This window comes from Eulemur rufifrons, chromosome 19 (assembly GCF_041146395.1).
Source record: "Eulemur rufifrons isolate Redbay chromosome 19, OSU_ERuf_1, whole genome shotgun sequence".
Lineage (NCBI taxonomy): Eukaryota > Metazoa > Chordata > Mammalia > Primates > Lemuridae > Eulemur > Eulemur rufifrons.
Genome location: NC_091001.1, coordinates 30633676 through 30777854, shown reverse-complemented (window position 1 = coordinate 30777854; position 144179 = coordinate 30633676). Strand labels below are relative to the sequence as shown.

The 144179-nt window shown below is 38.2% G+C and overlaps 1 pseudogene; it reads right to left on the bottom strand.

Moving 5' to 3' along the window:
* Positions 1-37993: 37993 nt before the first annotated feature.
* Positions 37994-38872, bottom strand: LOC138399432 (small ribosomal subunit protein uS2B-like; annotated as a pseudogene).
* Between the last annotated feature and the right edge of the window lie 105307 nt (positions 38873-144179).

Sequence of the window (144179 nt, the reverse complement as noted above, 5' to 3'; positions counted from 1 at the left end):
TGGTAACATTCTCCTCTAGTCAAGACCTTGACCAAAAGAGAAGAACTGTTAAGCACAATTATGAGAGGCCATTGTTTTGGACTGAGCTCCTTCATTAAGTCCCAATAAATCAGACCAAACCAAAATGGAGTCAGTCATGCTAAATGCCACATATTCAAACTGAAACTTTAAGGAAACAGAGAGATCTCAAAGCAAATAAGTTTTGTTTTGCTTTGTTTCTTTCAGTCTACCTAAGTTACCATAAGAAAGTCTCCTCTACTTTAACCCTTGCAGGGAAGTGGCCTGAGGTGGCCTGATGTTGACCAATCAGGTTTTTTCTTTTTTTTTCCCCCTCGTATTGTTCTGTCTCCCTGCTCTCACTTTACAAATCCCATTGTTCTGCTATTGCCCAGTGGGAGCTGAGACCAAATATGTCCATTCACAATGATGACAGACACTGACATTATTCAAAATTTTGGTCAACTTCTCAAAACTGTTAAATCAAACTAAATTTGGGCTTCTAGCCTCCCTACAAATCCTATGTAACAATCTGCCACCGAACTGAGTATGTAAACAAACTGAAAACCTAACAGGAATTTGCTATTGTAACAAACACCTGAGTCTCAGCCAGTCACAGCGGCCAAGCAGCCAGCTACCTGTCTTTGTACCTCATTTCCATTTTCTATATGTCATTTTCCTTTTCTATCCATAAATGTTATTCAACCATGTGGCAGCCCTGGCATCACTCTGAGCCGATTCTCCTTCTCGGGGCTGCCTCAGTTAAACTCTTCTAAATTTAATTTGTGTGAAGTTTTTCATTTAATGATGTCTTCATCCATAAAATGGAGATAGATGATGGCTACTATGAAAAAATTTTTGTGAGGATTCGATAAATTAAGATATACGAATATATAAAGTGTTAAAGATTGTATTACATGATATGTGTTAGTGATTAACAATTTTTATTCAAAAACAAGGAAAACATCATGAATAAATTATAAAATCCCATTAATTCTACGGCAGAAAGAGCACCAGAATCAGAATCATGAACCCTGGGTTCTAGTGTAACCTTGCCAATGTGACAGCTGCATCATGTGGGGCAAAGTGCTGGACAAAATGTGGATTTATTGATAGGAAATACTTTGGCTAAAAATAAATGAATCTCCACTTTCCCATGAGAGTTTACTGTGTGGAGTCACACCACATTTTCTTCTCAACTGAGGAGTTTGATATAGGTTTGCTCTATTATTAGAAACACTTGCTCTTTTTTTATGCTAATTCCAAAATGCTGCACAGTAGTTGCCTGTCTTTCACTACTGTGTTATGTGAATCCTTCAAATAAATAATGTCAGGTCTAATGTTTTAACTGGAAATTTGAGAACACAGGACAATCTAAGCTTACACGAAATTTACCAAAAAATGAAAGAAGGGAAAATTAATTCACAAAAATTCAATAAAAATATTTTTGTCTTAACAGATGACTACATTCTGATATACAAGTGCATTCCTAACATTCAGGCAGCAGTGCCTTTCTAATATTCTTACAAAAATGTTGGAGGAATATTTCTTGAAAGTCCCTATACAGGGTACATGCTCCACAGATACAAAACTGAACTGGGCCTCAGGAAGTGTTCTTAGTGTGTTCTTCAGATTCAGTTTTAATAAAGTACTCAGAATGCTCACAACATTTTTAAACGATATATATATATATATATATATATATCATAGACACAAAAATTGGTTAGATTTTTTAAGTAGACAAAATGTTGCTGTTTACTTAAAAATTCTAACCAATCATTGTGGCTATGAAGCCATACTTGAAGAAAGCTGATCATTTTCCACAATAAATCCAACACAAAGTTTATTTGGTGCTACCTTACGTTATGCTTTTCCAGACTCATGGCTCATATCTTTCTAACAAGTCCTTTGTTGAAGTCATTGATGTTGTTGCTAAAGTTGTCTGTACCTCTCAGGAATGTCTTTAGCTGCAGGTAACAATATCTGACTAGAAATGGTGTAGAATCAGGGTTTAGTTGTTCTTTAATAACAAAAGGTATGGAAATAGATAATTGCTGTTGGTATTGGTTAAGTGTCAAAATGATACTAGGGCTTTGGGTTAGCATCTCTAAGAGTCACTTGATCTCGTGACTACCCATGGTTGCCACTGCTCCAAATATCACATACTTATGCAAGTACATTTAGATGCAGGATTGGGGGTGGAGAGCAAGGATCCAGTAGACCAGCGGTCCCCAGCCTTTTTGGCACCAGGGACCGGTTTCACGGAAGACAATTTTTCCATGGACTAGGGTGGGGGAGGGGATAGTTTGGGGATGATTCAAGCTCATCGCATTTATTGTGCAGTCACATCTCTCTGCTAATGATAATGTATATTTGTAGCCACTCCCCAGCACTAGCAGCACCACCTCAGCTCCACTTCAGATCATCAGGCATTCTCATAAGAAGCGCACAACCTAGATCTCTCACATGCACAGTCTACAGTAGAGTTTCTGCTTCTGTGAGAATCTAATGCTGCCCACCGATCTGACAGGAGGCGGAGCTTATGCAGTGATGCACACAACGGGGAGCAGCTGTAAATACAGATGAAGCTTTGCTAGCTGGCCCGCCGCTCAACTCCTGCTGTGCAGCCTGGTTCCTAACAGGCCACAGACCAGTACCAGTCCGCTGCCCAGAGGTCAGGAACCACAGAAGCAGACCATAAAACAGGGAATTTCTGCTTACAGGGCTCATTGTTTTTATAGAGGAGAATCTTTCCTCAAAGGCTTCCCAGCCTCACTGCTCTTTCATCTCATTGGCCAGAACTGGATTACAAATCTACTACTCCTACATTCAATAGTGTCATCTTTCCTGCTATCTGAACAAAACCAAAATGGAACTTAGTTTCAGGTTAGACAAACATCAAAATTGGCCATCTTGGGTTTTTTGTTTTGTTTTGTTTTCTAAATTTACTTTATCGAATAAATAATGCAAACTGACAGAAAAGTTGCAATTATAACCCAAAAAATTCCTCAAATTCCTCAACAGTTAATGTTTTATGATGTCTATTTTATTAGTCTCTCTCTCTCTCTTTCTTCCATGTTACATGTATACATACTATTTTTTTTTTCATGAAACAGTTGATGTTAATTTAAAATCTCCTACATAACTGCATTATAGCCCTCAAAGTCAGAAAATTAACATTGACTCAGTACTTCCTCAGGGTTATATTTAGGTCATGCATTTGGAACGGCAATATCACAGAAAGGATGCTATGTTCTCAGTATCCTGATAAATGGTATAGAATATTGATTTGTTCCAGTATTGGCAAGGTGAGCTATGACTACATGGTTAAAGTTGTGTCTGCTACGTTTCTCCACTGCAAGGTAATTGTCTTCCTTTGTAATTAGTATTTTGTTGGGAGATACTTTGAAACTATGACAGTATCCTATTTCTCGTTAAACTTCCACCCATTATTTTTAGCATCCATTGACAATTCTTACTTTAATCACTTATTACTACTAAGGTTATTAAATGAAGATTTTATAGTTCTATCACTCCATATACATTTGTAACTTGGCATTCTACTATTAGGAAAAGCTTTCTCTTCTTTCCATTAATTCACTTATATCTGCATAGACTCATGGATTCCTATTTTATTCAGTGAATTAAAATCCAGTGGTGTCATTTTCATGTTCAATTTGTTCCAGATTTGGCCAGCAGAAGCCCCTTCAAGCTGACTTCTGTATACTCCTGGACATTTCATCATTATGCTTTGAACACATCTTTCTGTCGAAAAAGTTGTTCCACTTTCAGTGCTATGGACTAAATATTTGTGTTCCCCCAATATTCTAACCCCCAATGTGATAGTATTGGGAAGTGGGGCCTTGGGAAGTGATTAAGTCCTGAGGATGGAGCCCTCAAGAATGCAATTAATGCCTTTGTAAGAAGATAAAAAGATGAGGGCTCTCTTCTTTCTGTGCTACATGAGGATACAACAAGAATCTGGCCATCTGCAAAGCAGGAAGCCAGCCCTTGCCAGACACTGATCTGCCAGCACTTGATCCTGGACTTCCCAGCCTGCAGACCAGTGAGAAATAAACGTTTATTGCTTAAGCCATGCAGTCTATGGTGATTTCTTAAGGTATTGAGTGTTTATTTTTGGTTTCCCAAACTCTGAATCATCCATTTCTATAAAGAATCCTCATTCCTTTTAGTAGAGAATGATACTCATGAGCCAAGAGCTGCACTATAGATGTATACTCATTGCTACTTGGATCTTAAACAGAGCTAGGAAATATGTATGTATCTACATGTATATTATATAGGTTCATTTGCTTTTATGTTTATTTCCATATCTAGACATCAAAAACGATGAGTTTACTCCAATACCTCCAATTGTAGCCTAAGTTTTAGGGATGGTTTAGCTTTCTGCCCTTCCATATTTCTAACTCCCTTCTCCAACACTGAGAAGCTGGTCGCCCACCATTCTTGATATATTGGGAGGTTTTTTTGGCTAAAGTCTCTTTTATGCAAACAATATCTCAGCAAGTTTGTTCTTGATACTAACCACTACCCAACTAACTGTAAGCACCACCTCTGGCTTGGCTCTGACTGCCCTTTGACCTCCTTGTTTACCTCCCCTGCCCCACTGCCTAGGTTACCTTATTTCTTGGCCTCTTCCTTGCTTCAATCCTGGTCACACCAGCTGCAATTTTACCCAGACCTTGATTAACTTTTTTCTTGTCACTTGACATATAAGTATTTTGGTACAGTGTACTATAATCAGTTTTTTGAGAATTACTTTGGCACAAATCCTGAGAAATAAATGGATGGACCCATTCAGTGGGAACAAGGTCCCAAGCCCATGCGAACAGTGAAGAGTACATAGATTAATGGAGTAGGAGAATAAAAAGCACTCACAAATTGCCAAAATATTTGTCAAATCTCACTATTTCTTTCACCAGTGAAACATTGTTAAACATTATACCATAAATATTTTGCCAGAACTTCCATACTTAAAGCCTGCATCAATTTCTCTGCTGCTATGACATGTTTTGCCTCCTTTGGTCCAGGAAATTTTTACCTTCTATTTAAATATCTGTTTTTCAGTCTCTCCAACTTGCTTTGGAGTTCTTTGAAAACAAGGATTGTCATTCATTTCTGTTATTTGAGAAATCCTTGCCAAATCACTGAATTCTTTAATAACTAAATAATGTCACCATTGGTCAAAATGAACAAATACAATCATTAAGAGAATAGCCCAACATATATTAATATTTGACTATTTTAATTGTTTTTGTCTTTCTTGTGGATCTTCAACACCCTTGAATACACCACTATTAAACATCTTTTCTGTACCTGACCCTATGTTTGTAACTACTACCCGAAACTGTCTTTATATTAGTGATGACTCTTCAAATTCCCAGAAGCAAGACAGTCAACTCTCAGAAACAGATTCCATCTGTTTCTAATGTCCTGGTTTGAGTTGAACTCAGAAAGGTCAATTTTTAAAAATACTTTAGAAGTCACAATATTAACATATTTTCCAGTGTTCTACAAATTCTATTCACCCTCATCTCCCAATAATCCACATTTCTTTAACTATGGACATAAAAAGTAGTAGCTTATGTTGTTTATCTTGTTTTTTCTTCTTATATACCAAGGTCTTAAACACTACTCTTAACTGTGTAAGTCAAGTTTAGCATTAAAATCTCATAGATGAAAACATTTTGCAATTTAATTTTCAGAGGCTTTTGAGTGCCTGAGAGGGAAAATATTAAAATTATACAAAAACTATTGAAAATGATAAAACAATTCTAAGGGAATGATAGGAGATAGAACACCACCATCTGGAAAAGAAAGGTATTCCCAGCAATTGAAGATCCTTGAGGTGGTCTCTGCCCTTCTCTTGGCCCCCATAGTATCTGGAGCAGGGATTCCAGGTCCCTATACTGTGTTGTCCAATAAGGTAGCCACTAGCCACTGTGGCTATTGAGTACTTGAAATGTGGCTGGTCTGAATTGAGATGTCTATGAATGTAAAATGTTTGCTAGATTTTAAGATTTGTTTCAATAAAAAAGAATGCCAATTCCTCATTATTAATTTTCTAAATTGATTATATGCTAAAATAATGATATTACAGATATGTTTCAATAAAATATATTACCCAATGTTGCTTCATTTCTCTGCTCTCACAACAAAAATGTCTTAAAAGGACTATTTATTGCTGTTGTTTCTACTTACTCCCTGTACCCCTCTCCTCTGTAGCCTCCAACCAGCATCAACACCTCAATGATCAAGGTTTCAAATGATCTCTACATCACAAACTTCTATAGTCATGACTTCATTTTTATTGGATTTGATCTCATAGCGTTATTTGACACAGTTGATGACTCCATTCTTTCTGAAATCCTCTCCTCCCTTGGCTCCAGTGGTACCACATGCTTCTGATTTTTCCTCCTTTCCTCCCTGGAGCACTTCTTTCCTGATTTCTTTCTCTCCTTGTGACCTGTGACCCAGTCCCGGGATTTTGCCTTTTCTCAACATTCACACTCTCATTTACCCAATGTTTTAGCCTTACACATTACTGACATATAGAGAATCCAAAATGTTTCCTCAAGTCCTAAATTATTTTCAAAATTGACATATATCTACTATTTTATATCTTTACCTGATTTCTCAATATGCACCTCAGACTTGATTCTCTCTTGATTCCTTCATTTGAGTACAGCCAACACTTTTCTCAGTCTTACTAGATGGTGCCACAATCTGTCCCATTTCTTAGGTCCAACATTTAGGATATATCCTCTCTTCCTTTCCTCCCAATCCATCAGTGTATCTGATTGACTCTTCCTCTAAAGCACATCTCAAAGCTGACTACTACTCTCCACTGTCCCTGATCCAAACCACCATCTTCTCTCACCCAACCTGTTGCAATAATTTACCAACTGGTTTTCCCGCCTTCACTCATACTCCACTATAATCCAGTCTCCATATTGGGGGCAGAGTTGTTCTTTAAATTGTACATCTGATCATGCCACACTCCTGCTTCAAAGTTTTTACCTTAAAAGTTTCCCATCTCACTAGGATAAATCCAAACTTGTTATTCTTGCCAGTCCCTGCTTACTTCTTCAACATCTAGAATAATTTTCCAACTTTTAAACTATGTTTCAGGGGAGTTGTCCTTTCTACAATCCCTTGAAACCACCAAGAACGTTCTTCCTAGCTGTCCCCACGATTTATATTGATCTTCCTTTATCTTTTGATAGCTGATTCCTTCATGTCATTAAGATCTCAGGTAATATTTAAGCCCAACTACCCTATCTAAAGTCATAGACAGGTACTTTTAAAAACAGCACCATATTTTAATTTCCTACTTATCCTTAATCATTCCTACATAATATCTTCCTGTTCATTTTTCCATTGTTTTCCCTTCTCTGGAGTGAGGCAGAACTTTGTCTACCTTATTCATCATTACCTTCCCAGTGCCTAAAGCAGTGCACATGCTAGACAATCAAATATGTGTCAGTTGAATGAATTCTTAATCACATCATCTTATTGAATAGCATAGGGGGAAAAAAACCCTTCAAAATCAGTGCTACTGGGAAAAGTTATCAAATTTCATAATAAACATAATATTATGTTATCAAGACTGTTTTCTTTAGTAGCCACCTCCTTGGTCGAGCCTGCCTGTTTTCACTATAGACCAATGCCACCCCAGAGAACTTTCTGTGATGTCCAGTACAGTAGCTATTGGCCACATGTAGCTAGTGAACACTTGAAATGTGTCCAGTGCAACTGTGGAACTAAATATTTAATTTTATCCAACTTTAATTATGATTGACCCTTAAGCAACACAGGTTAGAACTGCACGGGTTTACTTTTACACAGGTTTTCTTCTGCCTCTGCCACCTCTGAGACAGCAAGACCAACTTCTCCTCTTCCTCCTCTTCTGCCTACTCAGTGTGAAGACAATGAGGATGAAGACATTTACAATGATCCACTTCCACTTAATGAATAGTAAATACATTTTCTCTTCCTTATGATTTTCTTAATAATATTTTCTTTTCTCAAGCTTACTTTATTGTAGGAATATGGTACATAATACATACAACATACAAAACATGTGTTAATTGACCGTTCATGTTATTGGTAAGGCTTCTAGTCAACAGTAAGCTATTAATAGGTAAGTTTTGGGGGAGTCAAAAGTTATGTGTGGATTTATTGGGGGTCAGCACCCCCTAGACCCCACCTTGTTCAAGGGTCAACTGTAATTTAAGTTTAAATAGCCACATGTGGCTAGTGGCTACCATACTGGATAGAACAACTCTAGCATGAAAGCTCTTTCAAAGGCAATTTCTATGTCTTAGTACATCTCAACATTTTTGGTACTCAGAAAATGTCTGATGTTGCACAGGTGCTCTTTAAGACTGGTTGTAATTCCTGAGTCAAGGGTGGCACTGAATGACAGGACAATGAGAATTCTTGGCCCTGCTGTAGAAGGGGCAGATAATCCAATTGACTTCTCTGTGTCTTAGCCTGTTCAGTTTGCTATAATAAAATACTCAAGACTGGGTAATTATAAACAACAGAGATTTATTTCTCACAGTTCTGGAGGGTCTAAAGTCCAAGATCAAGGAGCCGGCAGATTCAGTGTCTGTGAGGGCTGCTCTCTGCCTCAAAGATGGCACCTCTTTACTGCGTCCTCAGATGCAGAAGGGACAGACACACTCCTTCAGGCCTCTTTTGTAATCTCATTCATGAGGGCAGAGTTCTCCTGACCTAATCATTTCCCAAAGGTCCCACCTTTTAATACCATCACCTTGGGGGTTAGGTTTCAACATATGACTTTTGCGGGGGTGTAAACATTCTAACTACAGAACTCTGTGGCAGGGAAGGCCACTGTGTTGTGCTTTCCCTTCAATTTAGTAATAGTACCATCCTTATGTTAGGAGATAGGGATGCAAGATATCCAGCTGTTATATACTAGTTATGTGATCTCAGGCAAACCACATAGCCACCTCTGAGTTTCTGTTTCCTCACCTGGAAAATGGTGACTGAAGAAGGCAGTCTCTAACTCATTGGATTTTTATAGGAATCAATTGAGACCACGAATAGGAAAACCAAGCTGTAAATGATAAAGTGGTCTGTAAGTATATGGTTTGCTTATTAGTCCCACAGATTGATCTTGTTGGCAGATAAAATATCAGGAGTCAGTTATCAAACATCATATCATCTAAACAACCCTGGCCCTAGAAATGTTGGCATCTGCTCATTTTACTCTGTGATGGAAAAAAAAGAATAAATAAATCATAAATGATTAATTTAGACTTCCCTCGGTGCCTCCCGTTAACAGCTCAAAGCCCCCACCACACAGCAGGCTCAGTGATGAACTGGTGTGGTAGAACCTTCAAGACGGCGGCTAACCCTTCTCCAAGTACAACCAGCTGTGAAAACAAATTTAACTCCACCAACACGGCAAAACAGCAAAGCTTTTTCATAGGTTAGAGATATAATGTTCACCTCATTCAGAGGAATCCAAGACAAATACCAATGGCTTCTGGGGGTAAGGATATTAAGTATAATAGACAGATTATCTGCTAGTTTACTAAAGGTGAAGGAAGAGACATTTGTCATAGTTTTGCTAGAAAATGAGACTTTATCAAAGGGAGGGAGGGTGAAAGGTCACCAGTTCCATTGGTGCGATTATTATCTTTACATAGCTGGAGTGGCAAAAGAAATGATCCCAAACAGAGCAAAACAAAACAGACCTCACCGAAGCACTTCAAGATGAGCCCTAAGAAGCCATCATACCAGACCCATTGGCTTCACCTTAATTTATCATCTCGAGCCTGTTGACAAGAGTTGATTGGGTTCTCCATCTATCTAAGCTGCTGCAGGTTTTACCACAGCAAAGCACGTGGTGACATTGGGGGTAGTTATTGTTTAGGAATTGATTATTACAATAACAATAATACTATCATTTTTGAGCACCTACTACATCCCTGAAACTGTGCATTCTATTTATCTCAGTTAATAATCCACAAAGTAAGCATTACTGCTGGCACTTTGCAAATGAAGCAATTTGGGTTAAAGCAAATTAGACCATTACAGCAGGCTTTTAGGATGATTTTGTTTTTAGTGTTAATATCACTATCATAAGCAGCTACTTATATATTAATAAGTACCTTTCTTGGTTCCTCAAAAAAAATTCATACATAAGGGACTGGATAGGAGATGCCTATTTGATGTTTCTGTCAACATCTTTGCCCATATCTCTAGATAGTCTCTTACCTTGGAAAGCTAGGAAATCTCATAAAACTCTTCTTTTGTTCAAGCTATGTTTTTTTAATATTGCCTTCACCATCCTTGCAGAGGTCTCAGATGCCTCAGACAAAGAAGCTAGAATTACTTGCCTCAGATAAAGCAATTTCTCCAATCTCACTTTTCTTCTCTCTTCCTCTAAAATGCCACCCTCACCTGGTTACCTCACACAGATCTCCTAGCATCCAGATGCACTCTGCCTATCTAGCCATTTAGCAAGAGCTTTGGGTGGTCTGTCTAGTTCTTGTTTTACTGTCCTTCAGAAACACAGCCTCTTGGATTTTCCTGTTCTTTAGATTAAAAACATCAGGCTCTTTTACATATCCTTTCTCAGAGCCAGAAGCAAACCCAGGACTTTTAGTTCCCATGATACTTTCCACTGCAGGGAGACACTTCATATTTTAATGAAGATACCTATGATTGAATAAACACTAATGCTTCAACATTAATTGAATCTTAAAAAATATTTGCAGCCCACATATTTTAAGAGTGTTCTATAAACAGGTGGTATACTAAGCTGTCATACATATTATCACATTTAATCCTTTAAAATCATGATATATGGATTGCAACCTTAATCCATTTGGTCTGCTATAACAAAATGGCTTATACTGGGTGGCTCAGAAACAAGAGAAATTTATCTTTCACAGTTCTGGAGGCTGGGAAGTCCAAGATCAAGGCACTGGCAAGTTCAGTGTCTGGTGAGGGTTCACTTTCTGGTTCGCAGATGGCACCTTCTCGCTGTGTCCCTCACAGAGTGAAAAGGGTGAATGAGCTTTTTGGAGCCTCTTTTAAATGGGCACTATTCTCATTCATGAGGGTTTCACCCTCATGACCCAATCACCTATCCAAAAGCCTCACCTTCTAATACCATCACCTTGGGAGTTAAGATTTCAACATATGAATTTTTAGAAAACACAAACATTCAGACCATAGCATGGCTATTTTCATGAAACAGATGAAGAAACTGAGGCACAAAGAGATAAAGGGATTTGTCCGGGACCACACAGGGGCAAGTAATAAACCAGAATCTAACTCCAAGCTTACACTCTTATGTAACCTAGAGTGATAGAATGTTAAAATGTTAAAAAAAAAAAAAAAAGCATATGGACATTGAAGCCAGAGCCTTGAATCCAATCCATCTCTACCATTCCCTGTGTCCCAAACTCTCTACCCTAAGCGAGTCATTCAACATCTTTGAACAGTGATTATGTGCATGAACTCTGGAGTCTACCTACCTGAACTGGGATCTCTGTTCCACCACTTCCACTTAGCAGCTATGAATCCTGGGACAATTCAATAACCATTCTGTGCCTCAGTTTCCTTTCCTATGAAGCAAGGATATAACGGTATCTATTCCCATAAATGTGCTGATGCAAGTAAAGTGTTTATAACTATGCCTGTCCCACAGTAAACAGTAAACAAATAATAGCTACGGCTGTCACTATAGTTGACAGTAAGTTTCCTCATCTATTAAACAGGGAAAATGAATCTACTTCACCTGAGTGTGGTGGGAACAAGTCAACCAATATAATCATCATCAAATAACACACTCTGTTATTGTTTGGCTTTGGTAGATGTTTTGGAGAAGAAGCATATATGTAAAAATGTACTGAACCAGAAGGAACTTTCATAGGGAGGTTAAATGGGGACATTTTAGGGCCTGGGAGGTAAATCTGTTTTTTCTCTCTCTAGGTCACTTAATGACTTAGCTAATCCCCAGCCTCTCCACACAGGACAAAAGACAAAGACAACCTCTGAGACTTGGGAAGACATGAGGGGTGGTAGAATTAGCAGAGATGTGAGTCAGACAGCCCTGACTCAAACCCTGTCTCCTATGCTTATCAGTGGGCTGAACTTGGGCAGGTCACTCACACCCCATATCTGTAAAATGACGATGAGGATGCTAATTTCATGGGCTACTGTGTCATCATAAATGTAGCGTATGTAAAGCACGCAGGAGGGTTTTCCATCCCCCTTCCCTTGACCAACCTTTCAAGGCCTTGGTCAAATCTATATCTCCCATTAGAAGTTAAAGAGCCACAGGGATGGATTTTTCCATTTGGAAAAGAAGAAAAAAAAATAATCATCCTGTGATTAGTTTATTTAAATTGTGGTATTGATTCAGTTTGAGTTCAGTACTTGGGTTAAGCACTGAATTCATTTAGGTAGAGTATAAATGTAAGTATCCTGTATAAATAAAGTTTAAGTATAGTAGTACTGATTTAGTTTAAGTAAATAGATCCAGTTTAAGTAGAGTATTGTGCAAGCCAAATGGCACCAGTGAGCTCTGCTATTAGAGAAGAGTAATTGAAGGATGAGGGTGGGTCAGAGGAAGTTGAGGGTTCATCTAACTCTTGAATTATCCCCTGATCACTTTACCATTCTCTCCCGTCTCCACCTTCACAGATACCCTTAGGCATCACAGGATTCCAAGCTTTTTAAACATTTTAAAGAAAAATATGTAATAAATAATTTATGAGTATCATTCATTCTAACCACATTTAATGAGCACCTACTCTATTCTAGGCTGTCCTGTGTTAGCTGCTCATGACATAGACCCAGTCCCCCAAGACTTTCACAGAGATTTGGATAAACAGGCAATTTTCCCTGGATTTAAAAAGTAAGAAAAGATTCAGAAGACATGGATCCTTTCCTCAGGGGATTTTCTTGAGTCTAATAGGGGAAGAGAAAGCTTAGGCACAAATAATGCCACTGATAAAGGTCCCTGGAGTTTGGAGGAGAGTGGTAGATTTGAGATGGGGGTGGCATGACAGCGGAAACCAACACATTCTAGGTAGAAAGAACGACCAGAACAAAGGTATAGAAGAGCAGAAAGCCCTGGGCATACAAACGGCACAGGGAGTAGAGCTTCCTGGGGCAGCTTCCTAGGGGAACCCAGGACACTTGACTTCTACTCCATTTTTACATTTGACCTTTGCACATTAAGAGTCTGTTATGAGTACTCACCTCCAAAGGGTAAATAAAAAACAGTGAAGTTGTACCAGCCAAATGACCAGAAGCAAATTCCTCAAGAGTTTCTAATTTGGCTCTTTGCTCAGCAAGAAACCTCTTATACTGTGTAAATAAGAGGTCAAAGTTATGCCAGCACTCAGAATCCTCAGAGGGCTTACAACTTATTTAATATCTATGAATACCTGTGCATTTAATTCATAGCTTAAAACTATGATGCACAGTACCTTGTACCTAAATAAAATCATGAATATTAGATAAGAGTCCCCAACCCTAAAAGTAGGGACTTCATTTTGTACCTCTTTTGGCCAAGAATAAGATCTGGCATATAGAAGACATCCAATAAGTGTTGATTATGATTAAAAATTAATATAATGAGAATAGAACCAGTGAGATGGAAACTACTAAGAATCTTGTGCAATAAATTCTGATGGCAACTGTGTCAAATTTTAATGAAGCAATATGACATGACAAACAAACCTGAGTTTCAGTCTTGGCATGGTCACTTATTGAATGATCCAGGACAAGTCACTTAACTTCTCTATAACAGTTTCTTCATCTGGAAAATGAAAGCAAATGACTTCCTTATCTACAGTAGTCACTATTATTCCCATAGTTCCTACTTTGCAAGATTGCTGTGAAGACTACATGCAATAGATGTGCAACGTACTTGCCACATGGAAACTGAAGAAGTGGTCGTTATTATTGCATATTTAATGATAACAAGCTTTTCTTTACAGAATAGGTTTTCAGTAACATATTTCCTTCACCTCTGTGGTCTTTATTTTAGCTTCTTGTTCCAAGTCAATCAGTGTATCCTATCTCTCTGCCATAGTGATTAGTTCAAAGCTGGATATATGGCACAATCTGGACCAGTGAGACCCAAGGAAATGTTTTGGGGAGACTTAGGATTCAAATGAAGCTTCCCTGCTTTTCTGAGAGAACTGCAGGAATCAGCTCTCTTCCTTCTACACATGAACAAAGAAGCATGAACCCCTGGAAGCTTCTGGTGCTCATTCTTCAATCACAAGGGGAGCGTGTCTTAGGATAAAGCATTCAGTGGAGAGAGAGGAGGAGAAATGGAGTTTTTGGTCACATTGTAGAAGTGCTAAATGAAGCTTCATCAAAAGTCCACCCTATTTCTGGACTTTTCAATTATATGAGAAAATAAACTCCCTTTAAAATGTTAAAAAAAAAAAAAAAGTCTGTTTCGTACACCACTTTGAAGAGGGCATAAGAAGTTGTAACAGGCACCAAAGCCCTGCAATGCCATGGAGAGATATCTTGCCTGGCTTCACCAGCCCACATATCCCACCCCACATAACTGGACCATGTCAACTGAACAGGCTGTACTTTTATTTCCTCATCCACGAAAGGAGTGTGTAGGACAATACACACTCTGCCCTGCCAGCCCTGCCAGCCCTGCCAGCCCTGATATTGTTTGATTTTGCAAATGCTCCAATAGTAACTGGCCAGAGAGAAAGATATCATATGCCCTCATCTCTGGACAGCTGACGGTGCATATTGATATTTTGCCCTGAAACACAAAGTAATGAGTTTCTGTTTCCAAATGCTATTTCATACGTAGGAATTCTGGTGTAGAGAAAAATGTGTGTGTCAGTGGAAAATGATGCATTGTCTGTATACAGCTCACCCTTCTTGGCTACCTGATTCTAGCCTTTCCTAGTCTTCAAGCTCTTCTACAACTATAATTTGAAGGTAACTGATAGCGATGTGAACTAATTCTTATCTACAGACATGCAAATGCAACCTAGTCTTTAGAGGTTGTTTTTGTCTATTGGGGTGCTATAGCAAAATAGCATAAACTGGTTAGATCAAAAACAATAGAACTTTATTCCTTACAGTTTTGGAGGCTGCGAAGTCCAAGATCAAGGCACCATCAGGTTTAGTGCTTGGGAAGGGTTCATTTCCTGTTTCATGGATAGCTGTGTCTTCACGTGGTGGGAGGGGTGAATGAGCTCCCTTGTGCCTATTTTATAAGGACACTAATTCCACTCATGAGGACTTCATCCTTGTGACCTAATCACCTCCCAAAGGCCCCATCTCCTAATATCATCACCTGGGGTTAGGATCTCACATAGGCATCCAGAGGGGACACATACATTCAGACCATAGCAGAGAACTTCCAGCACCCACTTGAGACAAGACAGTTTTACCTCCATTTGCACATTCGTTCCCATATTCCTAATCTATGAAAGTGCCTGTTCTTCATATTCTCCTCTGAATTTAGGACACACTCTCAGGTAAATCTCTCACCCTGTGGACCTCAGCCTTCTAATCACACATGGGGAAGCTCAGGTAAAAGTAGGTCTTGAGGGTTGGTAAAGCTACCCCAGCTCTTGCAGCTCATGCTTTTGTCATCACTGTGGGTTCAGAAAGGGCTTTCTACTAACATGAAATGAATATCAATATTTCTTTCATTTTTTGGTAAAGGTGAGTGTATTAGTTTGCTAGGGCTATCATTACAAAGTACCACTGACAAGGTGGCTTAAACAACAGGAATTTATTTTCTCACAGTTCTGGAGTCTAGCAGTCTAAGATCAAGGTGACAGAGGGTTGGTTCCTTCTGAGGTCCATGAGGGAAGGGTCAGTTCCCTGCCTCTCCCCTTAGTTTGTAGATGGTCATCTTTTCCCTATGTCTTCACATGGTCTTTCCTCCATGTGTGTCTCTGTGATCAAATTTTCACTTCTTATGAGGACACCAGTACTGTTGGATTAGGGCCCACCTTTATGACCTGATTTTAATTTAATCATTTCTTTTGAAAACTTATCTTCAAATACAGTCTTATTGTCAGGTACTGGCGGGTAAGACTCCAACACATGAATTTTTGAAGAGACACGATTTGACACGTAACAGTAGGACTGAACAAAAATGAGTTTGCTACCTTTTGTGGATTATACATGTTCTTTGGTACTATAGAAACCACAGAGTTGGAACATATACGTCCATAAAATTGTGTGATAGGAGAGGTTAAAGGGTTTTCTTGATGTGATGACTCACAATCCAACATCCTCATTCAATAACAAGGCCCTCCTGATTACATCTTCCAGTTCCTACCCCCAATGTGCCAATTTTACTATGCCACAAACAGTCCCCTGAATGTAACAATTTTCTATTCAAGGAGCATCAGATTTAGCAAATCAAACTATAGGACACCAAGTTACATGTGAATTTTGGATAAACAATGGTATTTTTTAGTGTGTGTCCAATGCAATATGTGAGACATACTTGCATTAAAAAATTATTTGTTGTTAATCTAAAATTAAAATGTAACTGGGCACCCTGTGTTTTATCTGTCAATCCTACTCCAATCCCTTATTGATATACACATGCTATATTTAGAATTTTCACTTGTCACCTCCATGCACTTTATATAGATAAATCCTCATCACTCCTTATCATATACTGAATGTTTGTGTCACTTCAAATTCATATATTGACTCCCTTAACTACCTGTGTGGCTGTATTTGGACATAGGGGTTACTAAGTTTGTAAGGTTAAATGATGGGGCCCCAATACAGTAAGATTAGTGTCTTTATAAGAAGAGATACCAGAAGGCATATTCATTCCCTCTATCTCCCTCAACCCCTACCCTGAAAACACATGCACAAAGTAAAACTCATGTGAGCAGACAGTGAGGTGGCAGCTGCCTACAAGCCAAGAGAAGAGGCTTCAGAATGAACCTTGCCTAATTGGCACCTTAATCTTGGATTTCCAGCTTCCAGAACCGTAAGAAATAAATTTCTGTTGTTTAAACCACCGAATCTATGGTATTCTCTTATAGCAACTTGACCAGACTAATACACTCCTTAAAACAGCTCACCAGGAACTCATACACAGAGTACCACACAATATAGGTGTTTGTTATTTATTGAATGAATAACAAATCTAGTCATTTTGGATCCTGTTGAATGAAACAGGTACCAAACTTCTCTTCTATGATTGACTCTGTCTTAACTTGTCTCTGCTGGAATCTGTCTTAACACATCACCCCATATTGCCAAGGCCTGCTCATTCGTCTGTCTACCACCAGGGATCTTGGAGGGTAAAGACTGTACGTCATCCATTCATTGTCATGCTGCTAACATCAAGCAAAGTCTCTCCCACACAAAATACTTGCAATTTCCAATGGCACATACTTAAGGAAAAAAAAAAAAAGGACATGTAATGAAATGTGATATTAATCAGATCACTTGGGACCTGGGACTTTGATAGTTCTTAGGAAACAGGAATCAATTTCCAAACACCTCCTTCAAGTCCCCCAATTCAAATCTTCTCTCACCACCCAGTTTGGAGACAATCCACATGTCCGGGCACCACTGGGATGAGATCAAATGTTTCCTGTCGGAGCTTGGTCTCAGCAGCCCTTGGAGGGCCCCCAATGACCCCTAGAGCCGGTGTGAAAGTGGACGAGCAGCCAGATGGCTTCACATTTCCACATTCCTTTAGCTTGTTTTCTTACTGGGGCAGATACCCAAGAGCATCCCAAATCCTCAAGAGAGATGGGATTTCAGGAAAATCCTGGTTACTTTTGCAAAGCAGGAGATGCAAACTCTTGAACCTGATGAAGAAAAAGAAGATTTAAAGCATCTACCAAAGATTTTCAAGCTATCAGCAACAATAAAAGAAAAATATCAAAATAGTGGGGTTTTTTTTTCCAACATTCAGTTCCACCTGGGGACAAAAGTGCCACACATACCCACTGCTGAGGATTAAAACAGGTCAGGGATCACAGAGTTGTGGCCCCATAAACAGATTATCCTGTTTCCTGAGACATCCTTTATGCTGCAGCTGCCTCCTTAGAGGAAGATCGTGAATCATGTTGTTCTTCTCTCATCCATTTGATCCGACACCATGTAAACAAGCAATGTTGAATAGAAAAGAAAACATTTTGTGCAAATGATTTCAATACAATTGGAATTGCTTACCTTGTATGAGCAATCTGCTTACTCAGTAACAAGGTCTTATACTAGAAAGAAGCAGTCTTGGGTGTGAATATGTTCAGGTAAATTATTAAGAAATAGTTATTTAACATCAATTATGTGACAGGCATTGTGATTTATTCTTTCCCACATGTAATCTCATTTCATCTAAAGAGTCACCCTGCGGGGAAGTGATAACGGTTCTACTTTTCACAAATTACAGATGAGAAAATATACTCAAAACCATTAATCAGAGAGAAAGTCAGCATTCCAACTCATATCTCTCTCAGTAATGTATTTAGTAATTCAATGAACACTTATTTGTAATTAGAAATTCAAAGATCATTATTGAGTAAAATAATGAATGAGTTATCTAATTTTCTATTTTTAAACTAAGGAAACCAAGATACAAAGATGTTAAAGAATTTACCAATGCCTACAAGTCTTATACATTGTGGAATTTTGATCTTTTCTCTCTTGTGAGCCAACTGAAGGATTAGCCAAGGGTATTTTTAAAAATTTAAGATAACATTTAATATTCTAAAGTTGGGAAGTCAGTAAGAAATTACCATGGGCCATCATTTGGGATAAATTAGCCTTAAACCAAAGAAAAAATTTTTGAGGTATTTATAAATGACTCTAGTAAGAAATCACAGACCACTGTGATGTCATCAGTCAGTTCATTGACAAATAGGTAGAAAATAGAGATCAAGGGGTTAAGAAACACACTGCTAAACAAATAGCCACTAAAATCAAAGAAACATTTGGCTCAGGTTACATATGGGTGATAACGTTGGCAAAATTTCAATAAAATGGTACATCCTAAATATGTGTGAAATCTTTCTTCAATGTGCTTCATGTAAAATTTCTCAAGGTAGACATATAGGTCAGAGGTGAAGACTCTGAGCTCCAGGTCAGACTGACTGAGTGAGTTTATATCTCAGCTCTACCGAATACTGGGCATGGACCTTAAGAAACTCACTCATCTCACTGGGCTCCAGAGAATGGGAATAACAATTATACCTACTTAATTCACTGTTCTGAGGATTTAATAAGATAATTACTCAAAACACATAGGAAGCGTCTCATGTATATTTGAATACACAGAATAAAATTACTAAATGAAAACAAACTTTAAAAATTATATATTTTATGCTATGATACAAAATGGTCTTATTTCATTTTACTAGTACCATCACAATAGACAACTTCTGATGTTGAAATTAGGATTATATCATCATGCCTTTTTAAAATTTATTTTGCCTATTAATAATCTAAGATTTTCTCTGCCTAGAACATCATTATTAACTAAGGTAATCAACAAATAAAAAAATACCCAACCACGTACACATCACTTATGGTGTTTCAAATGAGCACCATGATATTTACAGAGGGAGACAGGCTGATACTACAAGCCATGGAGCAATGGCTCCACTAGGGGAAAAGCATTGAATTAAGAATTGCCACATGGTATGGTTTTCCACCTATTTACATGTTCTGCGATTTCCTTCCTCAGAGTTTCATAGTTCTCCCTATAGAGGTCCTTTACTTCCTTAGTTAGATATATTCCTAGATATTTTATTTTCTTTGTTGCTATTTTGAAGGGTATTGAGTCCTTAATTTGGTTCTCCGTTTGACTGTTATTGGCGTATATGAATGCCTCTGATTTGTGTGTATTGATTTTGTATCCTGAGACTTTGCTGAATTCATTAATCAATTCCAGGAGTCTCTTGGTTGAAATCTTGGGGTTTTCTAGATATAACATCATATCATCAGCAAAGAGTGAGAGTTTGATCTCTTCTGTCCCTATTTGGACTCCCTTGATCCTGCTCTCTTGCCTGATAGCTCTTGCAAGGACTTCCAATACTATGTTGAAAAGTAATGGGGACAGTGGGCAGCCTTGTCTGGTTCCAGTTCGAAGTGGGAATGCTTTCAGTTTTTCCCCATTCAGTATGATGTTGGCTGTGGGTTTGTCATATATGGCTTGTATCATTTTTAGATAGGCCCCGTCTATGCCTATTTTTTTGAGTGTTCTTATCATAAAAGGGTGTTGAATTTTGTCAAATGCTTTTTCTGCATCTATTGAGAGTATCATATGATCTTTATTTTTGCTTCTATTTATGTGATGAATTACATTTATAGATTTGCGTATGTTAAACCATCCCTGCATCTCTGGGATGAAGCCCACTTGGTCGTGATGGATTATTTTTTTGATAAGCACTTGGATTCGATTTGCTAGAATTTTATTGAGGATTTTTGCATCTATATTCATAAGAGAAATTGGTCTATAGTTCTCTGTTTTAGTTGCATCCTTTCCTGGTTTTGGTATTAGGGTTATGTTGGCTTGGTAAAAAGTGTTGGGGAGAATCCCATCCTTCTCTATATTGGAGAATAGTTTATGTAGGATGGGCACCAGTTCTTCTTTGTAGGTATGGTAGAATTCAGGTGTGAACCCATCTGGTCCAGGGCTTTTCTTTTTGGGAAGGTTTTTTATTGCTGTTTCGATTTCAGATCTAGATATCGGTCTATTTAGGAATTCTACTTCTTCCTGGTTGAGCCTGGGAAGGCTGTGTGTTTCTAGGAATTTGTCCATTTCCTCCAGGTTTTCTAATTTGTGTGCATAAAGATTTTTGTAGAATTCATATATGGTATCCTGTATCTCTGTGGCATCAGTCGTGATTACTCCTTTTGTGTTCCTGATGGAGGTTATAAGAGATTTTTCTTTTCTGTTCTTGGTTAGTCTAGCCAGAGGTGTGTCAATTTTGTTTATTTTTTCAAAGAACCAACTTTTGGTTTTATTAATCTCCCTTATGGTTTGATTGTTGTCCTTTTCATTTAGTTCTGATTTAATCTTAATAATTTCTCTCCTTCTGCTGGGTTTGGGATCGGTCTGTTCTTCCTTCTCCAGCACTTTGAGTCTATTCATTAGATTGTCTAATTGTAAGTTTTCTGTCTTTTTGGTATAAGCATTTATGGAAATAAATTTTCCTCTCAGGACTGCTTTAGCTGTGTCCCACAGATTTTGATAGGTTGTATCTCCTTTGTCATTTAATTCAAAAAATCTTTTGATTTCCGACTTGATTTCTTCATTTATAAAATGATTGTTCAGGAGAAGGTTATTTAGCTTCCATGACTTTGAGTAGAAGTGAGGATTTCTGTTAGGGTTCATTGTTACTTTTATTCCACTGTGATCTGAGAAGATGCATGGTATAATTTCTCATGGATCGGTAGAATCAACATTGTTAAAATGTCTATACTGCCCAAAGTTATCTACAGATTCAATGCAATCCCTATTAAATTACCAACATCTTTTTTCACAGACATAGAAAAAATAATTTTACGCTTTGTATGGAATCAGAGAAGACCCCGTTTAGCAAAAGCAATATTAAACAACAAAAACAAAATGGGAGGTATTAATTTGCCAGACTTCAAACTTTACTACAAGGCTGTGATTCTAAAAACAGCCTGGTACTGGCACAAGTGCCGAGACACAGACCAGTGGAACAGAACAGAAAATCCAAATATAAAACCATCCTCATATAGCCATCTAATCTTTGACAAAGCAGAAAAAAACATACTCTGGGGAAAAGATTCCTTATTTAATAAATGGTGCTGGGAAAACTGGATATCCACATGTAGAAGACTAAAACAGGACACACAGCTCTCACCCCTCACAAAAATCAAATCACGGTGGTTAACAGACTTAAACCTTAGGTCAGAAACTATTAGAATTCTAGAAGAAAACGTAGGTAAGACTCTTACAGACATTGGCCTAGGCAAAGAATTTATGAGGAAGACCCCTAAGGCAATCACAACAGCAACAAAAATAAATAAATGGGACCTGATCAAATTAAAAAGCTTCTGCACAGCCAAAGAAACAGTCACAAGAGTAAATAGACAACCTACAGAATGGGAAAAAATTTTCGCATACTACACATCAGATAAAGGACTGATAACAAGAATCTATTTAGAACTCAGGAAAATCAGTAAGAAAAAATCGAACAACCCTATCAAAAAGTGGGCAAAGGACATGAATAGAAATTTTTCAAAAGAAGATATAAAAATGGCTAACAAACATATGAAAAAGTGTTCAACATCTCTAATCATCAGGGAAATGCAAATCAAAACCACAATGAGATATCACTTAACTCCAGTGAGAACGGCCTTTATCAAAAAGTCCCAAAACTGTACATGTTGGCGTGGGTGTGGAGAGACAGGTACTCTCATACACTGCTGGTGGGACTGTAAACTAGTGCAGCCCCTGTGGAAAGCAATGTGGAGATACCTTAAACAGATTCAAGTAGACCTACCATTCGATCCAGCAATCCCATTACTGGGCATCTACCCAGAAGAACAAAAGTCATTCTATAAAAAAGACACCTGCACCCGAATGTTTATAGCAGCACAATTCACAATCGCAAAGATATGGAAACAACCCAAATGCCCATCGATTCATGAATGGATTAGCAAAATGTGGTATATGTATACCATGGAATATTACTCAGCTATTAGAAATGATGGCGATATGGCATCTCTTTGGTTCTCCTGGAGTGAGCTGGAACCCATTCTATTAAGTGAAGTATCCCAAGAATGGAAAAACAAGCACCACATGTACTCACCAGCAAACTGGTTTCCCTGAGAGCACATTTGGGATTCACACCAATTGGGTATTGGACAGAGGTCGGGGCTGGGTGGAAGGGATGGGTGTATACCTACTTGATGAGTGCGATGCGCACTGCCTGGGGAATGGACACGTTTGAAGTTCTCTCTGGGGGGGATGGGGTGGGGGGATGGGAGGAGTGCACACCTACATGATGAGAGTGATGTGCACTGTCTAGGAAATGGACACAACTAAAGCTCAGACTCGGGGGGATGGGGAGGCATGGGCAATGTATATAGCCTGATCTTTTGTACCCCCTTGATGAGCTGAAAAATAAACAAAAAAAAAAAAAAAGGAATAATACATGATGAAAAAAAAAAAAAAAAAAAAAAGAATTGCCACAGCTTTGGTCAATTCTTTACTCCAGTCACATTGGCTCTCTGAGTCTTAGATTCCTTAGCTGATGGAAACAGGGCAAAATTATGTCTATGGTCATTTCCATCTCTCAAATGGAAGTTATTACCGTTAATGTTGCCTTGGTAATACCATACAAGTTATAGTCACAATTATTACTATAAATAATTTGAGATCTTCTCCTTCCTGAATCACTGCTTCAGTCATTAAACCCAATTACCTCATTATCTAAATTCACATGAATTATAACCTTGAAAGGCATGCATAAGAATGGCTTAAAAGAAACCAATGTATCACCTCCTGCATTCATAAAATAATCAAAAGCCCTGAGGCCATATGTTGAAAGGTCCAAGGTTCCCTACCTCCTTTCCCAGTCCCTCCTTTTGACTTCCATTTCTAGCCCACATTTTGGAGTATTTATTTATTTTAAGTTTAGATGAGGCCTTGCAGTCCCTGAAGGGGACGTGGAAAGATTCAGTTCTAAAGAGGGACTTGGGAGAAAACCATATTTCATGCCCATTGGCATTTGGGAGGCTGTCGAGCTATCTGTTGGGAAGTTTCTTGCAGAGTATAAACAGAGAGTTAGAGGGTGGCCAAGCATTTGACTTCCCATCTGACTTGGGTGCGTTGTTGTAGCTCTCAGCACCTCCAGCTCACCATCTGCAGGATAGATCATCAGAATGTAACAGACCATTTATTCTGATGACCTTGTTTTACTGATGTAGAAATTGAGGCCCTGAAAGTAAAGCCATGATCCCAAGGTCACAGAATGAGTTAGAGTTCCCAATCAGAGGCCACATTCTCAGCCATCCTTTTCCCTTTTTTAAGTCAAGCATGAGTTGGTGACAAGAAAGAATTCTGACAATTGTAAGTCACAGTGCACAATTCAATTACTTCGTGGTGCTTTAGCCACACAAGGAATTTAGTTTGCTGGAGTGGCAAGATTACGGGTGTCAGTTTCAAGCAGACCTTAGCTGAATCCTCATTTCTTATTCAATGGCTGTGTGTTTCTTTAGCCTATGGGCTACCCTCTGTTTCCTTCTTTGTAAAACAAGAATAATAATATCTACTTCATGGAATTTCTACTACATTAAAATGTAATGTGATAGCATATCCTAAGGAGTAGAGTACAGTTTACTGGATGGATAACGAAAATTCTATTTTTTTCTTTTCCAGTGACCTCTTTGAGGCTGTGATAATTGCTCTTTAGTTCCAGTTAGTCATTTTTCAAAGAACACCCAGATGTATCATGGAACTGTTGCCATTTAGATTTTTTTAGTCACGTTATAGAAGATTGCTGCTAAAACTGTTTTTCCAAGGAATAATAAGGGAATCATAAAAAAATAATTATTGTGAGTTAAAGGGAGTAGACAGAATATATACTTACACTCACAAACACGAATCACATGTACATATTTACTTCTATCCCCTTGTCTAAGTACCCTTTCCAAAAGAAAACCCCTAAAAATGACAGGGAAATTATTTTGAAAGGCATAAAGACAAAAAGGGGAGAATAAAGCAACAATTTTGGAAGCTGGAAAGCAGATGCTTGCTTTGTAGTAACTAACTTAGCAGACCCACACAAACAGATCCTTAAGCTGGCAGTGAGGAAAGCTGAGAAGCAACTTGATTTATGCCACACAACCTCTCAAAGGCTCAGAAATTGGCCGCATCATGTACTTCTGGGTGTGGGAGAGAAGGTGCAGCAACAAGCAAGAGAAGCATTTCCAACACTGTTCAAAAGCAATCAGACCCCCAGATCGCTTCTCCTTGTTCATACAGCTGCCTCTTACCCAGGCAGAAGAAGGGGGGCTTATATCTTAGGACAGGTAAAACAAGGGGTCTCTGCACAGATGGATGAGAGGCACTGTTAGACCCGAGTATGGAGAGACATAGTAAAAATGTGGAAAGCAAGTGAAAGTTTGCGTACTCACTGTTGAGACATCGAGCCCTCCCCGCCTTTTCTCCATAGGGAGTTTTCAGAGTCTGGCAGCCAGACATGTCCTGGAGATGAAAGTCTTCTCCAGAGAATGGGGTTAGTCCAAGGGAAAATACCTAAAAGTACCAGCTTCAGGAATTCCCCAGCGTAAACCCCCAGTTAAGTCTTTCTACGGCGGAAAGTGAAATGAAAACCCATTTGACACACGTGAAAGTTCTCATCAAATATCGGTGCCCATCCTCACAAACTGGCAATCTCCCAAGGTCATCTGATGTTGAACAAGCGTGTGTGATATGAAAGTCAGAAGCTAAGGAGGAAGGGAGGAGGAGGAGAAAGACACACCAAATAAAGAGGAGAGAACTTCACAAATACTGTCATTGTTATCTTCCAAATGATAAAACAAGACATGTAATCTGCAAAACAAGAACAGGAAGCCTGACTTTGCATTATACAATGCATCCACAGAGCAAAAACACTTATACCTCCTTAATATTTTGAAATTAAATAAATTAAAAACAGAAACAAGAAAATACTCCTGGAATCATGAGAAATACAAAAGAGTATATAGAAATATGACAGAAGAAATGAAAATCCAACAGAAGCTTTTGAAGATAAAATTCGATAAATGTCATACAAAGTAGTACAGAGTGACAGAGGTGAAAAATGAATAAAAAGCAAGGAAGAAAAAAACATGCAACACACCCAAGAGATTCAATATCCAAATCTTAGAAATTCCAGTCACAGAGAATAGAAAATTTGGAGATAAAGAATTCATTAAATAAATAATTCAATGCAGTTTTCTAAATCTGAAGCCCATGAGTTTCTGTTTCAAAGGGCTTAGCATAGTGCATGTAAACAAACGTATACCAAGATAGACCATCAAGAGCTTTCAGAACACTGGAGAAAAAAATGAGATAAATTTTACATACAGGATCGAGAATCAGAATAATATTGCACTTCTCAATGTCAACACATGAAGCTAGAAGGTAGTGGAGAAAAGCATTAAAAATTTGGAGGGAAAATTATTTGCCCCCAACAAACTCCCATGCACAATGTCTCAGTTTCATATAAAAACACAATACAGATATTTTCAGACAGACAAAGTCTTAAATTTTCTAATCATGCATTCTTTCTCAGAAAGCACCTGGCAGGTTTGATTTGCTTTCTCTAAAGAAGGCAATAAACCAGGAAAGAAGAAACAATGTAACTCAGGATCCAAACAGGTGATCCAACAGAAGAAACATAATCGCTCCCCAGAGTGAGAGAAGAAAATGGGATTCCCTGTGCGGTCCCAGAGAGCGACCAGGCCAGGGAGGGGCAGACAAGAAGAGATTTCTCTAAGAAGATAAAATTTTTTGATTGTCTAAGGTATTTGTATGTATTCACAGGAAATTTATATAACTGGAGAATAATTCAGAGTTGAATTAATCATTAAAGACACAGAAAATAAGCCAGTGAAACAAAAAAATAAATCATTGACTTCATGGGTAATATTTTGCAGGAAAGTAAATATAATCACATTATATGGATCAGCTAAGAATAGAATTTACATAGGAATAACGATGTAATACTCAGTATTTACCTAAACAAAATTCTAGATAAGTATATGGGGAAGATGGAATAACAGGAAATATGAAGAGACTAAGATAAAGGGGGAATGGTGGTCACTGGTGAGGTATAAAAGAAAACAAAATCCCATCTTCTATACTGAGAAGTCAATATATAATGTCTAAAGCAGAAAAGTTTAGAAGCACACTCATGTCATTTGAAAAAACAGAGGCAAATGCCAAAGCATTAGCTCAAAAAAATTATAAGCCGTTGTCTCTCGAAAAAAGGTAGAGCAGATCTGTTGATCTTCTTGACAAGTCTTACATGACTGTCAGATCCTTTTCAAATATACATGTTTACTTTTAATAAAAGTAAAAATTAAACACTAGTATTTTGCAAACTTACTCTTTGAGATTTTTTTCCATATCTGTTAACTGTCATGTAAAATACCGTTTTTGAATGGTCTCATTTTTTTCCTACTTTAATCATGAACAAATGACAACATCCATTGCAATCACGAAGTTTCACTTTTTCTGTGTTTTTTCTAATACATATTCCCTTTAAATCATCAATAGTAAAATTAAGAAATGCTTGTCAATGCACCACGTGGAATCATCTTGTCTTAGTTATCTACCTGTACCCCTCACATACATTGAAAGCATTTTCCTGAACGAATCACTTGTGAAAGGCAAGTTATTGCTCTCAATTTACCACTAGAGGGAAATGTTGGTCTTTTTACTAAGTAGTCACAGTCCACTAGGGAACAGTTTCTTCATGCAATGAGTAGGAATTATAAAGCCATGGCCTGAGTCATTTTTCCCTAGAATACCGAAGCTAGAAGGAACCCTGGAACCCCATCTAGGTCAATTCCCTCTGACCTCTCCCTTTCTCCACTTAAAGGAACCAAAAACCCAGAGATGCACAGTGTTTTCTTACGTCCACAGGATAAGGAAGCGGAAAAGCCAAGTGCTAATGGCAAAATTCCTTTATTACCTAAGCTGGACACATCGGGATTGAAACAAGAGAGCAATTCAGAGGAGTTGGTTTTTAGTTCAAAATCCTGGAGCAGGGGTACAATATGAAGAATTATCACTGCCTGAATGTTTGCTATGTTCCAAGCACGTAGTGAATGTTTGCCATGTGCTGGGACTTTAGATGTCTCCATACTTTATTCTGATCAGAGTTCTGTGAGGTTGGAACAATCATTATGCCCTTTCTACAGATGAGGAAAACTAAGGCAGGAAGAGGTTAAGTCACATGCCCAAAATCACAGAGAAAGTGATTAGCAGAGCCAGGGCTAAAACCCAGACAGTGTAGCTCTGCAGTCCATGACTAATCATTACGCTTACTGCCTCTCAGTGGAAGACATGCAATTTATCTGTGAACGTGGAAAAAGCCATCTCTCTTTCCTGGGGAAGGGACCTCACCTCACTCTTTGGTCAGATGAGAAGATTTGTCCCACTGACCACAGAGATCCTTCAAGATTTATCAGCTTGGTGGGGATTTTTTGGGATTGATTTCTCTCTGTTCACAATGCCTGGCTGAGAGGACCTGCTGATTAAAAGTTAGATGAGTGAATAACTATGAATCTAGCTACTTCACAAACAAATCAGTGGTGGAGAAAACATACTTATGTCACATTCTATAATTCACACAATTTAGGAAAATGCCACAAAAGCTATCATTGTCCACTTGGTCTCTCTCAACACCGTGGAGTCGACCCAATCAAACGCCTAATTCCTCCTGATTTCCTCTCCTATTTAGTAATGCAGTTTTTCAGTCCATAAAACACAATTGTGTCACCGTGTACATGGGCAGGCTCCAAAGCCCACTGCATTGTATCATTTCATGAGCTGACGTGTCACTGCCTTACAAAACACCTGGAGTCTGTATCATTTATTACTTTGGACTCGGCCAAGTCTTCCTCCTCTCTGTTCATGGAACTCTGAGCTGGTTTAGCTCACCATTCCTCAGAACACTGGGGCTAAGGGAGCCGGAGGGCTCCAGTTTAAAGATGATAACCATGTGCAAAGTGGACGGTTTACTAATGAAGTTTAAAGCTAGGGAAATTTCCTCCCAAAGATCAGATGTCTCTTTGCAATGAAGGAAATTATGCTCTGTGAAGAATATTTCAACCTCCCTGCAGCAATTTTTTTTTTTTTTTTTTTTTTTTGAGACAGAGTCTCACTCTGTTGCCCAGGCTAGAGTGAGTGCCGTGGCATCGACCTAGCTCACAGCAACCTCAAACTCCTGAACTCAAGCGATCCTCCTGTCTCAGCCTCCCGAGTAGCTGGGACTACAGGCATGCGCCACCATGCCCGGCTAATTTTTTCTATATATATTTTTTTTAGCTGTCCATATAATTTCTTTCTATTTTTAGTAGAGATGGGGTCTCGCTCTTGCTCAGGCTGGTCTCGAACTCCTGAGCTCAAACGATCCGCCCACCTCGGCCTCCCAGAGTGCTAGGATTACAGGCGTGAGCCACCACGCCCGGCCAGCAATTTTTGAAATTATTATTCAATGCAAATCTAGACGTTTAGGGGCTTAAAATACCCATGACTTGCCCCTTCTCAGCAATATTTTACATATTTTTAACATTTACTTAATTTTGATATACAGTTCTGTGAATTCTAACATATGCATAAATTCTTATAATCATAATCAAGATACAGGACAGCTCTATCACACCCCCAAACTGATATTTCTTTGCAGTCACATCCTCTCCTTATCCCTTACCCCTTGGCAAGCACAGGTTAGTTCTCCAACACTACAGTTTTGTCCTTTTGAGACTGTTATATAAATGTAATCATAGAGTGTATAAACTTTGAGACTGTCTCCATTCACTCAGCTTTTGGGGTTCATCCAAGTCCTTTGGTGTGTCTATAGTCCATTCGTTTTATTGCTGAAAAACCTACCATTGTATGGATGTACCACAGTTTGTTTATCCATGCACCTGCTGAAAGACATTTGAGTTGTTTTCAGTTTGGGGTAATTATAAATAGGGCTACAGTAGACATTCATACACAGGGTTTTTTGTGTGAACATAAGTTTTCACAACTTTGATATAAATACCTACAAGTAGAATTCCTGAGTCATCTACGTGTATAGTTAATGCTATAACAAACTGCCAACATATTTTTGAGAGGAGTTGCACCATTTTGCATTCCCATTAGCAATGTATGAGAGTTCCAGTTGTTCTGCATCTGCAGCATAGCTTGTATGGTCAGTATTTTTTAAATTTAGGAATGCTTATACTTACATACTGTTATCTCATTGTAGTTTTAATTTAAATTTCCCTAATGGATTGTGATGTTGAGCATCTTTTAATGTGCCTGTCTTTTATATATGCTTTTTGGTGAGGTGTCCGTGCAAGGATTTTGCCCAATTTTTAAACAGGTTTGCTTTCTCATTGTTGAGGTTTGAACATTTTTAAATATATTCTGTAGGCAAGTCTTTTGTCAGATATGAGATTTGTAAATATTTTCTCCAGAGCTGTAACATATCTTTTCATTCTCTTAACAGTACCTTTCAGAGCAAAAATATTTATTTTTTAAAATTTTTATAAAGTCCAATTTCTTATTTTTAAAAAATAATTATGAATTGTGTTTTGGGTGTAATATCTAAGAACATCTTGCCTAACCCTAGGTCAAAACAGTTTTCAAAAAGTTTAATCATTTAATGTCTTACATTTAAATTTGTGATTGATTTTGAGTTAATATTTATATAAAGTATGAAATTTAGGTTGAGGTTCATTATTTTTCATGTGCATAATCAATTTTTTCCAAAACAACTTATTGAAAAGACTATTCTTTCTCCATTGAATTGCATCTTTGTCAAAATCATTTGGCAACAGATGAGTGGGTCTATTTATAGATTCTCTTATGTTCCATTGATCTGTGTTTCCATCACTTCAATACCGCAATGTCTTGATTAGCGTAGCTTTATGGTAAGTCTTAAAGTCAGGTAGTGTGAATACTATAACTTTATTCTACTGTTTTTGCCATTCTAGTTGATTTGCCTTTCTATAATAATTTTAGAAATGTTAAGCATAATTTTAGCTCCAGGTTTTTTGTAGATGCTTTATATAGGCTCAAGGAAGTTTCCTTCTATTCTCAGTTACCTGAGAATTTTTATGATAAATGATGTTGCATTTTGTCAAATACCTTTTGCACATCATTGATATGGTCATTTTTTTCCTTCTGCAAGTTGTTAATATGGTAGATTACATTAATTGATTGCCAAATATTGAATCAGCCTTGCATTCCCTGGAAAATTCCCACTTGGTCTTCATGTATAATTTTGCATGTTAGATTTGATTCTCTAATATTTTATTGATTTTTGTATCTATGTGCATGAGAAATTTGGTTCATCAGTTTGGTTCTGGGATTTTTTGTTTGTTTCTTATGGTACTATCTTTGGTTTTGGTATTACAGTGGTACTAGTGTCATAAAATGAGTTAAGAAGTGCTCTCTCCTCCTGTCTTTCTAGAAAAGATTGTCTAGAATTGAAATTGTCTCTTCTTTAAATATTTGATAGAATTCTTCAATTTATAGATCTGACCTGGGGATTTCTTTTTTGGAAGGCCTTAAAATATGAATTCAATATCTTTAATAATTGTGGCACTATTTGAGTTATTTATGTTATCTTGGATAAGTTTTCATAGTCGTGGTTTTTAAGAAATTGGCAATTTCATCTAAATTATACAATTTATATGCATAATATTATTTATAGTATCTTTTATTTTCCTTTTAATATTTATGAGCTCTGAAAGAATATCCAAGTTTTCTTGATTAGTAAGTTCTGTTTAATCTCTTTTTATTTTTATTTTCCAGTCTTTATTTGGGATATCCATATTGTTGATCTTAAAAAAACTCCAGCTTATTGTTTGATTTTTTTCCTACTGTTCTTCTATTTAAAATTTCATTGATTTCTGTCCTTGTTTTTATTATTTCCCTCCTTCTATTTGCTTGGGCATATTTTGCTTATTCTAGTTTCTTAAGAAGGGAACTTAGATTATTGATTAGAAGTCTTTCTTCTTTTCTAATACAAATATTTAATGCTACAAATTATTCTCAACAAACTGCTTTAACTGTATCTCATAAATTTTGACATGTTTTATTTTCATTTTTGCTCAGTTCAAAATATTTTCCTAATTTTCTTGAAACTTCCTCTTTACCCAAAGGAAATGAAATCAGCATCTCGCAGAGATATCTGCACACCCATGTTCACTGCAGCATTATTCACAGTAGCCAAGATATGGAAATAACCTAACTGTCCATCACTGTATAAATGAACAAAGAAATTGTGATACAACACACAAAATGGAATATTATTCAGCCTTAAAAAAGAAGGTAATTCTGCCATTTATGACGATGTGGATGAACCTGGAAGACATCATGCTAGGTAAGATAGACACAGAAAGAAAAACACTGCATGATCTCAGTTATATGGAAAATCTAAAAAAAAAAAAAAAAAAAAAGATTGAATATATAGAAACAGAGAACCGGTGACAGGGGTGGTGGGAGGAAATGTGGAAATGGGAAATGTAGGTCAAAAGATATAAAGTTGCAGATATGTAAGATGACTAAGTCTAGAGACCTAAGGTACAACGTAAGGACTATGTAGTCATGTGTCACTTAAAAAGGAAATATGTTTTGAGAAATGTATCATTAGATGATTTTGTCATAGTATGACATCATAGAATGTACTTATACAAACCTAGATGATACAGCCTATATACACCTAGACTATATGGTACAGCCTATTGCTTCTGGGCCACAAACCTGTACAGCATTTTACCGTACTAAACACTGTAGGCAATTGTCACACAATAATAATTATTTGTGTATCTAAACATATATAAACATAGAAAAGGTTCTGTAAAAATCTGTATTATAATTTTATGGGACCACCATCATATATAGTCTGTGGTAGACTGAAATGTTGTTACGTGGCACATGAGTGTAATTATAATATTATATTAATATACTGGAAATTTGCTAAGAGTGTAGACTTTAGGTGCTCTTATCACAAAAATGTGTAACTAGGCAAGATGATAGATATGTTAATTTATTTCACTGTAGTTACTATTTCACTATGTATATCAAAATATAATGTTGTACAACTTAAATACTTACAATATATTTTGTAAATCTCATGAATTACTGAGATCAATGCAGTTTAAAGTGTTTGAGATTCTCCTGTAACCTTTCTTATTGATTTTAGTTTACTATAATATATTAGGGCAAGAGAACAACATTTGCATGATTACAAGTAATTTTATTTTTGTAGTTTGTTTTATGATGTGGGGTAAGCTCTACCTTAGTGAATGATCTCTGTATACTTGAAAAGAATATATATTCTGTTATTAGTTGGTGTGTTCTAAAAATGTAAAAATAATCAGTTTTGATAATGTTGTACAGTTATTCTATATTCTATCCTTGCAGACTTTGTATCTATTAATTCTATCAGTTACTAAGAACAGAGGTTGAATTATTGAGAGAAGAGGTCCTATATCCAAGTATAATTGTGGATTTGCGTAATTCTCCTTTCAGTTCTATCAAATTTTGTTTCATATGTTTTGAAGTTCTATAGTGAGGACTTGTTTTACACATTGAGAACTTTTATGTCTTCTTGGTAAATTGAATTTATCATTATGCAATGTCTCATTTTACCCCGGTAATGTCCTTTGCTCTGAAGTCACTTTGTCTGTTATTAATATAACTAGATATTAACTACAACTTGAAAAAGCTTTCTTTAACAATTATTTTAGAGCAAGTCTGCTGGCAACAAATTGTCTTAGTTCTTCTTCATCCGAAACAGATTATTTCACTGTCATTTTTGCAGAAATTCTTCACTTAATAGAGAATTGTGGCTTGATTGTTATTTTCTTTCAGCCCTTTAAAATGTTGGTTTACTTCCTTCTGTCCTCTTTGGTTTCTGATGAAAAATCTATACTCATTGAAATTATTTTTCCTTTAAGTAATGTATCATTTTTTTCTGTCTGTTTAGAAAATTTTTTCTTTACTTTCAAGCAGTTGGTTTATGATGTGTCGGGGCATGGGTTTATTTGTTTGTTTCTGTTTGAGGTTTGTTCAACTTCTTGAATCTGTAAGTTCATGAATTTTGCCAAATTTGAGAGGTTTTTCTACCATTAGGTCTTCAAATATTTTTCTGTACAGCACTTTTCATCTCTTTCTTGGATTTTTATGACATAAATGTTAGATTTTGGGTATTGTCCTACAAATCCCTGAAACTGTTCATTTTCTTCCAATCTTTTTTCTCTGTGTCTTTCAGATTAAGTAATTTCTATTGATATATTTCAAGTTTACTGACTCTTTCCTCTACTATTTCCATTCTGCTAAGGAGCCTCTTCTATGACACTTTTACTTTGGTTAAAGTGTTTTTGTTTTTAATTTTCATTAGTTTCTTCTTTATATCTCCTAATTTTTTTTTTTTTGCTAAGACTTTCTATCTTGTCACTTGTTTCAAGATTATTTATCTTAACTTGAAGCATTTTCAAAATAGCTGCTTTAAAATCTGTCAGATAATTGCAAATAGCATGTGTTGATTGTTGCTCTGTGAGTTGAGATTTTTCTGCTTCTTCTTATATTGAATAATTTGGGATTTTACTGTAGACATTTTGAAATTATATTATAAGATGCTGGATCTTGTTTAAACCATATGGAGAATGTTAAGATTTTTGTTTTAGTATACCTGTGTCTGTATATCTTGGAGTATACCGAGAAATTCACAAACAATTTTTGGATGAAGTCTTCTTAAAAACTTCCCATTTTCCAGAACTCCCCTTTTCAGGCTGAAAATCTGAAAGATGACTTATTTACTTCCACAGTCTCCTATGCATATGTCTGTGTTAAGCTGTGGAAGAGATAAGAAGGGTGTGGGTAGCAATTAGGATTTCATTGCATAATGATAAGGTCAATTTACAAAGAAGACATGGATGTCCCCAATGTGTGGAATAAGTCCTCATGATAGAACCACAGCTTCTCTGATCACAGAGAAAGGTTCTACTACCTCAGAATTCTAGGTTTTTGTGAGAAGATGCAGGCTGAAATATAAGATATTTTTTAATGGGACATTTATCCTATTTTCTCTGGCTATTAGGAAATTAGTTCCCACTACTTAAGCCATAATGAAAGTGCTTTTTTTGATTTCTATTTGTCCATACCAGTCTCCACTTTCAGATTCTGGGCTGTGTTGCATACAGACCAGGAGGATACCAGAGTAAAAAAGAATAAAAATATCACTGGTAATTCAGTGGATACTTTGAACTCTGGCCTTCTTCCCTACCCTTCCTGTCACTATTTATTTTTCAGAATCCTCAGAATAGCGTTGTCATTCATTCTGTCCCAGTTTTACGGCTGCATTTTGTGGGAGAGTTAGGATGGAGTGTGCTTATTACATTGTACCCATATCTGAAACCCCTGCATTATTTTAATTGTTCTGAAATCCAAAACATTTTTCCTGCCTAGGCTTTGCCTACTTCTCCAGCTCCTTCTCTTTCCAAATCTAATGAAATTAAACTCTTTGCTGTTTCCCACATTACCGTTGCATTGCACAAATCCAGATGCACATAGAATAAAACATTAATAGGACTTCTTGGAATTGTGAGACACAAAGGCTATTTCTTGCACCTACATTCATCCACACTATTCCATCGGCTTTTGATGTCCTTCCTCCATCATCCTTGTTGGCTTAGTTAACTCCCACTGAAACTAAGATTCAAATCAGGTGCTGGCTTGAGGTTGAGTTAGGTGTTCATCTTCTATTTACACTCATAATTTTCTAGACTGTCTATTTACAAATAGTTATCTGGCCAGCTGTAACTGCTTTTAAGCACTCTGTTCTTTTTATCTGTGCATCTCCAAAGTCTAGAAGAAAGCAGATGTTTCATAAACACTTGCCGAATGAATGAATGGGAAACGAATACAAATTTATTGAGTGCTCACTTTATAAATATTGTTCTTGTTTACTCCGCACAATCTTAAAAGTATATAATTGTATTAGACATGTTTTGAAAGTGACTGTCCCTAACATATCCTGTCCTTGCTAAAGGTGAAATACCCAACCCACACCCTCAGCTGTCACAGCCAATTGGATCACAGTGGGCATTTGCTCAAGTTTAGTTTACCCAAAGACTTACAAACATCCTATGGCTAGCAAGAAAAATATGAGCTAGGCCAATTATCATAAGCTTTTAGAATTTTTGGAATTAGGAAACTAAGATAATATAGCCAGCTAAAGCTGGATAGCTACATACAGAGGGCACCAGGGTGACCACATGGTCTTGTCCAACCTGATACAAAAAAATGAAAAAGTAGCTTGCGGGAAGGAGGTGGTGAAAACTCACAGAGAAACAAGATTTCGTGGGACCTTGGGAAGGGTTATGTGATAAGGGGGGGGGGATACCTCTTAGCAGCTTTCCATACACAGCTCCCAATAACCAACTATACATACACAAATTCTTCATCTTAGATTTTCTTTGTAAAAAAAGCTTTCTTGAACTTCCTTAAGTGGATTTCTATTGTTTACAATTTCCTTGTTAAAGTAGATATTGATGGTTGCTAACACAACCACCATTAGCTTTGTTTCCTCTTTTATAACAAAACCTGAATCTAACTAGATTTTCCAGCGTACTCCATGTAGCCATGCATTTCCCAGAGGGTTAATAGCATCTTTGACCCAAGAGAAAAATTCTACTTGGTTTAATCAACATGGTATAGATCTCTCCTTTTGCCACTAATTAGATTATGCAGAGAAGGTGGTACGATGCCGGCAAATCAACTGAGGGACTCCTGCAAAACAGGGTTTCTTTGAAAATACAAGGAGATAGCTGGGGTAAAACACTCATTCTACTTCCACTGGACGTTGCTGTTTCTGCACATGGTGCTTAGAAATGTGACAATTGTCTTAAGACTTTAACAGGAGCTGAAAGAACCCAGTGGGAATGAAAAATTTGAAGAGTAGAAGGAATTTGTATCTTTGATGATTCTCCACCAAGAATGCTTATGGCTACTGAATTGATAATAGTTGTTATGACTTTTCAGTAAACAGGGCAAGAAAATTATATATGTGTAATAATATATATATACACACATGCACACACATATATACATATACATACATGTACACACAGGCATATTTATAAGTGCATGCACACACTTACATACATGCCGTCTATTTACACTTCCAATTCAGATTCAAGATTACAGAGTTTTTACATAACCTCTTCTCTGTTACATCTGCATTCCTTTTTTCCACACTGAGAATCTTGGTTCTCAGGATACAGGAGATCATAGAATTAGAATGTCTCAAATATGATTTTATTTTACCTCATATTACACATGCAACAGTCTCAAAAGAACAAAACCAATGTTACCACATATATGATTACTAAAACCATTTAAAATTATTGTTTATGATCTCCATTCTCCCCCTACATGTAAACAGTTGTGCTACATCTACATTTTCAGAACTGTATTAATAGTTTTTATATTTTCTGTCCCTGTTAATACTCAAACATATTTATACAAGTATTGATACATTTGAAACTCAGTACCAGTTATGACATCATTATTTCTTCAGTCATTTTGGTTCTCTGATGCTCACTCTCAAGGAAATCGCTTGGAAAAGCTCATGGGAGCAATATTCCCTGAGTTCTTACAACTTGTGAATAGATTTTGTCCTTTATACTAACAGTCAAGTTTATTCTAAGGTTATTTTCTTTTCCTGAGTATCTTAAATTAATCTCTTTGTTTCTGGCATAAAGCATTGTAGTCAATAATAATTGATGATAATCCAATTTTCTTCCCTGAAAAGTCATTTGCTCTTTCATTCTAGATGCCTGAGGATCTTTTCAAGTTTGATCATTTTTACCAGATTATGTCTTGGTTTTGAGCATTCTGAGTTGATAATCTCAGGTGCAATGTTCAATTATGTGCTTTAATTTTTTTTTCAGAAAAATTTTGAGATAGTTTTTAGTATTTGACAAGTTCTATGTTTTGATTTTCTCTTTCAAGCATTCTGATTATTTGCATTTTGGATCTTCTTTGTCTGCCTTTGTCATCTTCTCTTGAATCTCTTTTCTCCCTTCCTTCATTTCTTTTTGATTTTTAACATTTTCTCTTTTTCACTTTCTAATTCTCTTCAGGCATTCTCTTGTGTTGACTTTCTCTTCTAGTTTACCTTTATTATTATAATTGTTATTATTATTATTTTTAGAAACTCATGTTTATTTTCCATCATTTCCAGCTTGCTTAGGAGCCTATGGAAGACCACATCATGGTTGTTCCTACCCATTTGGTGGCCTGAAGTGTGGGAGCTGCAGACCAGGATTCCATGGCAGGCTGAGTGCTCCAGTCTTCAGGGGGGACCCGCTGAACAGACAGGGGGCACCTGCAGACCTCCAGACCAGTCTGCAACCTCAGATTAGGTAGCAGGGAACCCTGAAGCTGGAGCAGTCCATTCACCCCGAAATCCTCCTTGGTCAAAAATTTTCAGCAGCAACCTGCCCTTTCTTTTCAGTCTCTTCAGGATCTTTGTAGAAGTAGAGATCAGTTATGATCTCCCACGAGTGTTCATGGGAGATGGTGCCACATATGTGCAGAACTTTCCAGGCCAGCATCCAGCACATCAGACCCACTGGGTGAGCTCCCTTGTTGTTGCAAGGGATGGCGATGTCCATGTAAGGCAGAGGAGAATCTGTATCACACAGAGCACTGGTGAGCAGGTTAACATAAGACGTCTCTGTGAGAGGCTATTGGTCAGCCCTAGGATCAGTAACCACCAGAAGACGTGGTTCCCAGAATGCTGCCTGGATTTGGTTAGTAAAGTTTCCAGGAGTGAAGCAGCTGCCATGGCAGCAGCAAACTCCAGCACAGCCCACTGGCCAGTATTCCTGGAGGATATGACACTGACATCAGCAGGGTTTCCAAAGTCAACAATGGCACAAGCTGCCAGCAGAAGATTCTCCCAGGTCCTCTTCAGATTTATGTTGTAGTTGCCATCACTTTTCCTTTTGTAGGTGTGCTATTCCACTTAGAAGTCAAAGTAGTGTTAGCCAAGTGGGTTCCAGCTACAAGGAATTTGACAACTTCCTCCTCCCTCTTTTGCAGGATAACAAGGGATCCAGACATTGTGACAGTTTCCCTTTAAGTTACAGCGGGACTCCAAAATGACCCCCTGTGGACCCCTCTCTGGGTAGAGTCAATACCTTCACTCTTTCCAAACCTTTCCTGAGATCTGTCATCTCATTTCTGAGTTCGTCTAATTTTGATTTATGTTATTCTGCTGTGCCTTGTGTGTCTTTCATACTGTATTTTTAGCTCACGGTCAAATGGTAGGTTACAGGTTTATCCTGTGTTGTGGGGCTGTCTTCCTGACATGCTTTCACTCTCCAGAGGGATTTTTTCTGCTCCTTATTCATTTTGTTATTATAATAACTTTGTATGGGTTTTGACCTCAGTAGCTTCCTGATTCACATTTTTATAAGAAATTAGCTTTTGTGAGCTTTTAGAATTGAGAAGGGCTACGGTCAGTAAAGCCGTTTGAACTTTACAGTTCCCTCTCGTGTCTGTATGTGCACTAAAGTGTGTTGCCTTGCATCTTGGAATTGCACAGTTCTGTTACCTTCTCTCACCTTCTTTGGTCTAGATTTTCTCTTTCTTTTGTCTGTGTTGTCTCTATTTTGATCAATTTTGATTCTATTTCCAGAAGTTTCTTTTCAGTGTGGAGTCCTGTCCTGGAAGGGAGACTTGGCAGGTCAGTTTCAGAATGTTCTCAGTGGTTAGACTGCCCCGGGCCCTCAGTCCTTCCCACTGCATTCTCCTGTCAGTGTGGTCTCCGTGCTTTCCGGTAAACACCTGCAGCTCCGTGGAGGTTATCCTGTTCTCCTGCCCACTCCCATCCAGTTGCTTCCTCTTCTTCTGCACAGGTGCCAGATCTCCTGTGTCACATTTTGTGACTGGTGGCAGTTTTTTTCCCCCACTCATTTGCATTTGGGGGTTCATAAGAATGCTTCATTATCTAGTTTGAAAGTAAAATTGTTGGGTATATTTCGATTCGCTATGTTTTTTGTTATATTTTTATAAAGGGACTTGAAGAAACTAAAAGAACATGCTGCTGCTGGAGTTATTTTCACAAAATCTTCCATGTATATTTTTAAATTAAAACAAAAACGAAGTTTAAAAAATTTTTGCAGGCTGGGCGTGGTAGCTCACACCTGTAATCCCAGCACTCAGGGAGGCTGAGGAGGGAGGAAAGTTTGACGTTAGGAGTTCGAGACCAGCCTCAGCAAGAGTGAGACCCCCCGTCTCTACTAAAAATAGAAAGAAATTAGGTGGGCAACTAAAAAAAATAGAAAAAATTAGCTGGGCATAGTGGTGCACACCCATAGTCCCAGCTACTCAGGAGACTGAGGAAGGAGGATCCCTTGATCCCAGGAGTTTGAGGTTTCTATGAGCTATGATGATGCCACGTCACTCTAGCCCAGGCAACAGAGCGAGAGACTGTCTCAAAAAAATAAAATAAAATAAAAATAAAAAATTTTTGCAATATGTGTTATAGTAGACTGTTTACTGTCCCCAATGACTCACAGCTCTCTTTGTAAGAGGATGATACCTTGCTTCCCACAGCCATATGACCTGCATTTCCTCCCACTAAGTAGATTATGTTGTGTCACTGTGTTGACATCAGGCCTTAGTCAACCAGACGTGACAGAGGTGGCATACACTACATCTGAGCTTTTAGAGTCATTGCCTGGTTCAGCCTCCCTCTGTCTTCTGACATGAGAGGGCCATGGTTGAGTAAGGGAAGTTCCTTTAGCCTGATCCTAGAATTCAGGGACATGTGTAGTCAGAGTCAACCCACAGATATCAATATGGGACATGAGTGAGAGATAAATTTTTGATTTTGTAAATCACTGATTATCATATCACATCTCAGATTTAAAATTTCTATCATTTCTTTTCAAATAATAGATTTTAATTTGAGGGGTCTAATTCGGGAATATTGTTACACTGAATTAGAAATTTTAAGGAAAAAAAGGGGTAGAGATGAGGTAGACCAGAGATTAGTAATCACTAATTATGGAAACTTTTTTAAGTTCTTAGAAAACAGAAGAAATAAGATAGTAAAATCAAAACCTAGAAGCATCATCTATAGTCAGTGTATCTGTGTGTGTACACATACACACATATATATGTGCATGTGTGTGTGTGATGACTGTGGTTTTGCCACTAGCATGGTTTTCAGACATGAAATTATAATATATGATTTAGATTAAAATGGAGCAAGTCTGAGTAGTATAGCGGAGAGGGGTTCCAAGTGGTGCTCTCTCTGTATCACTGTTCTTCCCCATCTCTGCATCCTGGAGTTGCTACACTTTCCCAGAAGTCCAAGATTCCACAAAACATACTATGCAAACCCCTGATTTTCAAAATTCAGTTAAAATGTAAAAAGTATTAAAATGTTAAAAAAGTCATGATCAAATGCAGTATTTAACATTCACAGCATTAACAAAAGTGTAAAATTCCTTGGAATAAATCTAACAAAATACGTTTAAGAACTTTATGAGGAAATCTTTAAAATTTACCCAAAGGGGAAAAACAAATTAAATCAAGAGAGATACTATGATCATGGGTTAAAAGATTGAATATTATGAAAATGTCAGTTTTCTTGAAATGAAACTACAATTTAAAGGTAGTAACAATGAAAATATCAGCAGAACATTTTGTAAAACCTAAAAAAATGATTCTGAAATTAACGGGGAAATATATATGAACAAGAATAACTAGGACAATTTGGAAAAAGAAGAAAGAGGGGGACTTAGCTATCAGATATCAGTATTTTAAAAATGCAGTAGCTATTAAAGTATGGTGTTCAAGTGCATGACTAAAGGGACCAATATTTCACAACTTGGAGAAGTTGTGCATAATTTGGTATGTGACAGATGATAGCTAATCATTGATATTTACCAGATCATTAAATGCATTTTTACTTATCAACTGATTGACTAACAGACTAAACCAGCAGGAGGATATTACAGTTCTGTTCACTCTGGTTCATCCCAAGTATGAGTACTCTTCTTCAAATTTCCCTCTTTAGCAGGAAGGAGACAATGCTTAAATGAGAGGACAGCACGTGGAAATTATAAAGAGCAAAGAACAACTAAAAGAACTGCATATATTTAGCCGTGAGGGCAATCTGAGCTACTTACAAATCTGAAATGCTTTTGTGGATGGAGCAGAGCCTGAAGCCATGCACAGAATTTAAGGGAGGTTGATTTTGTCTCAGTGAGTATAGGCACCACATTGCCATAACTTAAAGCCATATGGAGTTATGAAAATAGCAAGGGTATGGAGTCAGACAGAGCCAGACTCAAATCACCATTTTATCACTTTTTTACTGTGTGACCAGTGATCAGTTACTAAGGCTCGGTGATTCAGTTTTCTTGTCCTTAAAATCAGGACAGAGGAAGCAGAGCATAGTCATAAGAAGTGTGGATTCTAGATCCTACTGCCTGTGTTCAAATCTATTGCCTAGCTGTGTGAACTTGAGCAAGTTGCTTAACCTCTCTGACCCTCCATTTCATCATCCATAAAATGGGATAAATAAGAATACCTACTTCATAGTGTTATTGGAAAGATAAACTGCCTCCAAGATGAGAAGTAGATGAAATGATGTAAGTAAAGCTTTGGAACTGTGCCTGAAACATCCAAAGTGCCCTCTAAAGGTAACTTTCCTTCTTTCCCTTAAGCTGTCTGCAAAAGGAACAAATGCCCCTCCAGGGGTAGTGAGTTCACCATCAGCAGAAGTGTTCAAGCAGAAGTTGTTTAACCACATCTTCAGAATGTTATAGCAAAGCTTTGAAACTAGGAAGACACAAGGATTAAGCAATCCCCGAGCTCCTCTTCAAATTAAAATTTCCGTGATTAAGTCTGAAACTTTTGGAAAGGTTGTCAAATGGGAATTGTGGGTAACCAAAACTTTCCTGAAATTTCCAGCTCATTTTCCAGGATAAATGCATCCCCCATCACCCTACATAGCACACCAAATATTAGCAACACACACACACACACACACACACATACACACACATGTACACAGAGGCATCATTCATATGTTCTAACATAAATCTTTTCACCACAATGACCGTGGTTGTCAGTAAAAGAAATACTCTTGTTCAGTCCAATGCACTTGGGTAGCCCAAATAAACAATAGTATAATACCCGGCATTTATTCAGCACCCTTTGGGGCAAGGACTCACACTTTATACATATTTCTCGTTTATCATGACCACATTCCTGGGAGACAGGCCGCCCCTCGGAGAGGCGATGGTGTTGGGCTTTTGATTTCAGGCCTGCCTGGTGGAAAGTCATTGCTTTCTTCATATTAGAACATGCAGTACTTGCATGTCTTTCAGCCTTCCTGGGCCTGTCTGGACGGCCTTTCATGACAGCCTTCTGATGTCACATTGAGAGTCACAGTGCCTCTGGCCTCTGCTGTTTCTCATCGCCACCAGGGTTTCTAGCCTTGTGGGTTAAGGATACTCAGGCCCTGAATGACAAGCCTTGCATTGCGTTTTGGCGAGAGCACCCCTTGAATGTGCTGCAGTGTTTGAATCCAGCTCAGAAGCAACCTACAGGGGCCTTGGAGATCATTTGGGAATCCCAGTCTGTGCCACTTAACTAGCTGTGTGACCTTGGGGAAATTACGTACCCTCTCTTAGCTACCTGACCCAGAAGACTGGTCCAGTAAGATGTAATGTGCTAGGCAGTTATGACACGGTGAGATAAAGCATGTAAACTCCCTGGCATGTGGAGAATCTGAATTTAAAACATCTATTAGTTTTATAGGCATCATCTTGACTCCAGGCTACGTAGCTCAGTGTTTCAGAACATGCAGTGTCACGGGCTCAATTGTGTCCACCCCAAATGCAAGTGTTGAAACCCTAACCCTCATCTAATATGACTGTGTTTGAAGATGAGGTCTTTAAAGAGATAATTAAGTTAAAATGAAGTCACATGGGTGGGCTGTGATCCAGTGTGACTGTTGGGTGGGCTGTGATCCAGTGAGACTGTATAGTCTCTCCCTATAAGAAGAGACTAGGAGGACACAGCACAAAGGGAAGACCATGTGAAGACACAGAAGGTGGCCATCTGCAAACCAAGGGAAGACGCTTCAGAAGAGACCAACTCTGCTGCTGCTGTGAGCTCAGACCTTTAGCTTCCAAAATCATGAGAAAATAAGTTTTTGTTATTTAAGCCACTTATTCTGTGGAACTTTGTTATGGCAGCCCTACCTAACTAATGCATCCAGTTTGAGAATACAGCTGTAAGGCCCAAACCTGAGGTCAGTAGAACCCTTTGAAAGATCAAGTAAATAATGCTGTGAGGTTCAGGAGGATGTTTACGCAAACAAAAGCTGTGAATACATACAGTAAGTTAGTTGGATAAGCGCTTGACAAGAAAGCAAAATCAAAGCTATTTCCTTTATCAGTGGGACGAATCAGAAAGAGCATCACATTTGAGTCAGAGGTGAGAACATGAAACTCTACCAGTATTTAGCTGTGGGAACTTTGATAACCATTTATCTTTGTGTATTTCAATTTCACTCAGGTAAATTCACTTGTCTTCCACACCAGATCATTCTTAACAACCTGGACCAAGTTAATAATTCTTAATTATTCAGAGAATAATGCAGTTACTAGTTTATAGTAGACAAATTATAAGCGTTTCTCAGATGTATCGAACCATATAATTCTATTTGGGAATTATTCTCAAGCCTTCATTACAGAGGTAGGTGAAAAGAATAATGTGCTATTCAATAAATATTGTTAATATTATAGTAGAAAAGAGATACCTTGGAGTCGTGGTAAAGGAAAAACTCATTTCAGCATTTTCTATTCAAATGCCTTGCACAGGAGTAGACAGAAAATAATGTTTGAATAAATAGCCAAATAATCTCATCCTAAAGTTTTATATATTTTGTGTAAAACAAATGTTGAACTGAGTGATGCACATAATTCTTTAGCTATATTTTCAGAAAAAAAAATATTACATGACCATGTGTTTGCTGAGAGTTAATAGTCAGCCTCATTAATCCTAGCAGAGAACCATTGTTATCTCAAAGTCGTCTGTCCATAGAAAGAGATCCTCCACCTTCTCAAATCTTGTTCCTGCTCCACTTACTTTAATAATTAGCCTCTTCTCTAACTTAGGAAATATATGGGAGTTCTTGTGTATTTCTTAAAGGTAACTCTCTAGCATTTGATAAGTTCTTGTTGCCTTATTATAGTTAATTTCCTATCAAAACAATTTGTTACCTTGTGAGTTGTGAGAACTAATTAATGTGTTTTAAGTGCTTTGGGATTCTGAGATGAAAGTCCCATAAAAATGTCATGTTGTTATTATGTCCTGACCCAATAAAAATTGTCAGGGAAAAAAAGTGCCTTTAGAGGGCACTTTTGTGCCTGTGGGACTTCATGATAAATGCAAAGCTACTCCTACTCCACATTTTATCCCAGTATTTTGAGGAATTCTCGAGACAAGCCTCCTATAGTGTAGAAAGGTCATACATTTTTGCTAATTTTGGCAACAAAAGTGACTTTGAGGTGTCAGTTTACATCTTGCAGCCTCAGTTTCCATTTTCTTAAGAGGTAAAATGGAAACAGTAATAAAACCAACCTGGTAGGGCCATTATAAAGATAAAATGATGGTTGGCATGTATTGAGGGTGGGGCTTATGGGCAGATTAAAGTGTATAACCCCTTCTTTTAAAAGCAGATCTATTATGAAAAAATCTAAAGATATTATGTGTTAGTCATTATTCTCTCCTCTACACACAAGAGGACTATTTTATTAAACCCACAAATGTATATGTCACAAGGTTGAATATAGTTACTGCCTTGGCATCCATCTTCAGGCCTGCAATAAGTTGTTTGAAATCTAGTTGTATCCCTTCACCTTTGGCCTAGTTAAAACTTCTCCTCCTCCTGTGGTTATTAACAAGCAGCCTGCTTATTCCTATCTCACTAACCTAAAGCCCAGGGCATCCCATAGCTGCTGACCACAGTGAAACCTAGTGGGCAATGCCACAGTCCTATAAATAAGTACTCCCATTCACGTGTGTTTTCTTCAAATTAGCCAGCCCATAATCCTCATAGGAAAGCCTAAGGGACATTAAACATTAGCCATGGACCTTAATAAAGGCCTAGTCCCACAGGTCCTCTCTCTCTCTTTCGCCACACACTCACTGTGTGTGTGTGAGCACCCTGCTGTCTCTGGATTCCCAGTGGCCCTCATGGGTACCCCTCTTCCCGCGTGGATCTGTGAGCAAGAAACTGCTTCCGCTATTTCCTGTGTTTTGTTTTAGTGCCTGTTCTGTGTCTCACCTGACTGACATACCTAAACCTAACTTTTTCCCGGTCAGGGCTCTTCTAGAGAATGGCTATCGTGGCTTCTGGCCACTTCCCAGAGAGAGACTTCAAGATCAAATGGAGGAAAAGCATAGTAGTAAATTAATGATTTACTATCTCTGTACACAGTGGCTGCCCTCACAAGCTCCTAAGCTATCCAAGAAGAAAGCTTATCCAGCAGGCACTGTTGTGTGCAATGTATTCAAAGGTGTACCAATTGCTTTAGGCAATAGTTCCAGGCAACATATAAACACACACACACACACACACACACACACACCCTGCCTTTGCTGAGCTTACCGTTCAATGGAGAAGATAGACAATATTTAGGGTAAATAAGTGAATATATAGCATGTTAAATAGTGATCAGCGCTAAAAGGGAAAATAAAGCCAAGAAAGAGAACAGAAAGTGCTAGGTGTGGGTTATGGGCTGCAATTTTAGCTGGAGCAGCAAGAAGTGCCTCACCCAGGAAGATGGCATTTATGTAATTATGAGAAGGAAGTGAGGTCTTTAATCACATGTCACCTTCTCAGTGACAGGTTATAACAAGTGGCAAGTGCCTTAAGATGCTGCCAACAGTGTCGATCCACAGCAGAGAGCCTGGCATGGATGATGTGTGTCCTTTTCACAGTGCTAGGTCACATTTACTCATTTTCACCTGGAAGCAATCACAGTCCTGTTGTCTGTGCCCGTCCAGTGACCAGTATCACTGAGAGCTAATAGTGCATAAAGATCTTTGAAGAGCATACTCATTTCCTGACCAAAGGATCTATCTCTGAAACATTTAAAAGCACATGATTAGGGCGATAATGTTGAAAACACAGGATTAATCATTTACATCATCATGAGCTTGAGATTTCCAAACACATCTGCATATAAATATCTGCATATGACTTGCTGAGATTGGAAGCCCAGAAGGTTTTTGACCTCTGGTCTAATATCGTCAATCTGTTCTGGTGAAACGAGCTCAGGGCACACTGCCAAAGAGCCACAGAAAATAAGCACTCAGAAGCAAAGCGCTAGTTCTCTCCAGTTTTTCTCTGGAAAAATTTGTGTGGCTCAGACATCCCACCTCATATTAGATTCAACCCTGGAGGATAAAACACAAAACATGATAGATTTCAGTTTTCCCCTTTTCTTCAACAGAGCCCAGGTCCAGAGTCTGGTTAGCTGTCTCACCTGGGCCTGGAGGAATTGTGAGGAAAAACCGGTTATGAGAAATTTCCCCATAGGGTTGGGTGGCCTGTGAAAGCTGGGGATTCTGTACAGCACGATTGTGGTTTCTGCTAGCTCTGAAGATTGCCAGAATGCTTGCAGGGATTAAAAACAGGAAATCCAATGATCCACATAAATGATATTTTCCTAATGGTAATATTCCTCACATTTAAAGGACACAAACCCTAGAATTGTGCAGGGAAATGGGACCCCTCCTGGTCTTCCTTTCATGTCAATAACTCCACTGTGTGAGTCCTATGTCATTTTTTTACACCCACTCAAACTGTGACATGTCAATTTATGCAACTTGTGTACTGAGAATGTTGCCTTTACTGCTTGTCCCAAACTTGTAGGGTCATTCCAAGTATGACCAATCACTCCCATGGATTGCAAATTAGGGTAGTTTCAAAGATTTGGAGATAAATTTCAAATTTGTTACAAGAGCATATATCCCAGTTTCAGAATTCTGTGTTCTACTCTACATACGGAAGGTTGTAGCAGACATTGTGCAGAGTACTACAGGGCATGGTTAAAGTGGAAAAGCTGTCCACCCTGCTTGCTGCTAATTTACAATCTAGCCTGCAATTCAATTCAAAATATCTAATTTTCTGACAGGAATATAAGTCATCAGAAAATTTCTGAAGGTCAATTTGTAAAAATAATCAAGAGACTTTAAAAATATTCTTATTCTTTAAAGTAGCTAATCTACTGTTAAAAATCTGTTCTATAGAAATTATCAGATAGATGGTAAATAAATAAATTGAGGTAGATATTCATTGTACTACTTTTTACATTATAGGAAAATTGGGAAAAATAAAAACATCCAATTACAAGGAATAATGAGTAAATTGTGGTACATCAATAAAACAGATGATGACATAGCCATTACAAATTATGCTTTTTTTTTTTTACTAAGACCTCAAAAACACAAGCAACAAAAACAACAAAACCCAAAACAGACAAATTGGACTTAATCAAACTAAAAAGCTTCTGCACAGTAGAAGAAATAATCATCAGAGTGAACAGACACCTACAGAGTAAGAAATAATATTTGCAAACTGTGTATCTGATAGGGAATTAATATCCAAAACTTACAAGGAACTCAAATAACTCAGCAAGAACAACAAAAATAAATAATCCCATTAAAACGTCGGCAAAGGACATAAATAGACATTTTCAAAAGAAGACATACAAATGACCCAGAAGCATATGAAAAAATGCACATCACTAATCATCAGAGAAATGCAAATTAAAACCACAATGAGATATCATTTTATACCAGTCAGAATGGCTATTAATAAGACAAAAAATAACAGATGTTGGCAAAGATGTGGAAAAAAGGGAACTATTACACACTGTTGGTGGGAATGTAAATTAGTCCAACTTCTATGGAACACAGTATGGAGATTTCTCAAAGGACTAAAACTAGAACTACCCTTCTACCCAGCAATCCCCTTTACTAAGTGTCTACCTGAAGGAAAAGAAATCATTATATTACACCAAAAGACAGCTGCACTCATATTTTTATCACAGCATTATTCAGAATAGCAAAGATATGAAATCAACCTAAGTGTCCATCAAAGGATGATTGGATAAAGAAAATGTGGTATATATACACAATGGAATACTATTCACCCACAAGAAAGAATGACATCATGTCTTTTGCAGCAACATGAATAGAACTGGAGGCCATTATCTCAAGTGAAACAACCCAGATGCAGAAAGACAAATACCACATGTTCTCACTCATAAGGGAGCGCTAAATAATGTGTGCACATAGACGTAGAATGTAGAATGATGGATATTGGAGACTCGAAAAAATGGGGGATAGAAGGGAAGGTCAATGATAAGAAATTACTTAATGAGTACAATGTATATTATTCAGGTGATGTATACCCTAAAAGTCCTGACTTCATTACTATGCAATATATCCATGTAACACAATTGTACTAATACCACTTAAATTTATGTACATTTTTAAAAGCCTTTTTTCAAGAACATACAACATGAAAAATTACTCATGTTATAAATAATGTGATGTGAAAAACATCAGGATATAAAATTATACATATATAGTAAGATTTCAAATGTGTGCCCTTGATGATATAAAAATATATGTATGCATCTATGTGTATACATGGCAGGGGGTGGGTGTGTATGTGTGTGTGTGTGTGTGTACTTGTATTGAGAAGATGACAGCAAATATCTTTGGGTAGTGCTATTAGTGATATTTATTTGATTCTTAAATAAAAATGTTCTTTTTTACTCAGTATAAGCATTATATAAGATCATAGTATACCACGTGATTTCACAGTAATATAAATCAGAGGTCCACAGGCCAAATTTCACCAAATTTCTCTTTTTGTAAATAATGTTTTATTGGAACACAGGCATGCTTATTCATTTACATATTATCTGTAGCTGTTTTTGCACAACAATGACATAGTTTATAGCAGCCACTTAAAGTCTAAAATATTTGCTATATGGCCCTTAACAAAAACCGTTTGCTAAGCTCTGATATAAATGTAAATCAATGATTCTCAACAGGGGTGGTTTTGCCCCCATAGGAGCCATTTGGCAATGTCTGAAAATACTTTGGGTTGTCACAACTGGGGGAGTTGATGGTGCTGCTGGGATCTAATAGATAGAGATCAGGATTGTTGCTAAACATCCCATAATACACAGGACAGCTCCCCACAACAAATAATTGCCCAGTTCAAAATGTCAATAGTGCTGAGTCTAAGAAACTCTGCTGTAGATTAATAGTTAAACCATTTTCATATTCAGGTCGGATTACCGCAGCTGATCAACCCAAGCCTTTTCAGATCCCTTCATGCAGTGAACTTTTTCATTTTTGTTGATGATGATTCAACTTAGTCCTTTGCTCTCTCTGTGCCTTTTTAAAGGATATTTAAATCATATCTGTTGCCATTATTTAAACAGAGTTCTTCTTTCTGACCTGAGAAAATCAGGTTATCTGGGAATAGGCAATCATCAGAAATAAAATGTTACTATTGCAATACATATTCTTTCTTCTACACATGTTGGAAAAATAGAGGAAAAAACTATTTAAAAACTTAAAGATCCCTATATTTTTAGGCCCCATCTTGTTCTGAAGGAAGCTGAAATTATTTATGAAAGAACAAAGCACAACTGAAGCAACCATTGTCACATTATGTCAAGTTACTTTTAAAAAGACGATATTTTGTGTAGTAAACTCAAAGATCTTAATTTATGATTTAAAGATTGGTTAACGGGGTCCTAGGACTCTGTGTGCTAAACCTGTGAGACAGTTATTATAAGTACTTCTGAAGTCCATTTAGTTCTAAGAAAGGACCCTCTCTTATTTAGAATAATAGTCATACAACTATCTCAGCCTCAGTCTCAATGAGTTGCCCAATTTTTCAGGGAACTGAATGAATGCATATGTCAGAAACAACTAAAACTGAAAGAAGCACCAGTTTATTCACTCACACTCTCTACCCTGAGGATTAAGTAGATCCTGAGACATCAAGGTCTGAGGCAGCCCCACAGCCACTAAGCTCCTAGCTCTGTGCCCAAGATAAGCCCAAGCACAATATGTACAATTTTCTATTCTGCAAAATGGGAATTATGAAAACCAAGTTCACAAGGCGATGTGAGGAGAAATGAGTTAACATATGTATAAATTGTTCAGTTCAGTGTGTGGTAAATTGTATGTAATAGTAACTATATTTTATTATTTTCCAATTTACTGCTCAAAACGATTCTATGAGGGTTGCTATTTATTATTTGGAATAAATTTAAAATGTGGATATTGAAACTAATAGTTCACACAGCCAGTAAGGGATGATTTCAACACACCACCATTTTACTCCAAGAGGCAGGAAAGGCAGACACCCTGATGGTTGTGGAATAGTTTCAGTGCCCTTCTAGGTGACAGTCCGTGACAGACTGCTAGAGAAGCTTCCGCTGCTTCCCCAGCCCTGGAGTGTGACAGCTCCGTCCCTTGCCTCGCACCCCGCGTGCAGGGCGCCCCTGTCAAGGACAACAGGGCGCCCTGGGCCCACGGTGATCCCAATCTAGCATGGCAGTTCTTATGTTCTTAAAGTCTTCCCTGAGTTGAAATTATTTCACTCTACATGTCTTTCCCTCATTTCAAAGGCTTCTAAAGCCCCTATTTTCAGGTTACAAAAACAGTCCTAAAAACCAACTTCTGCCAAATCACAAGTAATTGAGCAAATTATGTTTCCTAATCACCCGTCTTTGCTTGCGCCTCAGCCGCCCACCCTCTTCTCCTGACAGGCTCCGGAGGCCCCCGGCCTTCCAGCCTCTTCTCCGATGTCATTCTAATTGGCACTAATCGCTTCACTAAACTTCAGGCATCAAAAAGGTCCCACCAATCAGTTTACCCTTTGACCCCGCGCTCTGGCTTCTCCGTCAAGTTCAGGCATTACTAATCCACCTAGCGGTTTGTCCGGACAGCTTATTTTGTCCGCACCTTTTCTTCTTCCACTAAGAACTAAAACGACGACCAGCTGCGTTCGTGAGCGTGTCCCTTCCCCCGGTCTGACCCATAAAGCCCCCGCTCCGTGTGGGGCGTTGGGTGTGACACCCGGGGCCCTCTGCGGGTGGCGCTTGGAGAGCGACTGCTGGTAGTAGGTGCAGGGGCCGTTCCTTGTGGTGCCCTCCCCCCACCAGACACCAGCCCTTTCTTCCTCACACCTGGAAGCTGAAAAGCCAGACTCTCTTGCTGAACCTTCAACTTCATCACTTTTGTTTCTGTCCCAGGGTGAAAGATCAGGCAGGTGACAAGAGCGAGGTCACAGGCGATGCTGTCAGAAAGTGGAAAACAAAGAGCCTCAGAGGAGATGAGGCTTAAGAGGATTTGGGGTGCTGCTGCCTGCCCAAATTAATCCACCCAAAGCCACACCGTATACAAAACATTCTCTTTCTTGGAGGGGAAAAAATGCACTGGACACCTGAAAGACACTGAAAACTCAACCATTCTCTCCCTGAGAGTTGTCACACATGTGTGTTGGGGGGCGGGGGGGGAGGGATGTCTTTTCCCTTTTGAACTCAGACCGGATCCGATTCTTTGCCAGCAGCACCGGGGGCGTTTCATTTGTATGCTCTATCGCTGTCATCCTTGACATCCTCCTTGAAAAACATTGCATGGTGAGAAAGGTTATTTTGTCCCCGTAATATTAACCCTTTGTGGTAAGTGGTGTTTTGACGTCTGGCAGTCAAATCACTGCTGCAGGGGTTTCTGTCATTCCACCAGCTGGAACGAGGAGGACAGGAATCAGGGTCTGGGTTGGAGCCCAGATGGCAGCACCATGGATTTAGCCTGTGCGACCACAGAAGCAGTCGTTCTGCCGGTCCTTAAAGAAGGGAAAACGTTTGGTCAGAAGAAACACGTAGAAGTGTGGAAAAAGCTGTTCAGAGAGTAGAAGATCATGAGGAACAACATGGAATTGCTAGAGATCCGTCCTGCACATTCCCTACCCCAGAATGAAGCAGTATCAGAAAGGTGGAAGATATCGGGACTTTAGCACAAAAAGGGCTGGATTCTCAACTTCACCCCTCACTTGGTTAAGTTACCAAACTGTTCTGAGATGTCTTATCTTTTCCGTCCAATGGGTATTAACATCCTCCAAACAGGGGCACAGAGGACTGTATGAGACTGTATAAGGTTTTATTTAATTTATTTCTCACAACAGCCTTAAAGGCAAATGCTCTTATAATCATCCCTGTATTATACATGTTACAACTGAATTATAAAAAAAGTAAAAAATTATAGCTGGCACATCATGGGTGCAGACCCTGGCAGATAGACCCCACCTCTCAATTTCTGTCTGCCCCTGGGGAAGTATCAGATACAGGGGCCAAAACAGCCCCATCAGTGCCTGGGAACCAGCATGTGTTTGTAAGGTGAGCTTCTCCTCTGTCACCTTATTTTTGGATGTCCCTTTTAACGCTTACTCCTATCAGGAGTCTTCCCTGCATAATCTTTTATAAAAAGCTTTACTATGAACTGGGGTTCAACTGATCCCTGCTAGGCTTATATTTTTTATGGACTCATTCCTTTAATAAATGGCAGTGGAGAGGCAGAGACATTTATTTAGAGAATTTGGTTAAAATTAATCCAATCAGAATTCTGATTAGATATACCAAACATTTGTATGGTACAAACAGAATTCTAGGCTCGACTCCTAAAGACAAGTAATTTATAGCCCAGCAGTGGGCATGGGGTATATATAGGATGATACACACACACACAGACACACACACACACGCATATACACACAGACACATAGACAGAGACACACACACTGATGTACACACAGAAACACAGACACATATGCACAGTAACAAAAGATGGGGATTGATGGTAAGTGACATAAAGAAAGCAGTAAGAGCTCAACTTGGAGGACAGAGAAATGATAGAGGAGAGTCTGAAGCAGGGAGACATACAGGGAGGTTTTTCACTCTAAACCAGGCAAGAGATGGCATAAAAGAAGTGGCAATGGAGTAAGGTAGAGTGATTTGAGAAATAATTAGAACTTGGATGTCTGAGGAAAGGGAAAGAGAAATGGAGAGTGAGAGAGGACTAATAAGTGCCCCCAGGTTCTGATTTGTTTATGGAGATAAGGACACAGTTGGCGCCACAGTTTGGGGCATGGGGGAATAGATAAGGAGAGAAGATGGTGGGCTCTATTTTTGACATCTGAAGTGTGACATGAGTCTGGGACCTCATGGTGTGAATGCAGCAGCAGTTAGATATCTTCATCTGGAGATCAGAAGGGCAGTTTGGGCTGACGATGGGGATACGGGACCCATCAGTGAGCAGAGGAGGCTATTTAGAGCCTTATAAACCCCACTCTTTGGCAGTCTCTAGGAATCAGCTGTCTGTTTTTGTGTACAGATTGGCTCCAAGGAATGGTTTATATAAGGGATTGTCAAACAAAGTGCTTTGCAGAATGAAAATACTGTAGGAAAGCTGGTGGATCATCCCACCGATGACAGAGATGGGCATATAACCCCCTGTGCTGGAGAGCTGCTGTGCCAAGTCTGCTTTTTTATGCTTAAATGTGAATCTTCTGAGGCCTTCCCAGACAAGCACATCATCTTGCCTCACATTCTACCAAAGGCTTTTAGCAAATTTCAGAGAAATGGCCAAATTAAACTGTAACAGCCTCACTGAATTTAATAAATAGATTATTGCTTTCTTTTTCTGCCAACTGTTCCTTTCCATAAAAGGCTTAGCTTCATAAAATAGTAAAGATATGACATTAATAATAATGACACGTAATGTCTGTGCTTACCATGTTCTAGGGCTCTTGCTACACACTTGACATGAATCCTCTGATTTAATCCTCACAAAAATCTAATGTGACTGAAGTATCAGCTATTAGCACCATAATGCTGTGTAACAAATTACCCCAAAACTCAGTAGCTTAAAACCATAACCATTTATTGTCCTAGATCTGCAGATAGGCTCTAAGCTGATCTTATCTCTAGGCTGTTCTCCTTCTCACTGCAGATCTGAAGTCAGCTTGGGATTTCTTCTGCACATATCTTCATACTGCAGTCCAGGCTATAGGAGAAGTAGCAACAGGCATCCAGGAAGAATGCTTCTCATGGTGATAGCATACAGTAAAGGGAAAAAAAAACTGTGATGCCTCTTAAGGTCTAGCTTAGAGCTGACACCCTCTCACTTCTACCCATGTGCCATTGGCCAGAGTGAGTAACAAGCCCAAATTTCTGCTCACAAGGAAAATATAAAGAATTAGGGCCAATCACTCAATCCATCACAACTGGGAAACTTTATCATTCCCATTTTACAGATACAGAATTCTGTGCAGAGGTTAAGCTTAATGGTTCATCCTTTGATTTATTAATTCATTTATTTTTTCTTTTATTTATTAAAAAACTATAATGTTCCAGGTAATATTTCTGAACCTGCCAAATCAGAAATTCATGACATTGTCCCTGTCTTAAAGGATCCCACAGTGTGTGTTGTGGGAGAGACAAATCTGTAGACACATCACTGAGGCTAGGATAGCAGCATCCACAGCAGAAGTCTCTACAAGATGCCAGAGGAGCACAGAAAGGGATGATTCACTCTGTCTGGAATAGGTGGGAAGACTCCATGAATGGGGGAGATGACGTCAAAACTGAGTTTTGAGGAAGAAGTAGTGTTTTTGTAAATGAAAGTAGATAAATAAGTTCTCAGTAGAGGGCCCAATGTGTCCCATAACAAGGTATCTAAACAAATGAGAATCCATGAAATTATGTTAAACAGAGGAACGACGCTCTTGCTCCAGTGTGGAGTTTGAATTGGAGGGAAAGCGATGGAAAAGAGGGCGAGACATTCAGCAAAACCATAGTGAAGTGAGGTCTGAATGGAGACATGGACTTTAGCACACAGGAATGCACAAGTGTGGGCAGGTACACATACGCACACACACATACACACTGGATAACACTCTCAACTCTCAGCATAGATATTTTTAGAAGAAAAAAAAAAAAAGAGCATGGAAGCAATTTCAGCCACTTTCTCTAATTGCTCATCTGATGGCCCTGTGGGATAGGATTTCAGCCAGGGTGTCACACACAGTGCAATTTACCCCGAGACCTGTGACCTTTGCCATTTTTCTTCATTTCTCAGGTGTGCTTTTCAGTCTCCCATGGAAGCCTCCCTTACTGTTATCTCTCAATTCATGTTGGTCCTCTGTGGATGACTGCTACAAAGTGGCTGTGTCATAGGGTCCAGATGGCTTAGGAGGCTGAAGTGTCACCTTGAAGTGTCCCAGAGCTCAGCACTTGTGTGTCACAGATCTCAGGCTTCAGGAGATGCAGCACTGGACAAGAGTGAAATTAACAATACCTAATTTTCTTACCTTTTCTGAATGCATTTTCTGTGCCAACTATAGTGAGAAGCACTTAGTATACATCACCCCAAACATTTCTCATAGCCTTAGACAATAGTGAGGAAAGAAAAATTCCTAAAAAACTACAAAAAGTGTCAAATGTCTGTTTTTGTTTTTTTTTTTTAAAGAATAGCTCCTGTTTATTAAGTACCCAATTGTGACTGATTCCAAGACCTGAAAAACTTTCATTAGACCAGACCCATTCCCAAAGGCACTCTTGTCTTGAGCCTGAGTGTTTTGCTAAGCAGGCAGGAGAGTTTAATAGAAAGTGGGGGCTTGCAGACAACCAGGCTTTGAAAGCCGGCTCCATCACGTACTTCCCGTGAAGCACTGGGCACATCCCCTAACTTCTCTGAGTCTCAGTTTCCTGATCTCTGCAGTAGAGATAATTAGGGCTACCCTTCAAGGTTATTGTGAGGACTAAATGAAATGACATGTGGGAAATGTTATCTGATTCTACCAGCACAGCTTGATTGGAAGATTTGTGTACATTGTGATTTAATCATGGAGTTCTCCTTGGAAAATCTTAGAAAGGAGGGAGAGCAGCAAGGACAGGGAAGGAGATGGAGCTATGCAAGAATGTGGGATCAGGAAAAGCCTAGCCCACTAGAGAATTACGATTAGTCCACTTGAGATAAGGGAGTGGGGCTTTTGTACCCTTACTCCAACCAGTCAGTGTCCATCGCATGGAGGAGGAAAAGGGAGCCTTGGCTTAACATCCAGACTCCTCTGGTCAAGGTGGCTTCAGTCAGGCACTGGACAATCTCCCAGAGAAGATTGCAGGTGTGAACCATCAACTGAGGCACCGACAGCACCTGGAACACACCAGTCAAACTGGTTAGGAGGATCTTAGGTTGTCTGTTAGGGCACCAGCAGCATGGGATACAGTCCACCTCTTGCACCATTTAGATCTATGTGATTCTCATATTAGGGTCATTTCATCATGCTGCAGTGACTGAAGGAATTTAGTGGGCCACCATATCTGGTGGCCCCTATCCCCATGGTGAAGCAGAGAAGAGAAAGAGAATATATCACAGCAGAATGGTGTGATATTGCGGTCATGAAGATCCATGTCTCTGGATTCAGACACCTAGACTCAGCCTTGATTTTTCCTCTTACCTGCTCTGTGACCTTGTACAACTTACTTAAACTGAGATTTTGCTTCCTCATCTACGGAATGAGGACCGTAGGGAGTTCAATAGTACCCCCCACAAAGTGTGTGCCCTTTGGCACCTCAGAATGTGGCCTTATTTGGAATAAGAATCTTTTCAGATACAATTAAGATAAACATCTCCAGATGAGACCATCCCATGTTAGAGTGGCCCTAAATTCCGTGATAGCTATCCTTTAAGACACAGAAAAGAAGAAGTGACAGAGACACAAGGAGGGAAAGGTCATTTGAATACAAAGATTGGAATGCAGCCACAAGCCAAGAACTGCCAAAGATTGCCAGGAAGTCACCAGCAGATAGAGGGGCATGGAACATAGGCTCCCTATGAGCCTCTAGAAGGAACTGACTGACAGTGCTGACATATGGATTTTGGATTTCTGGCTTCCACACTGTGAAAAAATAAATTTCTTTTTGTTTTAAGCCACCCAGTGTGTGGCAATTCATTAAGACAGAGCTAGGAAACTAATACAATAACCATGCAAGATTGTTATGTGGATTAAATTAGTTAACACAAACAATGTGCATAGGACAGAGGCTGACATATAGTAGGAATTTTTAAAGTATTTGTTCTTATTGTAATCATTAGAGTTACATAAATTCAAATGCTCCCAGAGGCTGCTGAATATTACTTGTTGCTGACTGTGTAAGTCTGTTGTTGTATAAGCAGAGTGAAAGTGTTGATCTGAGAGCCCATGCACAATTCCAATCAGGATAAGAATGGCACAATAGACTGAGACTTTGCAGGAATAGTTCCATTCCTACTAAGTTTTGCAGCAGATTAAGCACAGTACTTTGCTCTTAGTAGCTGCTCACTAAATATGAAATCTAAAAGTGGAATTCAAAATGTTCTCTGTTTATTTTTTTATTTTTAGGTGAAACAGTATATGTTTATATTTTAGTAGAGAAATGATATGATAAATATCACTGTTTGGAATGGTCACTGTGTCAGCCACATGTAGAATGGAGTGGAGTGGTATCATCTGATGGAGTTGTCCCAGAGCCAGGACTAAGTTGGCAAAGACAAGAAAAGCAAGGGAGGGACACAAAAGGCATTTTACAGAACTCATTGAAAGATCTGATATTTTACCATAAATTTTGTTGAAGGAGAGAGAAGAGAGAGAGGTAACTGGGCCCTGAGAAGAAGTCTTAAGCCACAGCTGAAACAAAGAGGTAAGGAAAGTGGAACATGTTGTATTGTTTAGGGTCCCTTTTTGCCATTTTGAGTTGGGGGTACCTATAAGATGATCTACATGAAACGTCCTTCAAATATTATTCACTTAAAAATATTAATGAAATATGCATGCTACATAGACAGCTGTTGAAATATTGATATTGGAGTAGATTCTAACTTGGCCTTAGATGTGTCTGAATGAGACTCAACAGATTTCCTTTAAAATTCCTCATTCACCTTCTATTTTGTTTTTAGCTTTATTTATATTTTTTAATTTATTTCAATAGATTTATGGGAATATAAATTAGTCCAACTTTTATGGAAAACAGTATGGAGAGTCTTCAAATAACTAAAAGTGGACCTACCATTTAATCCAGTGATCCCACTCGTGAGTATCTACCCAAAGGAAAATAAGTCATTATATCAAAAAGACACCTGCATGCATGTGTTTATAACAGCACAATTCACAATTGCAAAGACAGGGAATCAACTTAAGTGCCCATCATTTCAAAAGTGGATTAAGAAAATGTGGTCTATATATACCATGGAATACTACTCAGCCATAAAAAGGAATGAAAAAATGTCTTTCATAGCAACTTGGATAAACTGGTGGCCATTATCCTAAGTGAAGTATCTCAGGAACAGAAAAACAAATATCACATGTTTTTGCTTATAAGTGGCAGCTAAATGATGGGTATACATGGTCATATAAAGAGATATAATGGACATTGGAGACTCAGAAAGAGGAAGGGTGAAAGGGAGGTGAGAGATTAAAAATTATCTATCAGGTACAATGTACACTATTTGGGTGACAGGCACGCTTAAAGCCCTGACTTCACCATTATAAAAATCATCCAAATCCTCTGTTTAAATTCAACTCTTTGAACATAGATGTAAAGTTCTTAAGGGTCTGTGATTCTCTGTGGATATTTCCTGAAATGGAATAAGTTTATATATCTTGCTTTACCCTTTTCAAGAACGAAGGTCTGCATTTAGTACATGGGCAATGCCAAGCAAAAATACATATTAGTAAGCCAATATTTCTACGGTTCCATATTCTACCCTTTGCATAATGGATTCTTCTAGAGACAAGGGCTAAAACTAGGAGAGATTTTTGAAAAAGTTTAAAGGAAGAAAATGTTTCTATAGGATAGCATTCCTGACTGTTCTATCTGCCAAACAGCAGTGGCCTTACCCTCTTTCAAAAGTGCTAGAGATTATTTAGGTAAACTCAGTTATTGGCAGTAACGAAGGTTTCAATTCAAAAACCTCTTTTGGGTAAAGTGATTCAGAGTGAGAAGTGTTATGTTTGATTTCTTCTCACTGTGAAATCCAGATTTTGCAGGGCTATAATGTTCCGTTTTCAGGAAGGCTGGTAGGGCCAACATTTAAGTCTAGTTCAACCGTGCCTAATGCCATATCCTGTCATTTGAATGCCCCCTCCCATTTCTTCCTTTACCCACCTTTCTTCCCTTAAACTTTGTCATTTAAGATAAATTGAAGGATCATTCTTATCCTAGGATTTAGAGTCTCCTAATTCTGTTTTTGAATATGTCCAGAGGCAATAGAGCACTTTTATTTTATTTTAATTTGTGTTTACCAAACCTATATCACACACTCCATTGGGCAGTGGGATCCTCTGGGCTCTTTCCAGAAAATTAAAAACATAAATTAAATATAAATGGCTAAAGCCACAGAACAAGCAAAGCCTTCTTAGTGTCCACAGAGAGGAGTTCTATTACCGCCACTCGCTTTGGAGAAGAGGGAAGTTACCTGTAATTCTTGTTCTCTTGAAGGTGTATATTTTATAATAGGTCCCCATTCACCACCCTGCCTTCCCCAAGGAGTTCTTGGCTGCTTGATTTTCTTGGCTGCAGAAGAACTGGCAGTCAGGGGTTAGCACATTCTTAGGACCCCTGGGGTAGATACATTGCAGTACTAGCAAGAGTTTATGCTCTGTTTGACTGTGTTTCTGGATTTTAATTTTGCCTCAAGCCGTTTGTTAAAGGAAGTTCTCTCTGACGAGAATAACTCTGCATTTAGAGAAAAATGCTTCCCTAAAGACGTTATGCCTTTATTAACAGAAATTTCACCCTTTAAAATAATTATAATAAGACACGGAGAAAACGTGAACATTTTTTTTTAAGACCCCAGGCTTCCCCAAGCTTCTTTTCTATTACCTTGAACCTGAACCATGCAGATTAATCTACATGAGGACACATTTCAGTTTCTGTCTCTTACCAAGACTAACAATATCTTGAAGCAAGAGTGTGGATTCATTTCAACTCACCTGGCATCTTCTATTGATAGATAGTGGCTGTCTGTTCAGAAGGCCAGGCACAGACTCCACAGGAAGGAGCGTGGTGATTGATTAATGACATCTGCCACAGTAGAGGACAAGGAAGTGGCAGAATATGCGCCTTAAGGACTGTGTTTTATTCATCTTTGTATCCCTGTGCCTACCATGGTCCCTTAAATACTTGTTGAGTTGAATTGAACTAAACTTTCTACCTAATTCCCTCTTTATAGACACTGCAACGGCATTGTCTGAGTCTGAAAGAGCGGTGGTAGTAACATCATTTATTGGTGGAAAGCAATGGTAGTGAGAAATTGCCCAAGGGTTAGTTGTCATGGGGCCAGTAGGTCCAGATCCCCTATAATCTGTTCAATTTCTCTGACATGGACCCAATGTCTACTAATGAGACTTTCATGATCATCAGCTCTTTGCTGTTACCCTATTACCTCACCAAAGAACTAAATCTCATTCTCCATGTGCCTCGCTGCTGGCTGATGTCCCACTGGGATGCATCTCTTAGAAGCCCAACGTGGATCTGCCTCACATCAAACACTGACAACCAGATAGCTTCCACTTATATGATCTATGCATTGGGTGAGACCCTTACACTTACCACCCTACCTCTGAGCTCAGGACAGACTTTGGACCCTGTGCTTAAAACTATGTGCTGCTTTGCTTTACAATAACACCCAATTTCTGAGCCTGCTCAACACCACTTTGTTCTCCTACCTCCTCCTACCCTCATTCCCCTCCACCATCATGTATCCCTGGCTTATTATTTCATGTATCTAATATTATTTCATGTATCCAATATCCCCATAATGACAAAATTTCCATGATATTTGATGCAGCAGTGAGGCAAACTGGATATTTGTGATTGAATAATCCTGGTTTAAGTCTTTTCTCTTTTTTTTAGTGCCTGTATGACCTAAGGCAAGTTATTGACCTGCTCTGTTGCTTGTTTTTTTTTTAATTGAAAAATGCAGATAACAATAGAACCTACTTCAAAACATTGCTGAATTAGAAATAATGTATGTATTGTGTCTCATAGCTAATAAAAATTCAATAAATAATAGCAAGTATTATTATCTCATCCCAGAATCTACATTGCATTATAATTAAGAAAGTAGATGTACCTTCAAAAACTATACAAGAAAACATAGGATCAGACTCCAGGTCATAATAACAAAAATGTCAGAAATTCTTTAAGACCATATTTATAAAACAGCAATGACTCAGCAAAAAGACAATCAAATTCTCCAGCAGAAAATCAGTTGTGGATTATTTACTAATGGGAGGAACAAAAGTAATTCAAGGGAGATTTGGAGAGTATTGCATACTGTTAATGTATATAAAGCATAAATATCACTATTTATGCTTTCCATTATCTTAGTTAGTCCTCACCACAATGTCCCCATTTTACAAGTGAGTATGTTGAAGCTGGAAGGTGTTAATCAGCTTGCCCATGCCCAGGTTCCCCATAAATTATGGACTTCAACCCTATCCCCAGGTCTTCTGCCCAGTTCTCATTCCACCTCTCCAGATTGTCTTCTTACAGAGATATCTGAAGGGAAGATCTAAAGCAGAATCCTTACCAATTTGGCTGGTAAAAGCTTGGAAGGCTAGAGCTTGCTCTCACACTGGAGAACTTCTCCAGTGCTGGGGACAGGACTCCAGGGATTTTCCTGCCACAAGCTCATTCTCTACACAGAGCTCCTGGCTTGCAGGCCTTTCCGAGAGGGCTCTGACAATTGTGGGAGTCTTGGTGTCATCACATCATCAGGCCACAGCCAGACTCAGAGTGTCTGCCTCTGCAAAAATACACCTGAATAAGCATCGGGAGAAGAACACCTCTCCCCACTCTGGTGTGAAGAGTTTGATGGAATGAAAATAACAAACTTGTCCGCCATGATGATGCAAACATCAGCTGGACCTGTTAGAACAACACTGGCCTTTTTAAAAGGCACCAACGGCCTGATGCTTGTGTTTTTCAGCAGTTCCTCAGAAATGTGTTTGAAGAGAGATACAGGCCTTCTCAAGAAGGAGAAATTACTTGCCAGCTCTTTTCCACAAGCTGATTCCTCTGTCCTCCCTCTAGGAATGTCCATGCCTAGGGCGTGACCTTTCCTTGCCTCTCATGGTTTCAAATCAGAGCTTGAAGGACAGAGATGTCCTGTTTGACGTATAACAAAAAACAGTTCAAACTAGCTTCATTTAGTGGGGGATGGGATAAAATAACAGAAATATGACTATCTCATGGAAAATAAGAGCAGAGAATATAGTTAGGCCTCATAAGCTACTGGGGTAAATAAAAAGACAATTTTGGGGATTGAGAACCCTGCTTTCTCCCTCTCTCTCAGCTTCAAAGTATTTTGTTAGTGGTTGTTTGGTTTTGTTTTATCTCTGCCTCTTGGTCTATTCACCTTTCTTTGTGTATGGTTTTCACATAACTGTAAAGCAAGTAACCCTACATATCTCACCAGGTAAGATATTCAACAGAGATTGGCTAGAGTCTTTGTAGCCCAATCAATATTTATGAGAGAAATGAACTGAGATTGATCCAAGTGTTATTTCCCTTGGACCAAGTGTCCTCATCTGTAGGGAAAGGGAGTCAAAGAGTACAAACATTTCTACAGGAATAACTCCTGAGAATGAGCAGCAGACAGTTGTCAGAGCAGGACCACAAGTTGGCAGACATCCCTAAGATGTCTATATGGATCATCATGTAACTTCAGAGCAGGAAGTGGCTTCAGAAACATATAAGCCACTGATAATGTCTCAAAAACTCACAGCGACCTTGCAAAGTTAGTTTCTCTTCCCCATAGGATGAGAACACTAAGCCTTAAAGAGGTTAACTTACTAAAGAATACACATTCTGGAGCAGAAGCCATCAGTAACAAACACAATCTCTTTTCTTCTAGGAGCTCTCACAGAAAATCAGTTATCTGAATGAATTTTCCACTGTCCAGGTTCCAACTCTCAACCTGTAGGCCCAGAAACCTGATTTGCCAAGACACAGAGAGTAGATCCAACTCTTTGGGTAGGTACACACTCACGAGCCCACACGGATCCATGAAACAAGATGCCTATCTACTCAGCTACAAAGATACTCTCTACCATAATTCATAACACAGTTCCCAAGTAAGCCTAGATGCATATTACCTTCTTACAATAAGACTTATATAGAAAAAGAGGTTTTCAAGTACATGGCATCAGAATAAGGGTATTTCCTATATAATTCAAATGTTTCAGCATATATGCAGCATATATGATAGTAATACCTTGATGTGCTGGTTCTATACAATCAGGGTGGATCTGCTCCTAGGTCTGGGGCCTGGGAATCCTCTATTTAGTGCAGCTCTTAGAAGGGCAGCACCAATGCTTATCTCTATAATTCTCCTTTTTCTTATTTTCTGCTCAGCAAGCCCCTTTCTGATTGACATATCCTTCCTTTGGATGGGTTAACCCCTTTAATCACTGCTTGCTACTACCAGGAACTACTCTATCTTTTCAAAATGATTTTTCACATCTCTCCTCTGATCCAGTCTGTTTTACAATTTAACTCTCCAAGGGAAATGCAAATCTTGGGGTGTGCTTCATTTTTGCCCCGTATCCCTACCACCCATACCCAGATCTGCATATTTAAAATGCAACTGAACATTAAAGCCATTACAGAAGATTTCCAAATGGGCAAATATTTGCCTCAATTATTCTATTTACAATTCCAAAAATATTTCTTCTGTTGAAGTCTGTGTACAAGAAGTGGCTCCAAAACCATTTTTAAGGGAGTTTTGACATCAATGAAACGTTATGCTGGCAGGGAGAGTGAAGTGCTTGATTAATAAAGAGTCTCAGTGTTTTCAAACACATATTCCAAGCAGCCTCATTTGAAGAAAACCACAAACGGAGAACGCTCACAGTCACAAGGGGGTTGTGTATTTCATTCCCGCTTACACAGTCCGCTTACTTTGGAGCTTGGGTAGGAAAGAAACAAGGCCAGCAGAAATAAGGCTACATTCAGTGACCCTGCCCTTCCACCCATTAGCCTGATGGGAGAACTTTTTTTTTTACCCTTTTTGCTACTGTTTTCTTAGTTTTTAACCTTTTAATACTTAATAATTTTGTAAAAGAACATTCTGAGAGGAGAGAGGAGGACACCTTAAAACCTCATTGTGCTAGCAATTGGGGATTTTGAGATTCCTAATTTCAGAATTTCCAGGCAGTGGTGTTGGCATGTTACACAGAAACGTAATTGACCATGTTCATGTTAATTACTTTGAAGTGCTTTCCTCTTTTCCAGTGCTTTATAAAAATACAGCAACTTAAATTGGGTCATTATTTCATATGTCTAAGATTCTACTCAGCTACTTAAGGGAACCATGGAAATATAGTCAGAAGAATTAATTAAACATACTTCTAATATTTCCCCATAAAAGAAAAAGCTGATTAAAAGTAAAAATCTTCAATGAAAAAATATATTAACAATGCAATTACTAAAACCAGGACTTATAACAATGATATTAATAAACAAAAATATCACAAAATATTATTTTTAAATCCCCATTTCATTCTACTATTTTGGGTGCCCGGAATATGCTAGGAGACAAAATCTCCAATTTTATTTACCAGTGTATTTCATTTAATACTCTCAACAAGCACACAAAATATAGAATCATCATGTATATGAGGCACAGAGAGGTTAAATGACTTATCTGAAGTCACACAGTCAGTTAATGAGAGAGCAGATCTGTGGGCGTGAATCTTCTAAATCCTTTACCTCTTACAGTGCACCATGTTTACCTGGACCAAGAAATAATTTGGTATGTCTTTTTTTGTTTGTTTCTTTTTGGAGGGATAAAAAGATAAATGGCCCACAAATCTGGCTACCATACTTGTTTTTGCCATAAATTTTAACCTATTCTTACTATATATTCATGGATCATTTATTGAAGTCAAACCCTCAACTAATTAATTCACAGAATTTCCCTAGTGTGTTAATTCTTTATCTACACCATCAATTCTTTCACTACATATAAGTAATTTTGCAGGGAGTCTGCTCATCTCTTGGGAGGCTCAGCTCTTCCATTTTTTATCCGGGTTGTTAGTCCTACTCTACTTCAATGTAGGGCATGTGAACCAGGCCTGGCCAATCACAGTATACCCATCTCCTAGCCACAATGCTGGCTCAAGGACGTAACATGACCAAAGCAGAGCCAAAGTCTCCACTGAGAATTTTATGCAGCAGTTTGGAAAAGAATTGGTTGTAACTGAGATTACACAGATATGAAGTGCCAAGAAAGCCTGGAACTGCGAGAGCCATCATTACTGCCATACAGAGGTAGTCTGCCTGAGACTGAAGCCAACACCACGGAAAACAAAGACAGGAGAGAAACAGAATATGGGAATTTTGCCACAAATATCCTTACCCCTTAATAGCTTTAAGTCACATGAACTAATCCATTTCATTTTCTTTGAGTAAATTGGCAGATTTGTAATGTTTAAAAGCAAAAGAATCTTGGGTAATACCCCATTTCTCTAAGTCCATCTCTCTAACCCACAGAACCACAAGACACTGAAATATTCCTCCAGAATCCTCCTAATGTCCCAGTCCTGATTCTCCACCACCTGCTACTGTCTATCACATCCAGACTCAGTTCTACCTTCCTGGCTTCTGATCTCCTTGATTGCATTTAAGGCTGATATTCAGTCTCCAATTTTATTGGCTTTTTCTTAGTGTTTCCTCTTGACTATTATTTTGACTCTATTTCCAGCTTTCCTGATTCCAAGCAACCTATCAGGTCTAGTGCATCAGCCCCAAATACTGAAACCTCCGAACTTAATCCAGTCACCCTCCTCTATCTGCCTTTTCATCCCTGATCTTCACAATTTCCTTAAATCTCTACTAATTTGACCCTCTGCTCTAATTCCATACATTTCCAAATCTCGTCTCAAATGTTCTTTCTACTTTGTATCTAAATAACTCTATGCTAACAGTTTTATACACCTTGGTAAAATGTACGCTTTCCCCAAGAAAAATCTAAATTATCAAAACTTACACAAGAAATTTTTGAATGCTATACAAGAATAACCATGTTGTAAAAACCTAATAAAGTGAGCCTATAATTAAAGAATAAGAAATGAAACTACAGATATGGTCACTTATGAATATGATGCCATCATCCTCTATAAAATTCTGTCAAATTTAGCCCACAGTATGGTAAAAGAATCATACACCATTGTCAGACATACATTTAACAGTATTTCATGACCCTTCCAGAAAACAACTTTTAGTAAACTAGAAATAGAAGGATACTTTCCTAATATAATTTAACCCAATCACTAGAGACATTTCCCTTAAAATCAAACAGAAGACAGAATGCCTCCATTATTATATGCATGTATTCTTAATGGTCTGCATAAGGAGAGCTTAAGTGATTTTCACATGGTTACCCAGCAGGCCAGAGAAAGAGCTGGTATTCTACAGAGACTCTGACTCCAAAGCCTTAGATTCTATATTAATTTTAGTCTTCACAGGTGGATATCCTTGTTTGTCAGGAAGTCAGCATCCTTCCCCACTTCTAGAAAGTTTCTTTTGGGAAGGCACTTAGTACCTATTGTATGCAGTCTTGGTGGTCTGTCAATCAAGCTGTCCTGCCCTCTGGCCAGGGAGTAGGAATACAACTAACCAATGGGACTTCCTCTCTCTCTCTCTTTTCTCTCATTTTTTGGAATTTGAATTTTTAATGGGATGACCAAGTGGACTAAATGGTTCAATCTGATTTACCCTGAAGAGTGAGGCCTCAGTAGGCTGTGCTTTAATTCCTAGAGTTTTCTCACTTCTGTCCTTTTCAAGGCCTCATTGTAATATGTCCTTTCAATCTATGAGCTACCTCAAATCTTTTTTAACAACTGTTTTCGAAAAGATATTTGGCTAAAGTGAGCCATTGTATGCTTCTGTCACTTGCAAGGAACCCTGGCCAGTATATCTGTACTTCCAATCAATTAAGCTAGAACTCTGAACTTATGTTCCTTTCCTTAACCCACACAATCCACAAATTGATATATTCTGTAAATTATTCTGTAAATTTAATTTACACATATGCTTAATCTTCATTTCTTTTCCTCTCTCCTCCCAGCTACTTCCCTAGATTAAGTTATCATTATCTCCTGCCTGAACAATGACCTCCTTACCTGTTTCCTTGCTTGTAATCTCTTCCTATCTAATCCATTCCACCAACAATTGTCAGATTATTATTGCACTATGAATAGCCTCGATGATGTTACTACTCTGTCCCAAATTCACATTTCAAACAGAATGAACTCCAATATCCAAAAAACAACCTGACATTTCTGAGCCTATGCATCTAACTTTAACCCTCTCCTTTTTCATGCTTAACATTGTGCTGTAGCCACATGAAATCATTTGTTGTTCTCTTCAAGACACTGCATTTTTGTCCTTGAGTCTAGTTAAAGTGACTTTTTTCCTTTCCTTGTATCTTGCAATCTTAATACAGCCAAATCTTACTTATATTTAGAGGCCAGTCATAATATAGATGCTAAAACCTACCCATAGAGCTGATAATTTCATCTGTTTCTTCTGTGTACCCTACACTTCATCTCTACCTATCGTGGTACACTTAGCACTCCCTGCCTCTATTTTATTTGAATATGAACATGTTTACCTTTCCCTAGACAAAAATAGGACATGTCTTGTTTTTCAGGACAACTGGAATCAGAAAAGTGAGTGATTAGACAGGAATGGAAGGCTATAGCCAGACCAAGATATTCCCTAAACTCAATCCATTAAACCTGGGAAGATAGATGGGGTGTGGTCACTGAGACTATTTCTGAGAAGTCCCTGTGTGTATGAAGACTTCTTTGAGCTTCTAACTCCATTAGTGAATTGTGTGGTCATAGCCTGGTGACCAATGTGGCCAGCTGAAAGTACACCCGTGGCCACACACAAGTATGATGGACTGCCAAGGATGAGTGACAGCAGCACCATTGTTGAAATAAGCTGAATAAAAAATGTATGTCGTTCTTGAGACTTATGGTTCTAAGGCTTCTTTGTTTTCATCATGCATGACGTACCTCAAAATTCCAAAAGGCCCTAATACCAAAGCTCATAGAGCAGAGTAGCCTAGACCTAGGGAAGCCTTAGTTTTTAGAATCAAACTCCAATTTAACTCTTGGTCGACCATGTGTTAGTTACATGATTTACCAATCTTTTCCTTTAACTGTAAAATGGGTCTAAAAATACTGACAAAGAAGTGTTATTGTAAAAATCAAATGAGATTATATATGTCCAGTGTCTACCACAATGTTTAGCAATTTTATATGCTCATGCTAATAATTGTCTTACTGATATATATATATATATATATATGTTTATCTCCACTTCTTTTTGAAAATATACTGTGAGAGAAAGTGAACTTTGACAATAGTTATATCTTTTAGAAATTAGTTAAGTTGTATAGTAAGCTGAAAAATGGTGCCAAAGATATGAGACTCTAATTTCTGAAACCTTTAGGTGTTACCTTATATAGAAAAAGCATCTTTGCAGACATGATTAAGAATCTTGAAATGGGGAGATTATCTAGGATTATCTGAGTAGATCCTAAATGTAATCACAAGTATCCTTGTGAGAGAAAAGCAGAGCTATTTGACACATACACAGGAGAAGAAAAGGCAATATGATCATGGAAACAGATTGATTGAAGTGATGTGGTCACAAGCCAAGGAATGCAGGCAGCCAACAGAAGGTCAAAGAGACCAGGAACAGATTCTCCCCTACTGCCTCTGGAGGAAGTATAGCCCTACTGACATTTTGATTTTGGCCAGTGATACTTATTTCATACTCCTAACCTCCAGAATTGTGAAAGAATAAATTTCTGTTGTTTGAAACAACTACGTTTGTGGTAATTTGTTACAGCTGCCATAGTCGTAGGAAACTAATACAGATTTTGGTATCAGAAAGTGGGGTGATGCTGTAATGAATACATAAACATGTATCATTTGCTTTAGAATTAGAACAATGGGTAAAGGCTGTGTAAATTTTGAAATTCATTTTGAGGAGAAAAAAACCTAGATTGCCTTAAACATACTGTTGGTAGAAATGTGAACACTAAAGACACTGAGAATGAGGGCTCAGAAAGAAATGAGGAGCATGTTATTGGAAACTAGGAAAAAATCAGTCTTTGTTACATAGAGGTAGAATACTTAGCTGAATTGTGTTCTACAGTTGAGCAGGAAGCAAAACTTGTAAGCTGAAGAACTTGGATATTTAGCTGAGCAAAGTATTCAAGAAACAGCGTGGTTTCTTCTTGTTGCTTATAATGAAATGCAAGAGAAAAGAGATACATTGAGAGAAAAACTGTTAAACACAAAGAAAACAAGACTTGATGATTTGAGAAATCTTCAACCTATCCATATTGTGAAAGATGACTAAATAGGAGATTCGCTGTTAGGAAAGTGTGCTCTGGAGAGAAGGCCAGCTTATAGTAATGTAATATACTAAAGATGAACACCAAAATGAACCAGTAAAGTGTCATAGAAAAAGCATTGAGCCTGAAGGCAGTGTCAAAAGATTTAATCCTAGAAATGAAAAGAAAAAATATCTTCCATTGAGAGGGCAAATGAAGTTAGAAGAATGCATGAGAATTGGTAAATTTGTCAGTGGTAAGGACAGCAAAGTGAAGTATTTCATATCTCATGATCTGTTTTCTCTGTGCAATGGGAAGGGGGAATTATCTTCTGGGAGTGAGAGAGCAGGTGTTCAGGTAGATGACTTTAGAAGTGAAGACAAGGTTTTGATTAGCGTTTACTAGAATAATGGTGGGGATGATGATGATGACGAGGATGACAATGATGGCAATAAATGCTAATAGCTGCCGGTAATAATTTTTTATGCATTTACCATGCCCCAGACATGATATTGAGCATTTTTGCAGTCATCATCACATGTAACTATCATATCATCCCTAGGAAGTAGATCTCATTACTTTTTTAAATTTTTTATTATTTCATATTATAAATATATATAACAAATCAATAATAATATATGTAGCATCTTATAGTATACAATATAATAAATATAATATATAGACATACAGTATGCTATATGTCACATATAATTGATATATTATAAATAAAATGTTTATTTTTATTTTGTTTTTATTTTTTACAGAAGAGAAAATAGGCTCAGAAAGGTTAGGTGAATTGACAATGGACAAATAGCTACTAGATGGCAGATCATAGAATCAAATCACGGTCTGTCTACTCCAAAGCCTATTTTATTAACTGTTAGATTCCACTACACTATTATATTAAAGTTTTTTCTCAAAAAGCCATATCAGAAGCCTGCATGCTGCTCTATTAGTGCTCCTTAGCCATTTGTTCATGCCCCACTTTCGCCACAAAAATTGTTTCCCAAAGTGTCATGGGATCCTCCATTGCCAAATCCACAGGTGACTTAACAGTCTGTACCTTACTCGATGTCGGATGCTATGCACCACTCTTCTCCAAGCACCTCTTTGCTCCAGTGCTTGCAATGACACCATATTCCTGAATCCTATTTCTTTTGGTAGAACCAGGTGTATCCTATTTTCAGGAGCCCAGCCTTAGGGTTGCAATGAAAGAAATATTGACCTGGAAAACTGGAGAGCTGGTCTTCATTCTCACTAGATCACTGAACTGCTGAATGGCTTTGGGCACTTTCCTCGTTCCCTCTGTGCCTCAATTTACTCACTTCCAAATAAGGGAGATAATCCACAGAGTCTGAATCAACTCCTGCAGTCTATAATTCCAAGTTCATAAAAAGGACATTGAGAGGGGGAAATCTTGGCTGTCTGCCTCAGGGAAAAAATAATTAAGATATCACTTTGCAAAAGGAGTAAGTGAATTTCAACAGCATCATGCCTGTCTCTGCCTGAAGTTGGCTGCCTCTCCAGGCCTGGGCTCCCTTTTGGACACTATAAATTATCTGAGGACATAGGCTAATTGACACAGTTGAGAGGAGAGGGACACAAATGGTCCCAGGCTTGGAGAGTGAGACCTCTGTGAGGAGGTTAATAGAACTGGAATGGCTCAAGCCTAAGGAAGGGTTGCTGAAGGGAGCCATCATTCTGCCGACACATCCATAAAAAGATATTGCGAGAAGGGCAGGGATAAGTCTTCTTATTAATCAACAAGGGCAGAATGAGAATTAACAAGCTGTAAGCTGCAATGAGGAATATCGAAGCTAAATATCAGGGAAAATGTTAGACCACTGGGAGCAGTTAGGCAATGGAACAGACTGCCTAGAGAAGCCATGAAGTCACTCTAATTGGGGACATTCGAGGCAGAGAGCAGATATACATCTGTCACAGGGGACAGGATTCCTGGGGGAAAATAAGGGGCTGGACTCTAATGGACCTCAAGGACCTAAGCATAACAAGCCCATAACTTTAATAGCAGAGCACAATGTAAGGATGTGAAGGCAGTGTGGGGTGAGATTGCAGGTTGAAGGGTGGAAATGGACAGAGTCTGACTATGGTTTTTGCAGTTTTCATGAACTGGGTTCAAACCTGAATTCTGCTCCCTACCAACCTGGCACAATTTCCTTCTGAGATTCGGTTCTTTTGACTAGAAAATGGGGAGCATGATGACCATACCCTAATGGCTGATATGAGGGTAAAATAAGGCCATGTCTAGGAATCACTTAGCATGGCATCTGGTACACAGGAAGTTCTAGGTGAGTGATGTTTATGATAAAAGCAGGAGCTCTCCAGGATAGGAAGTGAGACAGACAGAGGGCTGCAGGCTCCAGCTTGCATTAGGGGCAGGTTCTCCACCTTTATGGGTGGCAGAGGATCAGTGTCCAGAACTGGTGGTATTCCACTTCTGATGGTGTCTCTACTGCAGAGGGGTCCATGGTCAGAAGGAAGTCATTCTGGAATTTCACAGGGCCACAGCTGTGAAAGGCAGAATGCTTCTCTGAACCGCCCACGTGTTGCAGAGTGCCAGAGGCTGGATCTAAGAAAAGGAGTCTGGTGACATCCAGAGGGTGGGGATTGCCGCCTGTAGCATATGCTATCAGTGCCTGCATTACTCCCCTCTCAGCCAGCTCTGAGTTCGCCACAGTGATGGACGACAGCTCGACATGAGCTCACACCCACGCTACAAGGTTTCACCTCTGAGCCAGTCTTGCCACTTTCTGCCTTAGAAAAGGGCTTTTTTTGAGGCTGGGGTAGTCAATGAGGCCCATGCAAAAAAGCAACCCAGATGGCATATTGGTTCATACCCCAAAGATAACCCTCAACCAACACAGGGTGGGAGCCAGTGGATAAATGTCCCCAGTTTCCTATCCTTCAGGCAGAAATTCTAGGATGCATTGGCTCTTCAGAGGTTCCAGTAGAACCCAGTCCCCACTGCCTAGAGCAGCAACACCCCCCTACTGGCTTTTCCTCCTTCCTGTCTCAGTCTCCTCACACCCTCACCTCACTCCTGCTCCATGGAATCACCTCCCAAATAAACCACCCACATTTAAGTCCTCAGATCAAGTTCTGCTTTTGTGGGAACAAAAACTAAGGCAGTGTCTGAAAGGGTCAAAAATTCAAAAAGTCAGAAAGCAGAGATGGCCTGCAACAGAGAAGTTTATATATTAGGACATGGCATGATGTATATTTTGCATGTGTTCTCAATCTTCAGTTATGAATTCATATTGCCATCTATTTTTTTTTAATTAAGCATTGCCCCCTTTAAAATGCCTCTAACTCTTCACAGAGGTGAAAGCAAAACTTAAAACGTAAGAATATCTGCCATGCTCCTCTCGTCCTACCCATCTCTCATAGCCCAGGTTATATCCTGGCCTTTTAATCAGTATTTTTCTAGTTCCATCTACTGCAGCATCTTTCTTCAAAGAATTTACAGAGCACTTTGAACTCAAAATTAGTATTCATCAAATTACTGTCTGCTTCATACATACATAGGTCTTATTTTCCTAAGGAACAGGACTTGACACCATAGACACCCCCAGCAGATTATAGATTTAATTTTATTGGCTAGATTATGTGTTATGGCAGCGAGGGAGGCAGGATATTATTTTTTCTTCTTCTAGAGTGGAGACAAGCAAGCCAAAATGGGTCAAGAATGGACACTTAGTTAGCCAGTGGAAAAGTTCTTCCATAACTACATCAGTCCATTATAAAGAGATTTATTATGAAGTATTGGCTCACATCATGATTACGGAGGCTGAAAAATTTCATTATCCTGCCATCTCCCAGCTGGAGACCCAGGAAAGCCAGTGGTACAACTCAAAACCCTGAGAGCTAGAAAGCCAATGGTGTAGATTCCAGCCCAGCTCTGAAGGCCTGAGAAGCAGAAGCACTGAGAACAGAAGATGGATGTCCTAGCCCAATCGGTCAGGCAGAGGTAATGCAGTCTTCCTCCACCTCGTTATTCTACCCAGGCCCTCCACATATGGCATGATGCCCACTCACGTTGGAAAGGGCCATCTGCTTTACTCAGTCTACCAATTCAAATGCTAAGGTCTTCTGGAAACATCCTCATAGGCACACCCAGAAATATTTAAACAGATATTTGGGAACCCCTTGGCCCAATCATGTTGACACATAAAATTAGTCATCACGATAACTTTCCTTATCCGATGAAAAATTTTACTACCAGGTTTTTCCAGAGATCTAGGGAGCTGTTGAGTTTTATTCAAGGAAGTTGTGACCAATTAGAGATAATTTAAAACTTTCATAAACATATAGGTGCAGAAATAATAGTCATGGTAGGTTTCATAAATCATGCTGATACTAGCCATGTAAAGGAATCACATGATATCTGCCCTCATGGATCTGCCATCACCTTAGATATGTAAGGAGTGCTCAGCCCTATTCACAGATAACCACAGCACAGTGCAGAACGTGCAATGAGTGTGATGTGCAGGCCACATTGTGGGAGCACAGAAGGGAGGTGGGACCTAACCCAGTTCACTTGATGACATTCAGAGGCGCCTTCTGGAGGAGCTGAGCAGGGACACAACAGTAAATTTAGATTGCCAAGGTTTTGTTTATCTATCTTAGCATGCAAAGGAACCATTGGAGTTACAAGCAGAAGAGCAAGGCAATCTGATTTGCCCCTTAAAAATAGCATCCTGATGCTTATGTGGAGAAAAGACTGTTGGAGAGTGACAACAGGGAGGTTGCTCACCACCACCCTGCAGGTTATTGAGAGAGAAGAATGGCTTGCTCTGGGGTTGCAGCTTTGAAGGAGTGGTCAAAATAAGAATGTGTTGTGGAGCTATTATATGCTGTTGAATTGAATGTAAAATATAAGGAAAATGTTTAAAAGAGTATCTATTTTTCTTTTTGGATGAGTAATTGGAAAGATGTAGGTCTTATTTACTAGGCTGGAGAAGACAGAAGGATATTTAGTTGGGGGTGGGTGGTTCTTTTCCTTGGGTCAAGTTTGGTCTACCCATTAGTTAATGAAGTGGAGATGTCAAGTAGACAGTCTGGTGTCCAGAGGAAAATCTTAAGCCCATGGCAAAGCATGTCACTTCCTTTATGAAAACTTCCATGATGCTTGGATCCCTAAATCTGATTTTTGAGTGCTTTTTACTGAGTTTTTTTAGAATCTCTTTTGTAGTTCTTATCAAACCCATGATTCTCTTTAGTGATCTTTCTCACCTGTCTACAAACTTGTTGAGCTCAGTGATTGCATCTTACCCTTGCATTTCCATCACGAGTTCTAGCATATGATACTAGTGTCACACATATTTATCAGTGGCAGCAATGTTTTATTTAAGAATAAATGAGCATTCCTGTCAAGTAGGAAAAGCAAAAATCACTATGATTATCATCCTCATAATCTATATATTTTCAGGTGTTGTATGTGAAATGTTACAGACTCAAAGCACATCTTCTCATTTTAAATCACTTATTCTTGCCACTACATCATGCAGAATCAAATCCATAATAAATATAGAATTGGCTGAATTGACCTGTTTCCATGGAATCTGAAAAAAAAAATCTCATTTATTTAGCTGATTTTTTAGAAGTGTTAGATACAGCAATGGAATGTCACTCTCTTGTCAAAGCCAGCCACTTACAGATGTTATCGGGTAAGTTTTATTAATACTTGATTAGATTGGAATATTGAAGAAAGACATGTTAGTATTGGAGAATATTACTGATGATAGGCTATATATATATTTCCATTTCAGTTATCATTTTTATTTTCTCAATGTTTTGGTATAAAAGGGCCACTTCCTTGGATTTAGTTTTTGTGCATAATTTAAAAATGAAGCTGGAGTTTGTCCACAAAATTTGATGGACATTTTCTCCACAACTTTTCTGAAATGGAAAATAAAAATCTCCATGTTGAAAAAATTTTGAATTACATTATTTAACTCATAAAACTTTATTAATCATGGAGTAATATGTTCACATAACAAAGATTTTCAATATATAAATTAGATGTTTACTTTTTTCCCTTTCTTTCAATTCCTGTGTTCTCTCAAAGATTTACTAATTACAAGTATGTTGTAATTATGACCAATACATAGTGTTATTTGCTTGGGATTTTCAGAGTTGTAACTTTTCAGTCAGTATCAACCTGTCACATGTTCCAGTTACATTCATCTGCAGTGATTAATTAACTTTGTAGAAAAGTTGACACCACCACTGGGAATAATTCTTTGTTATTTTTTACCCTGCTTTTTTTTGTATTAAACTACTTATGTTTATATCTCCCGAGGCCATATAATTTAATACCTGGTGGTTTCAGATAGATTTAATTGGAGGAAAAGCATATATATTATTGCTAATGTAAGAGGAAGGCTTAGGGAAAGCCAAACTGAGTTTAGAAAATAGCAGGCCATGGCATTTAGCAGCATCTACCATAATAGTCTCTATTGTTTTATATTATTTTTCTCCAAAATAAAATGCAAGCGAACTCCATGAAGAAAAAGTGCTTTTGTGCCCTGTACCAAGAAAAACAACTGCCACATAGCACATGCACAACAAATACTTTTTCAGTGAATGACTGGACCATTTAGTCAAAGGCATATTTACAGCTGGGATGACGTTGCTGCTCTCAAAAGTATTATCAGTTAATCATTGTTGTGAGATGATACCAATAACTGTTAAATTTATAGCACTTTATAATTAGCAATGTAATTTGCCATTTTCAAAGTGCTTTCACTCATTCAAGACTCACAGAAACCTCATGAAGCAAAGAGTATCAATATCTTAAACATACAGAGGAGCAAACCAAGGCTCAGATAAAATGAGGCACTTTGACTCAGCATAAGTCTGAATCCAAATCCTTGTTCTTTTGACTGGGCCACACGTAGAGGCTAGAGGACGTCATGACATTAGCCTCCAGCAGGAGTCCATCATCTATGTAAAATTAATAAGCTGTATTATGGGGGCATGGGGGAAAGGGGGATCTACCACCTGAAAGAGGTGAAGCCTTAACAGAATGTCAAACTAATAAAACCGTGGGGATGGGGCAGGGAAAGGAGGTTTCAGACATAGAACTATAACCTGTACTCCTTCCCTCAACCTCCATTCCCTCACCCTGCTCCATTTCTCTTAGTAACTCTTATCACTATCACTTACCTAATATCATGGCATATACATCTAGTGTTGATTGACTACTCGCCCAGTAGAATGTAAAACATCAGGGACTCTGTGCAATATACTCACCACTGCCTCTCTCAGCTGTTAGAAGACACCCTGGTTCATACCAGGCACTTAATAAATATTTGTGGATGAATGAATGCTGAAGGAGCCACACGTACATATGTGGGTGACACATCAATGGTCCTTTTAGGAAACTGTAAAGCCATTCTGTCTTCCTGATAGGTCGAGGTACTAATATTTAACTGCTTTTGATCTATTTACATGGAAATTTGGTATAGTTCATCTTGATGGAACACGGACAAGAAATCAGAAAGGGAAGAGCTTTTAAGGCTGGATACAAAGGAATTGCCACATTTGGGATGGACTAATTTAACATGTTAAACTATTTTGATAAATCTTAAGAAAAATTCAAAGTCATTTAAAGAAAAAGAAGATTGACATTACCAGATAGAGCCATCTGACAATTTTGGAGCAGATAGATTCAAAGGGAGAAGAACAGAAGAAGCTGGGAGAGAGCTCAGAGGTCACCGCATCATCAGGCAAAAGATGGAAAATGCCAGAACCCCCAGGTGAGTGGAAGCCCTGACTCAGCCCACTCAAGCTCAGCTTTCCCCTTGCAGTCACTCCCTGAATTCTCTCTGCATGGCTGGACACCACCTCTTCTCTTGGGTAGGCATTAGGTCTCCTTTTTCATCTTTCTCCCAAGCATGGGAAGACCCAAAAATACTTTCCTATATTCTTTTTTGCACAGCTGAAACAGGTCGAGTTTACCTGAATATTGAAAAGGCATGAGATAGAAGGGAATAGGTCAAAACAGCTGAGTGTAGATTCCTGCTCCGATGGAAGCCAATTCACTCACCATAAGCTCTGTCAGATTTTACCTCCTTACCCTTTTGAATTCTTAGTCTTTTCCCATCCTTTTCCTCTATCTGCTTTGTCTAAAATGTTTATTTTTTTTAATCAGGCTTTAGTTCCATAAAGTATAAACCAGGTTGTTGATTTGTGTTTGTTTTGTTTTGAACCTAATACTACTTCAGAAGAGAAACAATTTTTGGCATCTAATTATTACCAGAAACAATGGCTGAAAACCATCAAACCATCTATTCTATTACTAATAACATATTTTTTACAGCATCTGTCATCTGATTGGCCACCATATAATTTTTTTGTCCAAACTAAGACACTTAAGAGGAAAAAGATGTACTATTAATAATTAGCTGAGACAATAGACATAGACCAATACTTCCCCAGGCAAACTGCACATGGGTCACCTTAGATATAGCTAAGAACTCAACATACAGATGATCAATTATTTCTCTCCCAAGTGGTGTACTTTTCAACCAGTTTATTTGGGATACTTTACCAGTGTAGTGCAGTGCATAAAGTCCAAGTTTTCTCTAGTAAGGTTGGTTATACCAGCTTTAAATATTTTCAGGCCAAAATTATTAGTGCTCTGCTCTCTTTACAGCTTTCAAATTCCACTTCATGTCTTCTGGCTGTCTTTGAAATTCCTATGAAGTCCGTAGGGGCTGAAGCTTATATGTGCATTTTATAGATAAGGAAATTGGGGCTAGAAAGGTTATATCAGAAAGGCAATGTTGTAAAGTAAAGGGACTACTGACCCTAGAGGCACAAGTGTATTTGAGCACTGGCCCAATTGTTTTCTGTCTACGACAGTGCTACCCAAAGTGTGGGCCACATATGGTTTAATCCATATGCAATGAGCGTAGACTTATATAAACTTTCATAGAAATTCCATAGAATTATTTTCTGGCTGTTGAAGCTAATAAAAAAAATCAGGTTTATATTTTGTAAGGCTTTCTTGTCTAGTAATTCATGTTCACTATATTTTACAAAAGCATCAGTTCATAAAAAAATGGAAAATTAAAAAAAATCCTAGTACAGATAATTTTTTAAGTACTGAGCTACAGATATCAGGCAATAACTTAATCACTCTGGGTTTTAGCTTCCTCTCATTTAAAAACTGAAAACAATAAGTCATTCTACCTCATAGAGCTCAAGAAACAATAAAGTAACATTTGTATAGGGCGTTACAGTACTGATTCTTAACATATGCTCTGTAGTAGCCCCAAATAACCCACAGAACTTCAGCTAAGAGAGGATAGGTTTTGGTAAGCAATTTCAGCACTGTCTTCCAGCTGCACCCCTCATTGCCTCTTTAAACTGAGAAGGTTTGCTTCTATCTCTTTTAAATATGTTTCTGCTTCAAGGTTGTCATTAAAAAAAGGTACCCATTAAAAAAAATTCTAACTTTTCTCTAGAGTGTACAAAATGCTCTCACATGATTCTCACTTAGCCTTGTGATGTCAGAATATTATTTGACAGGTGAAAGAGCTTGCATGGTGCTCAGGATCCAGCTGGTAAGTGACAGCCCAACACAAGCCTAGGCTACAGGATTCTATATCCAGGTCACTTCCTGGCAGCTTGGCAAGTATAAGTCTACAGTTTCTTGTATGTTTTCCCTTTCATTCTACTTCTATTTCTTTTCCTTGCAAAGCTTTGCCTCATGAAAAGAACCTTCAAGTAAAGAGGTCAGAGATCACCAAAAGTATATATTGTACTCAAGAAAAATCAAAACTATACTTTCTAAATAACAAGCTCCAGAAACATCTCCCTACTGAGGCTTAACTGTGTTTGTGCGTGTGCATGTGTGTGTATGTGTGTGTGTTTGGGTGTGTGTGAAACAGAGAGAGAGAGAGAGAAAAAGAAAGATGGGGTGAATGATGCTTCCTTCTAAAATTTGTATATTGAAGTCCTAACACCCAGTCCCTCAGAATATGGCCATATTTGGAGATAGGGTTTTTAAAGAGGTAATTCAATTAAAATGAGGTCATTAGGGTGAAGCCTAAGCCCATATGACTGTTGTCCTTATATAAAATTGGAAATAGAGGTGTACAGAGGAAAAGTATGTGGAGACACAGGGAGAAGATGGCCTCGTATAATCTGAGGAGAGAGGCCTGAAACAGGTCCTTCCCTTCGAGCCTTCAGAAGGAACTGACCCTGCGTCCTTGATCTTGGACTTGTAGCCTCTAGAACTGTGAGAAAATAAATTCCTGTTGTTTAAGCTGCCCACTCTGTGATACTTTGTTATGACAGCCCTATCAAAATAATGTAGTGAGTGTATGATATTTATAATAGTATATGGAATCATATAAGTCACTTTTTATGTGCTAGGTAACCAAAACACATGATATTGTTTGTCTCATAAATTTAGGAAATATTTTGTTGACATTCCAAGTGAATCACAATTTTAAGCCCCTTTCTTTTTTTTTTTTTTTTCTTTGCAAATTCTGTATTTTCACAGGAGGGCTGAAACTTCATACTCAGAAAAGCCCATAAGTAAGTATTTTGTTAACAGGAACTGAACCCTTCTTTGAGGCTTTAAAACCGAGTCTCTATGGTACGGTGTATCTACTGCCTGTGAGAGCATCAGCAAGGCATTTGTCCTCTCTGGATCTTAATTTTTTTAATCTACAAAAGAGAGAATTGAAGAGTATGATCTCCAAGGCAGTGTCTTATGGTACAAAAAGCACCAGACTAGGAGCAAAAAAATCTACATCCAAGTCCGGACTCTGTCGATGTTTAGCTATGAGATGTCAGACAGGTCCCTCACTTCTCTGAGATTTTTATTTACTCTTTTATAAAAATATGAATAATAATATTGAATTTGCAGTGTCTGTATGAAAATAATGAATGTAAAAATACCTGGCACATTGAAGAATCCAAATAAAATTGGCTTCATTTTCATTTCAACTCCAAAATGCTGCATCTGTAAGTACTTTGATTAGATCAGAAAGTATCTCAAAACATATTTTGGACTAACTTTTAAAGGGCAGGCAAGATTGCCCAAAGAGTGTTTTTGTTCTTCCCACTTTCTCAAATGCAGACATGTAGAAAAAAATCCCTTCAGTCATCTTGCATTTTTATTTCTTACCAAGATATTTTAAAAGGCAAGAATGATGTCTTTTGGACATCACCTAACATGCCAGAACATGATATCATTTGGTGTTGAAATCACTCATGATCTCCTCTAAGATTACTCCTGCTGGCTGGGATGTCTTGGATATGTCAGAAGTGATTTTGCTTAATCCAACTTGTTTGTAATGAGTTTCTGCTAATTCTTGGCCAACAGCGATCCACCCTTAAGAAATTTTAAATGCGGCTTTGGTTGATTAAAATATGGTCTCAGAAACTTAGATCTTCAAATTTTTGGCTACCAGATGTAAAGACAGATATCATCAATATCAGATGAGCCAGGTATAAGGTGTTCCAGATTCTCAGGGAAATGATAAGAACTAAATGGGTTCTTACTATTCACAAGCAAGATTTTGGGACTGGCTGGCAGAATTTAAAGACATCACAGTTCTCTGGAGCAGACTGATCCCTGGAGCACAGATATGGAGGTGGAGTTAAGTAAGCAATTCAGGAAGAGTGAGAAGTGATTGATTAATCCATCCATTCATTCAACAGATACTTACTAAGTATCTATTAGATGCCCATCACTATGTTCCTAAGAGGGGGAAAAAGTAATTTAGTTCTTCTCCCTTGGACAAATTCAATAAACCTGTTGATGGCCATTGTGTAATCTGCTAGAAATACAGATGTATATAACAGGAGTTCTTTCCTTCAAAAATGTATATAGGAGACATACAAAAGTCACTTATTATACACACATGGGTCAATAGAAAAATAAGTGTCAAACATTACTTTATTAATAGTGACATCAGCAACTGATAACTCATTACAGAGCCCTATTGAAGATTCTTTAGGAGCCCGAAATGCTAGGCTAAAGCCAAACCTCTGATCACCCAGCCCCCATTGTATCTAAACCTTGGGATTTTATCACTTTGGCCTTTATCAAGGGGAGAACAATTTGTGGAAGCTAGAAAGTCCTTTTACTCCATTATAGGGAGGCAGAGAGAAAGAGTGAGTAGGAAAGAGTAGCAAAGAAGTTGAAAGGTGTTAGAGAAAGTATAAAAGAATTTTGCTAATTTGACCAATCAGATTAAGGATTTCTTCTCCCTTATCTGAGAATTAAAGGAGAACATCAGTGATAGGAAAAGAAGTTGAGGTCTTTCCTTACCTCAGGGAGAAAGTGGAGGAGAAAGGAAACAAGGAAACGAGTTTAGAAAACTATTATAATTGTACAGTCTAAGGGCCTCCGAAAAATGCTGGCCCTTTAAATTATGGAAGTATATCTGAGAGAGACATTCTAAGGAAAAAACCATAAGCATGGGCAACAATAGAGGAGCCTCAAAAAGATGCCATATTTTTGAAGCCTTGTCAACTGAGGCAATGATTATTAATTTACTCAAAAGACATTTTTAAGCATCTATTATATACATTCACTACACTAGCCTTTTGATTTATAAATATAGACACAATCCCTGACTTCAAAACACATGCATTTCCAGGCCAAGCTGTATCCATAAACACACAAGTAGAAGACAACATGCTAACTGCAATAATGAATGGACATGCCAGGAACCAGGCAAATGCAGAAGAAACACCTTGCTTTACCATGGGATGTAAAGAAAGATTCCACTATAAAAGAACAGGGGAGTTGACTTGTTGAAAAAAATTGACTAAGGCTGGGCACGGTGGCTCATACCTGTAATCCTAGCACTCTGGGAGGCCGAGGCGAGTGGATCGTTTGAGCTCAGGAGTTCGAGACCAGCCTGAGCAAGAGTGAGACCCCGTCTCTACTAAAAAAATAGAAAGAAATGATCTGGACAACTAAAAATATGTAGAAAAAATTAGCCAGGCATGGTGGCACATGCCTGTAGTCCCAGCTACTCAGGAGGCTGAGGCAGAAGGATTGCTTGAGCCCAGGAGTTTGAGGTTGCTGTGAGATAGGCTGACACCACGGCACTCTAGCCTGGGCAAGAGTGAGATTCTGTCTCAAAAAAAAAAAAAAAAAAAAAAAAAGAAAAGAAAAAATTGACTAAGTGGAGGAAGAGACATTGACTTGGGCAAAGCAAAGGAAACACAGAAAAGCACATCATGTCCTGAGAAGCACTTATACACATGTCTATTGAGCTCCCATCATGGGTAGGACACAAGAGTGAATTGGAGAGAAAAGTCTCTGCTCTCATGAGGATTCCATTGTGGTTGTGGATGAAGGGCAGCATTAACAATAAACAAGTAAACAAATGACAAAGATATTTTTAGAAACCAACTCATGCAATGTAGAAAATAAAATGAGCTAATGGGATAGTTCCAGGCTACCTATTTTATTTGGTGGGAGGAAGGGTCATCACGAAAAGTGTCTTTTGGCCATGACAGTTGAACTCAAATGTTAAGAGGAATTCAGCCACGTGAAGACAAGGGTGATGGGCACTCCAGAAAAAGGGATCAGTGAAAACAAACTTTCAGAGACCAGAATGGACTTGAAAGACTCAAGACATAGGTTGAAAGCCCACATGGCTGGAGCTTGTGAGTAGTGGGCAGGGAGGAAAGAGAGATGATCAGAAAGATGGGAAGCTGCCAGATCATGTACATCCTACAAATATTCAACATAGGAGAGAAGTTAGAGTAGTTGTCAGCAAAGCAGATCATAAAGGGCCAAACATGCCCCACCATGGAATTAGGACTTTCATTTGTGTTACAATTAATGTCATGTGTCAGCTAGGATGCCTAGATATCTGGTTAAACATGATCTCTGGGTGTGTCAGGAAGGGTGTTTCTGAAAGAGGTTAGCATTTTAATTGGTGGGCTGAGTGAAGCAGATGTGCCTTCCCAAAGTTGAGTGGGCATTATCAGATTCACTGAAGACATACATAGAACAAAAAGATGGAGAAAGGTTGTATTTGTCCTCCCTCTGCCAGACAGCTTGAGCTAGGACATTGATCTTCTCCTACTCTCAACACTCCTGAGCCTTCAGACTCAGACTAGAATCTTCATTGGCTCTCTAACTCTCAAGGCTTCAAATGGTACCCCTGGGTTTCCTGGGTATCCAGTTTGCAAATGGCATATTGGAGGACGTCTCAGCCTCCATATTGGTGTGAGCTAATACCATATAATAAATATAGATAGATAAATAGATAGACAGATATCTCCTATTGGTTCTGTTTCTCTAAGAAATCCTGACTAATACCACCTGGAAAATGGCCATGCCATTACTCTCACTGTAACTGGAAACTGGTGAAAAGGGGCAAGATTGTGACAAGGCTCCAACTTCAGTTTTGTTAACCAGTTGAGCAAATGAAACACTACGATCCAGATACTATCCGGCCTCTCAGTATCTTAAAAATGGTCCATAAGAGATGTTCATAACAGAAAATATTGGGGATTAAATATCAATAAATTGTCCATGTGAGCCTGGAATCTAAACCCAACAGTCATCCATAAAGAGGCAAACACAAATACACAAGTTGGATTTTTATTTTTTTTCCTCTCACAAGCACCCTGGATACAGAATGTCCTCTGTGAACTAGCCAGGAGTAAGAAATCCGGCTTTACAGTGCATGTAATCTGGAGAGCAAGGAAAGAAACATTTAAGCTGTTATTCAAACAAGTTTCATTCCAATTACTACTTTCCTCTCTGTCAAAATCAATTATTCTCACTGTTGACATGGCCATTGCTTGCTGAGGTGATTGGAAGATTTGCCTCTATATTTTTCGCATGGTGTTTTCTTTTTTGGCTGCTTTTGGTTGTGGGTTGTTCTATAGTGTTGTTGTTGATTTTCCCACTGCAGCCAGCGCCACAGAGTTGCTTTTACATGGCCATAAAATAAAATGAATGTACACAGGAAAAGGAGCCTTGCTCCAAGTCAAGTGCTGGACAACTTAGCTTAACATGCACTCAGTTTCACAAGCAGAGACCTGTTTGAGGGACCTGTTTACTATCATCGCTTAAAGACACAGTGACCGTTTGCTTGGTGACACCCCACCTACATCTACACCAGGCCCCAGACAGACAAGGACTGACAAGCCAGCTCACTTTCGCCTTGTGACACTGGGAAAAATGCTGGTCCCCAGATGATTTTGATGGGCTAATTGCAGCAATGCACTGACTTAATTACACCACACCACAGTTGGACGCCCGTCAGCACCTCCATTACGCTATCAGCTGGGGCTGTTGAGTCTTCATGAAATAGAGAAAAGGGAAGTGAAAAGAGAGAGCTTAAGTATTTCCTAATATGTGCATATTAGGGTGAATTTGACCAATGTTCATGCAATCAGGCCAGATCCCTTCTTGCTCTGTCATCTTGAGTTACCTTGTGTTATTCTTTGCTCTGTCTTCTCAAAGCCAAGCATGATGGCCAGCATGATTAAAATTTTTAAAATTTATTCAGCTGTACTTTAGAAACATTTCTTAAATTATATATTGTTTCCTGTCAATGCTTTAATGGACTCCAAGAAATAAAAGTGAAAACTCAGTGGGGTGGTGGTGGAGGAGACACAGGAAGAGTCAAGGGCACCTGTATGTGTTTTTATGTTACAATTAAATTGAATGTTCTCCTATCCTCTGCTTACTTCCTACTTTTTACTTATCCAAGACTTTGCTCCTAGGGTTCTTATATACTTGAATCCCTTTTTCTCACCAGTCTAATAATTAACATATTTGAATTTTACTCATTAAAAACACCACCATTTTCCTGAAAGTTAAATCTCCCCACTATTAGCATTTCTCTTTTCTGTGTTCCAATAACAATCATTCATTTCTATTTTTCAAAACACTCAAGACCAGGAAGCACACTGTGTTCCCTTCATGATTTATCTCTAGCACATAGTAGGTACTCAATAAATGTCTCTTTAAATAAAAGTTGAATGGCAAATGATTGAGATGCAGCCCAACACATCTCATATCAACAGATCTTGAAGGACTGAATGTATCCCTATTATTGGGTAGCAACACAAGTTTTGTGCTAGTGCAATTCAATTCATCAAATATTTATGAGTTGTGCAGTTGAGGAAGAAAACATCAAAGATTATTCTAAATGTCTGGATGTCTGAGATGATGATATTGTGGTTCACTTACTTATAAATTTACCAGTGTTGATTGAATGGCTTCTTTTTTTTTTTTTTTTTTTTGAGACAGAGTCTCACTCTGTTGCCAGGGCTAGAGTGCTGTGGCATCAGCCTAGATCACAGCAACCTCAAACTCCTGGGCTCAAGCAATCCTTCTGCCTCAGCCTCCCAAGTAGCTGGGACTACAGGCATGTGCCACCATGCCCAGCTAATTTTTCTATATATATTTTAGCTGCCCATATAATTTCTTTCTATTTTTAGTAGAGACGGGGTCTCACTCTTGCTCAGGCTGGTCTCGAGCTCCTGAGCTCAAACAATCTGCCCATCTCGGCCTCCCAGAGTGCTAGAATTACAGGCGTGAGCCACCACACCCAGCCTAGATGGCTTCTTTATATACCTTGTGACTTTGTCACAGAACCACACACACACAAATTGTATAATAGATATCTTGTCAGAAAATTCTTCCCTGACTTTTTGCTAAGAGAAAGTATAAATCTCTCTCCAAAGTGGAAAGGAGAAATAAAGTAACTCTAACTGCAAAATTGGGGTAAATTACACCTAGGACATATGAGCAATATCTCCAAAAGGACTTCACCAAGCAGAGTAGTGAAGGAATGGTGTTCTTGACAGAGGGGTTGGAAAGATGAAGGGATAGTTATATTTCTACCTTAATGTTGTTATTACTTTTCATTACCAATGTCACTCCTCACAAACTTGACACTTTCATGTGTTTATTTAAGGTTGCAAGAGACTTTGGAAGCCAGAGATGGTGCTTCTAGCTCCATCTTTATATCCCTCATGGTGTAAACAGACATCTCAAATGTGTAGCTATGATATGCCAAGCCCCACTGCCTGCCTGGGAAAGAGTCAATCACAGCAGCATAGGTATTCAGTAGCCAAGTCCTTCTATGTTCCATTAATGCCTTCTTCACTTTCTCACCATAGCAAGCACCACAATGATCACTCTGAAGCCTAAATTCCTACAAGCTTTTCTAGTAAATCACAAGATACTTGGATACAACATTAAAAGGACAGTTTGGAATCAGATTACCAGACTGTGGGAACTACATCCAGCTTTCCAAACTACTCAAACATTAGACATACAACAATATATTTTCTTCTTGTTTCTGTAAGGTGATGCCTCTTCAGCCTTACTAGTTTCTGAGCCCCTGGATGTTGGTTCACAGAAAAACTGTAATTCTAACCTCTTGTCCCACTTCTTAGCACCTTACTTTCAGACACTCAGTAACGACTAAGGATTTACTCTATAATTCTGTCCATTGCTTGTTAGACTGGAATCACAAATTAATTAACACATACTTATTCCACAAATATTTATTGAGTGACAGCTACATGCCAGCCCTGGACAGAGGCAGGGATACAAAGATGAACAAAGCAGATACAGTCGATGGTATCTCAGAGCTTATAGTCTAGTGCTCTCCTCCACTTTCCTAAGATTCACTTGAATATCTTCTGTATTAATGTTAGTTTAACTGATTTCTCACAGTTCTACAGGCTGGGAAGTCCAAAATCAAGGTGCTCACAGATTTAGTGTCTGGTGAGGGTCCTCTTCCTTTTGTGCGGATGGTTGCCTTCTTGCTGTGACCTCACATGGCCGAAGGAGAGATTATCTCTCTTGTGTCTCTTTTTATAACGGCACTGATCCCATTATCTCCCAAAGTCTCCATCTCCAAATACCATCAAATTGAGGATTAAGGATTTAACATACAAATTTGAGAGGGACACAAGCATGTAATCCATAGATTTTTGCCCTAGGCCCTCCACTCCTCCTCCAAATTCGTGTTCTTCTTACATGCAAAATGCACTCATTGCATCCCAAAAGTCCCCAAAATATCAATTCATTTCAGCATCAATTTTAAAGTCTAAAATTTGAAGTCACATCTAAATGTCATCTAAATCAGACAAGCATGAAACTTGAGGCATGATTTACCCTAGTACAAAATTCCTCTTTATTTGTGAACCAGTGATACCAAACAAGTTATATGCCTGAAAAATACAATGACAGGACAAGTGTAGGATAGACATTCCCATTTCAAAAAAAGAAAAAATAAGAGGAAAAAATGAAAAGGTGATGGATTCTAAGCTGGTCCAAAGCCTAGCAAAGCAAGCTTCATATATTAAGGCTCAAGAATAATCCTCCTTGGCTCTATTCTCTGCCTTATGAGCCCTCTGGGTTGGTAGTCCTGTCTTCTAGAACCACTAATGCAGAGGTTCTGCCTCTGCATCTCTGCCAGGTAGGAAATCTGTTCCAGAGGACCCTGCCCAGGGAGGGAGGTCCCACACCCATGACTCTGGGTGGCCCCACCCCAAGGCTTTGGGTGGAGGCTATTTAGCCCGTTAAAACAAAAGCAACGATTCCCCCTTTTGAAACCAAGGAGACAATCCTGATGATCTCCTAATCACATCTGTGGGGTCATTCTTCCCTTGTCTTGAAAAATAATGCAAATTCACAGCCAAAGAGCTCTATAGTCCCTTCCTGTAAAATCTAAGAAGTCTGCTAATCTTCCTCCATTCTGTCCTATGTCAGTCCTCTTTCATCTAAACTAGTAGTGTCCCTGCTTGGGTGGCTGACTGGGGCCTTGGTACATTCTCCCCACCCGCCCCCAAAAAAGCATGGTTGTTTCACCACATACTTAGTGTTCTCTTCCAAACATACTTTCTCATTTTTGTAATATGGACAGGCTGAAAATTTTCTAAATCTTTAAGTTTTAGTGCCTTTTTATTTGACAATTCTGTCTTCAATTTATTTCTCTCTTTGTCCATTTTCTATGAGCAGTCAGGAGGAATCAAGCAATTACTTCAACACTTCACTTAGAAATATCCTCAGTTAAAATCAGGAGGCATCACTTTACCAGACTTTAAGCTATACTACAAGGCTACAGTAACCAAAACAACATGGTATGGCCCAAGAACAGAGAACTAGACCAATGGATCAGAACAGAGAACCCAGATATAAAACCATCCTCATGTTGTCATCTGATCTTTGACAAAGCAGACAAAAACATACACTGGGGAAAAGCATCCCTGTTCAATAAATGGTGCTGGGAAAAGTGGATAGCCACATGTAGAAGACTCAAACAGGATCTACATCTCTCACAAAAATCAACTCACGATGGATAAAAAATTTAAACCTAAGGCATGAAACTATGAGAATTCTAAAAAAGAGGTTGGAAAAACTCTCAGAGATATCGGCCTAGCCAAAGAATTTATGAACAAGACCCCAAAGGCAATCACAGAAGCAATAAAAATAAATAAATGGGACCTGATCAAATTAAAAAGCTGCTGCACAGCCAAGGAAATAATCAATAGAGCTAATAGACAGCCTACAGAATGGGAGAAAATATTTGCATGCTATACATCTTACAAAAGGCTAATAACCATAATCTACAAAGAACTCAAGGAAGTAAGCAAGAAAACATCACACAAACCTATTAAAAAGTGGGCAAAAGACATGAACAGAAGCTTTTTGAAAGAAGATAGACTAATGGCCAATAAGCATATGAAAAAATGCTCAGCATCTTTAATAGTCAGGGAAATGCAAATCAAAACAACAATGAGATACCACCTAACACCAGTGTGAATGGCTTTCATGAAAAAGTCCCCAAACAACAAGTCCCCAAGCTGATGTGAAGAGAAAGGAACACTTATACACTGTTGGTGGGACTGCAAACTAGTACAACCTTTATAGAAAGGAATATGGAGATACCTCAAAGAATTAAAAGTAGACCTGCCATTTGATCCAGCAATCCCACTACTGGTTATTTAGCCAAAGGAAAAAAAAGACATTTTATAAAAAAGACACTGTACTCTAATGTTTATAGCAACACAATTCACAATTGCAAAGATGTGCAAGTACCCATCAATACATGAGTGGATCAAGAAAATGTGGTATATGTATACCATGGAGTACAACTCAGCCATAAAAAAATGGTAAAACTAATATATTTTGTAACAACCTGGATGGAATTTTTATTCTTTTAAGTGAAGAATCACAAGAATGGAAAAACAAAAACGATATCTACTCACTACTAAATTGAAACTTATAAATCAACACTTGTGTGCACATATTGTAGTAAAATTCAATGAAAATCAAGCAGGTGGGAGGACACAGGAGGGGATTGGTAAATTCACACCTAACAGGTACAATGAACACTATATGGGTGATGAACACACTTATAACCTTGATTCAAACTACACAAAAGCAATTCATGTACCCAGATTAATGAGTACTTGCACATCTTTGCAATTGTGAATTGTGTTGCTATAAACATTAGAGTACAGTGTCTTTTTTATAAAACGTCTTTTTTAAAAAATGTCTTTTTTATAAATGTCTGTTTGTGTAGTCCCACCAACAGTGTATAAGTGTTCCTTTTTATACCCCCATAATATTCTGAAATTTAAAAAATAATAAAAATAAAAATAAAATTTAAAAAAACAATTGCTCCCTATTCTCCCCTTCCTCCATCCCCTGGAAACCACTAATCTACTTTGTATCTCTCTGGAAACAGAAAGTATGTCTGTTCTAGACATTGCATATAAACAGAATCATACAATAAAAAAAAAAAGAACTATCCCACAGTTAAATATCCAATTTCATTGCTTGCAAGTTCTACCTTCCACAAAACACTAGAAGTTGAACACAATTCAGCCAAGTTTTTTGCCAATTTGTAACAATGATCACCTTTTCTCCATTGTCCAATAACGTGTTCCTCATTTCAATCTAATCCTTCATCAGAATGCCTTGTACTATCCATGTGTCTATCAACAATCTGTGCATGATTATTTATGTGTTCTCTAAGAAGACAGAAACTTTCTCTAAAGCTCTCATCTTTTGTTTTTTGAGCTCTTACCCGATTTGCCTTTAAAAGTCTCTTCATGGTAATATCAGCTTTTTCTAGCATGCAACTCAAAATTCTTCTGGCCTCTGCCCCTTACTCAGTTCCTAAGCTACTTCTGCATTTTTAAATATTTGTTACAACAGCATCCCTACTCTCAGTATCACTTACCATCTTAGTCTGCTTATGCTGCTATAACGAATAGCATAAACAGGGTGGCTTGAGCAACAGATATTTATTTCTCATAGTAATGGAGACTGGGAAGTCTAAGATCAAGGTGTGACCAGATTCAGTGTCAGGTAAAGACCCTCTTCCTGGTTTACAGGCAGTTGTCTTCTTTTTTTGTTTGCTTGTTTGTTTGTTTGTTGTTTTTTTTTGTTTTTTTTTTTTTTTGCTGGTCAAGTGGAGCAGTGGGAGTGGAGAAGGAACAAAGGAATCTGTAAATGGTTGTGATCAATAAGTTGTAAACACCACTGCACTCAGACCAACCGGCAGTTGTCTTCCTGCCGTATCTTCACATGACTGAGAGAGATTCTCTCTCTCATGTCTCTTCTTATAAGTTCACTGATTCCATTCATGAAGGCTTCCTTCTTATGGCCTAATTAATCCCAAAGGCCCTATCTTCAAATATATTAGAGATTAGGACTTCGATATATGAATTTTGGTGTGACACAAACATTCAGTCCATAGCAGCAGAAAGTATAAGGAATAATTGACGTCCACAGTTTACTTGAGGTCCATTGTTCTCCAAAAAGGTTTTTTCCTGTACACATACAGGTACATAGATATGTATATGTATACATATCTATATATACATATTTTTTATCATTTCTTCATTTATTTATTTTTGCTAAATGTCATGGTTGACATTAAGACTTATGGTGACATTAGCAAACTTGGAGCTTTATGGAAAATTCAGTATTTATCCCACATTTACACCAAGACTTTTCTATATTAAATAAGCCATTTTCTGAAACTCTTTATTTACAAGATTTGTTTGTACATCTGTGAGTTGACTTTATTTGAAATAGCCACCAGAAATATAATTGCAATCCTTCAAATTTAATATTTTTATATTCTTTCAAAAGAGTATCTGAGACTGACAGTAACTCAAGGAGGAAAAAGAGGAGACCTTTTCTTATATGTTGTGTTGTATACACACAAAAACAAAGTCAACTAAAGATAAAATGATGGGGGTCGTTTGAGGCAGTGATGTTGACTATCTTATTCACCTCTGTATCCTTCCATTTAGTACTTGGTGTACTTAGTTAATCATTACTTAATGAATAATAAAATTATCAATTAATTAATTGTGAAAGATATGTGATTTCTCATTATCAAAGCTGCTCTTGTATTTTTGGTCTCCAAACTTATAACCCTGTGCTAAGTGAATGTATGCACATGGGTACTTCCGATAATAGATGCAAGCAAGCATTGCATAAATACCATGCTTTAAAGATTTGGAATATTTTTTAATATGTGTATGAATTATTACCATTATAAAAATAAGAACTTTGATCTTAAGATTATTGTATGGTTTTGAATTGATTACAAATTACACACAGGAGAAGGGGAATATGGCCCATAATCTTTTGGTGCTTGTTACACTTTAGATTCTTATTCTGGCTGTCTCTCCATGCTTTTTCTGTATGAGCTGCTGCTTCCTTCACCTTTGAATTGGAGTGCTTGGGCTCCTTTTGCTAATTTGAACTCTTGCAATGTCTACTAAGAGCAGTTCTCACAGCCTGAAAAATCTCTGCACAAGCACAACCATTAACCAACCACCTCTGAGATACCCACTGAGAAACCCAGAAGCTAGATGTAGTCTGGTCCCAAATAAGAGGCAGACCTCCACCCCAGAGGTGTTTATTTTTCCTTTAATCAACTAGTGAAGCAACACAGACAGACATAAATGCCAAGGGTCCTCTCCCAAAGCAGCAGCAGAATGAGGCTGGAGATGCTGGGCGGATCCCCTGGTGAGTCCTGGCAAAGTTTGAGACAGCCCTGGGCTTTCTCAACTCTGAGCTCAATAATCAACAGCTCACCAAAAGGTCTTCTTAGTGAACCCTGTCCCACTGATATTGGACACTACAGGAAAAGATAATAATCAGTCTTACAGGCCCCTGAGGTCTGGGAAGAATGGATAAGGGTATTAGCTGCTGGCTACCCAAGGTTGCAAGGACAATGAGCAGGCTGGCACACCCCTGCTCTGGATGGTCTCAGAATAGACTCACAGAATCGAAGAGGTAGAATAGAATGAACCATCTCTGTGTTCCCTTTGGTGGTTTTCTGCCAAACAACACCTGTGGTGGGAACTTACCACTTCCTAAGGATATCACTTCAATTCTTTAACAGTTTTAGTTGCTAGACATAGACATACATACTTAAATATAATCCAAACTGATTTTGCATTGTTCATTGTTTTGTCCCATGGAGGCAAAATAAATGAGAACATATTCCTAGTTTCTGTAAGAACTTATCAAATATTTGAAGTCATCCATAATCATTCTTCTCTCTGGGCTAAGCAACTCCATTTTTCACCCTTCTATAGCCTGGTTTCCACCCTCACTCAACATGCTGCTCAACATGGGCACCAATGAACTTCCAGATAATGAAACCTGCGAATGTATTTTAGTTGTTATTTTACTGAACTCCTCAGATGCACCTGACAGGCATAATAACTTCCTTCTTGGAATGTCTCTCTTGACAAGACTTCCTCAGTTTTCCACACATCAGAGATCCTATTCTTCATCAGCCACCCTCACTGACTCCTGCTTTAATCACCCCTTAAGCCTTGACATTCCTCCAGGCACTAGCCTTAGCCCTCTTTTCTTCTCACTTCATGAACCCACCTTCAGGGAATGAATCCATGCACCAGCTTCCACTCTCATCTAAACATTGGTGATACTCAAACTTTATTTCCTGTTTGAAAGTCATGTGACCACATCCAACTCCACAAAAAACTTCCTGTAGGAGTCTCAAACTTAGTAAGTACAACACTGAAATTATTGCCTTCCTCACAAAATCAGTTCTTCCTCATCTGTGTTATTTTTCCCCCATCCTGTATTCCCTGTCTTAATAAATGGCTTTACTATCTGTCTCCTCAATGACACAGTGAAAAAAACTACAAGTTATTCTTAACCTAAGTAGTATATCCGTAATCTTCCAGAAAGTAAGAAAGCAAAGATAGAGTTTAAATTCATGACTCCTGATTCCAAACCAAATGGCTTTTTATTTGTGGCTTTTTGTTGTTGTTATTGTTGTTTTGTGCATTCATCTTTGTATATTTACTTAGGTAAATATGGGCAAATACAACATTTCAAGGACTTTTAGAGAACATTGATTATATGTGATCAGATTCATTTCAAGGATCGCTACAATGCATCATACTCTTTATCCTATTCCATTTGAATCACCTTCCTATAAATATAGAGCTTTGATATATACTACAATTAGTTGGGAAGTCTATTTCTGTGAACGAGGCAACAAGGCAAAGTTCACAGCTGAGGCCAGGCACACTTTGCCAACAGTTAGCTTAAACAAGGAGAACTTTGACACTTTCAGTAAGGGGGAACCTTTCCATGAATCGCTGCTTTATTGAAACTTTGCCCAGCAGATGCAGTTTAAGTGGAAAGGGAATTTCTACTGCTGTTTATAAGACTGTGGGGGTCAGATGTCAACCAGGGCCTTCTGAAAATGGACTAGAGGAGCTTGTCTCTTTTATGTCAGCCTCCATATTTTCACTTATGACAAATATTTAGGAATTAAATAATTGTAAGGAAGGCATGATGCCTTTTACAGCCTGCAATCCTGAGGGTTGCCATGGATGTGAACTTCAGAGTTTCCACAGCATTTCTAAATATTTGCAGAGAACCATTTCCTGCGTCAAGAATGACAAAAGTCTAACTTGAAGACTGAACATTTTAATGCTGGTCAATTATTTTAGAAAACTTGTCCTTTGTTAAAATCCACACTCAAGTATGCTACAACAACATTTTGGGCTTGGCAAGGTTGCTCGATCTAGGAGGTTCAAAATAAAGCCTGAATACTCCATCCTTAGAGCTTTCAGTAAGGGTCAGATAGCACAGTGGGGTTGTTACATAGGATGCCATTCTCTGCAAGCAGGCGAGTGGTGGAAATTGGACATGAAATCCTCTATTCAGGAGAATACAACCTGGTATTATCCTAAAATGTGCATGATTAGGTGAATGCATTCAGATAGAATAACATTTCCTCCCTAATCCAGCCTCTTAACCTTCAGCCGCCTCTCAAATGATTTCATTATTCAGATTTACAAAATTTAACTTATTTGCCTCATCTGGCTGCCAAAAATTTGCAAACTGTTGCTAGCATCTGCTAGATATTCTGAGACTGAACTGTTGAGTTTCTCACCTTGGCATGAAATATCAAATACATTCACTCTGCAGAAAGAAAATTATACCCACCATTTATTAAATAAATATCTTCGGTGTGTCATATCCTATATGAAGCTCTTGGAAGACATTGTCTCTTAAATTTTTATAAGACCTCTGTGAAGTAGGAATTATTATAAACTTTTATATACTCTGCTATAGTCCAAAAAGGATTCAGGACAAAGAAGATGCCATTAAACTTATTCTTTGAGAGAGTATTTTAAAACTCAGTATACTTAGATAGCTTTCTCAAGGGCATACAGCTAAGGATTAGCAGAGTTGGAGAGTTTACTCAAATAGATCCAACTGCAAAGGTCGCACTGTATCCACCCCGCCACCAACAGGGGCTGTAGCCAGCAGCAAGTGGCCGGCCCACGGTAGGACTGAGGGAAGCAGAACAGATCATGAGATCAAAAAAGCAGTTGCCAGGTGCAAAACATAGAACCAGGAGAGAGAAATACATCTTGTTCACATATATTTTGTACAGTTTATCACATTGGGGGTACTGCTGGCATTTGGGGTGGAACAATTCTTCATTGGGAAAGATAGTACTTTCATTAAAGGGTGTTGCCTAACAGTAACCCCAAACACTTAATGCCCGTAGTATTCCTTGTCATTGATACAAACAAAATATACCCTAGACATTTCTAAATGTCCCCCAGTGAGGCAGTACTGCCTCCAGTTGAAAATCACTGCTTAGAAGAAGGGGAACTATAATACTAATAATTAGAGATCTTGCCCAGATAATCTCTTTTACACAAAGAGTCATTTTGTAAACACATGTGCAGATCATTAGCTTCCTAGAGAAGGAAGTGGGTCTTCTACGTTCTTCAGAATGTTCTTCTCATTATAGAATCTCAAATAATCTAACTTAATTTTCAGTTTAATTGAGTAAAGACAAGATCCTAATAAAAGGAACTGAATCCATTTCTGTTTGGAAATTTGAACAAGAAAAGCTTCATAAAATAGGTGATAATCTGGTGAATATTAAAGGAAACATTTTACTTCAGAGGGGGTGATAGATTGGAAAAGGTGTTATGATGGTAAACAAAACAAAGTCCTTGACCTGGGAAAGGACTTAAGACAGGATCATGCTCAGCTGGACCAAAGGGTGCAGGTTATTTCCAGGTGGAAGAGTACTTTATGATTTCTGCAGCACCCTGGAGGTAAATGAGCAATTAGGAACATCTGTCTCTAACCAGCATGGCCCTGCCTTTATCCACGTCTGCCCTTGTCCAAGAATGGCAGAAGATGACCATGTCCCAGCCCCAAAGCCTCCACTGGAGCACGTGTTTCCAGTGAGTACGCAAGAAAGCATGAGCTCCCAGAGAACACATCACAGGGACACTAAGTAAAAATGTAGACTCCTTAGAGTAAGCCAGATTTTACCAAGGCAGGAAGGGGAGTGCTCGCACCCTCTCTCAGACATTTAGTGCAAACTGTCTTGTCTCCCATCCAACTTTAACTCAGCCCTTCACTACCACTCAGACCCTGACTGCCAGACTTCTCTGTTTACCCCTTCTCTCAGTCCCCTTCCTTTTCTCTTTTTGCTGGATAGCCTAGATTTGCCCACCACTACCACCCAAAATGCATACTTTGCCCTGCTCTGCCCCACTCTTGCTCTTGAAGCAAACTCCTATGAATGGCAGCTTCCAGACTTTCCTGCCATCTGACTGCCAGTTGGGCACAGCCATTGGAAGGTCCAAGCAGAGAATCAGAGGATAGGCAGAGAGAACAGAGGGAGGACTTACCCTCCTGCTCCCTCCCTGGCTTGCTGATGTGGTGCTGGCAGAGGCTCTATTTCTTTTGCTCCCTTAAGCCCTTTTCCCCCCATGGTTCCAGCTCTTGTCAGACTACTTTCCAGTTTCCTGCCCTTGCCCCTGCAGACAGGTGGGTTGAATGGCTGCTTACCATTGCGAGTCTCTATATGCCTCGACTATCCTTGCTGGTTCCCCTAACCCTGCCTGCACCTGGGTGTATGGTCCGCCTTCATCAAAAATCTCTAAAGTTGAACTCTGAGTGAAATTTGTTTTTCTGTCTGGACTCTGCCCAATAAATCCTTCCTCTCATTACTGTCTATAGTGCCCTGGAGCTACCCATCTGTAATCAGCAAGGTCTGCTGAATCCCTGGCCCCCTCCTAGAACATTCATGCTACCATCTTGCCTAAAAACCTACAGAATTCTTTTTAACTTTTCTTACAGCGTTTTCAAGTGGAGGGTCTTTTATTTTATACGTCCTGTGGCTTCAGGGCAGGGCTGGCTCATCATCGCAGCCTCCAGGTTATTATCCACCACCACACACACCAAATGCAAAGGAACTCCTGTTGCTTAAAAGGATCATGCCATCCTGTTTTATCTCCATCTTTGCAAATTTGTTACTCGTGTCTAATGATCTCCAAGTCACATCCCTCATTCATTAAAGGCTTTAGCTGCTAATTCAATCCTCCTCTGCAGTTTTACTCTTGTCCTCAACATTAGTGACATCAGCATTAATTCATTCATTCAACAAATATTCATTGAACATCTGTTGACAGACCATGTTCTAGTTGCTAGGGATACAACATTGAACAAGTCAAAAAAAGAAAATCTACCTTTATGGACTTCTATGTATGTGGGAGAGGGAATCTATGTGGATGAACCATTCAAACCTTACCCTAACCAGGGGCATGGCCCACTATATGAAGGGACCCCACCCCCGCCAGAGTTGTGTAATATAGCAGCCCTGTTAGCCTCTCTACTGCTCATTTCCTAATCTCCAGTGACTTTTTTCCACTTGACTTCACACACTCACTCCTATGGGTCATAAGCACACTGTCATCACCAGAATTTGCACAGCCTTTAAAATCTCTTACTTAAATATTGAATTTTCTGATCCCCACCTTCCGTTCTTGGGCTCACTTGCTTCAGTGACCCTCTTATCAGTTTTTCACCTTCGTTATACTTCTAAATGATTGATCTGTCTGTCCCTTAGCTTCCTTCTGTCTTCAGGACAGATGAGAGAGCTGAACCCAAGAGGCAACCTTAAGCCAGAGATTCTCAAGGGAGCTGAAGTGGCCCCAGGTCATTGCTGCTGATAACATGACTTCCTCCCTTTGTCCGCCATCCAGCCCAGTGGAAATCGTGCTTTATGGTGGTGTTGGTTTCCAGGTGACCCCATTTGCCTTTGTAACCAATGCCTTGCACCAAAGTTCCTCTAGTTAAAGTCTTGAGGTCACTTTTGTATTTTGCTAGATCTTGACTAAGACACAAATGCACAGTAAGATCCAAAAGAAATTCAACATCAGACAATGTCAGAAGGAAATAAATATTAAGTTTATATACCAAGAAAATGGACAGAAAGTAAACAGTAGTCAATATGGATGTAGAATTATATGTTTCTGCTGGAAGTGTAAATTGAAGTAACAAGTTGATGTTGAAAAATGGTTTAACATTATTTGTGGACAAATTATTTTATTTGTGGACATTTGCATAATCAGCACTTCTAAATTATATTAGCTGGAGAAACTCTTGCCTTGAGAAAAAAAAAAGCTTATACAAGAATTAGCATATTTTTTAAAAAGTGAATAATAAAATGAAAAGAAAGGAGATAACCTCAAATGACCATTAGCAATAGTACAGATAATAATTTATGATATATATTTATATATATAATATATATTCTCTAAGTGAAATATTATGAGGCAGTGAAAATAACTGAAATACAACTCTCCACACAAAACATAATTTAATCTTGGATGTATAATGTTGAGTCAAATAAGGATATAAAGAATATCTACCATTTATATAAAGCTCAAAAATAAGTGAAATTAAACAACATATTGTTTATTATATATATATGGCATTGAATTACTTTTTGGAAAAAAAAAAGAAAAGGATAAACAAACACAGTAATTGCCTGGGTTAGGTAGGCATGGGGCTGGGTCCGGACAGGGACTCTCAGGTGAATGCAAAGTGTTTGCTAATGTACTAGATCCTAGATTAATGGGTGTTCATTTAACCATTATGCTTCATAACAAATATATGTATGTTTATATATATATATACACACACATGTACACATACATATATGCATATGCACATTACAAATTTTATAAATTGTTTTGTAATTTTTATATATATTAAATTATTTTCCTTATTTTTATACTACCAGTTCTCATGTCGGCCATTAGGAAACATCAGCTCCATAAGGTAGGTCTTTTTCATCCCAGATATCCCATCATTCTATAAAATTTGAATGTTCTGAAGATGCATAATTCTGTAACATAACTAGCTAGATTCTTCCTAATCACCCCTTATCATTAGTTCATTTTTAAATCCCATGCCATTGAATATGAGAGACTCTTATCTCTTAGAGGTTGTTATTTTGCTGCTCTTTACTGAGATGCCTCTGGAAAATGAGGAAGTGACATTGCTTACAATGTGGCAGTTTTTGTGAGGATAAAACTGGATAATTTAAGTAAAGCATTTAGCAATATATGGCATAAAGAATATTCAAAATATGGTCACTCTTCTCACTATATTATCAATATAAATAATGATATTCTCATACAAAAATTAATTTTGAGAAAGCACAGTGTGATGGTCTTCTAAAGTGTGGGCTTGACAAGAGTTTTTCTTAGAGAGCCCCATCATATGAGAGGTCATACATCATAATTACAGAGCTGACATCTCAAGTAAGCCACCTAAAGGCATGAGCAGGACGTCTTATTGCATAATCATGATCTTTGCCTAAGAATGGCCAAAATGCATTTATCCTTTCTTTGTGTTGGGAACTTGAGGTGATGGATACCCCAATTACCATGATTTGATTATTACACATTGTATGCCTGTATCAAAACATCACATGTACCCTATAAATATATACAACTATTATGTCCCCATAATAAGTAAAAATAAAAAATAAATCAGTGCCCAAAATGCATGCCTAATACCCAGAAGGAAATGACCTAGTGGCTGGAATTAAAATGTAAAGAGAAATAAATTATATGTCATTAATTACAATGAAACTCATTGAAGTTCCATCTTTACCACCAACAATTTGGATGTGAAGCTTGGCCTCTCTGGATCCTCCTTTTCTAATCTATATAACAGCTTAAAAGACTGGGCTTTGCAATTAAACTGCCAGAGATTTTATGCCTTGGATCCACTGCCAAACAAATGTGTGACTTGACTTAGTAAACTCTCTAAGCATTAGTTTCCTTATATATAAAATAAAGATAGCAAAACATAACATGGTTGGGAAGATTATATGAGATTATATATATGTGTGTGTGTGTATTCTGTAAGTGAAATAGCATAACATTAGTTTATGAAGGGTTTAGCCAAGTAGCAAGCACATTTATAGTCCTCAACAAATGTTTTGGCTGTCCCCATTCTCTAACTTGGTCACTGCATCTGTTTGAAGCCCAGGGCCACCTCTCATTCATCTTTATAACTACAGATCTCAACGTATCTGACACATACATAGTGCACATTCAATGGACATTTGTTGACTTCCATTTTTGATGATCACGAAGAACCAGTTAAGTCTTTAGCGTTCATGTAAAGCTTAATCAGAGAACCCTCTGGAGTTAATTTGTGCTATGTTCTTGGTAAAACATGGCTTCCATGGTAGCAAGAGGGGAAATGTCTATATTTTAAAAGGCTTCATGGACTGCCAAGAACTGTTATAAAACAATATTTTGATGAGTTATACAGTAAATGAATCAGAAACATATGAGCTTAATTTCCCTGAAAATACATGTGGGTTTAAAAATGAAAGGAAAGGAATGTTGGCACAATTTGCTATGCCAAACCCAAAATGTTAAAAAAATATTTTAAGATATTAGGATGCACAAGTTATAAATGCAGCTTAATTTGCTCATCTTTCAGTGGCCTGCGCCCAATGTACCTGTTGGGTCTGGTCTTCCATAGTCAGAATAAGGAAAACCTAAAAAGGGGGGGGGGTGGGAAATGGCATAAGACAAGGAGCCAGAAATTCCAAGTCTTAGTCCTGGCTCTGCCACTGGCTAGCTGTGGGACTCTAGATTAATCACTTAGCTGTCCTGGACCTCAGCTCAGAAAATCAGTCCAGGACTCGCAGGCCTCTCAGGCTTTTTGGGAGTGCTAATAGAATCAGAGTTCAGGAAACAGTGATAAGCCCAGGATGATAGGGACCAGAACAAAAAGTGAGATGGTGCCCTCAGGGTGTGGCAAGTGTCCAGGTGAGCCCAGATCCATATGTCAGGGTGAAGCAGACATGCACAAGATCAACACATGACCAGCTATAGAGAAATCTCCAGCAAAGTTAAGCAGGGGTATCCATGGAGTGGTTATAGACTACTCCTGTTCACCAACATCCTCAATCCTCTATATCCTCTGCCTTTTACCACACCTGCAGTGCAAAACCCTACATTTTGGTGGCTGGACACCTCAGAAGTATGGTCTGCAACCTCAGCTGGACATTCAGGGATCTCTTTCTATTCTTCTGGTTCACTGTTCTTTTCCATTATGCTAACTCCAAACTCATTAATCAACTAAAATCCTTCTACTAAAATCACTATCTTCTTATTTACAGCAAATTTGGGGCCATCGGGCATTAGTCAATCAACATTATTCTCTTCTGTATATCGAGTTTTGCCCATACCCCCCTGTCTTAGTTATCTGAAACTCTCTCTCTCTCTTTCTCTCTCTCTATCTCTCTGTTTATCTTTCTCCCTCCTATCCACCACTACCACCTCTATCTCAGTTTGGAAGTTTAATACGTAGATTAAGTAAATTGCATATTTTTCAATAAAAGCCATTCCATTGCCTTAAAGATGTCTTAAACATCTTTAAAATCCGTTAATAAACAGACAAATATCTTAATAGAAAAATGAATAAATAACATAAAAGGAAAATTCTCAAAAAAATAAACAAATAAACAATAATGCCAGATTCAGATAATAAAATACGTTCTTTCTGGGCAGGAAATATACAAAATGAGCCTGGAGGACCTCATAGTGCCAGAAGGTGAGAAAATGTTCAAACAGGAGGGAAGAAAGGAAGAAAGAAAAGAAGGAGAAAAGGATAGAAGGAGGTGAGGAGGAAGGGAGGGAAGGAGGAAAGAATAGAGGGAGGGAAGGAGAAACCTGCAATGAGGAAGATATGTGAACGAGACATAGGAGCCAACCAAAACGACTCCCAATGGCCAAAGTTGGAATAATCTTAGCAGCAAAATAAAGGAGTAGTATAGTATAACACAAGTATAAAATAAATATCCATGAAGTCATATTGATATAATTATAAAAATGAATGAATGAGTGTAGAATAGACAAATCTCTCTTGCAGAAGAACTCCAAACAATTTACATAGACACTCGGTCTTCAAGAAGTTGAAGGATAACTTCTCCCTCCTTAAATGTGGGGCTACTCATAAAACTTCCTTCCAATGAGTATAGAATGGAAAGAGAAAACAAAAGAGTAAGTTTATAGTTGCAGAAACTTGATAAACATTACTTTTGCCAGGTGATCAAAGTTAACATCAGCATTTATAAGTTATGTTGATACCATGTACCCTGGATATATTGTGATAAAAAATGACACTTTTCCTCTCTTGTCTTCCACATAATCCCAGTCTAATCACCAGAAAAATATCAGGCAAATCCCAATGGAGATATACTCTGCAAATGCCTGAACAATATGCCTCAAAACTGTCAAGGTCACCAAAAACAAGAAAAGTCAAAAAAACTGTTAAGGCCAAGAGGAGATAAGGAGACATGACAACTGAATATAATCTGGTATCTTGGATGGGATCCTAGACAGAAAAGGGACATTAGGTAAAAACTAAGAAAATTGTAAAAAAGCATGGACTTTAGTTAATAATAATGAATTCGCCAGGTGTGGTGGCTCACACCTATAATCCCAGCACTTTGGGAGGCCAAGGCAGGAGAATTGCTTGAGGTCAGGAGTTTGAAACCAGTGTGGACAACATAGTAAGACCTTGTCTCTACAAAAAATAAAAAAAAATATTAGGAAAAGAATTAGCCAAGTGTGGTGGTGCATGCCTGTAGTCCCAGCTGCTCAGGAGGCTGAGGCAGGGGGATCATTGGCACCCAGGAGTTTGAGGCTGCATTGTACAATGACATGCCGTCACCGTGCTCCAGCCTGGGTAACAGAAAGAGACTTCTTTCTCTAAAAATAATAATAATAGTAATAGTAATAACAATAATGAATTAATAGTGGTTCATTAATTTTAACTAATATACCACACTAATGTCAGATGTTAATAATGGGGGAAACAGGTGTCTGGGAACTCTCTACTATCTTAGCAATTTTTCTATAAATATAAAACTGATCTAAAATAAAAAACAGGTTTTTAAAAAATGTTCATTCTTATACTAAATGAATAATTTTTAAGAGGTATAGTTTTTTACATATGTTGGCAAAGGTTTTTAAAAAGTAGAGAAACAGTATTAATTAGAAAATAAATATTCACAATCTGGAAGTATAAATTCATATAACTGTTGTACAGAGCACTTTGAATTAAGAAACATTTAAATGAAACATGCACATATGTGGGTTCAGACATCTCATTACTAGAATTTATACCTATGATGTTTATCACATAAGTAAGAAAATATATAAGAATGCTTCTTGCAGCTAAAGGCTTATCAATTTGAGACTCATTATATAAAGAGTGATACATCCAATATTACACAGCCATTAAAATTGTGCACTTAGAAACATTGTACCCATAGAAACATTGTGCTTATATCACAGTTTTTATTAAAATTGCAGTGCTATCCTACTTGTGTAAATGCAATATGACTTATGTGGTAAATATATGAACACACAAAAACATCTATATACATATGTAGACGTTAATCAAAATAGTAGTGGAAAAGGATAGATATTAGGTTATTATTGTCTTTATGTTTTTAATTGAGTCTATAAAGTATTATAAATATATTTTATGTTTTAATCTATGTTGTTTTTATTTGTTTTTAAATTTTACATTTTTATGGAGTATCTTATCCTGGTGAACAAGTCAGTCATCATGAGCTTCTTTTGCCTCTCATATTTACTGCCTGTGGAAAGAGTTTCCAAGACCCAGCCTCACACTCACAGTACAGCTCTTTGAGTCTCAACAAGATGATTGGAGAAAAAATAAACGTGAACATAAACGTGAACAGGAAGAAACTGGAGTCTTAAATGGTTGAAGAACTTGACCGAGGTCACATCGTTGGTGAGTAGCTTCCTTGGGATTCATATACTACTGATCTGTTTTATTACAGACCTAGTTTTACAACCATCCAACAGTGTTCTGGAAAGACACAGATTTTAATTCTCTGAAATTGTTTGAGTCTTGACTCTGTCATGTCCTAGCAGTATGAATACTGAGCAATTTAAGCCATCTCTCAGATATCTCTTCACGCTCATCGTCTGCAAACCTGAGGTAACAACACTCACTCTGAAAAATCATGTGAGCAGAAGACAATACTGCCAGAGAGTATGACCCAGAATAGGTGCTTAATAAATATTTTTTTAGATAAATAGATAAGTGAATGTAGGAACAATAAATGTTAGCTAAATACAGTATGATAACCAGTTTTGTCAACACACTAGTGGAGTAAAAGCTTCCTAATTATGAAACATCTTTCACAGGAATTATTCATCATGAGATCTAGGACTGTATATATTTATTCACCACTAAGTGGTCCTTTCTTGATAAGTTTAATCTTCCTCAAAAATGTTCATTCTTTCTCAAATGCATAGTGTAAACTATTTGAATAGTTGTTATTTTTTTTCTCATGGGAAAAATATACATAAATATAATATAAGATATCTAGAAAATATCTAGAAAGTCTAGTAAAAATAAACTGGAAGCAAAACTCAAAACTACAACCCAAGCACTGATGCCTCTCATTAACTGATTGAATTTGATATGTATTAAGAAAACGCTTATTTTCCCCTTTTTTAATGCCAGGCTCTGTTAATTACATGGATGAAGGATATATAAACATATAAAGATTGATCTTCATTAATTTAAAAAATGAAAGGATATAATTCTTAATTCAATAAGAGTTTCTAAAGATTTGTTTCTTAAAAATAAATATAACCCCGCTTTTGAAAGGGAACACAAAGCTGTGAAACAAAAATTTGTATTAAAATTCCTTAACATTTAAACTCTCCTAAGTGAAAAAGTTTCCACAGGCCCGATAGTGAAGGATGAGCTAAAACTCTGGTGGGAACCAGTGCTGGGGGTTTATCTACAATGACGATGGTTAAAATCCAGGACCTTTTTGACCTGTTCAGTGGTGGGTTTACATTGAAACTGTTATAAATTATTACAGAGGTGAAGCCAAGCCAAACAGTCCAACATAAATATATCTGCAGACATACTGGCTACTATATATTCTAAACACTGTCGGTAAATGAATAAACAGAGCTTTCTAAAATCATTTAAGAAAATATATTCATAAAATCAATAATTTTTAGTTTTCAGTTTGAGCTCCTCTAAAAAAAAAAAGAGAGAGAGAGAGACCTATTATATCTAATTTTTTTGGAATCTGTAAATATCATGGATTCCCAAGCTGCTCCCTTCCTACGATAATGGCCAGAACCTCACACTTTTCTAAGTGATGTGTGAATGTTTTTTAGTTTGAATACTTGACTAATCTCTACCTGTTGAAATTGTTCCACTGCATTACACAAGTTAAATATTTGAACTCCACAATTTCAACAGACTGACTCTGCAACTGTATAAAGGGACAAAGAAGGATAATATGACAGTCTGATTTTTCCTTGGGTTTTGGGGATAGCAGCAAGAGACTGCTGGCTTGCCCGTATGGGTGAATCATAGCCAACCAGAGGAGACCAAATTTTGTGGTCTGGTTTTATTTGCCTAGTCATATAACTCAGGGCTTTAAGTCTGCACATTGTTGACCAAAACATTAATTGTGGCAAAATAGTTTGTGTCTGTACTGAAAGAGTAATACCAGGGTAACCCACATGTAGTGACCATGAATTAGTTAAACATGTCGGGGGAAAGGCATGAGGCAGTGTTCTGTTGCAGAGGAAAAGCTCCTAACCTCTGAAGTTAAAGTCATTGGGAGGTCTCATGTTGAAGACAGCTTCAATAGAAATGAGGTTGTTTTTGGGGAGGGAGGCGAGGCTGCCAGTTAAAGCAATAGGGATTGGAAGTCAAAGCTTTCCTGGTTAGTATTTATTTTCTCTTTGTGCTCCAGTATTAATCAATGTAATTGTCTTCTCTGTCATCTGAGATTCCTTATCTATTAAACAGAGCCAACTTGTGACAATCTGCAGCTCACTTTTCCTCAGGGTAATTTGCCTTCACTTTTCCCTTCAGTGATAGGTAGTATCTAGGAAATTGTGATATAATCAATGAATGTTGAACACAGGGGAGAAACCAAACCCCAAAATGTCAAACTGAATGTCACAAAATAAGAAGAATATAAAAAGAGATCTCCTAAGGCAAACACATCTGAGTTCAGGATGAAGTTCTCAGTATAAGGATGAAGGCTAATTTTTTTTCTTTCTGCCTTAAACATTATTCAGAATATCCACTTTGAAGCTAACCTAGGGACAAAACGTGTCCTCAGGCATCAGAACATCAATATACTAATTTAGGTTTCTGTGAGGGAGGGCTGTTCCTTCTTTTACATGGACCAAGGATTCCAAAGGGTGAAACAATTTCCTGGGGTCCTGGCAATGGTAACATTGTTGGAGGAAGATTGAGGAGAAGAGCTGCTGGTTAATGAGGATGGACTTCCAAACCCTTAATGTCTATCTCACCAATGGCTCTTTAGGGCAAGTTAATTGTGTTCTAACTGTATTAGTTCTCTAGTGTTGTTGTAACAACGTACCACAAACTGGGTGGCTTATAACAACAGGTATTTATTTTCTCAGAGTTCTAGAGGCTAGAAGGCTGAAATCTAGGCATTGACAGAGTTGGCTGATTCCTACTGAGGGCTCTGAGGGAGAGTCTGTTCCATGCCTGCCTCACAGCTTCTGGTGGTGGTTAGCAGTCGTCAACATGTCTTGGCTTGCAGCTGAAGCACTCAAATCTCTGCCTGTGTTCACATGGCTGTCTTTTCCCATTGTGATTCTTTCCTCTTCTTACGAGGACACCAAACATTGGAGTAGTCCCACCCTATTCTGGTATGATTTTGTCTTAACTAAATATATCTGCAATGACCCTATTTCCAAATAAAGTCACATTCTGAGGTACTCGGGTTAGGACTTCAACATATCTTTTGGGGGGTATAAAATGAAACTCATAACATTAATCAATTTATATATCATGCTTTTTCTAGTCTATAAAAATATTTCAACTTTAATGCTAGTGATACTCTTAACCAGCAGTTCTCAAAATGTAGTCCTATAATTTGCAAGACCCTTTCAGGTGATCTGTAAGGTCAAAACTATTTTTTTAGTAATATTAAGAGTTCTTTGATCTTTTCATTCTCAGTTTTTGATGAGTATACAGAGATCTTTTCCAGATTCTTCATGATGTGTGGTAATATCACTATCATCCTGATGGCTAATGGAATGTGCATTTGCATATTTTCTAGAAGTTTCTGATGTTGTTGGGCTAGAAAATAAATCTGTGCATTTTCAGAGATCAATGCAGATTTATTCCTCGTACTTCTACTGTGCTTTATTAACCATCCTTGGTTACATCTGCTATATTCTGTAATCTCATTATTGTCAAAAGATTATTTGTTCAAAATTCAAAAATTTTCCATATAACTACATAAAACACCACATGAAATTAGTACACTTTGTTGTACTTACTTAAATTTGTATTTTAGAATAAATCATCGGCTTTAAAGGGAGATTAAAAGATTTACTCTTTGAACCCATAGCTGCACTGTCTACATCTAAACACATTGAAAAAAATTAAAAGAACTTTCAGAAAATTCTCTGACTAATGTAAAAGAGAAATCTACATAAAAGAAACTGGAGAAAACTGTAATATGAATAAATTATGTAAAAAGATCTATAAATAAAAAGAGATACTATGACCAAAAAAGTATTTTACTTTATTGTATCTTGTGCAGCCCATTTTTAATAGTATCATTGTGGCAGTTAAATTGAGGTACCATTTTGAGATCAATAATTCAGAGTTTAAGAGAAGAAAATTGAATATTTTAAATGAAGACACAATGAGCTCTTTAAGCCAACACGTGTTCGTTATAGTTTTTCAAACTGAAATGAAAATGTCATTGAAACATTTTATAGGATAAGTTATATATTGCATTGGCTGAAGAAGGGTACTCAATAGCTAAGAGCACAATAAAACCATGTAGAGTTGACACTGACAAATGCCTGCTAAATGAAAAGTCAGTCAAAGCAATCACAGCACTGCCACCTGCCACTTTCCAATGGCACAGTAACTTGTGCAATTAAAGATGTAGCTGCAAATATGAAGACTGAGTTAATATCTCAACTGCAGGCTTGAATAGCTATTCTTCACCATGATACATTTGCAGGAAATTTTTAAAAGAGGAAAAGAAGTCATCTTCACTTAAGAGTAACCTTAATAACACACTAAAAATTATTAATTTTATTAAATCTCAATTCTTGATTACAAGCCATGTTTTAATATTTTGTGTGGTGAAATGTGAAGTACGTGTAACACACTTCATCTACGGAGCTAAGTCTGATGGCTGTCTCCAGGACAAACACGGGGGCAACTGCCCGAGTGGCAAGCTGAACTACTGCTTTCTTGAGGATTTTTGGTTTTCATTTTTCATGGAATACCATTTTTATTTAAAGGAACAACTGACAAACTATGTTTAATCAAACTTGGGTATTTGGTAAACATTTTCTTGAAAGTGAATGAAATAAGGCTGTCAAGTCAAGGAAAACGAATGATGATAGTTCTTGTCAATAGTCAAATTCAAGCTTTCAAGTGAAAATTAGAATTTTGGAAATCTTGTATCCTCCACTATGAGACTGACAGCTTCCCAATACTTGCAGACTTTTCTGATGAGACTGGTGATAATATTAACAAATACAAATCTTAGTATTAATTTAGAAGATCTAAATAATTCAATGAACTAATGCCTTTTTCAAATAACTATTGTACAATATTACAAAATTATACGTGGATAAAACATCTATTTAAAGGTAAAAAAAAACACCCAGTGGATTTATTTTTTCTATAAACCATACACTGTTCTAATGTGTAATGGATTTTAATATAATAGAAAATTAAAAGTTTATCAATATGGTTTCAGATTACCTTTTAGAAACTGTCCTTGGCAAGTTTTGCTATAGTATCAAAGAATATCCACAAGTATTTAAAAGTTGATATTAAACTCCTTTTCTGGCAACCACATGTCTGTGTGAGATTGAATTCTCTACTTATATGTCAACCAAAATAATGTATCACACTGAGTGAATGCAGAAACAGATAGCAGAGAAACTGCCTTCTATTAAATCAAGCATTAAAAAGGTTTGCAAAAAATAAAAATAAAAGTTCTGCAAAAACATGAAACAAGAAGATGCTTCTCACTAACTAGATTTTGTTTTTAAAAAATATGATTTTAATAAAAATATGTTATATTTGCATTTTATAATTTGTTGTTGATATTTTCAAATGTGTTAATAAACTTTTTAAAAATATCAGTTCTTATATATAATGAATAAATATAAATAAACATAAGTAACATCTCTTTGGGGTTCCCAATATTTTTTTAAAAGCAAAAGGAATCTTGAGATCAAAAAGTTTGAGAACTGCTGATCTAAACAATCATTGATAATCCCTTTTTGCTTTTCCCCTGCTCTTTGAATCCAGCTTTCTTTAATTTAGTTTCATATTCTTTATTTCAAAATCATAGCTCAAAGCCCCTGCTAGCATAGTCCACGTGTGGGAGAACCACTCTCTTGTTCTCCAGATTCCTGCATTAAAGGAGAGGGAAGGTAAAGAAAGAGAAGAAAAGGGGGTAAGAGAAGAGGTGAGGGGAAGGGATAGAAGAGAGAAGAATGGCAAGGTAGGCACCCTGTCCTTCGCTCTCGAAAGCTCCTCTACAATCCAGAACCTTAGTGGGTTGATATCCAGCACAGCATGGAGCTTCTAGGACCCAGACCCAGCACTAAGGCTACATCTGTTCTCACCCACTGATGCCATGTTCTATTTGCTGTTAAATACTTTTAGTATCATTCTGGCACATAGCATCTTTAGGAGGATTAATTAATACAACGTATGTAAAGTGCTAGCACAGTGCCTGGTGCATAAAGATACTAACTGGCAGATATTCTTATCATTATGGTTTCTTCCCCTCACTCCTAAGTCACTGTGTTCCTTGACCACCCTCTTGTGTTAGGACTATATTTCCCCCTATCTTTTCACATTAGGGTATCACCAGTCCTGAATTATGCAATGACGGCTGAAAACAACTCCAGCATATTCCAAAACAGTGGTTTTCTCCGGGATGCAACCCAACACCTTTCAAAGGAGTCAAACAAAGTATTCAGGGCATATGCGTACCTTCTAAGCATCGGCTTTTGTTGCCCTTTGCCAGTTGCAGAAGGAAAAAGAGCAAACTTCCAAAAATACCCCCCAGAGACTACTTGGTATTTGAGCCTGGCTCAGGGCAGAAAATATGAAAAGCTCTGTGTGAAAACCTGTCTTTGGTGAGAGACTTCTGGCCAGCAAAGACTGCCCCAATACTCTTCATAAAGCAAACAAGCCTCTGAAAACCTGGCCACTCACTCTTGAAGCAACTCAAATTCCATCACTAGGAATTTGACTTATTACTAATACAATTTCCTTCATGAGCAGATGTTGGACACAGAGAATGTCCCAACTAGGGCAATTCAGATCCCCAATCCTTCCTATTTTACTTAAGCTGTAGGTGTATTTACACAAAAGTTTGGGCAGCATTAAACCGCAGCCAGCCCGACAGGCCCGGGATGCTCAGGAGCAGCTCATCCTCCCCACTTGAAAGGCACCTTTTGCCCAAAAATCAGCCAAAGGAGTTTCCGGTTCATTTGGAATCCAGGTCTTCAGCACAACATGGCTTTTTTCTTTTTCTTTTTCTTTTTTTTTTTCCCCCTTACCTGTTCAACCAGCAAGCAAGCTGAAACATTAAGTATTTTTCCATGGTTGTCCACAAATGCAAAATGTTGTTCTGCTTGCATATAAATGAGACCTTACAGTTTACAAAGAGCTCTCTTACCTGTTTCCTTATTTCATCTTCACAGGAGCCCCTGAAAGCGAGGTGGATAGAGGTGCCCGTTGTTGTTGGGTAAAATAAAAACAACTGAACTTGGAGTCAGAAGAAACTGAGCTTAAGTCCAACTCTACTACTAACTAGCTGTGTGACTTATAGCAGTTAAAATTTAGGTCTGCTCCGAGAGAAAAAACATCTAAAATAATAGTGACTCAGACAAGATAGAAGTCTATTTGTCTCTAATATAAGAGAATCCAGAAGTAAGCAGTCCAAAGCTAGTGAAGTGACTGCTTGATCAGAAGTGATCCAGCTCCTTATGCTTTACTGGGTAATATCTTAGCAGAGTTGCAGGAAAGATTTTGTGAAGGATTGTTTGTATTTCAGTTTAAGGAATATTTGCAACACTATTTTATTTATCCTGTACATGTGGCTTCTACCTCATGTCTTAAAGTAGTTGCTTGGACCCCAGCCATCCTGTCCACAGTCCAGCCACCAGAAAGGAAGAAATGGAATGGAGAAGGAAGGAAGTTCAGAGGATGCAGAATGGTTGTCCTCTGTGTGACCACATCCACCTTCCACTTACATCCCATTCCTTGGGACTTGGCCACGTGACTGCAACTAACTGCAGAGGAGGCTGGGTCTTATTTCAGGCCATGTGCCTAGCTAAAAATCACAAGTTGCATAACAAAGAATAATGAAAAAATGAATTTTGAGAGAACCATCAGGCTCTGCTATAATCTCAAGCAAGTTACATAACCTCTCTTAGCCTGTTTCCTCATCTGTAAATACATAAATCCTGCCCTCACAAGCCGGTCCTTGACCAGAGCTGAAGCTGGCCGTACTGATCCCCCACTTTGGAACAGATGGTGTCTGGAGCAGGGACTTCATTCTTGTGATGTATGAGCTTCCCAGATACCAAGTATGGACTGAACTGGAACCCAGGTAGGAGAGCAGAGGTCTAAATGGCAAGCAGAGTGAGGAAGAGTTATTTTGGGATGGGATAGAGATGGAGATAAAAGAAAGCACTAAAAAGATAAAATCAAAACAAAGGTAATGTGAGGAGGTGGGAAGGAAAAAGATAGACCTAAGTTATTGCCTGGAACTACAGACATTTAGTAATATTAAATATTTGTTTGTATTGGATGTTTTTTTACGAGGTGTGTTTCTGGAAGAATCAACCCAGTTTTAAAGTTCAGGGTCAGTGCAGGCAATGACAAGGATTAAACGAGAACATTTGCAAAAATGCCTTATGGACTATATAGTGCCACTCAAATGTAATAAATAATACTAGTATTATCAATAACTAATGCTATCTTACTATCTCTTTGTGATTATAAGGATTATAAGTGAAGATAGTACCTTATGAACTCTCAAGTGTCCAAAACGATTGTTTCTGATGATGAGAAATACAAATCACTACAGGCCAGGAATCAAAGAAGCTTATCCCTTTGATGGAGAGCATATTTCTCAGGTACTCTCCAATCCCAACCAAGAGAGGTAGCTCTGGATTTAGCAGACCTGATTTCCTGACACAGCTCCACAACTTACTAGATTTGTGGCCTTGGAAAGTCATTTAGGCAGACCAAGCCTCATTGTACACAACTATAAAAGGAAAAAATATGTGCTCATCTCTAAAGATAAAGTTCAATTTAGATCCTGGATCCACACATTAAATAAATCAAAACAGAATAATTTCTATGTGTCATGTGTTTTGCTGGAAGCCTATAAGCCATAAGGTACTATCCAAATATAAAGTGGTATTAGGCAGTAATCAGGAGTGTAGATATGAAGGCAGACTGCCCTACTCCTGGCTCTGCCACTTGCTGGAAGTGTGATACTGGGCAAGTCCCTTAACCTCTCTGGGCTGCAGTTTTCTCATCTGCAAAAGGAGAATATATACGTCATAGGACTGTCATGAAAATAAAATGGCTCAATGCATGTAAATTGGTTAGAATAGTACCTGGCATCTACTAAGTGAAATGTACCTGAAATGTACCAAGTGTTCAAGACATATGGTCTAGTATTATTATTAAGGTTACTATTGTTCCAATAAAAGCAATTGCCTAGTCTGCCTGCATGTGGCTCTTGTCTTGGCTCCACCATCCAGATTCTTCAGCGGATACCATTTTGAGGCAACTACTGTATACCAAGCAAGAAACAAGGACTTGGGCATCCAATGTTTATTTCTTACTAATAACCCCATAATTGTTATTGTTGTTATCAGAAGAAACTGATGTGGTCTCCAAGCTCACACTTGGGATCTGAACCAAGCCTTTCTGATTCTAACAACTTTTTTTTTTCTTATGTGAATTTAAGGGGTACAAGTGCAGTTTTGTTACATGGACATACGCAGTGGTGAAGTCTAGGCTTTTAGTGTAACCACCATCTGAATAATACACATTGTACCCGAACTCTGTTCTTTCAACCTCTACCTATTTTATTTTTATTTCCCTACATGAAGTTTGCTGATTATTTGTTTATTCTGCCTCTCCAGTTAGGAGAAAAATTCTATGAATAGGAATTCGTCACATTATTTCATCAGTGGATGTTGCCTGCAGGATTAGGCCAAGGCTTTATAGCACAAGATTGATGGCCTCCATGGCCTGACTCTTGCCTAATTCTCCAGTCTTTTCTCTTCTCCTCACCCTCCCCCACCACTCTGTCATTGATATAATCCCTTTCTTTCATTGAAGTCTTTACTGCTCTTCAGAAGAATCATTCCTCCTATAACCACATCTCTCTGACCTTGCCATCTATTCTGGCTTTAACACTGTCCTTTTCTTCTGCTCATCTTATGTGATAACTCAGACTTCTTCAAGACCACATCAGAAAGGAAACATCGTGACTCAGAGGGAAGTGCATCAGACAAAGCCTTCATTGAAACCCATTCCAGCTGAGTAGCAAAGAACAAAATAAGATGCTTTATTTCTAGCATCTCTTTACTTCTATAGACTGGGAATAGGATTTGCATCTCCTCCCTTTCCTGCAAGGTCTAAGTCTTCCCCCACATTTCCAACTAAAGTCTCATTCTTCAAACATTTATTGACCCTGGACTCTGTGCCAAACTTACACTAGAGAGCTGACCCTCTAAATGTGCACTATATACTGATCATATCCTTAAATATGTGCAATTATTCCTGCTCTCCAAATGTAGCTTGAGTGTTTATCAGGATAATTTGCATTTGGAACCAGAACCATAGACATGATTGAATATAGCAATTTAAAGCATACTAAATAAATGCTGCCAAAGACCTTCTGTGCATCCTAATTCCTAGTTTGAGCTCTATTTTCTCCAATTGCTCTTGAAAGCATAAATCCAGCTGCAGTGTATCTCTGGTGGCTGAGCTCTATACATGTGCATATAACTATGATACTCTAATTTATGACACATTCACTCCAAATAACTACACGCACCTGACCTTCTTCCCACTTTGGAAAATGGGACAACCGGGAATAGGGTATTTGCATTACATGTCCTAGAAGTGAAATGGAGAGGAAAAACACTTTTATTAGTCCTTTTAACAAAGGATGACCGAACTCTTAAAGAGCAATATTTTTAAGATCCTACATTAGGGTAATATCTTAGGAGAGTTGTGGAAAGTATTTTGTGAAAGATCATTTATATTTTAGTTTAAGAAATATTTGCATCACTAGACATAGAAATGAGCTCTCAGTGAAATGTGAGGTCGATTGGTGCTGCAGAAAGGGGACAAGGATGGAGTTAGACCTGGAGATAAATTCCAGCTATGTTACATGCTGTGCAGCTTTGGGCAAGTACCTTAAGCTCCACTGAACCTCAGTTCTAAAAGTTATAAAATGAGAATCGTAGTAATGTCTACATCTGTAGATGTAAGAGGCGTTGTAACCTTTAGAAGACATTATCTGTGCTACTTGCTTTGGAAACCAGAGCCTTAGAGATGACTGAAGATATAACTATAAGCAAGTATGACAGAGAACAGAGCCTGTGCTGTGAATGGCTTTTAGTCCAGTTAAGGCCAAGTAGGACCTCAACTGCTGGATCTAGGTGTCTGCTCTGGAAGCCCAGCGATCTAGCCTATGATAGTCCCAGAGGTGCAGAGGTGATCAATTTATGAGAAACAAACCAAACTGCACAGGCAGACAATTGAATGTTACTGTAACTGAAATTTGAACTTAAGCCATATCTCAAAACTGGGTTAGGAAGAAAGACTTACCTAAAAATGTCATCATTGGTAGTTATTTATGACCCTTAATTGAGTTATGGGTAGGTGCTAGAGAAAGCTAAACTCTGTTCAAAAGAAAATAGAAAAATGTACATGCATGTGTATAAATGTTTCTGTGTGTGTTTCTCCAGGTATGTAAGTAGTTCCAAGAGAGAAGGGGGAGAGAATGAAGAAGGGGGATGGCAGAGAGAGAAATGATGAGGATGGTGGAAGTAAACAAGGATACCTAAGGCTTGACTTAATATTATTTGCACTGCCCTGAAGGGCCATTATCTAAAAACTTCAGGGAAGGTCCCATGCCTACTCTGAACTTGTGTATTTTGTACATTTTTTCTTGCAGTTATGAAGGAAAGAGGTTGAGTTTCCTGGATCAATGGTAGAGAAAATACAAAAAATATAGTCACAAGACCCAAAGTAGACAAATTTAGCAAATTAGAGCTAAAGGTGACCCCAAGAATGCGAGCCTTCCCCCTATGCCCGAGCATGGAGAACTCACAGGAATATGAGAAAGACTATTAAACTTTTCCACAAAACATACAATAGGATACCAAAACAATCTTTTCTAGATCCTAAGGGGTAGACATGGGTATAAGATTTTTAATAAGGAAAAAATGTATTCCAGGAATCAGATTATTTGAAATCTTCACAATGAATGCATGCTCTCTGTCATCACTCTCCTTAGGAAGCTAAGTCCTAATCAGAAGTTTACTTATGCAAATAGAAATTCAAAACTATAGGAATGTAATGATCTTGAGGAAATATATTTTCTGGATGTTTACAAAATAGGGATGACCTTGGCAAATTCAGGATGGCCTATCCAACCTCTGTTGACCAAGGTGTCCTGTCTTCCAGGCAGAACTAGAACATATTGACCACATCTTTATCTACATTCTCACAGATGTGCAATTCTCTTGGATGTACTAACCACATATATTCTTCCTAGCCTCGGTCTGTTTTCTCTTTCTTCACGTTTATTAATACCATTTTCTGTGACTCAGCCTTATCATGTGGGTACAGACAAGACTTTGCTAGGTCCAGAGGTATGTCCAGATTGGAAAATCACTTGAGATGTTTCCACTCTGTTATTTTAGCCTGTTTCTTTTAGGGCTAGCTAATTTCCTCCACCATGTGCTGACTTTGTAGCTTAGCCTTCAGAAGGCAATCTTATTTTCCTTGTTCACAAGTCCTTAGAAGACAACTTGCTGTAGCCTTGAGTATGGAAAACCAGTGTAATGAACTTGGCACCTAGTTGATGTTCAATAAATGTTAATCCCTTCTTTTCCCTTGGGGGATAGAAGACCATGGCAATCTATTTATGAACAAGTATTTAATAAGGGCTGGCAGAGAGTAGTGAGTTAATAATAGAGACTGCTGTATAAAATATATTAGCAAAGGGAGTTAAGAACAGTTACGTATTTTTTGTACAACACTAATAATGTTGAGATGAATGCAAAAAATATTGATTATATTTGTAACATACCTAGGCAGAAGAGTTTTAATTCCAAAGTTGTCTAGAAGTTACCATGAGTTAGTATGAACCCATGGAAATGAAAAATTGTTAAAACTACTCATGCCACTAATATAATATATTCTTATCATACATTTACCTTTACACATCTGTCTCCTCTGTTATTAACAGTTTGTGAAATCCCTGAAGTCGGGAACTGTGTCTATCTCTAGCTTTTAGCAGTGCTAGCTACACAATGATATTCGGTAGATATTCACACAGCGTATACTGAATACACAACTGATCTTTACATTCAATAAATGACCTTGGCAATAGAATGACTATATCCACTTCATTCCATTACTATGTAAATATTCATCCGTCTCGCTGCATTTCTCTCCAGAGGCTAATATTTCTCCTCTTTCAGTTTGAATCTTTTGTAAAGGAATGAGGAAATAAAGTTTGGGGGTTGGGTGGGTGGAGGCTTTTCTTTTGGGTTTGAGTTTTTTCAGTTTGTTTTATTTTGAGAGAAGTGTGGGGATTCTAATACTAAAATATTTGCTATGTATCAAAACAACCCCTCCAAAGGTGGGATGCAAAGAACAAAGTAAATATAGATGTTTGTCTAAGACAAAATTTTAATGAACTCAGAGAATCTCCACTTCTCCTGTTGTGCATGCCATTGCCATCTAAACCTCCACAATCACTGAAGAAAAATAGCACTGTCTTCCCATGGAGTTATGGAGAGGCACTGAGAGAAGCTAGGATAGAAAGGAAAATACTAGTAGAAAACAAATATTGGGTTCCTGGATGTGGAAGAGTGGGAGGGAAACAAATATGTACTGTATGTCTACTTTGTATCAGCTATCGTCAGGGTTTTGTTTTTTTTTTTTTGTTTGTTTGTTTTTTTTTTTTTTTTTTTGAGACAGTGTCTCACTCTGTTGCCCGGGCTAGAGTTCCATGGTGTCAGCCTAGTTCACAGCAACCTCAAACTCCTGGGCTCAAGCAATCCTCCTGCCTCAGCCTCCCAAGTAGCTGGGACTACAGGCATGTACCACCATGCCTGGCTAATTTTTTCTGTATATTTTTAGTTGTTTGGCTAATTTCTTTCTATTTTAGTAGAGACGGAGTCTTGCTCTTGCTCAGGCTGGTCTCGAACTCCTGAGCTCAAACGATCCACCCGCCTCAACCTCCCAGAGTGCTAGGATTACAGGTGTGAGCCATCGCGCCCGGCCTGTCAGTATTTTTTTATGGCTTGGTTCAATCCTGTAAGAAAGGAATCATTATGATTCCCATTCAATAGATATAAAAACTGATGTACTTACAATCACACATCTAGTAAGTGACTGAGATTCTTATTTTTGTCTTTCTGGCTCAAAATATCTATCTGTTTCTACTAAATCAGTATTTCCCATGTATTTCCAAGTCAAAGAATCACCTAGAACACTTGATGAAAATATACAATTATGGGTGTATGTCTGGAAATCTCATCTGGATAAGTCTGGGATGTGGACTAAGTTTGTGAAATTTTAGCTCACATCAGGTGGTTTTTATGACCGAGCAAGGTTTGTATCCCCTGCTGCACCTTCCCAGAGAAAGCCAGTGTCAAAATATCCACAAGTGTCAAAATGGCCCCAAGACACAAACAAAGAGCTAAAAGGATTTACACTTCTGCACCATAATCTCCACCATCTCCTTCCCCTCCATCCTTTCATCTATCCATTTCATTTTATGAACAATAAAAACATATTCATGGCATGTCATCTCATCTTAAGGCACCGCTTTCAACAGATCTATCCCACCAAGACTCCACTATACAAAAATTCTGAAGTCTACTTTGGAGAGAGTTTAATTTGGGCTCATCTCATTCTAGAAAGTGTGAGCAAAAAAGGGCCAGTCCAGATGTATGTGGTTTGAAAGGACCTGTAAGTTCCCTTTCCTCCCTGTCTCACTCCCACTCCCCAGCGCTGTCTTTTTATCATTCTGTGTCTGCACCTCTGTTTCTCTGTAACTCATACAGATGCTCTGTGGACACCTGCACCTCACCACTAAACTGTGAAGTGCTCATGGGTTTGCACTTATTAACATGAGGCTTCCAAGACCCCCTCTATAAACAGATCACTTTGAAGGAGTCAATTATTACAGCAGCATTTAGGAAACATTTCCCTCTAAGTGCCTCTAAGAACAGAGTAAGTTATGTGTGCCCCTGGGAGTTGTGAAAACACAACCATAGCATCCTACAAAAAGCATGAAATTCATTTGAATTTTTCTATTTTATCTTAAAATTTCATTTGAATTTGGTTTTCTAATTGAAAATATACCCATATTTGTTTTAATATAAGAATTTTATTTTTTTCAATATCTTCAAATAAAATTGAATATATGGATATGGATATTTACGGGTATATATAGATATGCATATATGTGTGTGTGTTTGAGTGTGTGTATATAGAGAGAGCAACAAAGAGAGAGCTTTTCTTAAGGCTTTACCATCCCTGTGTACAGATGAAAACATAGCATTCATCCACCACCATGCATTAACACCTCAACTTAAATAAGTTTACTAGGTCAGTTAACTTTCCCAAGACAATGTAACTCAAGATGGAAATTTCTTAAACACAAAATGGGAAAGAAAAGCCCCAAGCAATGGTGTTGGTTTGCACATTCCCTGATGCTGGATGTTAAATGAAAAGTACCCAAGTGTTGACTAGTCAACTTGAGTAGAAATACCACTTCGAGTCAGACCCTGCTTCCCAAGTCTCTCTGTCTCTGCACTTCAGGTTGAGTAATTAAGCCCAAATTATTTTCCATATCACATATCACTTCCACATTCACTGGTACATTTAATCTTCATTTCAACTTTATAGAACTAACAAGACAGAAAGTGTTATCTTCATACAACAGTGAAAAAATGAGGAACAAGTTTACAAGACTTATCCAGAATCACAAAGATAATTCCAGTCTCTCTCCATTTCTCCCTATTTCTTCTATGTCCAGCAATATCTTAGACATTTTCAGAAATATAAGACATATTTAGTCGATTATGGCTGAACTGAATTTATTGTTCCAACTTAACAAGATTGGGAGTGCAAAGCTTGGATCTGCAGCTCAATTCTTCCACTCTTCTGAATCTAGTGTCATTATAAAAACTCACATTATATTGCAAAAGTGCCAATAATAATGTGACTAATAATTTGTGCATCTCCCTGCAAACCATCTTTCAGAGTATAAATATAAAACTGTGCACTGCCCAACTGAACAAAAATCTCCTGAGTTATCGCTAAGAAATCAAGAGACTATTTTTTTAAGTTCCAAAGGGCCCAAGTGAAGTCAGTATTTGTAAATATTAACTGCCATATTTTTTTCCCTGAGTAGTCCAATCTGATAACAAGGAATCCAAATTGGATTGTGATCTGCCTTAAATGAAACTCTCCATTTACGTGAAATGTGCTCTTTAGCCAGAATATGCGTGGGAGGGGTATAGAAAAGGACACAGTTCAGCTCAAAGAGGCCTTGACTCTTTATCGTCCATCAGGCAAGGTGAAAAGCTCACAGCAAACTCCAGTGAGATTGAATTTAACATAAACTTCCTGAGCTGAATTCCATTATTGCTAAAATAACTAGGAGGGAATCATTTAAATATTTTCCAGAACGCCAGTATGGGGTCTTATTCAGCTTTTGACTAATAGAGTTTTGAGAGGAGTTCATCCTCCTTCAGTGTCAAGATTTGCTTAAGTTTTATATCTAGAAAAAAACATTAAAGGGGTGTTATTTCAACCCTTTTTATTAATGAAAGATGCCCTGATAGAAGGGAACCAAATACTGCTTCAAATATCCAGTAATGGACATCATTACTTCCAAAGAGTACATTTCACTGTTGGCTATACAATTATGTTGGAAAGATACAAACCAAAGTGAAGTGAAAAACCCTTGAGAGCACACTGAAGCTGCCAGCCAGAGAAAAGAAGTGGGTGAGAAATTGCTCAGATGCTTCTTACAGTCAGGTTTGATACAGTCGTGGCAAGAACTGTTAATAGTCCAAACATCTGCTAGAAATCTCCTCCTGTTGAAAGAAAAGCAGGCAGTAAGTTCTTAACTTACCCACTGATAATTTTCATTTTCAATATAGAGACGAAGAGTAAAATGTTTGGGCATAATTCTTAAGAAGTAATTACTGGTTGTGTGGAAATGATTTAAACTTGAAAAAAAGATTAGTTCATTACATTAAATTTTATGTAATTGAGAAAGTCAACATGGTACAATTTAAAATTGGACATGAAACCACCATGAAAAAGACAAAAAAAAAAAAGTTGTGTTACTTCACAGCATTCATTCACTCACCCTATTACTTTCTAACTACTTGATATTTACTGAACACCTACTGTGTGCCTGGCTCTGTGAGTCCCAGAGCACAAAGATGAATAATAAAGTCTCTGCCCAAAGGAGTACGTAATTTGGCATATAGGACAAATAAATCAAAGATTCAAGCTTGTGATGATAACTTTAGTAGAGAAAGTCGTGATCTCTTTTTTTTTAATTTTTTAAAAATTTATTTATTTATTTATGAAATAGGTTCTTGCTCTGTCACCCAGGTTGGAGTGCAGTGGTATGATCATAGCTCACGGCAGCCTCAAACTCCTGGGCTCAGGCGATCCTCCTGCCTCAGCCTCCTTAGTAGCTACAACTGCAGGAACGTGCCACCGTCCCTGGCTAATTTTTTAAATTTTCTACAGAGACAGAGTCTCACTGTGTTGCCCAGGCTGGTCTTGAACTCTTCACCTCAAATCATCCTTTCTCCTAAGGTTCCCAAATTGCTGGGATTACAGGCATAAACCACCACACCCCACCTATTGCAATTTCTTGACCAATCTTTTCCTTCATATGTTACAGGATCTGGGTAAAGAATTCTCTGAGTTTGCTTACAATTCTAAGTCAGTGGTTCCTAGAGAGCTATGGGCAACTCTGTCATTAGTGTGAGAGTTTGTTTCACAATCTTCATTTCAATTCAAAACAAATAGCTTTAGAAAAAACACCTATTAGAGCCTTGTAGGGGTGTGTGAGAGTAGGAAGAAGAAAGGTAAGGAAAGTAATACTTTAAAGTGCCTAATATTATTGGTCATCGTTATACTGGGTGTTTTATATTCGATATCTAATTTCACCAAAAGAAAAATCCCACTGAGCTATTATATCAACTTTATGGCTAAGGAAACCAAAGCTGAGTGGATTATCCCACATGTCTGAAATCACATACTAGTGAGTATCTCAGTAAGGATTTGACCTTTCTCAATTTCTGACAAAACTTCACATAGTAAAGCTAAAGCCAGTCCATTTTCCAGGCTTTGAAACCTCAGAGTTCTGGGGTTTTAGCTTAGCATCTTTTATCTGATATAATCAACAGGGAAGGTGTCAGTATGTTTGTTTAAATTGAATTCAACAAAGCCATCAACTCAAATTCCAAAAATATATCTGTCAAGTTTTGAAGATCCAGATATGAATTAGACATGATTCCTTCCTAAGGAGTTTAAATCTAGTGATAGAGACAAAATGCTAAAACACAAATGCAGAACTGAAAAAGTGCTGTGATAGATTTTTACACCAGGTGCTTTTGTTTGCAGAGCCTCCACTAACTCCCTCTGCGATTAGACGATTAGACTCCACTTGCCCCTCTATCCTGTGTGCTCTCCTCTCTCCCATGAACTCCACCCTCAGACACAGCAATATCATCTCAGTCGTTAAATACTCCATGCAGCCTTTTGCCCTGGCCTTCACGTCCCTTGATTTCTCTGTCCACACGTTCTCCTTCCTCTCATGGGCACCTCCTCTCCTGGTGAGCTCCTTCTTATTTTTCAGGACAGATTTCAAGCTGTGACTTCTCTGGTTTGCAGTAAGTGTCCCTGCTTGTGTAACCACATAACCTTGGGGGAGGTAAAGCGATGCCAGACTCAGATCAAGAGAGAGAAACCAGAAAGGGTTTTACAACTTTCTTACTCACAGTGCCTTGAAGGGAATCCACCGTATGCCACCCAGGGCCACACTGGGGTCAGTCACAAGGCAGAGGGAGGAAGGGGAACTGTAGGAAACACGTTTATTGTGGTTTCCAGGGGAAGGAATGAGTGAGACTGAGTAAGCAGGCTCAGGATTGGCTAGTCTGAATAACTTCAACAGGCTCTGGAGCATAAAGGCTGTCCCTGTTTGTCTGATACCTGGCCCTGGGGTAGTTAGGGCAAGTTGAAAGTGTCCAGGCATGTGAGATCTGATAAGAGAGTGGTTGGGGATATGGATATGGGCTTAATCAGTTCTTCAAGAAAGGGAAATGACCAGTCTCTAGCCTGAGCTTCAAAACTAGATCGAGATAGCATTTTATAAAACCATATCACATTCTTATGTTATCTCAAAGCACCCTAGACAACTCCTGTCATAAAGTGCATGCTATGTTCTATTTGTTTATTGAGTTTCCTACCTTTCCTACTGGATTAAAGTAACTCTATGAGGCAGGAACATCCCTAGCACATACAGCATGTCTGATGAATGTTTGGATGAAAGAGAAGGGCATTTAAGTTGTGTAATGAAGGATGAATAGGAGTTTTCTAAGAGCAGGTGACTTGGGTGGGAAACCCAAACAAAGGGAAAAGTAGACCAAATTTTTGGATGTGCCAGAAGGTGTTTGGAAACAGCAAACAGTTTTAGGTTTTTTATATTAATATTTATAAAGAATTATCAAGGTATAATGAGACTAGCAAAGATAAATTGAGGTCAAATGAAGAAAACCTTGATATATTAGGCTAAGTAATTTTATTTGTTTTCCATACGCAATAGTGAGGCATAAAGCCCTAGCACAGGAAGATGGCCAGACCAGCAAGTGCCCCGAGTTATTTCTCAACATGGAAAAGAAATAGAACAGATCAAATTTTACCAATTCTAAAAGATGTTTAGTTTTGGCTGGCACAGTTCTCTCCAAGTTCAAGTGTGTTCACTGCTATAGCCAGCCTCCATGTTAACTCATGACTAGGCCCAATGATGAGATACAATGACAGGTATTGATGTCTCCCAAAACGTGCTACAAAGAAATCCCTCAGTCATTATTACCAACCAATTCCATCTTCATTTTCACTTCTTTTCCCAGTGTAGCACAAGCAGATGTTAAAAAAAAAAATACTGAAGTATAGATAGCGCATATTTCCAAGTAATACGTAATGCCTAAAATATAATTGCTAAAGTCATAAAAGATCTGGTCTCTAAGCAAGTTATATTTATCTAATGACTGTCCAACTACCTTTAAATTACTGTTTAATAACTACCCTGCTCTCTTATTAAGGAAAAACTATACTTGGTGTGATATTGTGCTATGGTTTATTATTTTTCTTCAGACACAGACATGACACCATAACATTAAGAAGTCATGTCTTTGGCCATATTCAAATAAATAAAATACACTAAAAGCTGCAATCTGTGAAGGATCGCAGGGTTTCCATACGAAAGTGAAAATGTAGATGCAGACATCTGATTTGCTCAGTTCCTTCGCAAACCCTTTGGAGCCTGCTCCATGTGAAACACAAAGAGCTTTTGTGACACGCATGCTGTGCATCACAAATGGAGAGCCTGGCCAAAGAAAATATACAGTTACCAGAAGAATAAACCCAGGATGAAAAGCACAGAGGTACCATCAATAGATGTCTAATATGCCATTGGCCCCATCTGGTTAGAATCACATCATCAAAATCAGAACTGGAGTAGACCTTCCAGGTCATCCCTTCCATCCTCTTGCCAGCACAACAATCATCGTTTTGAGGACCAAGTCCAGTTCGATTTCATATGTCTCGAGAGACAAAAATTCCATAGATTCTGTGGGCAAGATATTTACCATATTTAAAGAGGCAAATGTAGTCATAGTAAAGATTTCAGTCAGTAAAAAATTGTATTTAGCCTTTGAAACACAGGGAATAGTCTTTTTCAAGTAGAAATTCTCCCATTAAAAGGCAGCTTGAGGCACCACCAAATCACAGTTGAGATGGAAAGAAGAATTACCATGAGAAGTTAACAAAGATTTAAGGAAGCCTTAGAATTGTGTCATGGGAGATTCTAGAATCCATTCAGAAAAATTCAAATCCTTTTTCCATGGTACAAAAGGCACCGGAACAGTGGTTACCAGGAACTCGCTAAGATGTTAAAAAAAAAAAAAGAGGCGAGCTAGAAATCAGAGCTGTAGATTCTCCTGATAAATAACAGAGGACACTTGGTCTTGGGGAGATAGTGGGGAAATTCTCTTAATTACCTATTAATAGAAATCTCATATGAAGAACCAAGAAGCAGAATCAGAACATATGTCAAGTTTTCAAAGGTTTAAAGGTAGGATTGAAGATGTCCATAGAGTTAAGAGTTTGGAAGTAGGGAGATAAAAACTCTAGTACAAACAGGTTTAGCTCAAAAGGAATGAGGATTTCCTAAACGATTGTCTTTAAGAGTCATTTTTTTGTTGTTGTTCAAAAAAGTGTTATGTATCAGTCTAATTACATATATAAAACAGGTAAAGCAGAGATGTTATGGGTGAAACATGAAACAGGATTGAATGAGTAGAGACGCTGTAGCCCTCTTGCTCAAATCCACCTCTTTCTATGGAGGCCCTTGCTGAATTTCTGTGGAACCCCTGGGGAAAACACCAGTTCTCAACTGTAGAATTAAGGTTCCATTATGTTGAGAATTCTGTGGTGGAACGTGTCAAAAGTGAGGAGCTATAGCTCTAGAATGGAGAATTCTACCCACAGAACTCAGAGCTTATTTTAAGGTGATATCCTATCATCTCTCCCCTCCATGTGACTTGGTGTCTCATAAATCCCACAATCACATCCATGTCAGCAGAGTATGTGATGTGCTGTCTGTGAACTTTTCTGTGACTTGCTTTTAGGTACCAGCAAAGTGGGGCAGCCCGGCCTAAAGGGTTCAAAGCAGGAGGTATAGGTAGGAGATAGAAGGTAGACAGGGTGGAAAAGAGAGGGGAGAGAGTAGACAAACTAAAGAACAGGAAGGGAGTAGACAATAAAGCCCAAGTAAGTAGCAAGACCATCAGGGATGAAACAGGGTATTGATGGTATAACCAACAGTGTTATTTTCCTAAACCAAATGTACATGCCATCCTTATTTCTGGCTAACAGAAATATTTTGTTTGAACAACACACTCTCCTCCACCCAGCCTTGAGTTTAACTAGACTAGTCGTAGAAAGCCCATCCCACTTGCCAATATTGATTAGGAATGGACATATGATGCCATTGTGGCCAAAAAAGGTCTGAAAAGGGGTTTCTGTGGAGAAATTTCCTGATCTTATTAATATAATGGTATTGCTGCAGGAAGATGGCCTTCTTCTCCTGCATATTATGTCTGGAAAACTGGAACTAAAGAAGTCATGTGTGCCTCTGAGGGAACATATTGGTGGCAATACTGACATAAACATCTTTAGTCCTTGATGTCACAGTTGCATCACTGAATTATCTAACCCTGGAACTGCCCTGTTTTGGACTTCTATTTAGGGGAGATATCAGTTTTTGCTTGCTTTTTGGGTATTTTGAGACAAAGGTTTGCATTAGTGGCAAGCTAAACATCCCAATTGACGCCGGAGTGTGAAAAGCAGTCTTATGACCTGACTCACAATTGCCATCCCCTAGGTATTTCTTGTACTTATTGCTTTGTACCTGCCACTGAATTGAAACTTTTTACTTTTTTCTCTTAAAGTAGAAGATAATCATTGGATAGAGAAGGACAAGAAAAACCAAGAAATATGATGGAAGAGAAACATGGGCTGATTTTGCAAGATGAAGTTAAACTTTGCTTTCCCAAGTTTAAGTAAACAGTTTAAATATTTATGCATAGTGTGCTAACATAGACCAAGTGGAAGAAAGAAAATTTTTTCCTTGGAAAAACCAAGGTAAATAAAACAATGCTGGTTAGTTCCTTGACAGTAGGTATCATTTTTTTGTCCATTGTTGGATATCCAATACTCAGCAACATGCCTGACACATGGTAGGTGTTTAATAAATGCAGAATGAATTAATTGAAAGAGATCAGAGATCTAGAAATTAACATTTATTCTCAGACTCATGCAGGCAGTTCCTAGTTGTTTAGAGAATATTTGTGTATGGGGCTCTGTTGGTACCAGCAACTAAATCCAAACACTAGAATTGGTCAAGCAATAGCTGCAAATGTAGCATAGTCATGGAAATTTTGAGGCAGAGACTGTTGATTTTTCATTAAAATTAAAATCAGTGTTCAACTTCTCATGATGTTAGTAAGAATCACAATGAATAAGTTTAAAATCTGTGTGCATGAGCATCACAGCTCACAGCAATTCAACGTGTCCTACTTCCTAAGACCCTAAGTCCTGGGCACATACTAGGTCACAGTTCCCAGATGCTCTTATATGGTTTGGCCAAGTGACTGAGTTCTGATCCATAGATGTCAGTGAACTTGATAGAGATCATTTCTTGGCATATCTTTTAAGAAGTAAGTGTGCAGTCTCCACATTCTCTTTTCACTGTCCTACCTGCTGGATGAGGATGGCAGTGAAACCCCAGGAGGTACCAGGGCCAAAAGCTGGAAGGTACCTGTGTCTATGAATTACTGTGATAAACAAAAATCTCCAACTAGAAATACCTGCTATTGGGATTGAACTGTTATATATTGTGGTATCTTTTTGTTGCCGTAGTTTAGCCTATTTAAAATGATATAACTTGTATACGCTTACTTGACTTGAACACAAGGCTTGTCAACATTTTAGGATGATAGGGAAAATCATGTCAGAAAAATCTGCACTGAAAGTGAGTGTGCTCTGAAGCTCATAATGCTTTGACATACACTAGTTTTTATGATCCTCCCAACAGCCCTGAAAGATGGGCAGGGTAAACATTATAACCCACATTTCATAGGTGAGAAGATCAATGATTAGGGAGATCATACAAACTGCCCAAATCTAATGAGTGCCAGATTTAGAGTTTTAGTCTTTTAATTCCAAATCATTTGTTTTCCTCATTGTAATATGCTGAATGTTTGCCTCTGTCTAAAATATTTTCTTGATTGATGATTTTACTGCAGAAATTCCCCCAAGGGATTAGGGAGCTTCTTAGAAGCTTCAATTCACTTGAGTTATAAATATGGAATCCAAATATGGAAGGATTCATAAATCCGGAGGATTTAGCAATGAGGCTGGATCTACCACAGATCATTTTTCTTTGTAGATTCTCTTAGTGCCTCAGACTTGGACGGCTATTGCAGAGGTTGTTGTTCTCATTCTTCTTCCCTGAAACAAAGGCTTCCCTGACTCATCACTGAGAATTGGTCGGTCAGCCTCTCCTTGAACACCTCTAGTGATGGAGCACTTACTACTTCAATCTTTTGTTATGGTAGCCAACTCATCCTGGTTTCCTCAGAACTTTTCTGGTTTTAAAACTAAAAGTACTGCACCCGGGAAATATCCTAAGTCCCGAACAAACACACAGCAGTAGTTAATCATCCTACCATCATTGAACAATAAAAATTATTAAAACCCTGTTTTAACATGCCTTGCTGTAACTTCTATCAAGTTTGCTTGTTTTGCCCTTGTGAGTGTCAATTATTCAACCAACATTTGTTTCTTGCAGATATCTGGGATGTCTCTGGTTTTCTCTTTTTTTTTTTTTTTAATTTTTCTTTTTCTTTTTTTTTTTTTAAGATAACTCAACATATCTCTGGTTTTCTCATGCTACCAAAAGCCTGAGGTAAAGCTTCATTTTCAGCTTTGCCTTACTGTAAACCAAAGGATTGATATAAATTTAATCTTCTGCTTCCATAGACAGAGTCAGATGACATACTAGCAATAATCAAGATCACCTAAATAAATTATTTTACCTATAAGCCTATAGTACAAGCCTTTGGAAATTGTTTTCCTGCTTCTTCAGCTTGAGTTTCATGAGAGAATTAACAACAATTAAAATAAAAGTCCTTCTGTTCTAATCTAGCATGGGTAAGGACAATGTATTAATTAATAGTGATTCATTTTTAAACAGAAATTAGTTATTTTCTTACTGCATGCTCTGGAGAAAAATAATATTATGTCTTCTAAGATTTCACCACTGAACTTAAATTACCTCTGAGATTTGAACTTTTTTTCCTTTCTGTCTTTCTTTCTCTCTCTCTCTCTCTCTTTCTTTCTTTCCTCTCTTTCTCTCTTTCTTTCCTTTTTTTATATGAGTGCACCACTTATTCTTTGGGGAAAGGAACAGTTGCTACATTATTGGGTACTGAGGGACTACCAAAACCAGGAAATTCATGTTTTATGAGTTTTCCCCAAATCAAAGCAACAGGGTTATGGTCAACATCATCCTTTCACTCCCACTGGGTACTTTCTGAGAGGTGCTTTCAGGGGCAAAAGAAACTTTTTGCAGTGAAAGGCACATCTACTTCATTGTTGTTTCCTGCTGAAAATCTATATTCAATTCTTCTAAATCTGACTATGATTCAAATTTCCTATACAAATTTAGAGAAAATAACTTAAACTCTTTATTTCAGTTTTCCTAGATTTAGCATGGTTTGCATAGTTTAGCTATAGTGTGTATCCTTGATAATAAACAATGATAGATGTCTGACAGTAGTAACTAATATTTGGTCATCTTATGCTATAACAAATAAATGCTAATGTGTTTATGTGCCTACATCCAACAGCATAAGTTGGGTTTTATGGAACACATTTTACAGTTAAAAAGGGTTGGATTCCAGAGAAATTTGAATATTTCCAATGATCATCAGCTAGTGCAGTGGCTCTCTCACCAGGAAAATTATCCTCTTTCTACCCCCAAGCCAGGAGATATTTGGTAATGTCCGAAGCATTTCTAATTGTTATAACTGGGTACTATTCACATCTACCATGTAGAGGCCAGGGATGCCACTAACCCTACAGTGTGTAGTACAAACCCCTTGCCCCTATAACAAAGAATTATGTGGCTCAAAATGTCAGTAGTTCTGAGGTTGAGAAACTCTAACCTAATAGATGTCAGATTGAGGATTCAAAACCAAAGAATAAAATTCCAGAGTGTGTACTCAATATTTGTTCTCAAAATAAATGTTTAATATTATATATTTTGACAAAATACTAAAGATAATAACAATCTATCATTTTGCAAAATATTGTTCTCCGTACTTGACCATTTATAACTCATAGTTTGTAGAGTTTAGATATAGAACTGAGTAATTCTGGAACTACAACAACAAAAAAGCCCTAATAGCCAAAGCAATCTCAAGCAAAAAGAACAAGTCTGTAGGTAGCACATTATCTGACTTCAAATTATACTACAAGGCTATAATAACCCAAACAGCATGGTATTGATATAAAAGCAGAGACATAGACCATTGGAAGAGAATAGAGAACCCAGAAATAAAACCATCTACCTACAATCAACTGATCTTCAACAATGCAGACAACAGCATACACTGGGGAAAGGAAGCCCTATTCAATAAATGGTGCTGGAAAATTTGTATAGCCACATGCAGAAGAATAAAACAGGATCCATCTCTCTCACCATACACAAAAATTAATTCAAAATGGGTAAAAGACTTAAATGTAAGGCAGAAAACCATAAAAATTCTAGAAGACAATATAGAAAAAACTTATCTAGACATTAGTCTAAGCAAAGAATTTATGACTAAGACCCAAAGGCAAATACAGCAATAACAATAATTAATAAATAGGACTTAATTAAATCAAAAAGCTTGTGGACAGCAAAAGAAATAATCAAAAAAGTGAATAGACAACCTACAGAATGGGATAAAATATTCTCAAACTGTACATCTGACAAAGGACTAATATCTAGAATCTGCAAAGAACTCAAACAAATCATCAAGAAAAAAACAAACAACCACATCAAAAAGTGCGCATAAGACATGAACACAAATTTTTCAAATGAAGATTGACAAATGGCCAACAAACATAGGAAAAATGCTCAATATCACTAATCATGATGGAGATGCAAATTAAAATCACAGTGAAATACCACCTTAGCCCTGTCAGAATGGCCCTATTAAAAAGACAGAAAACAATGGATGCTAGTGCAGGTGCAGAGAGAAAGGAATGCTTATACACTGTTGGTGGGACTGCAAATTCATACAACCTCCATGGAAAACAGTATGGAGATTCCTCAAAGAAATAGATGTAGACTTACCATTTAATCCAGCAATCCCACTACTGGGTATCTATCCAGAGGAAAAGAAGTCATTTTATCAAAAAGACACCTGTACTTGAATGTTTATCACAGCACAATTCACAATTGCAAAGATGTGAAATCAACCTAAGTGCCCATCAATTCATGAGTGGATTAAGAAAATGTGAGATACACGCACACACACACACACACACACACACACCATGGAGTACTACTCAGCCATAAAAAAGGAGTGAAATAATGTCTTTCATAGCAACTTGGACAAACTGGAGGCCATTAACCTAAGTGAAGTATCTCAGAAATGGAAAAACAAACATCACATGCACTCTCTAATAATTGGGAGCTAAATGACAGGCACACACGGGCACAAAGAGAGGTAAAGGACATTGGAAACCAAGATGGAGGAGGTTGAGAGGGGGGTGAGGCATAAAAACTTACCTATCAGATACAATGAACATTATTCTGGTGATGGGTACACTAAAAGCCCTAACTTAAGCATAATACTTGGAAACCAAGATGCAGGAGGTTGAGAGGGGGATGAGGCACAAAAACTTACCTATCAGGTACAATGAACATTATTCTGGTGATGGGTACACTAAAAGCCCTAACTTAAGCATAATACAATGTACCCAAGTTAAAAAAAAAACATTTGTACTCCCTTAATATGTTGAAATTAAGGAAACCCCACAAGTACCACAAACCATTCAGACATATTTTTATCTATGTGTTTGCAGAGTGCACAGCTTCAAACACACCAGGGGATTGTACCTAAAGCTCTTTTATAATGTAATTTTTAGTGACAAATTCAAAGTTGAATTATTTCAACAATTAACACAGAAACCCATTCACGTAATCGTATATTTTTAGTCATGAAATATAACTGTGTGTCCTTTCTGAAGAGTTAAAGATAAATAATTTATTTCATATTAAATTTGATTCAAACAAAATAAAATAAAATGTACTAATCATTTATTCAAAATACATTAGATAAACATCTACTATGTGCAAAGCACTATGGTAGGTAAGAAAGAAAAACAAAGCTGAACATATGAGTCCTCTCCTCAAAAACCTTATAATGCAGTGCATGAAACAGACAGATGGTATGATAAAAAGAGGACGGCAATGGAAGGGGAGCCAAGGAAGTTCAGATGTAAATATGGACTCTGACTTTTCACTGTTGAATTATCTTAGGATATTTACTGACCTCTCTCAGGCTCAGTATTCTCACCCACAAAATAGGTACAATAATATCTCTGTTGTGGGTAGGACAGAAATTAATAAAAGTACAACCATGGGTATTTACTTGCTCTGAGGTCTAAGACAGCCAAAAACTATTCCCTTGGCTTCTGCACCAGTCCTAAAGGAAATGAGGACTGGGCAAGCTCCTCCCATCCCCCCCACCAGCAATACACTAATCCAGAAGAACAAAGGGAATCCAACCCTAAGACTAGGCACTGGAAGAAAATGAAAAGTGGTTTGACCAAACTACTCAGTAGCCAAACGTATAGGTGTAAGGACAGGTGAAAATCTGGGGGCCCTGGAGTGTTCCTTAGTTGACAGGCTTTGAACACGTGGTTTGGTTGATAGAACATGGCTTTGTTGATAGAACATGGCTTGGTTGATAATGAAGTGTCTTTCCTGTTTTTTCATCTTCAGTCTTAGCTGTGCACCTCTATCACCTCTGGAGCTTGTTTATAAATGCAGATGTCAAGATCCTAGCCCAGACCATGGAATCAGAATCTCTGGAGGCAGAACCCAAGAAGCTGTATATTGAGAAAGCACTTCTGGTGATTCTGAAACAAGAATTTGCCTTTTGGAGGAAAAAATAGAAACTTTTTCACTTTTTTTTTTAGGCTTCTCACAATGCAAAAGTGACTCTAAGATGATGTGATCTTATACATGAGATGACAGATCCTTTCTTTGATTTCGTGATTATTACTCTGTCAATCTACCTGGACAGTGTAACAAACCTTCCCTCCCTTCAGTGCATCCCAATCCTTAGGAAGGGCACTGGTGTTTCTTCTCCTTGACTTTCACATCCGTTTACACACCAAATCCTGTCAAGCCAATTTTCTTAACTTTCTCAATCCTTGTCATCTTCTCCTTCTTCCTTTATATAGCCTCGTTCCAAGCCTTCATAATCTTTTGTTTTCTCATTTTGAAAGCTTACTTTATTTATTTGAATGAAAAGGTTAAATATTAATATGTTAAAGAGGAAGAGAGAAAGATGGAAGCTAGTATATAAAGCAACTACCACATAAAAACCTCATGTGGGAGACTTCATACACTACCTGACTTTGATTCTCACAGCAGCCTCATCAGTTGAGTTGTCACCTTAAGTCATTCTACAGACGAGGTGAGGTAGTCAATGATTTTTCCCAATGCCACACTACCATCAATGGCAGAGCAGATTCTTAGATCCAGCTCTTTCTACAGCCAAAAGTATTTCAACTAGTTTCGCAATCATTGTCAGCACCTTCTTCCTAATGGCTGATCTACATTCCAGCAGCTTTCCATGAATCTATTTTCATTGTTTTCTTTGCCTGAAAGAACACAGGGACGAACTGTTCCCTGTCATTCATCTATTACACTTTCGTACACTTGAAGCCTGAGAGCCTCTTCTAATTTTCTAATTAATCAATCACTCTTTCAAATACTGAGTTTAGTTCCCATTGATAGAGCAGCCACAGATTGCTGGCACCATCCTTGGTACTGAGGGGGCTCAGGAGGGAGGAGGATGACAAGTTCACTGCCATTGGGGCACTTGAGTCCAATAGAAGCATGAAAGATGACAACCAGGCAAAGCAGTTAAGTGCATTCTCTGAAGTCAAGTCATGAAATAAATGGGAGTGCTGTGCGTAAAATGAGGCAATAGTCCAACAGCCCTCTCACTCAGTTGGGCAACCTCCTTAGAGAAATAAACAGCATCCTTTTAACCATCTAGACAGGCTCACGGTTGAGCCGATTTATCTGTATCATCTACAAACAATATTTAACTTAATCTAAGGCAGAACAGGAGCACAAACCTTGAGGTCTGGATCTGTAACCATTCCCCCAGCACTAAAATGTTTATGGGAATGTTCAAGGCCAAGAAAGAAAAAGTGTGTGAGTCCTCGGCAGAAATTGCCATCCTTGCCAGGTGACAGGTTCTCACTTATTCATGCACCACATGCTTCAGAAGACCTGCATTAACCAGCCATCCTTCAGAGGGTGTCAAATCCAGAGTTTGTGTGTCTGGGGTCAGCTGTGCTTTTTGCTAGTGGTATGATGTTTGGAAAGCCACTTGAGTTGACTCAGTCTCAGTTTGGTCAAAAGTCCAAAAAAGAAGTTGAGCTAGATTGCTCTACAGGGCTCTTCCTTCTGAATGCCTCTAGAGTTTCATATGAATGAGGGTTTTTAAGATAGAAGATGGGATCAGTGCTTCTTACTTAGGGAAATACAGAAGTAATCTGGATAGCAAGGGCATCTTCACAATCCCTCAATTCCCATGTCACCTGTGTGAGTGATCAGCATTGCCCACCAGTGCCAGCCAGGAGGGTATTGGTGCTTCATGTTTCTCCTACTCTTGCATGTCTGCCATGCCTTCCCACTAATCTATCTACTGGGGATCTCCCTCATGTTTGGCACACTGATATGCTCAGGTAGTGTGGTGCTGTGAGAGAGGAGGGCTCAGGTGGCACTGTGCCAAAGCAGAAGACATGGAATCCAGTTCTGTGACACCAAGGGGAACCTTAAAGATGGCAGAAAGCAAGGAAGCAACTTGATTATTTCCTCCAATAAATTTGAGCCTTCATTGGCATGGAGGACACCTGTTGTTTTTGCCTGCCCATCATTCACATCCAATCCCTCCAGAAACAGCAGCCCAATTTTTCGTTTTAGGAACAATTTTCTAATATATGTGGTACAAATAGCTTAGGGGTGGACATGGAAGCCAAGCCTCAACCAACCACATGGTCTCTCCCCTGAAGACAGTGACTGGCTCAGTGATGGGGGCCTGACCCATCTGAGACTATTAAGGGTTAGATCAAAGTTGGAAAGAGACTTCTCCTGGGACTACCCACAGAAGGGATGATGTAAGCCTGGAGCTGCTATGAGCCATCATATGGAACATGAAAACAAGCCAACACAAAGGAAAGTAGTGCTCAGAGATGAAGAGAATTAATCCTGATGATACAAACTGAGTCCTTTGATTCAGCTGTGCCTGAAACTGCCTCTACATTTCTGTTAAAGCCAGCTTCTATTGAGTTCCTGCTAGTTGAAACCAAAAGATCCATGACTCATTTTAAATGCAAGCATTTCATCTTGCATTTGCTTATTTAAAAATTTTAGGAGGTGTTTTGACAGATTTGACAGTCTCTGAGATAGCTTCAAGTTCTATCATTCAGCGGTATATTTTAAATTAATCTGTCCAAGAAAAGCCACATAGTTGAAAGAGCAGTAACTGTGTAATCAGACTGACCTGGGTCTGAATGACAACTTATTCACTACTTCATTCTAAAAACCTAATTACTCAGCCTCTGTGAGCCTGTGTGTTTCTCTAAAATGGGTGTAATAATATGTACTTTGAAGAATTTCTTTCCAGGTTTAAATTAAAACACAGAGTACCGAGTGAATTGCCTGAAACTTAGTATACAGTTAATGGATAACAGCTGTCATTACTTTATTACTTCATTAGTCTGTGGAACCAGAAGCCAAATCTAAAAGTATCTGATATGAGTGTGATGATGGTATATTTTTACAACTGCAAAGGTCAATATAGTTTACAAAATATTTTCTTATCCATTAGCTTATTTCCCCCTCTCCCATTGCTCGAAAGTGGTGAAATTTGGTGTGATATCCTTAACCTTAAATAAGAAGACACAAATGTCTTGTAGCCAGGAAGAAGCAGTCAGGACCAAAGTCACAGCCTTTTGACCCCAAGCTCAGAGCTCTAACTTCCCCACCACACAGCGCTGCAGGCCAGATGCCCAAACCTGAGTCATCTCTCAGGGTCTCCACTGATAATCCCAGAGTTTTGTGTATCACAGTCATATTGTGATAGAGTTAGAACAGACATTGGAAATCCCAATCTCCACCCCCCAAAGACTTCCACTAATATTGTGGTTAAAAGCATGGGATAGAAGTTGAAAAAATCAGAGGTTAAAATCTATCAATTTTGGGCTTTGTGACCACAAGCAAATGGCAAATCTTGCTGAGCTTCAGTTTCTGTATCTGTATTACAGGGTCCTACGAGTTCCTACCCCTTCTACTTGTCAAGAGAATTAAATAGGCAAGTGTTGTAAAGCAATTAGTATAGTGCCTACCTCTCTGTGAATGATATGAGATTACAAGTTTATTGTTGTGACTATTATTTTAGACCTGGGTTTACAAATCATCAGTGTTTTCTCCACTCCTGGCTGCCTTTCCATATATAAACTTAAACACACACACCCCCCACTGAGGCCAATGACTCTGTTGTCTTTACAACCCCAAATCAATTTATATTTCTTGAATGTCTCAATTAATAAGTAATTGCTATGCTAAGGCAGTAATTTGAAATATTATCATAAGGGAATAATTACCTTTGAGTTCTTGTGTAGGCATCTCTCCTCTCTCACCAGAAAGGTGACTCCAGCAGATGATGAAGGTGAAGGAGGTTGAATCATACATTCCTTCCCCATCAAGGGCTGTTGCTTTTTGTATTTTTTTCTACATGCTTATCCTTTGTTCCTTTCACACACCTGCTTCAGACATGGCTGAGAGTCAGGAATAGCGGTGCTGGGTGTGGGCCCCATTGGGGAAGATTTGGGCTTTATCATTCGTTTGTGTTCTCCACTTGTGATTTGTATTAAATTCACTTTGGGATACATGCTGCAAGGCACAAGAGGCCTTTTTGATTGAACAGTGAAAGGAGTCTATTAGAAATGTGAAATCATAATTTCTGGAGGTTTGGGGACTTAAAAAATGTGGACAGCTGCTGGCTAAAGAACTGAGAAATGTTTAAGTCAGGAAAATATCCTAGGTAATGGAGCCAGAGAGCCTAAATCAGTGGTAAATACTGCTAAGCCATCATTACACACTAAATAGTTATTAGTCATCTCTCTGTTTTTAACAGAAAGCTTAAAGGTCTGAAGTCGAAAGCTTAGACTCCATTCTCTCTAACAAATCAAAAATCCCATCCCATCCAATAACAGAAATCTGCCAAGGGAACATTAAAGGTCAAGCTAAACCCACAAAAGCAAAGCAATGCAGATTTCAAAGACCCTGAATGGAAAAATACAATTAAAAGTCACCAGTTCATTCTGAGCAGAAGAAAAGATTGAGAGCTTGATTTAAGGTCAGGAGCCCGAAAACAAGCAGGAACCCTAAGCCAAACCATAAGCAAAGCAGCCTGGAAACTCTCAAACTTGGCATAAGCCTTCCCCTTTCTGGCCCCATCTTGGGCGACTGGGTCACAGTGGGGTTGGATGTTGAGTTGCCCCCAGGGGGCCTATATTGGGAAATGAATGCAAGGACCTGGGCTCCAGTGGACAGGCCTGGGCTATGGACCTGGCTCTCACCCAACTCCACAGCGATTTTCCTGTATTACTCTAAACGAGTAACTCACCCTCACCCTGCCCTGCCCTTGTTTTGCCTAATTACAAAATAATTTCTTCTAATGAGGCCAAGCTTACCAGTAAGCCTGCATTCTGTGGTTTTAGGGGTGCCAAGAAGGCACCACTGGGACTTTAGGCCCAGCTCCATGATATTCTCATCTCCCCATTATACTTGCTCACCAATGCCTGAAATACCACCATTCATGAATGTTCTTAATCTACAAGCATGTTTCGAGTGGCTATTTTATGCCAGATACGGTACTAGGAACTAAGTACACAGGGGTGAGTAAAACAAACACAGACCCTATGCAGAGTGTGGCTGGAAGAAACAGAGTAAATTAAACAGGCAAATAGAGATACACATATACATACATATATGCGAATCCGGAGTCCACTGTAAGATTAGTGAACAAAGTACTCTGAGAGATTAGAAGTCTAAGTCTTAATTGAGGTCATTAGAAAAGCCACTGAAAACGTAATTTTTAAGCTGGGTTCTGTGAAGAGCCAGGAACACAGCATTCTAAGCAGGAAACTAGCGTGTGCTAGCCTTTAGGCTAGAAAGGAGTTTGGCGCATTATAGAAATTGAAAAGGGAAGGAACTCACTACGGATAGAGCACAACATTTGAGATGGAAGGGAGCTGAGATGAGGCAGGAGGGGGCGGAGCAGAGGTCGCATGGGGCTTGGTAGGCCACAATAAGGAATCTGGCCATTGGTCTACCTGCAACACAAAGCTATTAGAGGATCCAGGCAAGAGGGCGACATCATCTCTCTCACTATTAAAATTACTCTGGCCTCAGTGAGGTGGATAGAATGGTGGAAGGAATAAGAGGAAGCAGGAAAAATAGGTAAAAAGTTTTGTTCCGTCCCTAGATTGTAAGCTCCATGAAGGCAAAGAGTTATATCTGTTTTTCTCACAAGGATTCCTTTGGTTCTTAGAACAAGAGATATGCTGATAAGTTAGTAAATTCTGATGGAGAATAAAGGCAGAGCCTTGCTTAGGATCAATAAGAAAAGTCTGTGTGGTACAGAAGAGGAGCTCAGTCAATAAATATTTATTAAATGAATAAAAGAATGAGAGAAGATTGCTGTATTCCAGAAAAAAATATTATAGCAGCTGGGATATAGTGGTAAAAGTAGAGAAAGAGTGATATGCAGGCAGATTTGAGATATAATTTGGAGACAAAAAATAAAGGACTTACAAATAGATGTGAGGATGGAAAGAGGAACAAATGAAGACCAACACCCTCATTTCTGGCAGGAGGATAGGTAGACCAGCCTAATGGCCTATAGCCTTAATCAGAATGAGCCCAGCCACCCCAGACCTGTGCACATTAGAATAAATGTGTACTGTCACTAAGTTTGGGGGTCGTTTATTGAGTAGCCTTACTGTGGCCATAGCTTACTGCTGTTGTTTGGATATTTGACCCCTCCAAATCTCATGGTAAAATTTAATCTTCAGTGTAGCAGCATTGGGAAGTGGGGCTTAATTGGAGGTGTTTGGGTCATGGGGGCCGATGCCTCATGAATGGCTTGGTGCTATCCATGCAATAATGAGTGAGTTCTTGCTCTATGTTGTTGAAAAACAACCAGACATCTCCTCCCTTGCCCTCTTGCTACCTCTTTCACCATGTGATCTCTGCACCCAATACTCCCCTTCCCCTTCTACCATGAGTGGAAACAGCCTGAAGCCCTCACCAGAAGTAGATGCTCAGGCCAAACTTCTTGTATAGACTGTAAACTGTGAGCCAAATAAACCTGTTTTCTTTATAAGTTACTCAGCCTCAGGCATTCCTTTATAACAACACTAAATGAACTAAGATACTGACTGAGGCAGGAATCACAAGATTTAAGGGACAATCATGAGTTCAATTTTGAAATGTCAAACTGGAGAGAGCTGTGAAACACCCAAGTGAGGATGTCAAGGAGGTAAGTGGGTACACAATTCCATAAAGGTATAGATGAGGTCTCAATTCAAGAGAAACTTTTGGTGTCCAGCATAACAATTGTACTTAAAACCAAGGCTATGAGTGAAATCGCCCAAGGAAACTACATAGAAGAAAAGGTGAAAACTGCCTATATCCCTACCATGGAACCCTTCAATATTTTAGAGATCATGAGAAGGAAACTTCAAAGAAGACAGAGAAATAGGAACCAGAGAGAAAGCAGGAAAACAGGAGTGCATGGGGGCATAGCATCCAAAAAAGGAGATTTTTCAAAATAAGTAGCAAATGGTCAACTGTGTCAAGTGTTAACAGAAGACTGTATTAGTTTCCTACTGCTGCTGTAACAAATTATGATAACCTTAGTGACTTAAACTAAAAAACTTTCCTGCTTTCCAGCTCTGGAGAATAGAAGCCTGAAATGGATCTCACTGAGCTAAAGGAAAAGTGTCAGCAAGAATGTGTTCCTACCGGGGAAGGATCAGTTTTCTAATTTTTCTCAGCTTCTAGAGGACACCCACATTTCTTGATTTATGGCCATTTTTTCCTTCAAATCCAACAGTGTAGCAATTTCAAATCTCTCTTGGACAATGACACTGCCTTTCCTGACTTTCTCTTTTGCATGTAAGGATCCTTGTGATTACACTGGGCCCATATGAATACTCCGGGATAACCTCCTTTTTTGAAAGTTAGCAACAGATTAGCAAACTTAATTTCTCTGTACCCTTAATTTCCACCTTGCCCCATGCAACAGAACATATTCACAAGGTCCAGGTGTTAGGAAGGGGATATCTTTTAAGACCATTAGTCTGCCTACCACAGATATGAAATAGAATCAGCTTTGCTATTAAAGAAAATAGACAGATGTTTCTGGGAAAAGTTAGAGTGTCTAACATTTTAGTTAGTTCCCCAGAATATTTTTTTAAAAAGAAGCTTATTTTGCCTTTCTTCTCTACAGAACTGTATTTTTTCCCCTAACACCAACAAATTCAATTCTTCCACACAAACTGGCTATCCTACAATAAAATTCAATTCCAACATAAACTACCCAAAGTCACAGACCCCATAAATTGGGGGTTCAGTCCTTCAAGATTGCCCTACTTCAGATGCCAGTACAGGTGAGGTCTCCCTGACCCACATTTCTGTCCAACCAACTACAAATTTGGGGATTTCCACAACTCCTTTTAATTTCAATAATTCTCTAGAACAATTAACAGAACTCAGAAAATGGATGTACTTACTATTACAGTTTATTATAAAGGATATAAATGAACATCTATGATAAAGAGGTACATAGGGCATATTTCAGAAGGGTTCTGAGTACAGAAACATCTGTCCCTGTGGAATCAGGGTGGGCCACCCTCCAAGTATGTCAATATGTTCAACAAACAGGACTCTCCCTCAACCCTGTTGTTTAGGGGTTTTTATCAAGATTTCATTAAAGTAGGCATGATTGATTAAATCATTGGTCATTGGGGATTTAACTCAATATCCAGCCCTCAGTTCTGGGAGTGGGGCTGAAGGTCCTAACCCTCTGATCACATGGTTGGTTTTTCTGGCAACCAATCTCCATCCTGAAGCTATCTGGAGACTCCCACCAAAAGCCATTCATTAGCATACAAAATGCAATCCTATCACAATTTTAAGAGCTCTATGGTAGGATCCAGGAGCAAAGACCAAATATATTTTTTTATTATATCACTAGGTCTGTACTCTAAAAGAAGTCTTCCAGTTGAAAAATATCTCCCTCATACACAGAATCATATGAGAGATATTTAAGGAATCAGAGAAACATACTTAAACCATAAAGAAAACACATTTCACTTACTTCTTTTAAAAACCTAAGTGTCTCCAAACATTTGAGAGAAAAAAGAGCCCAGAATAGAAAAATCAAGATGGACTAAAAGAATGCCTAACGCTGGAACAAACAGATAATCCACAGAATATGAAAAACCATTATAATGAGGTTTCACAGAGACTTTGGAAAGAGATCAAGTCAATAAAATAATGTTAATAAGTTGATATAAAAAGATCAAGAGACAAGAACGTATTCATGAAAGTTAAAAATATGATGGCTACATTTTTAAAAAATCAATAATATGGCCTGAGAAAATACCACAGAACACAACACAGAGGAAAAGAAAAGGAAAATATAAAATTAAAGTCTCAAAGGATCATCCCAGAAGGATCATCCTCTATCTAAAGGAGTTCCAGAATAAGAGAACAAATATGAAGGAGAATAAAAAAAAATCAAAGAATACTGCAAAACAATAAAACAATAGTTACAAAGTTTTAAGGAAATTGTTATTTTTATCCTAGTGTTCCACACCCAGTCACAATACTAAATGTGAAAGTAAAATAAATTTCCAGACATGAAAGGCCTAAGGATATTTGCCTTCATACAGCTTTCTGGAGGAAAAAAAAAAAAAAAACAACCTTGATTATGCATCCTGACACAACGAAAGAGGATACAAGAAGAGGAGCACATGGCAGTGACTGAGGAGCATGGATAGAGGCCGTGTGCTTCACCTCTTCCTAGGCAAACACTGGATCCAATTTCTAGCACCCTATCCCCTATCGAGGTAAGCCAGGTGACTCTGCTCCTAACAATGAAATATGAGAACCACCTGTGCCTCTTCTAACCCAAGGAAAGTAAGGAAACTAGAGCACATGTGCCTTATGCATTGCTACTCTCTGCCTAGTCCCTGGCTGATTGCAGAGAAGAATGAGGACCTAGGAAAGCTGGTAGAAATGTCTGCTTCCAGAATGTTTGCCTGCAGTAGAGCTCCATTTTGGTTCTAGCTGGATTGAGGTGTACGTGAAAAATAGACTTCTACAAAATTAAGCCTCTGAAATTTGGAGATGTTACAGAATTTAAGCTAGTCTGATTAATACAGGAATAGAATGGGAAGAAATTCTGGAAAAATGTCTCTGAGGTAGGCTCATGAAGCACTAAAACCAAATTTGGAAAGGATTCAGAGCACTCTAGTGGTTTTATCTTTAAGAAGAAAGTAGACTATTCTGCAAACAATATGATGAAAAAGCCATGACATCCTATGGACATGGTAAAGAAATAGGATGATTCTTTCAACAGCAAGTAAAATACAGCAATTAGAATGACCAAGAAAAATTAAAGAGGTATAAGAACTTCATGGTTCAAGTATAAAGCAAACTAAAATGTAGCATGTTATTGAGCAATTAGAACAGAAAAAATTAAGAAGAGTCCATTTGACCTTTATATTGGAAACATTCTCTGTCAATCCTAAATAACAGAATCACGATGAGTCCAAAGCTATCACCTGATTCTACAGCATATTTACTATTATCACATTGACATCATTGTACTATGAAGAGTATTTGCTTTCAAATTTTTACCATCAATTTTTTTTATAAAAAGCTAAAAATAAGACTTAAATATTATCATAAAACAGAATTTAAATTTTCAGACTCTGATAAAAGATAAATAATTGTGTAGCTGAAACAACTTGGGGAATACAAAGGAGAGGAGAAGTCACCAGTAGGGTTGAGGCCCTAATTTCCTACTTGTAAATGCTGGGAAGTCAAGAAATGCTCTCTAAATTTGATGAAACAAGAAGCACAATTTTATATTTTTTTATATTCTCAATTTTTTTTATTTCAAAATATTAAGGGGGTACAAATGTTTTAGGTTACCTGGATGGCTTCTGTAATGCTTGAGTTCCTGCTATAGGTGGGCCTGTTACCCAAATAGTGTTCATTATACACATTAGGTAGATTTTTGTCCCTCCTCTCCTACCTCCTCCCCCCAGTTGATTTCCACTGAATTTTTACTTCCCTCTGTGCACATGTGCACTCATCAGTAAGTAATGAAACACAAT